Below are 144,179 nucleotides of genomic sequence, written 5' to 3' on the forward strand. Positions count from 1 at the left end.
TGCTTATTTCAGTGACAGATCCATGCGCATTGTGGTCACCTGGAAGCAAGCTATTAAAAATAAGTAAACTTCTTCTAAATGTGGACAAATTAAAGAATTTTCCTCAGAAAAAAGTCTATGTACATAAGTTGTATAATGAAAACTATCCATTTAGTTATAAAAGACGTATGCATATTTTTTTTTAATTTGAGGTTTCTTATGACTTTAAAATAAAGAAAATAAAACTTTCTTGTTGGCATCTTTGCTCGATTCATTGGGTTTGTTTTTTTTGTCAGTTGTGTTATATGTCTGTGATGAGTGTTTACACAGTTTTACATGTAGCTGCTGAATCAAATTATTTTCACAATAATAATAATGTCTGTATGGGTTGCACACCAAATGTTGTCAATATAATGGAACTATAAACAACTGTCATACAAGTAGGAGGATCAACTAGCTATAAACCGGGTTAAACGCACCATTTGATTATGACAGGCCTTTAACCAGTCAGGAATATGTCAACTGTTTATCACTTGATCCGTTAAATGCTAGTGTGTCATGTTTTATTGATTTCTCTTTTTTTCAGTTTGAGAGTTTGATATTTTTGTTATATTTTTAATGGAACATTTGATTATATCATTAGCCTTCAAATAAATATATTGTTTTGGTCTATTGAATTGTTATCTTCAAAGCAAACATAATGCCAACCATGTTTATTTGATTTAGACAATATAATGGCACAAAGTCATTTATTTAAAGTTCAATAAAACAAATTGAATCAACAAAGCTATGAATACAACAGTAAGCAACAAAATAAATACAAGAATATCTAAAAGCTGAATACATCAAATTTTCTTTTCCTGCATGGGTTTCGTTTATTTTAATGACGGAAAATGACAAAAGCTTTCCGGAAAAATCTTTTCTCTTAAAGCTTATAGCTCAATCCTCATGAATAAATTGCAGTATGGAGTAGCTGAAATTTTAACAAATATAAGAACATTTAGTTAAACAGTAAAATTATAGCAGTGAATTAATGTTTCAGTAGTTATCCTTGTCTTACAGTCTTAAGTTTGGTTACATTAATCAACCGAGGCATTTTATTTTAGGGCAAAACCATTTCAACAAATGTTTTAATAGTAATAAACAATATCAGTTAAAGATTTGGAAATTTCTTTTTAAAAACACAACCATGGACACGGATGACCATTTCTATTTTCCCCATGTTCCTGGTTCATAAAACTAGTAATTATTTCAAATCTAAAAATGAAACAACATCATTCTGTAAAAAGGTAAACATTCGTTTCAAGATGTCTTAAAGTATATCGCCATTATTTAACTTGGGTTTGGTATCTCAATATTTACGGAATAAACTCATCGGAGATACCTGAATAGTTTTAAATGCCAGACACTCGTGTGGTCTACAAAAGATGCCCGAATCAAAAAGGTTAAACAAAAGGACAAATAAAACAGCAATTTTAGTGTATCATATTATTTTGAATATATGCTTTTTGACATATCTAACGACATTGAACACCAGAAAATAAAGTGTATTATTCTATTATTCGTTTAGTAATTAACTTAAAAATTCATAAATCAAATACTTACATCTGACAGCAAAATGTTGTTAGTTGATAAACACGAGTTGTATCGAGCTACAAGAGGAAAAACATGACCTATATACATGAAGTGACGTTACTTTTCGGTAGGTAACGTTGAATACAGTTGCAACTCAAAATTATCAAATGTTATTATTCTATGGCATTGCAACATTGATAGCTTAATCAACATTTGATTGGTGGGTTGACATTTTTCTATGTGACTTTGAATCACATTTTCCTTCTGAACGTCTGGACGATGTTGTGTAACGTTACGTGCGGTTAATGGTAATAACGTTTTTCATAAAGATAATACATGTATGACAATTTCGTCTTCAAATGTCTTCAATCATTTTTTTTTTTTTAAACAGTTCTAATCAGTTCTGATTTTCATTGTTTTTATCGTGTTATTGTTATTAAAAGAAGACAATGCCATCGTGAAATATGAATTTTCTTGGGTAATTAATCTAGATATATCCTTCGGCATGGAAAATACATGAAATGTAGTATATATAATGTAGCTTTCCGTTTTGAAGAGGAGAAACGGACTAGAAATGCATATGAAATTACATTTTTTCACTCCGTACTACAAAACTACATTTGATAGTTACTTTATATTTACTTATATTTGACTCACCGTGAACTGTACTTAATTTGATTACTATGCATATGAATTGCTCAGGTGACACTCTTCCGTTGCTGGTAAATCTGATTATAAGTGTTTCTAACGTTTTGTTGCTAACAGTTAATCCTTAAAATGAAAAGATAGTAACGATACTGTGGGACAAGCAAAGAAAATGAGAAAGTCTTATCTATGTCTGAATATTCATAGTCTGGGTTTAAGCTTGCTGCTTATTATGAAGTTAATAGCTTTTATTCTTAACAGGTTACAAACAATTTTGAATTTAAAATGAATTTTAATAATATAATTGACAATTTGCATAGTTTTACACAGTGAAAAAAATTGTTTCATTTTGATCAGTTCGGTTATTTATATGACAGACATTTTTTGAAGCATATTATGTAAAAGAAGTATTTGAATTAAATTGGTTTTTGTTTACTCCTTGCTTTTGATTGTTGTTGTCTACAATCTACATAAACAAACAAATACCATAAAAACTAGTGTGTTCTTTGTACCGGTTGTACAATGTGGAGCAGGAACTAATTACCCTTCCAGAGCACCTGAGATCACCCCCTGTTTTTGGTGGGGGTTTTGTTGCCTATTCTTTAGTTTTCTATGTTGTTTCATGAGTACTATTGTTTGTTTGTCTTTTTCATTTTTAACCATTTTGTTCAACTCTGGTTTGAACATATCTTATAATTCGACGATTTGTGCTTGAATTGTGATGTTTGTAATTGAAGGGGCGCGAAACATTTCATTTAATAAAAGTGACAGTGAATCTGTTATTCATATCTAAGTTATAAGATAAGTAATCAATCACCAAAAAGTGAAGTTTGATACTTGCCCATGAGTCAATTAAGATATGTTGTGATCTTAGAATGACCAGATTCAGAAAGAGAACGCCTTTTTTGTAGTCTTTTATAGCACTAACCTAAAAGTCGCAGAGCACTCCTCAGTGAATACGAACTAAAATCTAGGTTCCCTTGTGAATAGCTTCTGAAAGTACCCTAGAAAGAAGGAATAGTTATATGTAAGATAACAAGTGCATAGGAGGATCGATGAAGCTTTATTATTTCATTTCATTGTGTCTATCAAAGCGTGTTAAGCTATTTCATTTGTTTAGGTTATCTGCGACATTCAAAGCGTGTGTTAATCAATGATTTCCGTGGTTTCCAAGTTCTGAAAGATATTTGAACATCGAATAACCATCATTGCCTTTTATTTGTAATTATAGAACTGTCAAAGAATAAGATTGTAATTTCCTTGGTGAAAAAAAAGTAAAATCTCAAAAAAATGAACTTAGAGGTTAATGGTTGTTGTTTTTTTTATTTGTGTTGCTGTAACGTGCTAATACGAAAAATACATTTATACCGAGCATAACGATAAAATGTTTGTCGACCAACAAGTGTCGTTTGCACTAAACATTGGTTTTCAATTACAACATATTTTACTTCTATTGGCGGCTAAACATACTGATGTTTAATACACTACCGTTAAATGGTTGACGGAGAACCCGATAACATAACCGATTTCTGTGAATGTGGTCATTCAAGAGAATATTTGCGTCCTATCAGTTCGTCTTAGTCTTTGGTTGTTCTCATAATTTTGGACATTCGTGCTTCTTTTACCATGTCCTTGAGATACTGATCATGTTTTTACTATTTTTCTTTAACTGTTTTGTGTATTCCTTGCGGCACTCAATCTTCAGAAGTCATAAATGTATGGCAATTATCTAAACTAATTCAAACATAAGAGTAATAACTGAATAATTGTTCTCATTCTCATAACGAGATAACTGATATTAAATTAAGTGATTTCATACCTGCCAAAGTATAAGTTTGCTAAGAAGCTTGTTGAAATCTTCATAACATAGATGTCCTTCAATTTTACTCTAGTAAAGTGTTAAGAATACAAATGTAAGCTTAATGGATGTGTATGGAACGCCAACACTGTCTTGTTATGACCATTTTCATTATATGATGTGCATTTACCTTTATATGATGTGCATAAACCTTTATATGCTGTGCTTTTACCTTTATATGATGTGTACTTGTCATTATATGATGTGCAAACACCTTTATATGATGTGCAAATATCCTTATATGATGTGCAAATATCCTTATATGATGTGCAAATATCCTTATATGATGTGCAAACATCATTATAGTATGTGCAAACATACTGATATGATGTGCATATATACTCATATGATGTGCAAATATACTTATATGATGTGCAAATATACTTATACGATGTGCAAACATTCTTATATGATGTGCAAACATTCTTATATGATGTGCAAATGTACTTATATTATGTGCAAAGCTCCTTGTATGATGTGCAAACATACTTATATGATGTGCAAAGATCCTTATATGGTGTGTACATATCCTTATATGATGTGCAGTTTCCCTCATATTACGTGCAAACATCTTTATATGATGTGGTTGTGTCATTATATTATGTGGTTAGGTTTACTTCATTATATGATGTCGAAACGTCATTATATGATGTGCTTTCATCGTCGTTATGGTCAATGAACATGATTACGATTAGAATGATTACTGTCTACGTCATAACTGATTCCGATCTGCTTCTGTAAACTATTATGTGTCTATCGCTAGCGAAAGTGCAATCTATAGGGAAAATGAGACAAAATCAACGTTTCAAACATTTCGGTTGAAGATTAAAATCAGTTAATACAGGAGCTAGTTGAAGAAATCTACGGAGAAAATGATAACAAATAAGAGCCTTTTATAACTTGCTATTCGGTTTAAACATAGGCTCCGTGTTGAAGGTCGTACTATAACCTATAATTGTTTCCTCTTACAAATATGACTTGGATGGAGAGAAACTTGTCTCAGTGGCTCTCATACCACATCTGCTTATTTGTATTCATTGCAAAAGACACCATTGAAATCACAGTCTGTTTCAAAAATATTTCATAACAATAGCTATAAAATTATCTACTGATGCATACTATGGCGAGATTGTTTGTTTTATTAAATGTTATTGAATAATATTAATCTGTAAATGGTAAGATGTATAATGTAGTATTGAATATGTACAATGATATTACATCTAGTATATCATATAATCTATGCTACTAAAGGAGTAGACCGATTTCATTGAGCCGCAACTCCTCTAAAACCATACCAAGTCGGAAATATGTGTGATATGACTCTTAATTTGTCTTTGAACCAATCTTTTTTCCACAGAAAACGCCAATTATGTGAGAAAATACCCAATTTCGAAAACTGCAAGCTTAGTCGACGTTGTGCCCACAAAATGCGAAATGGCTATGTGGGAAATTATAAAAAATGAAAAAGTGGTATCTTTGCTAATGAGACAACTCTCCACAACAGACCAAATTACACAGAAACTAATAACTATAGGTCACCATACGGTCTTCAACAATGAGCACATATTGGCATATACAGATTGTTTATTTTCAACTTATTTTGATGGAGATTTTTTTAATTGCAAATAAAATTCTGAAACATTAGTACTAGTATGTCAACAGATTTGGAGTAGCGTCAACGATTTCTGAGATATAAGGAGTTGATTCCTGATGAAGTGTTTTAGATTTAATTTTTCGTCCGATTAGATCGGATTTTACCTTTGTGGTACTTATTTTGATCCTTTTCGGTAATGGCAACGGATTGTACGTAGACGATACAGTTATTGAGTTGAAAGGGAGAAAAGAACCACTGAAAATCACACTTTGCCACACTTTTTCCAATTAAGGGTATTTAATATTTTTATTTTCCAACCGAGATGAATGGGGTGACGCCCGTCTTTTACATTTTGTTCCTCTTTTTCGTTTCTTTTAAAAAAATAGAATAAAAAGCATTAACTTTGTCATTACTGTGTCCACCTTATTACTGTGTCATAACTCTTTGTTTCAACACTTGCCCACTCGCTGACGTCTCCTTGTATCATCGGTACAGCGGATATAGGTACTAACCAAGGGGTCGTGATCGATTTTTCTTCTGACACGGTACGAAAATCTTTGTTTTGTTTACATTATATCAATTTGTACTTCAATCTAAACGTATTTGTTGTTTTAAGAAATGATTTGGTCGTAGGTTGGTGATTAGAGAAGTCTCACTATTTGCCCAAAACAAGAATCCTTACTAAAAACATGTGCAAATACTTGTCAAAGAAGTTGGCGCTCGTCTCATCCGATATGTCTCCATATTCATTGCAACTCTTTTTCTGATAGAAGGCCACTGTTTTTGCGTAATAAGTATAGCTGTTTCAATAATTGGCATTGAAATATTTTGTACATATGTTATTTTTCGATATTTTATTCCGACAAGAAGCGTTGTGTATAGCTGACCACATGAATCCTTCTGTACGGTGCATAGTTAAATGAATGTACGGTATATAGTTTTTCATGCTTCGAAGTACCTACAAAGCTATATCCGCTGTACCGATGATACGCGATAGTAATTATAATTCGGAATACTTTGCTTGCTTGTGACAATGTTGTTCGACAAGGAGAAAACTTATCACCTTTCCTATTTTATTTACTTTTGATTGACTAAAATAATTTTTTAGTGACTAGAAATATTACATGACTTAACAGAACTATACCAGAAGATCTGGAAAGAGAATTAGAAATATATCTTTTAAGTGTTTTGTTATATTGTTTGCAGATGACACGGTGTTGTTGGCTGAAACAGCACAGGACCTGCAGACTCAACTCAATGCTTTCCATGATTATTGTAAGGCTTGGAACTTAAAAGGAAAGTTGTCAAAATTAAAGTCTTAGTGAGTTTTTTTTTTGGACGGAAGCCAAAAAATCTCCGATTTTCTTACAATGATACTAACATTGAGATGATAAAACAATATAACTATTTGGGAATTGTTGTTACTAAAACGGGAAATTTCAATATGACAAAAAACATTTATCCGATAAGGCTTAAAGCCATGTACGAAAACTTGAAAACAGGAAGGATGTATAAGATTTCTGTAAAATGTCAACTTCAGCTTGTTCGTTTATAAAAAAATATATAAACACGTGCGTTTGTCCTCCAGCTGGCTTAGTAATTTTGAAACCTCTCTCTCTTGTTTTGTATATACTGTAAATAGGTATTATTTGTATCTCTGTATACTGATGTCATACATTGACATTGCTATTATATAGATTTAGAGGCCATACGTATACCGGTATGGATGATTGATTGACTGTTATTTAGCGCCACTTTCAACACTTTCATGCTATTTCGTGGCGTTGAGTTTATATTTGTGGAGAAAGCAGAAGTGCCCGGAGAGACCCCCTGACCTTCGTTTGGAAAACATACAATTATGGTCAATTAAGATTGTAATCAAGCTTACCTGCCACGTGCGGGATTTGAAATCGCACACCTAAGTGTTGACATGCTAGTGATACAGCAGTTCGACTACTTATAAAAAAGAAGAAGTGGTATGACTGCTAAAGAGACAACTCTCCACAAGAGGTCAAAATGACACAGAAATAACCAAGTATAGGTCACCGTACGGCCTACAACAATGATCAAAGCCCATACCGCATATTCAGCTATAAAAGGCCACGAAATGACAATGTAACCACTCGACCACCGAGCGCCCATCACTTTCACCCGAAATGGATTAAAGGAGATATGGAATGAACCTGAACTCGGTGTATTACATTAACGTGCAGCTTTTTATCATGTTTTTGTGCATATATTTCACAGTTTCAACTATAGATGATTATGGGTGGATTCTTGAGGTCCAGCAGCAAATTGATATATGCATATTCGTACAAGAACATGTTAATGTGGTATGAATATTTACCCTGTTTTGTACTAGACCGACACCCTGAGCCGGATTTTTTAACATGCTAGTTCAAAAGGTAGCATTCCGAAGGAAGACATGTATATCACCTTACCCGGACACATTTTTCTGATTCCGAGCCGACCAGCTTTTGCTCTTAATCCTTAATCCCGCGCGCTTATATAATTAGCTGGGAAGCAGCAAGTAAATAAGAATTTTAAAGTCTTTGGTTTTGACCCGGCCGGGGTTCGAACCCACGACCTCTCTCACTCAAGGCGAACATGCTACGACGAAATTACCACCACTAGACATGCAGTAACCCGCAATATAAAAGGTTTCGTGGGAAGCCGCTCATATACTAGTATTCACCTCTAGACTCAATTAAACAGGGCTAACTTTCCGACCATTGCTAGTTTTATATGAGGGTGGGGGGCAAGTTGTTTTGTAAATGTTGGATTCTAAATTTCTTGAAAGAGATTTTATCTATTTCAGAAGGGAAGCGAAATAGTTTGTTTCTATTTAAAATGAGGAAAAAATAAAACAATGATGAAACTTAAAAATAAAATTAAACCATGTTTTTTGTTGTTTTTTTAAATTTCGAAAAAGGAAATACACGTGCTCCTTCCCTCAAACTAGAGTCGGTGTCTAACACATTTATTTATTAATATATAATGTACAGATCATCTGTTTCAGCTTTGGATACAAGGATCTGACAACACGTCATTTTATTTTCTGTCCTTGTATATATTACATCAGCCAATGACATTTCAGCCTTCAAATTTTTGAAGGTGTGTATCAATCAAAAAAAAACCCAGAGAATTGAGCGTTTTTAATCTGGTGTCTAAATGAACTTAAAACACTGCATTTATTTATTTTTTACTGAGACCTGTTGTTCTCTTACATATAGAGAGTGGTGTTTTGAATTTTTCAAAGTGAAAATTTACGGCAGCGGCTTTTAATTTTTTGCGTTTATCCTGGAAACATAATAGATTTAAAAAAAAACAAATAGTGCAATGTGTCTGAATATACTCTATAGTAAAGGTACTTTTTGAGTAGTTTTGGCTTTTCAGAGTTTTGTTTTTAATTGGCTATTATCTTGATAACTAATAAAAGAGAAACCTTTTCTTGCAAAGTATAGACAAGAAAATATATAATCAAAGTACTGAAGTATGAAAATTGTTTGCGACTTCAGGGAACTAGTTTATTCTTATGTTGCACTGTTATACCACTGTCCCAGGTTAGGGGAGGGTTGGGATCCCGCTAACATGTTTAACCCCGTCACATTATTTATGTATGTGCCTGTCCCAAGTCAGGAGCCTGTAATTCAGTGGTTGTCGTTTGTTTTTGTGTTACATATTTGTTTTTCGTTCATTTTTTTTTACATAAATAAGGCCGTTAGTTTTTCTCGTTTGAATTGTTTTACATTTTCTTATCGGGGCCTTTTATAGCTGAACATGCGGTATGGGCTTTGCTCATTGTTGAAGGCCGTACGGTGACCTATAGTTGTTAATGTTTGTGTAATTTTGTGGTCTTTTGTGGATAGTTGTCTCATTGGCAATCATACCACATCTTCTTTTTTATATTAGTTTGGATTTGCCGTTTGTGGTTTCATTAATATTTACCACACCTTCATTCAATAATAGCATCAGATGAAAAATTCTCTACTAGAAGAAATTGTTGAAACTAAATTTTCAGGTTGTAACAATTCAGATGAGCGAAACGAGGCGTAAAGATTGATGCCTACGGTTGACGAAGAATTCGCCATAACATTATACCGCGGCAAATTTATAACTATATTAAATTGAATATCACTTTTCCTATCCCCTCTGTTTTGTGTTACAAATGACCGGTTCCTTATATGAGCCATTACTCTATCAGAGTCCGATTTATGCTCAATTGTTTGTGTCTATCTTGAAAATATATAAAGAGAAACTCGAACATCTAACATGATCAGAAAGGCAATATTTACATAAATGAAAATACTAAACTTCGTGTATTATCTTCTTATAGAAAATTTGCTAACGTTAGGTATACCGAAATTGACAAATATAATGCCTTCCCTCGTTAAAACGATCATATAGTATGACATAAAAGAATTATTTATTCAATTCAATAACCTTAACCGTATTGTAGACTCCGTATGTTTATTATCAAAGATTTGCGATTTAAACAAAACTTTACAGTTCATATATATTTTTATAATTTTCCAACAATATCAGATGTGATTTTTTTGCATCTTAAAACGAGGTACTAACATACCAAGGTTTATCTCAAGTCTCAACCATTTTCCAAACGGTAGCAACAGATTTGATCCTAATTAGTAGTAACGGTTACTCCGCAGAAGCAGATCGGAATCAGTTATGACGTAGACAGTAATAATTCTAATCGTAATCATGTTCATTGACCATAACGACGATGAAAGCACATCATATAATGACGTTTCGACATCATATAATGAAGTAAACCTAACCACATAATATAAGATTACAAGCACATAATATAATGACACAACCACATCATATAAAGATGTTTGCACGTTATATAAGGGAAACTGCACATCATATAATAATATGTACACATCATATAAGTATATTTGCACAGCATATAAGTATATTTGCACATCATATAAGGATCTTTCAACATAATATAAGTATATTTTCACATCACATAAGAATGGTTGCACATCATATAAGTACATTTGCACATCATATAAGTATATTTGCACATCATATAAAGTATATATGCGCATCATATAAGTATGTTTGCACATCATATAATGATGTTTGCACATCATATAAGGATATTTGCACATCATATGATGACAAGTGCACATCATATAAAGGTAAATGCACATCATATAAAGGTAAATGCACATCATATAAAGGTAAATGCACATCATATAAAGGTAAATGTACTTCATATAAAGGTAAATGCACAACATATAATTAAAAATGGGCATAATAAGACAGTGTTGGCGTTCCATAGATGTGTCAATATTCAACAATTAAGGGGACCATCTTCTTATGATAATTTTAAGTATACTGGAGGCAGACAGGCATATTCGTGACTAGATTATTGGTATTGATTTGGCTTTTGTGTGTCTCTTCAAAAGTCATTTAGGGTGGCTTTTTGGACTTGCTATTGCTTTTTTTGTTTGTTTTGTACTTCGACTAAAAGTATTTACTTCTGCCTGGCTGTGAAATGTCGTTATACAGTGCAGAGTGAGACCGTTAGACCGTTGGTTTTCCCGTTTGAATGGTTTTACACTTATAATTTTGGAGCCCTTTATAGCTTGTTGTTCGGTGTGGGCCAAAGCTCCCTGTTGAAGGCCGTACATGACCTATAATGGTTTACTTTTTTAAATTGTTATTTGGATGGAGAGTTGTCTCATTGGCACTCACACCACATCTTCGTATATCCATAGAATGATATATGTTAACAAATAACTTATTATTTGCAGAAAAAGCTATTTTTTTCAAATGCTTGCAATACAATTACAAATTCTGTTTTGAAACTTTGTTCGTTTAGGAGACGAATTAAAACTTTTATTTCACGACATTCTCACGAAAGTAATTTACAGATGAAAAGTTTTTTATTCGAGATTTATTAAAAAGTCCGGCCTGCCCTTTGAACTGCTTTCGATGAAATCAAATAGCGAATATTTAGAAATAAAACCCCGGTAATTCAGAAATACTACTTTTTTCGAAAGATACAATGGGGTGTCACCCTTTAACGTGCAAGAGATATGGCTCTCTTGATAAGTGTAAGCCATTTATCGTCCCCTTCCGACGGACTATCATCGTTTCATAAGACCATACTCGCGAATGGTGTCGAGAGGGAGAGCAGAAAATTCCGTCCCTGAATTTTTTTCCCCACAAAGGGGATCGAACCAGGAACCTTTGTGTTAGAAATCCAATGCGCTAATCTCTACACAACGGCTAGTTAATGCATAAAGTTCCAACTGCACCATAAAACTATCTATTTCAAGTCTTTAAGTTCTACATTGTAAGAAACAACAATATGTTACTTAGTTACGTCATTAGACATTTCAATATTTCTCAAAGGATACGTCAAATATAGTTATAGCTGCTTTGCATGTGTCTAAGGAAAGATTTATTGGTTTAAATTTTACAACTGAAATTATAATATTGAAAGATTAGGGTATATGTATGGCATCAATTTAAAAAAAATACTAACAATAATAAATAAACCATTTTAAAACTAAATAAAGAAATAATGCGTTCGGACTTTTTGTGATTCTATCATATCTATTGTATTCTAATCGTGCAATACATATATAATATATCTAAAGTAATGCATATGACAAACCACTGATACCTGCTCTAGTGCCAACTCTTGCAAAAATACTAAACAGTTGATAGTCTTTTTGAATTTTTGTTCTTTAGATTTGATTTTTAAATACATGTATAAAACGTCACTTGAATAGGTATAAATGGTTTTTTTCTGAAATTGTTTAGCAAGTTATCCATTCAGTGTATGTTCATTTGTGTTTCTACGTTTATTGAGTTAAGCCATTCCAATTGATATTTCATAGTGTGTCTTTTTATGTTGTGATGTTACATAATTGTTTCAGATAAGGGAGAAGGTTTGATATCATTAAAACGTTTAATCCCACTGTAATTGTTAGCACCTGTCTTGAGTCAGGAATCTGATGATCAGTAGTTGTCATTTGTTGATGTGGTTCATAAGCGTTTCTCGTTACTCGTTTATTTATATAGACTAGACCGTTGGTTTTTCTGTTCAAATGGTTTTACACTAGTAACTATTTGGTGTTCGGTGTGAGCCAAGGCTTCGTGTAGAAGGCCATACTTTGACCTATAATGGTTTAATTTTATAAATTCTGACTTGGATGGAGAGTTGTCTCATTGGCACTCATGCCACATCTTCCTATATCTATAAATGTATTATAATTATTGAAATACGTTGGGAGCTTTATAAGCGAAAGTGTCTTTAAAATTTTTTTAACCATGACACGTACTCAAACAAAAATGTTAAACCATTTGTACCTGGTTTAAAAAATTTAAGAAGTGACTTACTCTTAGATTCTGAAAAACAGCATAAAAGTGGAATTTTATCCTTGATAGGCGTTCCAAGAACCTTTTGTAGTCTAGATGCATCTATTTCTTCATACTGCAAATAATATATTTTTAAATCTTTAGTTTCAATTCTCTTAGGTCAAATTGTAAAGAAAAAAAAACCTAAATGTTGTGTTATAAAAGAACCTATTAGTGTACAAAAGGTTGATCAAAAAACATCAATCAATAGAAAAAGTGACTGTTTTAACTAACTTCCTTTTACTTTCTGATGAAATAACGGCTTTATAACTTCAGTAAACTGCTTTTACTTTTCATTTAACTTCTTCTTTAAAGCATACCTTCAACATCAGAAAGCAACAAACCAAACTTTTGAAGTCAAATAATACTAATACATGTCACATTATAAACAGAACCACAAGCAAAGCATTCAAATGTCAGTGTAGAAGAACACTTAAAAGGATGAAGTATAAGTTTTCTTCTTGTAATTCGTCTAAGCAATACTTACCTTGTTTTGTATTGCTGTGGTCATAAGCTGTCTTCTGAGCATGTTGATGTTCTCCCAGTCTAATGAATGACCATTCTGGAATTATCAATACGTGATCACCATAATCAATATGGTCCATACTTAATATATATACTGAAGGAATTTGAAAATCGATTCAAATAATTATTATTTTGTTTGATTTCTAATACGGTATCTATCTACATGACTGGTTTGAAAATATGAATAAAAGGCGAACAAAACAACATCAAATTGTAAAATGAAGTCATCCCAATAAAATATAATTAATACTACCTTAAAGACGTAAATGGTCAACAGGGTTGAATATTATTTAGGCACTTTTACATAAAGTAGTTGCGTTTTAATTCCACAAAATTCACTTTCATAATTAAAACATTTGAACGCTGCATCCCAACGCAAAGGTCATGTATCCGCCTATAGTTTAAATTAGGGCGGAATATGTCAAGGTGCCTGTTCTGATTTATTTTCTGGCTTCCTAAAGCTTACATTAAACTAGTCATATTAAGTTATACAACTATTTTGAGGGAAACATATATAATGAGTGAAATTCTTTCTTTGTCCACGTTCATTCGATTTTATATAAGGATGCTTAGAATACAAATATCAAGGATAGAAACGGAAAGCAAATTACATATGTACGAAACAGAATATCGTACTCTTCGTATTTTGGAATTTGTAACGGGCGTTTAAGGAAAGAGAGAACAATCATTAGATGCACGAAACCCTCAACAACAAGGAAATGTTTCGCTGTTTGCTCAATTTTTAGTTTTCGTTGTACTTATGTTACCGTTGTCAGTACAGTTTTTACTTCTTTGACTGTTTAATTTTAATCTACCTATGTGGTATATTGTATTAGATAACACACTCGAGTACTTCATACTAAAACTATATGTAATACCTTACCTGAGTTTCCTTAAACCCATCTAAATCGTCCAATTCTCTGAAGAAAATTATTAAAAGTTTACCTTTTGGTAGTAATTTAAGGCAACAGTAGTATGCTGGTGTTCGAAATTCATAAATTGATAGAAAAAAAAACAAATCCGGGGTACAAACTTAAACTGAGATAATCATAATGATATCTTTCATCTAGATTAAATAAAAAAAAATGGCTTTAAAATCAATTAAAATGCGGAAAATATTTGTCTATGTATATTTGAATATAAATATATTTGTACGACTAAAAAATAGAATTTATAAATAAACTATTATCAATGAGGCCAAAACCGTTTAAAATCAACGGTACGTTGATTTTAAACGGTTTTGGCCTCATTGATAATAGTCAATCTCAATTTATTCATGTCTGAAATGCACTTTTCATCATCAAATATTTCATCAATTATTATTAATTGACATGCCGCTATTGTCAATTTCAACATCACATCATTATGTAGCATATCACCATGTTCATGTATATGTAATTTTACCGTTTACCTTTGAATCTGCGTTTATGAAAAGAAAACAATTTTGGCATGCAGAAACGACAAAAATCCAGAGATTTTCTTATGATACAAAATAATGCGTGCCTTTTAGTTGTCATTCAGTTGTAGGACTAGTAACGTGTCCAAAGTAAACAAATCGTTAGTTTTTAAAAAAGTGGTGTATGCCAAAAAAAAATTCAAAAGGAGGATGATATTGTAATAAAATCATTATGAAAAACAGAACAGAACAAAAACTCACACAAAAGAAACACATTGATATTTACCTGATTATAGAGTTACCTGCAGTATAGACTCTCAACATATATCTGCCTTCCTGTCCCTCAATTTCTGTCACAGGCATTATCATATAAGACCCTTCTCCTAGCTTAAATGTATGGACGTTCTCTCTATCCCGGATAAATTTTGTACTGGCATATATCTTATTATAGAGGAAAAATTCGGCACTCATTTTTGTTTTAACGTCATGCGGTACCTAAAACGTAAAAACAAATGACAAACAACGCAATATTACTGTGGTAATTTTCCAGATAGACACGAATCACACTCACACAAAAGTGCGACTTAAAAAGGAACTAATCCGAGACCGGAAAGGAATCTCAAACAAAATAGCTGTAAACATGATTCGCCTATTAAAGTAGTGGCTGCATCGGAAGGGGAGAAGCTAAACTGTATTTGGACGAGGATTGTAATATGAAGTCTGTTGCAGGCTTCATAGCTTTTAGTTTGGTATGTTATGCCTATATTCGAATAGGTAACTTTAGAATTATACAATTATTACGCATGTTTGAGAATTATGTGCAATTTGCTAGATAGAGATTTGAGAGTAAAAATGTTAAATACATGTGTTTTTATATTTCTGTGTGGAACATTGTTAAAGTATGCGACTGTCATACAAGTGAGAAATTTATCTTGCTATTTAAACAGGTTCAATCCTCCATTTTCTACATAAGAAAATGTATGTACCAAGTCATGAATAGGACAGTTTGTTTGATGTGTTTGCGCTTTTGATTTCACTATTTGATTAAGGACTTTTCGTTTTGAATTTGCCTCGGATTTTGGTATTTATATTATTTTTTATCGTAATATTGTGAAAGAAATATTCTTTGCCGACTTTACATGCATTGTAAGAATACGTACAGTACGTCTGTCCTATACTTATTGTGGGTATTATAATTATGGAAAAGGTATATCATGATATTTATAATCATATATGAATTCCTTGCAATCGCTACATTATATGCGAGGCAAACAAGACAAACAGCACTTTTATTGTTGCTTATGAAACGATAGTTTTTGTAAATTTGTTTTCGATTATCTTTGTTGCTGCTTTACAGTCAGACACCCTTTTGAAATTATTCATTGTCAATATTCTTTAACTTCGTTATCAATATGACCTTCACACATTTTTGCACCAATACGATGTATCTGTGTCGGGAAGTCGTCTGACCGATCAATCTGTTGATCCTATTACTTACTTTGACGTTGCTACTTAATAAGAATTCGTATGGCGCGTCGTGCATCCATAACAGGGTAGGCTTAATTTATTGACGCAACCGAACAAGCTCTTTCATGCGATTACCGAATTCGTTTATTTTGCGTTGTTCATCTTTAATTGATCTATCCGAATTGGACATCGGATAACTATTGCTGCCTGAAAATGATATTTGTGCCCCTCATATTCTCATGTCGAGAAATCGCGCGGTAGCCGATCTAATCATTACGACTCACATTGTATGTATGATTTGTTATTTCGTTTCATGGCCGAACATATTCATGTATTACTAAACATGCATTCATTCAAACACACAATGCAATACAATATAACGTAAGAACAAGCCAAAATAATAAACAAACAAACAAAAAAACGTACAAATTAATAAACTAGTAAATGAAACTTTTAATTTTATCAACGGATATTAACAATAATATTCATTTACCTTATAGATAAGACAACTACAAGGTATGAAGCGTCTTTGGTCGTCAGTCGTCTTATATTTCTGCATTAAGGAAATAATAACGGTATTTGGTTTGTCTAATTCCATATAAAACTGGCTGTTGTTGCATATTACACCTTGAAACATATTATTATTATTCATTTATTCAAATTGTTACTGAGTTGTTTTAATTGTTCGTTTACCATAGTTTCTATACAATAATTGATGACCAGATAATTGTACACAAGAATTGTTACACAATGTTTAAACACTAAATGGTCTACTTAAAGAATTGTTAGTAAAAAGAAATGATTGTATTTATCATGTAGGGAAAGGACTATGGGGTTCCATTTGATAAATGTTCAACGTTTTAAGTTTTCTATAATAGATTTTTTTTATATACATAATAGTATTGGATTCGTATTTTGAAGGTTGCCAATGTCTTCAAAACATTTACAACCGTAGATATGACTTCGTCGTCGTATAGGGAATATCTCTGTCAAAGGTGATTATGTGCATGATCCGTTTTTCGAATTCAAAATCCTTGTTTTTTTTGTTTATTGCTTAAACTAAATCCAATTTATGATAGGATTTGCTTATCAAAACACAAGGTGGGGGAAACCATTATGGTATGTTCTGCTTAACCTTCCGCAGAAGCTGATACAACAGACGGTTTGATGGTAGTATAATACGTGAACTGTCTTATGCGTTTTGGACTGTGGAATGCATTCAGGACTCATGTTTATCGATTTGTTTTCCTTCTGTTTGTCATGATACTACCGGCATTTCTCGCATTTTAACTACTTATATATCGTTTTTTTAATTTTACTTCACACCGTAGCACTCGTCATAATACCTAAAAATGTGGTACAGTTTCGCATATTGAATTATATGTGAATTATGACACAATTCCGTATTAACATTACAGTAACAATTTTGTTGCACAAGATGCTGGATAATCTCCTGTTCAACGTTCTGATATCTGTGGTCTGTGCAATGATGCTAACTTTCCATATGGATAGTCTTCAAGTTCAAACGTTCAAATAAAGACATCTCGAAATAGATTAAAATATGAAACGTGTCATATTGAATGTTTTGTATTTTTCTTACTTGGTTTAACACACCCGCCTGCATTTATTCCACGTCTCCATTGCCTATGTGCCACAGACGCTAACCACACACCACGATGTTGTATACTTTGTTCCATTTTCCAGCTCTCTGGACCAAGGTGGCATATTTCAATTTCCGTAAATATGTTTTTGAAATCAATAAATGATATCCTACAGTCAAAAATTTCAACAAATTTCAAAAATCGAAAATGAATATTAAAATAATAGTCAAATATAATCTAAATAAATACAAAATTGTACAGGATGAAAGAACTCACAAACAAGTATCTTTTGAATGAACATTCTAAGAAAATGTTTCAATATGCATTTAAATAGAAAAAGTTATCTAGATTAATGATGTATGCGAATTTAGTGTAAAGTGTTGGGGATAACTAGCAAAAACAGAAGCATAACTAATTATAAATTGATTGTACTAAAATTGATTTAAGATTTGTAGACATATGTTTCTGCTTGTTGGAATATTTTAGTTGTTATCCATTCGTTTGATGTGTTTGACCTTTTGATTTTGCCATTTGATTATGGACATTCTGTTTTGAAATTTCCTTGTAGTTCAGTATTTTTGTGATTTTAATTTTTAAAACAATGGTATGATTTTCTCCTTTTCTTAAGTTTGAGAAGAAGAATCGGACGGACTACGAGGTATAATTAATACCTAACGGTTTGAACTTTATATTTTTTGTTGTGCTCTTTGTTACTGGTTACCATATAAGGCAAAGGGAATCATAACATTTAAAATGTCATCAAAAACTAAATAATAACCGTTCAAAAAGTAATTTGATATATTTGGCGCAGGAATGATTTCTGATCGCCACAACTTCAATAGTGATTCAGTTTAGATCCTTCAAAAGTTATGTTGACACTCATTCAAATGATTAACTGAAAACTTCTCTTTTGTTAATTAACTCTAGTTGCACTTGTCACAATATCCTACCAGAATTCTCCATCCAACAGTTTGTCGATATTCATCTTTTCTTTTGTACTCTCTTTCAAAACATTCCAATGAGGAGACCTTAATAAAACATTAAAGTAAATTGAAAGATAATCGAATAATATTTTTGTTTTATTATATTCAGGACCACATACATGCGTAGGGGGTCCTGAAAATGCATCAAACATTTGCCTCCGGGATTTGAGCAACCAACAATGAATAAATGATAGCTTCAACGAATTAAAACAATTAAGAACTGGTCTGATGCAAATCCAACAAAGTATTATAGTAACCAATATTTTTTTAAATCCCAAAACGCAACGTTTTTTTTACTTTTAAAACTCGGTGATTTTGTATTTAACGCTTATTAACTTTAGTTTGTTGTTTCTCAAAACGAAGCACTTCTTGATATTTGAAAATGACTTCCGTGTTGCAGACTTGATAAATGTGGTCATACCCAAGATCAGGGGTCGAAATTAGCACTAGTCCGGTAGTCCGGGACTAGTAAAATTTGCGTCGGACCAGTAGATTTTGTCAGCTGGTGGTCCGGCGGACCAGTAGAATTTGTCGATAAAGATACAAGCAAATAGTCTATTATCAGTATTCAGTGAATTTAGTTTTGATAATTGTGTGTCATCTGTTTTTTAAAAGGTTGAATTAAAGTATTCAATCGGCATAGTTTGCCTCAAAACGAAATAGCAGCGGTACCAAAGGGTTAAATTGAACTTACAAATCGAATTCCCATATGGAATTTTCTGAACCCACATAAATCGTATTAGGTCACTAGCACACTGTGTAACGAATTCATCTTACCGACTGTCTTATTATGTGGATGTGGTATTTAGACTAGTGGCCTACCAAAGTGATCAAATCTTCAATACTGAGTATTGAGTACCTACTTCCAGTGGTCTATACAAAAACAAACGCCAACAATAACAACTTTATAGCTTCGACTGTGTTTTATGAATGTATTTCAATCGTTCGTTATCAATTCTTCGTCTGTTGAAAACTTTCAATTTTTTCCTTAACACCATGTTGTTTTGACAAAGGGACGTAACACTAAAATAAATGTGCATTGAAATAAAATAAAAACGCGTACTAACGCCATATGAAATATACACGGTCTCCACGTGGTTGTTGTTAATCAATCATATACCTAGAAATGTATAGCTAAAAAATGTCATTTTGTCCATCTTTGTATAGTATATCACTCGTTCATACAAGCTAATGTAACACAGGCAACAACAATGAAATACAGTAGTTTACCTTCGACTCCATGCTCCATTCCAGTATACATTGCGCCAAGGGTTTCTCATTCTAAGTAATATGACTGTCCCTCCTGTCACTGGAATCTAAAATATAGTTACAGGTATATCTTTTAAATATTGTTACCATAACACTTTGGTGGGTTTGCATGTACTCTGTACCAGTTCTTAATTGTTTTATTAGTTGAAGCTATCAATGGTGCATTGCTGATTGCTCAAATGTCCCTTTGTTAAAACAACACACTTTCACTCATTGACTTATCATCTCTATATTTAGATATCAAAATAATTGCAATAAGTGAGAGCAGGTAATACATAGCATTCTCTATGACACTGGAGTTGAAATCATCTAATACATTTTAGGAAACATTCTTCTATACATCAATACTAAGTCGTCTCAATCAGTATTTCTAAATGAATATTAATAAATCTGTTTAAAGTTAACCAATAGCGACTTGAAAAGGCACTGGTGTACACAAAATAAGTTTGACTGGTTTTTACCATACCTCTGCATAACCGGATATTCTGTATGTGTGACCCGTCTTAAGTCCGTTGCTTAGGATGCCGGGTTGGTTGTTTGTAACAGACGTCTGGAATGAAGAAAAAGTCATCAATATAATTACACACAAGTAATAAGTAAGAAGTTCATCAAAACAAAGCATATAACACAGGAATCAAATAGGAATGTAGAAATTGTTGTTCTTTATCATAAAACGTATCAGTGAAACGGATATCGTAATGCAACTTTATCGGCTATCTTTTAAAGCATAAAACTTCTGCAAAACAGTGTTCAGTAGTTGTCGTTGGTTCCTACCTGTCATATTTTATTATCGTAAATTGTTTTGTTATACATTTGGCCGTTAGATTTCTCTTTTGAATTGTCTCATATTTTTCATTTCCGGACATTACATAGCAGACTGTAGGGTGTAGGTTTTTGGACAGTAGACAGCCGTAAGGTGGCCTATATTAACTTACATCCACTTCATTTGAACTTTGGTGGATGATTATCCCATTTGGACATGCTACATCTCTTTATTTCATATTTGGAGGCAAACTTAAAATATTGAAATTTTGAATAACTGATTACTAATCTTGTGTTCATATATTCTCGCAGTTTACAATTTTCTTTACGTTTCAGCATCTGCAAAACCCCATTAATCCAGATAAGAAAAATAAACATTTTTTACTTACAGATATGTAAGCACCAATCAACGATGCCTGAGACATTGCTATATCTACAACTGTCAGTAAATGTCTGATACTTTCTGTAGTGCTATGAGAATGAGCTATCCCTCCTGTAATATCTTGAAGTGACCATTTTATCCTTCCACCATGGATACTCTCGTATGATCCATATAACCTGTTAAAACCCCATGTGGAATTAGAACTATGTTTTCATTTCTAATTCAACAAATCATTTGAAATATAACAAATCATAAAATGAATAGAACTACTTTTATTTGTTCAATAATTTGAAAGATTATTAACCAAGAAATGAAAGAAAATGAATTCGAAACCGCACGAAATTAAGCTGTGTTAACACACTTTTAAGGTAAACCATTCATTTCAAGTTATTACAGAAAAAGTTCCATTTTCATAAATTTTGACGCTGCTATTTTGTCGATATCCATGACCAAAAGTAGTCTATCTGACAAATCGAATACAACATATCTAAAACTTGAAAAATGTGATAAATTGCATCATAGCACTATTCGCCACTTTTCTTTAAAATTTGCAAAATACAATGTTGGTACATCTCTTTGTTTCTCGTGCAAAATACCAACAAATGTCATGGAGTGTATATTTGTAAAAGTAATTATTATTTTTTCATATTCATCAGCTTTCAAGAGCAGTGATTGCAAGATCCTTTAAACCATGCAATTTAGACAAATAGTAGTTCATGAAACTTACTTTGCATAAGCTTTCTCAAACAGAGCTGGCCAGAATTCTTGGGGATCTGAACTTCTCATATACAGTATATGACCTACAAAGAAGGTTGTGAACATATCAAACTTCGTATGGTATATACACCATCATATATTAAGAAATAAATTGAAAAATAAACGGATAAAAGTGCACACTTGTGGCGTTACTTGTTCAAATCTAAACAAATCATATTATTTTACAGAGCATAGTTATATCTACATTCTTTTAAATAATGTAATAATAATAAAATGTTCAGTTAAAATATAAATGTTCTTGTTCAACTGAACAACTAGTTAGATGTCAAAATAAGACTTAAACTTATTTTCAGATAAAGAATGGAAAACTTAATACCAAAATAAACCCAGCTTGATATCATCATGGTAATATTTCATTTCCTGTGGTTGGTAAAGTATTGACTGAATCTGTATAAAATTTATCATACCATCAATTGTAGGTAGTCTATCATCAACAACAACATCAATCCATTCACCATATCTCCAAAAACGGAAGTGAAATATTCCGGCATAGTTGTCATGGAAATCCTGTTCAGATGGAATACATTTTTGCAGTAATTTTGGGGCCATTGCAAGACATGTAAACGCTGATACCAAACAGCAGTCACCTGACAAATTAAAAAGACTTGATTATGTGTGTGTGGGCTTTTAATCAAAAGTAGGCATATACATTAAAATGACTCGATCATGTGTGTGGGCTTTCAATCAAGAGTAGACATATACATTAAAATAAATTACTCGATCATGTGTGTGGGCTTTCAATCAAGAGTAGACATATACATGACAGTCAATAAAAAAAGACTCGATCCTGTGTGTGGGCTTTCAATCAAGAGTAGGCATACAAACTAAAATGACTCGATCATGTGTGTAGGCTTTCAATCAAGAGTAGGCATACAAATTAAAATGACTCGATCATTTGTGTGGGCTTTCAATCAAGAGTAGGCATATACATTAAAATGAATCGATCATTTGTGTGGGCTTTCAATCAAGAGTAGGCATATACATTAAAATGAATCGATCATGTGTGTGGGCTTTCAATCAAGAGTAGGCATACAAATCAAAATGACTCGATCATGTGTGTGGGTTTTCAATCAAGAGTAGGCATACAAATTAAAATGACTCGATCATGTGTGTGGGCTTTCAATCAAGAGTAGGCACATACATTAAAATGACTCGATCATGTGTGTGGGCTTTCAATCAAGAGTAGGCACATACATTAAAAAGACTCGATCATGTGTGTGGGCTTTCAATCAAGAGTAGGCACATACAGGACATTCAATAAAAAGGAAAGATACAAGGAGTTTATTGTACAAGAACAATCGCAAGCGAGGACTACAAAATTGTTGAAAATTCAACTTCAAGAAAAAAAATGCTTCAAAACTAAAATAAAAACGCTTAAGTTTTTTCTGTCGAAACAAAACATCATTAAAACAAATATACTATATCACGTGTAAAACGACAGACATGTTTTACAACATGTGTTATGCTATATGACATCAAGTTGGCACCATACACTAACCATATCATTGATTTAGCATTGCAAACTTAACAAAATTAACTGAAAAATAATTCAACACCTTGTTAGCAGGTTTAACATATTAAATCAGACTTCGAATATATTGCTCTTCTTTGAAAATAACAATTGTAAAAGAAAATTACATACGGTAAAGGGAAACAAGTAACAATAGATAGGTTTGTCAATGGTTTCTTGTTGCGAAAAAAATGTATTAGTCCTAGCTTACCCAGCTTTCCAGGTTCAATATCCATATTGCAGACATCTTTAACAACAAATGTAGGCTTCTGTACTATTTCCTGTAATCAGAGTTTCATACATTTCATTCTTATGTGCGCTGTTATCCTTTAATTGTAATTATGTTTGAAAGATGCTCAGCCGTTGCTTTTTCCTTCTAATGTTGTGTGAATTGCAAAGTAGACAACATTAATTGTTGAAGTACTTGGGTTGGTCCGGTCGTTAAGAATCAACGACCTGTGTAGTTATAATATACTCAAGGCCCTTATTTATTAGTAGATTATACATTTTGTCACTCATGGTTTATCTTAAACTAAAATTATCGGAAAAAACTGGATAAAGCAACATTAGAAAGGAGACGCTAAAGCGGCATATGTGTGCATGAGAAGAAAACTCAAATATTGTAAAAAATTAACGTGTTTGGCAACTGGAAATAAAATTGCCTGGTACATCATATAAATGTTCTTCCCAGACGCACTATTAATCAATTTTTATTTTAAGAAGAAAACACTACAAAACTCCTGCAGCATCAAAGTTTCGTGTGACTTTGTCACTTGCAAAAATAATCGAACTTACGTGTGGTCTTTTCCATTTGATGTTTTTATATGGCCTTAGGTGTCTGTATAACGATCTGTCTTGAGCTGGAAACACAGGATCTTCGTACAATGTGCCGCTGTAGGAATTTAATTATTGTGAATTGTTATATATATACAAATCAAATATGTAAAATCAAATCAAAACATCTCAAAAGTTATATCAAAGAATAATGCGTGCTTTTTATAATAGCGATACTTCTGTCTTTCACTACGAAATCACAATGAAGCACACACATGATAATTGTTCAAACTAGACCATAAATTAATGTTTCAAACTTGTACTTTCTGTTATACTAATCTATAAGCAATATAAAACGATGTTACCCTATCGTATTTTAAAAGAAAGACTAGCGCAAAGCATAAAGGTTTATTTTTGCTTAAAGAACCAAAATATAAACTGAATGTGATGGCTATTTTTAAAATTTATTTAGCATTCAAAGGGACAATAAGTCTTTACCACATAATCAAGGATCAGCAAAAGCTTGACCAATCAGGTATATAAACTGCTATCAAAATCGTCATCTCATGTTCATTGCCAATTGCAAACAAAACATATATGAACTTTCACAAAAATGCAGTGAAACATGTTTATTTAGTAATACTCACCTTTTCAGACATTCCTCCTTGATATTTTCAAAAGTTGACGGTCGCCAAAGATTAGCACCTAACAACTTTTCACTTCTGACAGATGAATTATGACGTAATAGCTGTTTCGATGACATATGATTGCTGTGACGGGATCTGATCGTTGATGGAGCACTGTGACGAGGTGTTGAATGCGACATTATGCCATTATGTCGAACTGTTGATGTGTTTACACTATTGTGTGATGACGCTGGAGATGCTCTTGAATGAATGCGAGGACCACTGCCGTTATGGACAATAATACGCGGGGAATTGTTTTGTTTATATCTTGGCGTCCGTATTTCATTTTCGTCTTTTAACGGTTCATACCAAGTACCTTCCTTTTCCAAAGTCAAATCCATCCTTTTAATACAGTATTTCCAAAATTGTTAAATCACAAATTCTTGAGATTCGTCTAAATAAACAATATAACATCTGATTACTGGTGTACGTTATAGATTTTTTCAAATCAAACAATAAGGTTTCATAAAGCAAACATATTCATACAATTTCAAAATGTAATATTTCTTTGTGTATAACATACCAAACGATATAATATAAGTCTAGCCTTGAATTATTCTTAACACTGTGTTATATTAAAATACTGGTATACTCATTGTTAACGAATTTAAATGCAAAAAGCACCTCATAGTTTTAAACTTTATTGAATAATCGAATGGCAATTATTTTAAATGATTTTTAAGGATAAAAACTTAAGTAACCTTAACCGACTTAAAATGGCTTATCCATATCAGGATAAACTTATATACAGGTGTTTCATATGAAAGTATAAATAATAAATAATAAAACACATGTATATTCAAAGACTACTGACGTTTGAAGACATCCTATTTACCAGTGTAAAATTAAACGATTATTCTACCATTTTTGTTGTTGTTTTTCTTTCAGTTCGTATTTTTCTTTCTTCTTTTTCTTTCATGTTTAGTGCCGAGAAGAGGAGGGGACAAACACAAAAGTGAGTTCGTTAAGGTAAACCGGAAGATGCTTGTCACTTCGGGGAACAACAAAACTCTTGTTATACACGTTATGCACGTCGGAGTAAAATACAAAGTGAGTTCAGTGATATTAACCTTTCAGATAGAAAGAGACAAGCATACACAACGATATTTGAGCTTCTTGTTTTACTTGAATATACACAATGTAAAAAGGAAAACAAATAACTATTCCAGAGTGGATGGGTTTTTTTTTTATTTGTTACAAATTCTGTCCAAATTCCAGTGACAAATATTTCAAATATATTCGGTACACTGATAGCAAGCATTTGTGAGGAACGAACAGCACCCGTGACTGTCAACTCCCTGGGTCGGTCGTAACACTTTGTTTTGGTATAATTTAATAAGAACAATTCCCTACCTGTTCAGATTCGAACGTGTTCCTCTATAGATTATGTATTAATTCAAGATAATCAGTTTTTAAAAAGCCATATAAACTATTTAAATATTTTCACAAACAAATAAAATAAACAAAATATTATTTGTGTTTTATTGTGCTTTGGACACGGCTGTGATTTTGTTCATTCTGTATTATTTAAAATTTACAAATGATTGAAAATTCATGGTGCATGAAATAATCGTTCCTTTGTAAATACAAATGAAAATGTTGATTAAAACCCTGTTATCTTGTATGGAAAAAATGATTAAACTGTGATAATTTTTTACGACCAATTACAATTTGTTTAACAGAATAACAAATCTAAATACTTGTACAAACAAACCTACTATAATTCTTTAAATTTATAAAGTGAAAGGCACTGACCCTCAAAATTGGTGCATTTCCTGAGTACATGTACACGTACTGTATGACGGCTTTAATTAGTTTAATAATTCTACTTTTGACCGCACGGAAATATGGGCAAAACTATTTAATAAAAAACAAAATACTTAAAAAGAATACCTATTTAAATATATAGTAAATAAGGATCTATGTTTTAATACGCGTTCAAGAAAATATTTGTGCATGCACTTAATCTATAGAAGACGAAAGAATCACAGGGTATACACACACGCTAACACGAGCCTCTCTTATTTGATTGACTAATAGAAAAAACTAATATTACCACAATCCTCACAAAAAAGGAACTAATTCTACCCGTCTCTTCATCAAGCATGAAATCACTAAACGAGAAATTATTGATTTCTATAGAAATAATTAGATTTATTCGCATACTATATATGTGAAATTTTCAAATGATACTGCAAACTCGTCATGATATACATCTGCCGGGGACCAATAATACGTGAAAAAATCATGTTTAGTTCCAACATAAACTTTATATCAAAAATAGGCAATATAGTCTGCAATTCATTTACATCTTTACTGCATGGCTTAAGAACACTGTACCATCAATTGTTAGTACAAGGTAAGACATTATTGGTAAATGAATGAATATTATATCATATTTCTAGATGTCGAGATAATCACACAATAACCGGTGTATGATTGTCTCTGGCACAGGACCAGACACAAGCACCGTGTTCGCATGTCTGATTGACACACTGTAGTTAAAAATCAAAAAGCCTCTTTAATTAGCTGTAACATGTAAGTAATTCTACTTACCATTTTCAATTTAAGCATCTAAAACTCATTTGAAATCTTTCTTGATTCTAGATATTAAAGCTTTTGGAAGACCGTAATATTATCCTACTCTCGTTTCAGTGATATATAAAGAATCAATAACCACTCTGATTGCTTTGGACATATTGTCATCCGTAGAATGATATTGAAATATAAATGTTGTAAAAATACAATATCTATTTGTCCCAAAATGTAATAACAACTAATCATCCTACCAGTTTCGTTATTGACCAACAAGGGGCATCAGTTTATAGTCTTCGTGCATTCCGACCAGAGGCTCGACACTTATAATTATAGTATACGTCCCATACAACAATGAAGGGCCTGAATTTCCTAACAACATAAGTAGAAATCGTCAAAATCAACTTGACAACCATTGTGAAACAATAAAATATAATGATAAAGATGAATGGTTTCTAACCGTCCGGCGGGAAGTTAAACGCATATTCAGGACGATCACATGTTAATCTAATGTGAAAAGGAATCTTGCTTCGTACTAGACCGACTGCATGCTGAGCTGAATTTTGAACGCGTTAGTTAACAAGGTTTATTGATTGTTGGTTGCTTGCCGTCCAGTAGCAAATAGTTCATGCATATTCAGTCTTAAAATGAAATGAGGTCTACTTTCATCAACAAATGAAATGCAATCTTAAAGGATATTAACAATGGGACTATGTTTTATGGTGGGTTTTTTATAGTTATAACTTGCTACTGTCAGTCATTATTTACCGCTCAAATCTTAATGCTTTGCCATGACAACATGTTCAAATTGAGAAGTGCTGTGTATCAAAAACGTGCATCAACGTTTGATAAAAGTCTTTTCCAAAGAGATACATATTGTGTTTACCAATCAACAATTTATAAGGATTCAACTTCGTATCTATATCGACAACGGCTAGCAGATGAAGATGAGGTGCATTTTTAACGACCGTGACTGTAGTTCAGTGGTTGTCGTCAGTGGGGCGGATCCAGAAATTTTCATAAGTGGGGGGGGGGGGGGGTCACTGCCTGCCTAAGAGGATGCCCGATTTCGTCATGCTTCAGTGATTCCCAAAAAAGCAACCAAAGCATTTTTTTTCTCAAAATGGGAGGCCCGACCCCCCCCCCCCCCCCCCATAAATCCATCTCTAGTCGTTTGTTTATGTGTTACTTATTTGTTTTTTTTTCATTTTTTTATATAAATAAGGCCGTTAGTTTTCTCGTTTGAATTGTTTAACATTGTCATATCAGGGCCTTTTATAGCTGATTATGAGGTATAGGCTCTGCTAATTGTTGAAGGCCGTACAGTGACCTATAGTTGTTAATGTATGTGTCATTTTGGTCTCTTGTGGACAGTTGTCTCATTGGCAATCATACCACATTTTCTTTTTTATATTGACTATCCATTAGGGTCTTGCACAGTCGTCCATAGTTTATGTCCTTTAAGGCATTTTGAATAATTTATTCTTATCTAATGGTAATTTATATAATTTTAAAGACACAACATAACATAAATATTGTAAAAAATTGTAAGAATAAAACTATTAACAGTGCCAGTGTTTCGTCTGCTTACAGTAGGTCAGTGTGTCATATGATATAAGTGGCAAATGCAAGTAAAGATAAGATCAGCAATATCTATCATGACCTAAATTTGTCAACTGAATCATCATCTCTAGTTCTGGATAGGACTGGTTAAGGACCTATTATAATTAGATACACCTTCTTATTTTATTTGTTTATTTGATTCTCATTAACATGCACTAGACATATATTAAAGTTGTGTTGCTGGGTTCTGCTGTTTTGATGTTTCCCAAAATACCATTTTATTCAGTTATGTATATAATTCATGGAGCTTTGCACAAAATACAACTTACATTTTGAATTCCATTGCTTTAATTGAAAGCACATTTTATGAAATCTCTGTAAAAGGGACGAAAGATATCAGAGGGACAGTCAAACTCATAAACTGAAAATAAACTGACAACGCCATGGTTAACAAAAAAAAGACAAACAGAAAAGCAATAGTACACATGACACTATATGCAAATGTTTTGTTACTTCTAATAGTTTTACAGCAACCAATGAAAATACATTGGTCACAGATATAATATCATTGTTGTTTATTGTATCAAATAAATAGGATGTTAAAGAAATGAAGTTGCAATCATTAGAGGCTTATGAAATGACTAATCTTACACAACATTTTGATTGGTCATAGTAAAATATCTTGAGAAAATGGCATTTCTCATAGTTGAAGGCTGTTCTACTTACATCCACTCCATTGAACTTTGGTGTATAGCTGTCTCATTGCCAATAATACCACATCTTCTTTATTTCTGTATTAAATGTTGCAAGATTTCTCTTTTTGACTAGTCATTTAATACTGTGAATTCGTTCATTTTTGTGGATACCAATTTTCGTGGATAGAGGAAAAATTGTATTTTTGTAGATATTGGATTTCTGGGTTTGCCAAAGTCAGGATATACATGCCTGTAGAAAATCTGTTGTTTGTGATACATTTTAATTTGTTGTTAAAAGGGAAAAATCAATGACAATAGATACCCAACTAATTATAATGAATCCACATCATCATAAGACCTTTTTTTTAAAAACAACTAAAAATTAGTAATCTTTCAAGATATTTTAATAGTTATCTCCTTCAAACAAGAGACAAACCTTACAATAGCACAATATAATACAAAATGTCTGAATATATAAAAAATAAAATGGACGGATTTTATTAAAATACTAATGATAATCTGAGAATAAGCAAAGATGTATTTAACTTTTCATATTAAAAACAAGCCTATTTTTATGATATAACACCACTACTTAATGAATTATGGATTAAATCACACTTAAATATGACATAAGTTTCTTAATAAGGAAAAATTGTTTCAACAAAATCATTGCTAATTAAGTTATCTTGATATCAAGAAAAATGAAATTTAAAGAATAAAGCTTACAGAAAAGAAATTGAAACTGATCGATTATTTCTTTTTCTATTAAAGTTTATAAAAAAATACAGACATTGTTTTTTAAATTGATTTTTAAATTGAAAATGAGCTGTTTATTCTTTTAATTACACAATGATAATTTTTCAAAATAAAAACAACGATTGTCATATAAAACATAACTTTACTGAATATAATATTTGAATGCATCATAAACATGCACCATAATGGTTGCAAAACTATTTAAACTACCATTCCAACTTATATTTTGATAAACATAATTGATGACTGATTAGTGAGGGCTTTATTTCAGAAGACCATTAATAAAATAAAAATGCACAAAGATAACTTTCAAATAATATTCAAGTTGTCAAGCATGAGTAGTTTGTGCTTTGGTACTGACATGATTTAAATTTACTTAAATTCCTAGTTGATGAATTAAGAAATTATCAAGAAACTCAAGTTCCCAAAATTCCTTAAATGAAAATTTACCTTTTATGAATTGTTATTATTTTTTGATGCATTGTTGGTAAAAAAGCTCCTTGTGTATTTAGATATTTTAAAAACATCAATGGCTTTCAATTTTTGAGGTTTTGAGTGGTCCTAACAAAGGTAAATCTAGAGAAGTTCTTCAGATGTTCCAAAAATATACCCTGCTTTGTTCTAGACTGGCATACTGAGCTTTGTTATTTTAATGCTAGCTTAAACTAGAGGCTCTAAAGAGCCTGTGTCGCTCACCTTGGTCTATGTGCATATTAAACAAAGGACACAAATGGATTCATGACAAAATTGTATTTTGGTGATGGTGATGTGTTTGAAGTTCTTACTTTACTGAATGATTTTGCTTCTTACAATTATATCTATCATGAACTTTGCCCATTAGTAACAGAGAACTATATTTGGTAAAAATTTACATAAATTTACCAAATTAATGAAAATTGTTAAAAATTGACTAAAGGGCAATAACTCCTTAAGGGGTCAATTGACCATTTAGGTCATGTTGACTTATTTGTAGATCTTACTTTGCTGAACATTATTGCTGTTTACAGTTTATCGCTATCTATAATAGTATTCAAGATAACTAAAAACGGCAAAATTTCTTTAAAAATTACCAATTGGAGGGCAGCAACCCAACAACCAGTTGTCCAATTCATCTGAAAAATTCAGGGCAGATAGATATTGACTTGATTAACAATTTAACTTCTCGTCAGATTTGCTCTAGATGCTTTGGTTTCATAGTTATAAGCAAAAAACTGCATTTTACCCCTATGTTCTATTTTTAGCCGTGGCGGCCATCTTGGTTGAATGGCCAGGTCATCGGACACATTTTTCAAACTAGATACCCCAAAGATGATTGTGGCCTAGTAGTTTCAGTGGAGATTTTGTAAAAGATTACTTAGATTTATGAAAAATGGTTAAAAATTGACTATAAAGGGCAATAACTCCTAAAGGGGTCAACTGACCATTTTGGTCATGTTGACTTATTTGTAGATCTTACTTTGCTGAACATTATTGCTGTTTACAGTTTATCTCTATCTATAATAATATTCAAGATAATAACCAAAAACAGCAAAATTTCCTCAAAATTACCAATTCAGGGGCAGCAACCCAACAACCGATTGACCGATTCATCTGAAAATTTTAGGGCAGATAGATCTTGACCTGATAAACATTTTTATCCCAGTCAGATTTCCTCAAAATGCTTTGGTTTTTGAGTTATAAGCCAAAAACTGCATTTTACCCCTTTGTTCTATTTTTAGCCGTGGCGGCCATCTTGGTTGGTTGACCAGGTCACGCCACACATTTTTTAAACTAGATACCCCAAAGATGATTGTGGCCAAGTTTGGATTAATTTGGCCAAGTAGTTTCAGAGGAGAAGATTTTTGTAAAAGATTACTTTAATTAACGAAAAATGGTTAAAAATTGACTATAAAGGGCAATAACTCCTAAACGGGTCAACTGACCATTTTGGTCATGTTGACTTATTTGTAGATCTTACTTTGCTGAACATTATTGCTGTTTACAGTTTATCTCTAACTATAATAATATTCAAGATAATAACCAAAAACAGCAAAATTTCTTCAAAATTACCAATTCAGGGGCAGCAACCCAACAACCGATTGACCGATTCATCTGAAAATTTCAGGGCAGATAGATCTTGACCTGATAAACATTTTTACCCCTTGTCAGATTTGCTCTAAATGCTTTGGTTTTTGAGTTATAAGCCAAAAACTGCATTTTACCCCTATGTTCTATTTTTAGCCGTGGCGGCCATCTTGGTTGGTTGACCGGGTCACGCCACACATTTTTAAACTAGATACCCCAATGATGATTGTGGCCAAGTTTGATTTGATTTGGCCCAGTAGTTTCAGAGGAGAAGATTTTTGTAAAAGCTAACGCCGGACGACGGACGCCGGACGCCAAGTGATGAGAAATGCTCACTTGGCCCTTTGGGCCAGGTGAGCTAAAAATATAGGTCTGAATATTGTAGAAATGGGATCATACACAGTTCATGTTATGGCTGTAAGGCCACAAGTTTTGAGCTCTTACTCTTAAACTGTGGGTACATCATCAATGTTATCAATTTATAACAATCATATCTTAGGTTCACAAAATAAAAATGGAATTTATTCATTTGAAGTATGATGCAAATCTATAAATTCTATGCAGTTAACTTGATCTAACCAAAAAAACAACAGCACTTATTTTGTACATGTTATAAATTGTAAGGGTAAACACACTTCATATTTGTCTTTAAAATATATATATATAGACATTTTTCAAACTTAAATTATGATTTTAAACCATATTTAAAGATTAAAGAAGTTAAACAAATAATTATCACAAGAAAACATTATGATGATAAGGCCAACGTGAAAGTAGAAGTTTTTTTTCTAATTTTCTGAATTTATCCCTTGAATATGAAAAAAATATAAGCAGTCTTTCAAAGAAACTGAGAGACTTGACATCCATGAATTCAGACATGATAAAGTTAGTAAACAATATTCTGTTTGGATTTTCTGAAAATATTAGTGAATAAGCTATTCTATAAGTAATACACTCATGTACATATATGACAAACACACTTTGAAACGAAAACACAACTTAACAAATATTAACAAAAAACATAAAAACTCTTTGTAAAAATATAAATATCTATTGGATTACAACAAAAATCTCCTGTAAAAATAAGTAAATAAATATACTATAAATGCAAATACATGTATTTCAATAAATACTAATTATTAGATTGACTTTATACCCTGCAATGAATTTTTGTTACTAGTCTTTATTTGGTCCCAGAAAAAATGCCTGAATCAAGCGTATTTTATTCAATTATTTTCCTTAACAGGAACTAAAGAGAATTTTTCATTTTTCAGCATCTTTTAAATTTTAATCACATTTCTAAAGTTAATCATTTTTACATCTAATTGCATGATAAAATATCGGGTTCATTTCTCACAGCTTTCTTGAGAGATTTTAAAGTAACAAAATCAATATACTCCTTTTTGTTACATTTCTAAGCAAGGATAGTAAAGCTATCCAATGGGCATACAAGTACAAACCAGGGTTTCCGCTGGCGGTCGCCATTTTCGCAATTTGCGAAAAAATAATAATTGTGGCGATAAAAATTCGTCATTTGCGAAAGAATTTGGCGAAAGAAATATATAGAACGATTTATTTTCCTCCATCTTGTTTATTTACTTTTTTCGAGTTTCTCGGACTTTACCCGATTAGACAATACTCGGAATTCACCTTGACCTCATTAAGGTTTGGATAGAAAATCAATAATCAGCTGATTGCATTTTATAGCTATCGACAACAAAGGACTATATTTATAAAGGTGTTGATTAAATTGTTTGACAAAATGATATGGTTAAATGGCTTCTGCTAAATGTCACATACAGAATTTATTTACCACTTTGCGACGCACGTGTTTGAAGCAAACTTTTGACGTCTCCTCCGCTTTTTAAGATAGTTTAGAAAAGAAAGCTGTTGTTGTGACGAAAAATGTCCAAAAGCAAGAAAAATCTCGGATTTCAAACTTTAATTATCCTTTGACTTAAATATCGGTAATTGATTAGGAAGACGTTTTTAAAGTCGTTTGTGTGACACACGTGTTTCAAGCCTAGTTTTACGTCTCAACTTTTTCATTTACGATGGTCAAGAAAAGAAAACTGTCGTTATGAAGAAATCTATCCGAAAGGTTGGCTCGAATGAGAGTAGCCCTTCAATGTAATGACTACACATGATACGAGGGATCAATTTCATGTGATAAAAGCTTTTGTTTTGTTGTAAAAACAAAACTTCATAGTACAAAAGGGAACATCAGTATTTTTCTTTTAAAGAAACTGTCCCTACGAACTATACTGGTATTATATTATCAAAACATGTCCATTAATTTTGTTATATTCCAGGACGTATATCTTCTTTATTATTAAAAGTATAGTGGCCCAATCAATTAGAAAAGTTGTTTAAAATACAATGAATAGTTTTCCCTTTTAAATTAAAAAAATCTGTTGTTTTAAAGTAAATTTTTAGTGTTTATTCATTAACTTTAAAATAAGTTTGAGAGCATAATCATAGACACAATGGACAAAATCATCTTATTTAAGGGAAAGGGGGAAAGAGGGGGGGGGGTAGAAAAACATGTAAATTTTAAACGAAAAATATAGTTATGTTATTTGGCGAAAAAAATAATAAAGTGGCGAAAAATATATTGTTTTGGCGAAAGAGGTGGCGAAAAAAATAATTGACCCAGGGGAAACCCTGGTACAAACAGTATTAGATTTTATTTGGTTTTTATCCTTATGGTTCAACATTTCACATAGCAACATTTCACTAGATAAAATACATTATTCTAGTCATTTCATTAATTTTCTTTATTACTTATATCTGTTTTAATCATCAATGTAAATTATTTACTAAAATCTTTGAAATATATATTTGTTTAAATCTTGTAATGTATGCTCATAAAAAGTTCATTGCAAGGAGGAAACTTATAACATATAAGATTAACAAGAATGTGTCCACAGTACACAGATGCCCCACTCACACTATCATTTCTATGTTTACTGGACCGTGAAATTGGAATAAATTCTCTAATTTGGCATTAAAATTGGAATAAATTCTCTAATTTGGCATTAAAATTAGAATGATCTTATCAAAGGGAACATTTATACTAAGTTTCAAGTTGATTGGACTTCAACTTTATCAAAAACTACCTTGACCAAAAACTTTAACCTGAAGTGTAACAGACGGACGAACGAACAGACAGACGGACGGACAGAGGGACAAACGAACAGACGCACAGACCAGAAAACATAATGCCCCGCTACTATCGTATGTGGGGCATAAAAAGTAATTAAAATCAATTTGTACGAAATTAATGGGACTTCTCTAATTGTTCAATCATCATGTTTTAATGAATTTTGAGATGCAAATCATCTATAACTTGTAATGTATATAATGCATTACATTTTCCTATAAGTAACAAGACAATGATTATAACATTAACTGTATGCATGTACATGTAGTAGTTTAACAGACATAAGGCATTTACAATGATTTCATGTAAACAAAATTAAATGTCAAGGACAAATAGAAATTAATTCATAGAATAATTTCTTTTCAAAAATATCTGCATGGCCTTATAAAAGTCATTAAGACTAATTTCAAAACAATTACATTATTATAAACTGAATAAGATCAATGGAATGCATTATGGTCTACCAACAGTCTTCAAGAATAAGGTGAAAACTAAAGATTCATGAAGAATATGGTAAATGGAACGCATCATGGTCTTTCAAAGGTCATCAAGACTAAGGTGGCACAGTTCTGCAGCATCTCCACTGATGGAATGTCTTACTTGTTGCCTACAATTATTGATAAAACTTGTTAAGAAATCAGATTAATTAATTTTTCTTCATTGGTCAAGTTATCTAAACACATGTTTTAGGTTTTATCTTTATTGCCAATGAAAATATCCCACAAAACAACATAAGAATAATGTACTGTAGATTCATCATTATTTATTAGATACCAATTTTTCATGTATTTCGTTGGTACAGGTGAACCATGAAATCAAATGTTCAAAGAATAACAAATTTTCTATAGGCTTATACATACACAGACTTTGGCAGAACCATGAACATGAACGTTTTCATTAATCCACCAACTTTGTACCAAAGAGGATAAACTAATCAACAGTACCTTTTTACTGATACAAAGCAGAGGTTCTGACTTAGTGGTTGTATCAATTTCAATACACACATTAGATGTGAATAATACCCCATGAATGCTGGAGACAATAAGTTTGAGCAGTCAAATCCATACAAAGAATGTAAAGTCATTCAAGTAAAAAACACAGGTCACAGTAGTAATCAAAATCATAATTCAAAAGAGGTTTGGTTAGTGAAATACCATTGAAACAGGATCACAGATAAATGAGTGTTTTATAATACTATCATCTTACACAAGAGTTACTCATATGTGAAACTTTATAAGAACTTTGGATTATTTAGTGTAGTGTTTGAATATTTCACTATATTGTATCTCATATAAAAGCAAATATTCACATCATAGTTGTTTTTTCTCTGTAAGTCCTTAACGAAAGTAAATTTTTCACAAGCTTTAATTATATTTTCTGAAAATAGCATGAAATTAACAACATTTTGGCAAAGTAAAGATTTTTTTTTGATTTTTTTATTTAACCCAAACTAACATAGATTAAAAATATTTTAAACAAATATAATAAGCTCCTTACTTGAGATCATCTTCTGTAAGTGTCCCATCTGAGATCATCCTGTTGACGTCTTGGATTCGTTTACATGTTGTACTTATAGCACTTGTACTAATAGCATCCATGCAGGTTCTATAAAATATAAGGTAAAGGATTTATAACTTTCAACTATGTAAGTAAGTTTAATCCCGCTGCAAATGTTTGCACCTGTCCTAAGTCAAGAATCTGATGTACAGTAGATGTCGTTTGTTTATGTAATATATACGTGTTTCTCGTTTCTCGTTTTGTTTATATAGATTAGACCGTTGGTTTTTTCGTTTGAATGGTTTTACACTAGTAATTTTGGGGCCCTTTATAGCTTGTTGTTCGGTGTGAGCCAAAGCTCCGTGTTGAAGGCCGTACTTAAACTATAATGGTTTACTTTTTAAATTGTTACTTGGATGGAGAGTTGTCTCATTGGCACTCACACCACATCTTCCTATATCTATTTCATCATTTAAAACTGCTTGATGGTTCTACATAGAAAGAAGTTGTTTTTAATATATGCACTACAAAATAAGTTCCATGCAGGAAATACAATCTGAACTACATACAATAGTTACTAATCATAGGAAATGTTCAATAAAGAACATCTAAACCTTCCTCAAGATGACATTTCTTTTTATGTAAATTTAACCTTATGGAAGATATTCCCCAATCATATTATGAAATTGAATCAAGTAAATTAGACACCTTGATAATGCAATCTTTTTATGAAGATTTCTTTTAGAGATTATCCATTTTGATTCACTTAGGCTGAAATTAAACATATATGTCTATTTCTGAAGAACTAAAAATTAAGTTGGTGTGACCTAAAATATTGTGTTTACCTCCTGAATATGACAGTCTGTTTCTTGATAGATTCTAGATTCTGACTGTCAGCAAAGAAGTCCTCCTCAACCTCAATCTCTTGTACTTCTTTAGCTTGGTTTACTAACTCATCAAGTTCCTATAGTGATAAGAGTTAATTTTATTTTTGATATGTACTTGGCAAGTGTGATGCATTTATTATCCAGTGTAAAAACAGCAGTATTTGAGTATTTAAACCCTCTGGTTTAGCTTGTTACAATTATCATCCTTAGTGACATAATTTTTCCTTTGTGCTGTTGGCTTGCAGTCTCATTGAGGTATTCACAACATTTCCTTTTGTTCTTATGTAAAACAAATAATAAAATAGATTGTGAAAAGAGATGTCCAAGTTACAAAAGTGGTGACTGATATCAGAAGTTAAATAACTAATTCACTTTTGTGAAATGCTGTATTTCATTTCACTGACAATGTTGTGAATATCTAACATTTCTATTCATTAAAGAATCATACCTCACTTGAATCATATTCTTCAAAATCATCATCATACTCATCCTCCTGATCTGAACATTTACTTTTGTTCTCTATAATAAAAAATAATAACATGTATCGAGGGGTTTCATTATTTTTTTAGACTGGAGGTACTTTATATATTATAAGGGTACCAAATACAATCAGTAAGGGGTCTGGCTAAATGCCCCCAGTGCATGCAGTGGTTGCAGGGCTAGCCCTGGTATGGAAATCTGGGGTAAAGAACCCTTCAAAGCTCTTGAATTTTAAGTATAAATTTAAGACTTAATTTTTTACTAAAAAAAATAGAGGATTTGGGTAAATAAAAATAGAATTGGTCTTTTTTCTAGAGTTACCATCTGATAATAAAACATTGCTTATTGTCTTATCAGTTTTAACATATGTTACAGTATCTTTGTTTTAAAGGCACAAATTTCTTTTATTTTACACTTTATGTACAATGACACCTTCTTAAACCAAACCCTGTTTAAACAGGGAACATGCCTAAATTAAACTCCAGGGTCGTCGGCAGCTGAGTGGTCAAAGTAGTTGAAAAACTGTATCACTAGCCTGTCAACACTGAGGCTGTGAGTACTTATCCCACACTAGGCCGGTAAAGGGCACTGAATGGGACTCTTGTGGATTTGTGCTCTGTATTCAATTTGTACAGACAAAAGTGAGTTTTGTTCAACAAAAATGAGTTCAGTTTAACAAAAGGAGTAGGTCCAGTAAGACCCCTATTTGGCCCCAAAATATAGCAGTTTTATAAAATTGTTACAAAATTTAAACTTTTAGTTATTTATTGGAAAGAAGAATGCTTCTGCTACATAAATATGGTCTGTTTTTGACAATAAAATGCACACTCACACCACATCTATATATATATAGGGTACTAGCATCATTAAGTCATGATATATTACTGAAATCTTCACAATTTTAGCATTCTAGTTAAATTTCAGACCGTTTCCGTCTTAAATGAAAGTAGACGCATTTGTATTCATTCATAATATTGAAATGTAAGTTGTTTTTGATGATAAAACATAACATATATAAAGGTTGAGGATGAACAGGGATGTGGACACTTTCATATTTGATAAAAACCATCTGAAAAATTACAGTTTTTGGCATATTTGACAGATTTTTCATATTTAAGCTTGAATCGGAGTGTTTTTAATGAATAAATCAGTTAAAATCTTTCACTTAATCTAATTGAATCATCTGAGATGAACACTTAAAAGATTAAAAAGTGTCCACAATCTTTCGTCAGATGAACCTGAAATTTGAGGCCAAAATCGGCCCTCACCTGACCTGTATCACATAGTTTAGTAAGACAAAAATGATTTTGTTATGACAGAATTGAATTTTGTGTACAAAAAATTGATTTCGAAAACAAAAGTTCAAGTCCCATTAGGCGCCCCATAGCAGGTGCCCTTGACACCAATCTTAATAGACTAGGATTGTTAGTTTACCTACTAAAGGTAAGTGGTTCTCTCCAGCACTTCAGCCTCCTCAACCAATAATAAACTTATCACCATGAAAAAGCACAATAGTGTGAAAAGTGGCATTAAACACCTATCAATAAATCATTTAAAATTGCTTTATCCAAATCTTTTATAGAAATGTGTCACCTCACCTGATGCAGTTGAAAATTTGGCAAACAAATGTTGCTGTGATTATGCAAATTTTGAAGATTGTGACCTTGAGTATGACATTCTGACTAGTAATGTAACCTTTTGTTCTTTAACAACAATTACCCAAATAAATACATGTGGTATGATTGCCAATGAGACATCTCTTCACAAGACACCAAATAATACAGAAATTAACAGCTAAAGGTCACCATTCAGCTTTCAACAATGAGCAAAGCCAATAATACGTAGTCAGCTTTAAAAGGCCACTTATGACAAATGCAAAACAATTCAAACAAGAAAACTGAAATGAATGAATAGCAAGTATGAAACACAGCAACAAACGACAAACACTGAATTACAACAGGCTCCTGACTTGGGACAACCACTGAATTATAACAGGCTCCAGACTTGGGACAGGCACATACAGATTGTCAATTAATAAATAGCTCCCCTGATTTTAGATCTGTAATCTTGTTTCCTTCAACACCTACCTTCCTCATCTGACACTTCATCAAAATCATCAGAATAGTCTGACATGTTGTCTGCTTCAGGCTTGTTGTCATGGAGATCTAAAAAAACAACAAACCAAAAAGTCATTACTATCAGATGCTTTTCCCCTTCAAAGTTGTTCCATCAGAATTATTGTCATGGAAATGCATAATCAACAAATCAATCTGTCAAATTTCACGACAGATTTCATTTACATATTTTGTTTTGATTGTAATCTTTCTAAAAACAAATTTATGTGAGAGATAATTTTACAAATTAATGTTACTTGTGCAACTAGTCATAATAAATTACTTTCAAAGAAATTCACACTTGACAGAAACACAATTCCTAAAAATCATGGCACTTCTGCCTGTTTTAAAAGAAAGCTGTGGTTTTAAACTCTGCATATAAGTTGAAGGGGAATTTGTAATTTGAAGAAACCTCAAATTTTTGTTTCATTCAATGGTTATGGTTTTTCTTGTATCTAAAGAGTAATAATGAATAAGCATAAACCATTGCTTTGTTTGAGCACAACCCTATGTTTTGACCTCTGCATAAATAGTAGTGTATATGAAACTTCCACAATAGACTTATTACCAGGTTTGTAACAACACAAGCAACACAATGGGTGCCACATGTGGAGCAGGATCTGCTTACCCCTCAAAACCACCTGAAATCACCCCCAGTTTTTAGAGTGATTTCTAGTGCTCTGTCTTTAGTTTTCTATGTTGTGATATGTTTGTCTTTTGGTCTGTTTTTTTTATTTAGCCATGGTGTCTGTACATTTTTGACATATGAGTTTGAATGTCTACCTGGTATATTTAGTCCCTCTTTTTACATTCCAAGATATATTTTATGAATCTTCATAGTAAATGTGGCACAGTTAAATTCTTAAACAAAGAAAATTGCATTGTCTATATTCACAGAATTGCAGCCTGAAATGTATTGCAGTTATTTATTTTAATTCTGGATCCTTGATCTAAACACATAAATCAGAGCATCAAAACTTGCATATAGTTTAGCTGAGGTTAATATCTGTTCTTTGAATTGTTGTTTTATATAGTTTGTTTCATACCTACCTTCATCTGATTTGTCCACACTAAGCCCACTATCTTTCTGCTGAGGAGATCTGGATGGGCTAACTTTATGTTTAATGGCAGGGCTAACTTTAAGGAACTGATGATTCATGCTGGTATTACCACTGTAATCATAGAATATAGTCTATACATTGGTGGACTAACTTTACATTTAATGGCAGGGCTAACTTTAAGGAACTGATGATTCATGCTGGTATTACCACTGTAATCATAGAATAAAGTCGATACATTGTTCAAGAGGTAAACTTCAATTTTTTGAAAATGAAACATAAAATATTCATAGACATTTCTTTGTGTGATTTTTCTCTAAACAAATTTATGGGTTTTAACACAAGGTGATATGAGCCTCTTTCATATTAAGGACAGAGTGTGCCTCTTTCATATTAAGTACAGAGTTAATATGCTTTTATGGACATTCTCAGGTAGTTTCTACAACTATGTATAGTTTCTAAAATATTTGTCCATCCATTTAATTGGAAATGCACATACATATTGCAATATTGACATATGCAAGTTCACATATATATCTGTATTAGAATGTTTTTATGGATAAATATCCTTTATACACAACATCAGGAAGTGTTCTACAACTATGTATTAATACCCTTCTGTTTAAAAGGAGTTGTGCTTTTTGAGAGACTATTCCCACATATTGCAGTATTGAAGTAAATAAAAATGATTATCTCCCCTTAACAAGTTAAATCTGAATTTTATCCGTTTATAAATATCCTCAAGTTAAGTTTTACATCTGTAAAAGCTTTATCATTATCCATCTAGTTGTATAAGTGGAGATGTGCTTACAAAAAACTATGACCCCCTATTCAAATATTGTATATTTGATTATCTCCCCTTAAACTTTTTGGCAAGGATTATATTTCTTTATGCACATGATGAATATTCTACAACTGTGAAAGTTTCATAAAAAATTGTCAAGTCATCAAGAATGAGTGCTTATCAGACTAAGAGAAAGAAAGATGGATGGACAGGGTAATTCTCATGTATACCAATTATGAAAGTCATGGAATTTTAGCAAGCAAAAAAGTAATCAACCTAACTTTTATTTTTTAAATTTTGTCTACCAGTATAACATTTGCTCATACCTTCTAGGAGTTCCTTTTGGTTTAATACTGTTATTTGATTGGTTCATCAGGGATCCATTTGATGAGTCTCTTGACTTTTGCTGTAGTAATGATTGCTTTTCCTCTATGAAATCTGCTAAATGTTTCTTCACAAATGGTAAACTAAGAATCTGGCTTGCGCTGAAAATGTATCAATAAAGTATCCTTGAAAATTTACATAACAAAAAAAAATATTATCGATAAATGCAAATGAAGTCAAGTTCAGATGAACACTGCAAGATGGATATGAATTCCTTATGTTAATTCTATAAGAAAACTAGATCTTTTGATTAAAGTTTCTGATTTATTCATTTCTGACTTATATATAGACTCCATACTTTTTAGAGCTTGACTCATTGTATAAACATTTATTCATTGTGCCCTCTTGTTACCAATACCCTCTAGATATTTGTCATTGATTGCAGTCTCATTATGTTTACCACACATATTGTATTTCAATGTTTTTCTTTATTTTTACATGTATTGTAATAACTGGAGTTCATGATGGTATGAATAGACCCATTAACTGTATACTGTGGATTCATTAATATTCGTTGGATACCAATTTTCGTGGATTTCGTGGGAACAGGAGAACCACGAATTCAAATGTTCAACGAATAACAAATTTTCTAAAGGAATGAGTGTAGACTTTGCCAAAACCACGAAAATAAATATCCACGAATAGGTCAATTTTCCTCAAACCACGAAAAATTGATACCCACGAAAATAAATGAATCCACATAGTGGAAGATATTAGCAAGCAAAATCGGGGGAATTGTGCAAATCGTGATACAAGCATGAAATTCGGTATACAGGTTTTCTAAATGATACTTACAAAGAATCCGCTGCTGGCCAGAAAAAAACCTCATTTTTTCAAGATGGCCACCGCACATTTTGGAAATGGCGTCATAACAAATTCGCCATTATGTGTCAATCCTTTGAAAGGTGTGTTATATGTAAAATCTATTGTTAGATTTGATAAAAAGCAAATGACAGTTCATAAATTACGACTACACAATACATTAATGAAACTTAAGGTGACTTCCGGTTTCAAAATGTCGGCAAAAAATTAAAAAATTTCGATTTTTATGCTTTCAAGCAGTTTTACAAGGGATTTTAATCCTTGAAAGATGTGTAATGTTTAATCAAGTGTAAGTTGTGATTAAACGTTAATAAAAAAACAGCTCCTCAGTACGACAAAATAACACATAAATGAAGACAAATAGGGGTTTCCGATTCCAAATTAGAGGCAGATACGTAGAAAATGTTTTGATAATTTTCACCAACTTAACAAGTAATAACACTATTTGTTAAGTTTAAATGCTTAGTTAGGTTAGAAAGACAGGATGCTCGTCTTATAATTATCTTACAGTTGACTATACAACAACCCGTACAAGGAATGTCAGAACGGTAGCATATACAGTCACAAACACAGCTGGATATTTGACTCAGCATTTCAAAAGATCCTGCCAAGAGGATGCAACGGCAGTCAAAGAAGTCCATCTCGGTTTCCAACTGTCATTGGTTTTTTCTTTCATCCAACCCCAGTGTTCATGACTTGGAAGATTTACCTGTCGAGTACATGAATCAGGATGAGCCAAAACAACTCCCTCTAGATTTACTTCTCTTTTGATGTGCTCTGGAAAAGAACCTCTTGTAGGAAAAATGATTCACAATGCCGCTACTTCCTGGCAAACAATTTAAATCATGCCTCCCTTCATACTTAAGCCAAAAAAAAGTCCTTTACATCTAAAAAAAACCTTCCATTGTTAGCCAAGGTGACCTCTTACTTTTCCCACGACAATTCGATAAAGTGTCATATCCACTGAATGCATGGACAGAAGGAAGAGTAGCTACACAGGGACCAAACGCATTTTATATGTCACGTACATGAAGCAATAACAAGTCTGTATTCCTTCCATAACCTAACCAAAATGTGCTCTGTGTCAGTACTTAGTACCTAAAAATACATTTTACAACACTTCTCATAATCATGCCGAACATAGACAAACAATCGTGTATCTGCTTCTTCATGATTACAAGGGGTAGATAGGAAGTATCCTTATTGAAATTGCAAAGAATATTTTCACCATGAGTAATATACACATTTTTATTAGTCTTTAAGAAACTTGCAAATTTTCGTTCCGTTGTCATCTTCACAGAGAAGACTACTCCAAACCCTTGGTGTTCTACCAACACCATCCATCTGGTGCAAAAACCTAGCCTTAGTCTTATCAAATACAAATGTCTATTCTTGAATACTTATCGATTCAAGGTTATATGTAAGCCAGTATTACATTATTTGCATAATTATCAACTAGGTTTACCCAACTTTGCGCCTGGAATGAACCATTGCTGCCCCGCCGATGATAAAAGTTATCAAAGGTACCAGGATTATAATTCAGTACGCCAGACGCGCGTTTTGTCTACATAAGACTCATCAGTGACGCTTATATCGAAGTGTTTATAAAGCCAAACAAGAACAAAGTTGAAGAGCATTTAAAATCCAAAGTTCCAAAAAGTTGTGCCAAATACGGTACGTCTAAGGTAAATTATGCCTTGGATAAGAAAAACCTTAGTTTTTCGAAAAATGCGTCCAAATTTGGATCAGCAAATTGCAGAATGTTTCAAGTACACCCTGTTGCAGCGATCTAATACCAATATTTAAAGAAACATCCTGCGATAAAGAAGGAGGAGCAGTTTTGTTTTTATGGATAAAGAAATATTCCAAGTAAAAGTACTGTGACAAGAAATGAAAAGTCTAGAAAAGTTATTCAGTCACTTTAAGGTTCTCTAGCTATGTTTTGGACAAAGACGTTTCCAGTTTCATTTTGCGACCAAAATAAGAAGTTGTTATTTTTTATTTGGTTATGAAAAGCAGATTCTCCTTCGTTTTGCATTTGCTTCAAAAGATCAACGTTTTGTTTGGACCAATATCTTGGAGTTTGTTTACATATCTTACGTATTCAATAATTTCCCAAATGGAGTATTGTTTTTTTTTTAAATCTGTCGTCTCTTCTAGAAATGAATTTCTAAACTTGTTCGTCACTTTACAAAGCCTTCAAAGCTGTTTAGAGACATCTTTTTGTGTTTTTTGTAGAGTCTTCATTAGGTCGTTCATCTGTTATAGAATGACCTAAACGACACGATCTTTCAAATATTTCTGCTAGTATACTGACTCCATCCATCCATTTGTATAAATGGGATCTTCGGTAAATCCTAGAGCACCAATATCGCCCTTCACAATTGCATTATTCTGTTTTTGTGCCTGATCAATTGTGTTATAAGAAACAATCAAAAGCATAATACCAAAATCAGAACAAGTTCTTATTTTATAATAGAACGCAAGGAATGAAACTGTGATCGATATGACTCTATTTCTTAAATCCAGTCTTTAAAACCATTGAACGTCACATAGCCATGACATACTTATATATTCTAGTTTAGCTTTCATAATTCGAAATTAACAGTTCAAGCAAAAGACATGCAGTTGTCTGATGCGCCTGTCTAAACCTAAGTACATTTGAACAAACATGAAAAGAATCTGCCGTGCTTGGTGTTGCAATATTGGCTTAAGTAAGATAACATGTCCATCCCCTATCACGCAATGTATCACCCAGAGTTTTATTACAGGTAATTTCAATGTGCAATCCACCAAACATGACGATAACCTCATCTTTCCGTACAAATCAGGCCATTCCCAATGAATTTGCTTAGGCATTTCAAAAAGAGGCTGATTTGCAGTTACAATTGATGTTTCTGTGGAGTTCACAACACGTTCGCCTTATCCATCGAATACCTGAGAATCACCTGGCAGTGCATACACATCGCTCTTGATGTCTATAATTAGTTTGCACATGCGCAAAAGTGTATCATGACCTTGAAAAATGTTATTAAACCAATTCATAATATCATTAGAAATCCAAAAACACTAAATATATAGTAAATAGTTCAAATGATTATGAAAACATTTTGAAACATTTTCGCGCATGCGCAAATACTGGATATGTCAAATATTCGTTTTTTAATAAATATATGATGCAAGGAAGGTAGCCGCCAAACCTGATGATTGGTTTTTACTAAAAAAAAAAAAAGGTCAAAGAAAAGTTTTCCAGAAACTCAATATTTTCAAACTGAAGAAAACGGCAATTTTCTAAGAATTTTTTTTTTTAATTGCCAGCAGTTATTTCTTAAAAAGTATATAATAATGATGCTTTGTGGTAATTTTCATGCTTGTATCACCATTTGCACAATTCCCCCGATTTTGCTTGCTAATATCTTTCACTAATAGTGTTATTACTTGTTAGTTTGGTGAAAATTATCAAAACATTTTCTACGTATCTGCCTCTAATTTGGAACCGGAAACCCCTATTTTTCTTCATTTATGTGTTATTATGTCATAGTGAGGAGCTGTTTTTTGAACGTTTTATCATAACTTACATTGGATTATATATAACACATCTTTCAAGGATTAAAATCCCTTGTAAAATTGCTTGAAAGCATAAAAATCGATTTTTTTTACTTTTTTGCCGACATTTTGAAACCGGAAGTCACCTTAAGTTTTATTATTGTATTGTGAAGTCGTAATTTATGAACTTTCATTTGCTTTTTATCAAATCTAACAATAGATTTTACATATAACACACCTTTTAAAGGATTGACAAATAATGGCGAATTTGTTATGACGCCATTTCCAAAATGTGCGGTGGCCATCTTGAAAAAATGATTTTTTTTTCTGGCCAGCAGCGGATTTTTTATAAGTATCATTTAGTTAACCTTTATACCAAATTTCATGCTTGTATCACGATTTGCACAATTATGTCCATAATATCTCCCACTAACAGTATATGCTTTACCTTTTAGTCTTTTTAGTCTTATATATAAGTTTTACCTTGGTCTGTCCTCTGGATTCCTATTTAGCATGGCTTGTACCAATTCATTCAAGGATTCAGAGTATCTGGACGGTATTCTCTGTTAAAAAGAAAGTTACTATCCATGTGGCCCTTCTTTCATTGCATGATCTAATAAGAATTTCTGGTCCTAAATATGGTTGAAAATCTCATGTTTTGACCTTTTGGGCATGTAAAAATCAACGTGTTAAAATTAAACTTTAACAAAAATGATTATATTTAAATTTCTTACAAGTCTTCAAGTCATCTTGAAACATTTTTGTCTTGTAATGTTCAACTTTATAATCAGGGCTAATATGGGACTTCCCGAACTTACTCCTTTGGATATCAAAAGTTCCTCTTTCTTGAACAAAAAATAAAAATTCATACTCATGGATAAATTTATAACCCTTTCTATGTCAATTCTTTTTTTTTAATATATCTAGTAGTTTTTCCTTGATGTATGTGGACATTTGTTCAAAAAGTTTTCTTAATTGTTTTATGTCATACAAGAATTACGGAGCAGTGTCATATAGGTGCAGGGAAGGACGATAATGTTTTATTAATGGTGAACTAAGGTTTTGTTTGAATTCTTGTTCTTCCTTTCTTCTAATTTTATCAAAATATTTACTTTTAAAAATCCAGTTCAACTGACTTATTTAGACTATCTTAGTAAGTAAGTTAGTAAGTTATTGAAAACACAAAATTTACTATGTTATGAAAAATTTCTATGACTTACAATAAACTCTCCTTTGATTATCTTGAAAAATAAGCTGATTAAATTCTGGGCATCAAATGGAGGCTCAAGGGCACATAACTCATATAAAACACACCCTAATGCCTGTAAAATAATAAATAGATGAGTCAGTTTACAAAACACAATTTAATGCCTGAAAAATAATAACTTAAACAAGCAAAATATCAAACACTTTATATGAAACTTTACTGTTAATCTTTTATAAATGTTTTAAAATGTTTGTAGTTGCGATTAATTGATAAATTACCGCAGTCTTATTGACTTTCATCTCCTTTTACTCCTATTATTTATAAATTCAGTGTCTCCCTAATTTTTGTCAAAACTTTCAGGTATTATTGAATATTCAAGAGCTAAATGTATGTGGGATAGAAAGGCAATATCTATTTTATATTCATAATGTATCTATATTATTTATGTACAGTACATTCCGTGACATGGTCTGAAAAATGTCGCAGGTTTTATAAAGGCTCAGCATCAGCAACTTAAATGTCGATGATTGATTACCTGTTGTCAATCAAATCATCAGCTGATAGTAAGTGCAATAAAATCAGCCAAGCGTGCATGGTCGGCCGCACATGCTACTTAATATTATGTAATTAGTTATGATAATGTAACAGGTAAAATCGATAATTACATAATAGACATTTAAAAGGCATGCACGGTTTTCAGATTGTTTCAGTTCTATTTATTTAATTTACCAATAAAAGAAATATGCTTTTTTTTCAGGTCTGTCTGAGGAAGAAACATTCTACACATTATTGTTCTCTTATTTATCTTCTCAGTTTTTATTTATGATTCGAATATAAAATAAAATATCTTTTCCTATCCGTTCTTTTCTCATTATTTCTACATTTCGTCGCGAGTTATATGTTCTAGAAATTTCGTAGATTAGTTTTCTTTTAAAAAGACATGAGTTTCCTATCTTTATTCATATTTGAAAACGTCATGTGAGGGAGGGTAAGAAGGGGTCCTGATCCCAAATGCTGGGCTTAAAAAACAAAATACCGAAATCCTGGACTTAAAATCACGAAATCCCGAGGTCCCCTAATTCGAAAAAGAATTTCCGGTACCCGAAAGTGTTACTCTTGAAATCCCAAGCTTAAAAACATCCGATCCTGGAGTCCCGATAAAGGTCCTATCCCCCCTCTTTTATATTCTCAAAACGTGAAATATTACTGTAACAAGAAATACACGAATGAAACAGCTGCTGAAACGTCTATTATTGAAAACTAGTTTTTCGTTTGTAAGATACGATGGTTATTTTTATTGTAATAAAATGTTTGGATTGGAAGAGAATTTGATCGAACATTTAAATGCATTGCTGGTGAAAGCGGGGTCAAGGTTGACACGATAATATCTCGTGTGTACATGTGTTTAAAACTTTAGGGGTTTCCTGTTCAATTTCATGGATAAAATCATCAATCGGAACTACTCGGCCTGCTTTTTGTTTGCACGAAGAAATAACTTTAATTATTGTACTGTATAGCGAGAGTAGTTATGATTGATAAAATTATAAAAGATATTATTAGCCTAGCATGTAACTATGTCCAGTGTGTATTCTTTGTAAAAAAAAAAACACACCGTCATATTCAACTGGCTTAAAATTCTAAGATAAAAAAAATTTAAAAAAATCGAGATTTTTTTCTCAGTAAAATAGTTTGCAGCAAAAAAAAATATTTACGAGATTTTTTCTAGGTAAAATAAAATGCAGCAAATTTTCTCAATTAAAATATAAAACTTACTGAATAGCGTAAATATGTGTTTTCTTGAAGAACAAGACTATGTAGGATAAAAAAATCTATACGTTTTAGAAATCAGTCACAAATAGTAGAGGGTCACTACTTGATAAGGCAATGGGTATAATTAGTAAAACTCTTTGAAGCCCCTCTTTGAGTGTACAACAAATTAAAGATATCTTTTTGAATGATTTGTGTAGCCTTGAAAAAGACTGTTATGAAAAAGTTTCTGCTGCATCTCTCGTAGTTCTTGACTTGGTTTTCTTAGTGTGGTAGGAGGTGTTCGATCTTCTTGGTGAAACTGGGGTCATCTAACTTGGTTTTGAAGTAACTTATCGATTTACCATAAGACCTTTCAGGAAATATTTTGCGAGGTACATGGGCTGTTGCACGTCCTTCTAATGCTATTACTACTGGGACAACTTTATATAAATGGTCAATACACTGCATTATTTAATTATCTGTTTTATGCTATATTTGTCATATATTACATGTGTTCCTAATAAAATGGTATAAACTATCTTTATTTGTAAATTATTCAATAGACAATATGATAAAATTTTATTTACTGGTGAAACATCAACAACACGACTAAATAAAACCATGAATGCTACAAAAAAATATCAAAAAAAAGGAAGAGCTTTAACCAATAAAATCTGACAAGTCGGCCTTACAAGATTAAAAAAATAATATAACTTACAAATATTTGGTTTACTGGTGAAACATAAAAAACAAGACTAAATAAAACCATGAATTCTACAAAAAACTGAAGAAAAACGAACAGCTTTTACCTATAAAATCTGACAAGCCGGCCTTACAAGATTAAAGAAAATAAATATTTAACAAATATTTTATTTACTGGTGAAACATCAAAAAGAAGATTTTAAAAAACCAAGAATGCTACAAAGAACTAAAGAAAAAAAGGGATAGTTTTAACCTATAAAATCAGACAAGGTCACAAGATTAAAAGAAAAAGGAATTACACACATACAATGTTCATGTACCAATTCAAAACATATTCTTTTATATATAAAACCAAAATCCTTTAACATGACAAATCGTTTTAGAACGAACAAGAGACATAAAATAAAAAATTCCATTATTTTTTTTTATTTACTGATTTCCTTAAAAAAAAATCTTTTTAATAGATATTAATCAAATTAATATGAAGATGGTTATGAATATATATTACATTTAAAATTTAGTTTTTATTAATATTTGAACAAATATTAGATTTAAAATTAATTCTTTAAGATACAGCAGGTAAAGAATATAAAAAAAATATATTCTTTAATGTTTTATTCTGACAGACAAAATAACAGAAAAGCATAAAAAAAGTTGTATTTTTTCTTAATAATGCAAAGACAAACACAGGTAAATTTTACCTGTACATCTAAATATTATGTAATCAAGACATGAAACCTTCTACCTGTTAAAAGATTTAAAACACCTGGTTGATCACCTTTTATTATCCCAGCAGGAAGTCTGACCATCAGCCAGTGATTTATGACCCCCAATAAAAGCCCAGCATTTAATGCCAGGCATACAAGATGCTGATGATTTTTCAGACCATGTCACAGTGTGTACTGTATACCATTTCATAATTCTATGAGTGAGTTGTAAATAATTATTTTTCATATTACTTTGAAAGAGTAAGGCTTATCACGTAACATGTATTTGTGTGAGCAACACTAGGGATGTTGTTGGTTCTGCTTATTCTACCAGAGCAGCTGAGATGATTCTTGAGTTTTAGTTGACTTCCTGTTACTCAGTCATTAGTTCCCTATGTTGTGTTTTGTAGAGTGCATGTTGTTGGTCTTTAATTTGTATTTTGACATTGCAGTTTATCTCCAACTTATGAGTTATATAATCCCTTTGGTATCTTAAACAACTTTTTTAACAACAGATTTTAAAAACAACAAACAATGAAAAACAAACATACATTCATTCCATTTACATATACCGGACTAGAACAAATTTGAATGTGTGTGGTGTTCTACATTTTACACATGTAAAATAGCCATTACTTACCCAGATATCTGACTTAGAACTATAAGGATGCTCTTGACAAACTTCTGGACTAAGATAGGATGGAGTACCAATTACAGTCTTGGCCAAGTCGATTGTACTCTCTAGCACCTTAGATATACCAAAGTCACCTGTAAAAATAAGCTATATTCTTGTGATTTTGTATTATCAATCCTAAAAAAGCAATTTCATATGAATTGACAACAATGCAGTTAATTGGAACCAGTTACAGATTTAAATAATTCAGACTTAAATGATTGCAGTAAAAATTGTCTTTCATAAGCTCCATAAACTCAGGTAGACATTTTTTCCATCAATTCTGATTTTCAAATGCATATATTTTCAAAGACAAGAACAAAAACTTTTTTCTTCAATTTTAAGTATTTGTATTTCAAATACAAATATCCTTACATGCCTTAAATGACCTTTAACTTAACTATAAAATAAGTTTTTATCTTCCAGAAATTAACTTAATTACAGATCAAATTCATAAAGAGCCCGACAAAATATGAACTTTTTTGGTCAACATGTACTGTACCTGAAAAAAATATAGACAAAATATGAGCTGAAGGTACAGACAGACAGATTGATTTATGATTCATGACTTTTGAACAGAGTATACTACTGTTGCCTTTATTTACAGTGTACTTAGTGCTAATACAAAAATAATATTATACAAACCTATTTTGGCAACATTGCTTTTGGTCAAAAATATATTCTCTGTCTTCAGATCTCTGTAAATAACAAACAACAGTTATATCATCAGACATCATAAATATAGATAAAGTGCTATAAATAATACACTGAATTTAAATAATGATTCACAAAATTTATCAGTGTTATAACTTTTCAAGTGAGTCTTCCTGGTTAATCACCACTCTTCTTTACTATACTGTTTATTGTGTATTATTTGATATTTTCATCTCATCTTGTCATGTGTGTTTGTGTTATGTTATATGACTTTTGATGAACTTCTTTGTACCATTGTATCTTTATGGTGTTTAAGAAATAAAGAATCTACAAATCTACAAAACTGTAATAAATATGAGATATCATACCATGCATACATTTCTGTAAGACCTGATAATTAGGACTTTTCAACAATTGATAGTTGAGAGTCACTCAAATTAATTAATTATTTGTGGTTGCATTTTTCTTAGAATTTTGTAAGAATTATATTTGAAATGAAAATTTGATGTTATAGGTGGTTGGGGTCTAAAAGAGTGTTTCCCATGACAAACATGCATTGAAATATGAAATAGCCCTTCTGATTTTCCTTGGTATAATACTTTTTTCATTTATTGGATCTTAAATCATTTTCTTGCAACTAAATTCTATATTTTTTAATTATTTAAGAACTATCCAATATTAAACATTTGTATCATTAAAATAAAATTTTATTTTAAAAATTAACAGCTGTTTATCATAATTATCAACACAGAAGATCTACCAGCAAAATTTAGTTAAACTAAAGATCTATTTTCTATATAATATATGATAAAAAAAAATATGGACTTTCAATTTTCCTGTAAAATTCATATTAGAAAAGTTTAACCAATCAATCAAGAAAATAGTTTCAACACATCATCACAGTGATAAACAAGAATGTGTCCATATTATATAGATGCCCCAATTGCACTATGATTTTCTATGTTCAGTGGACTGTAAAATCATAACACTGATTTGGCATAAAAATTAGAAAAATCATGTCATAGGTAACATGTGTACTAAGTTTCAAGTTCATTAGACTTCAACTTCATCATAAACTACCTTTACTAAAAACTTTGACATGAAGCTGGACTGCCTGTCCAGCTTCATGTCAAAGTTTTTAGATAAATTTTCTGACAAACTAAAATTAATTTGGCTCGTTTAATTTTCATAAAATTTGGACAATGTATTTACTTTGACCCTTAAACAAAACTGTTAAAATTTCAAAAATTTTGAACCAACCGTTTTGTCAGAAAAATTACACTGGTTATATAGCAATTTGACAAACACAAATTTTGATCATTGAGAAGCTTAATATTCCCTTTACAACACAACGTAATTAAAACGTTTTGCTGACTTTACAGAGTTATCTCCCTGTAGTGTTAGGTAGCACCTTAAATAGGGCATAATTGAATCTTTAGATATATTGACAATAGAAACACCACAAGAATTCCTCTGACTTGTATTACCTGTGGAGAACTTTCTTTAAATGTATATATTGTACAGCCATGGTCATCTGTACAAACCACTGAAAAGATAAAACAATGCATCATATTAGCATCTTCACATGTACAATAATGAACAAAATTATCTCTCAAAAAGAAAAAGATATCAATACATTAACAAAATTAATGATCATATATATAAAAAAAAAAATATAATGTTCAAATAAAATATCTTCTGTTGAATTATGTTCTGTTCAGAAAAAAAAGGAATTGGTATCTAATGGAGTTGATTACAGCATACTTTGTGCAAATATCAGAAAAAATAAATAGGGACAAAGATGATATATCCTTGAAGATTACCACATAATTATTGTTCACTGTGATTGTTGCAAAAAAAGTGTAATGTTTACTGCTGTAAAAAAAAACTAGACACTATCTGTGTCTCTCAACCTAGGTCAATTAGCATCTTGAACAAAGGACATTCTCCATTATTTTTTTTATGATCTTGATGATTTTTTTCTACTTAAAGTTTCTCTTTTCATTTTCTTCATTTTTTTCCAAAACACAAAAAAAACATCAAAAATTGTGTTATGACTATGATCAATGTTTTAATTATTTATAAATCCAAAGATCTAAAGCTTCCAAATACTTACACACATAATTTCTTTTTCTTTGAAGTTAATATTTTTCTGAAATAAAAAAAAATTTGGTTATTAATAATATGAGTATATGACTATATAAAAAAACACATTGGTTAAAGATAAAAAAAACTGAAGACTGTTAATGACATATAGGAAGACAGACACAAAGCATGGGTATATCATTTTTTTTAAGAATACTCTAAATTTACTACCAAAATCAATATTTTACATGCTTTATCTCATGAACAAACAGGCAGAAATCTGTGTCTCCCATTTTGTTTTTTAATCTTTCTAGTGTGATAGAACACCATTTGTGCTTTTACAAAACATGTGTCTGGCATATACAATTTTCCGATGAGTTTATTATGGAACCGTAATACAAGTGAGAGGTTAAGAGCCTATAAAACCAGGTTTAATCCACCATTTTCTACATATGAAAATGCCTGTACCTAATTAGGAATATCACAGTTGTTATCAATTCGTTAAATATGTTTGTGCTTTTGATTTTGCCATTTGATTAGGGACTTTCCATTTTGAATTTTCTTCTGATTTCAGTTTGTTTGTGGTTTCACTTTTTATTTTTACACACAAAAATGAAGTCTAAATAAAAGTGTAAAGTGAATCATGTAGTAGACTTTCAATATGTCAAAACTTGAAAACAGTAAACTTTACCTCTTTTGCTTCTTGTACTTTTTCATCCAGACTTCCTCCATCACAGTAGTCCTAAAATAAACAAGAGTGAAGACACTTAAATTTCCTGCCACCTTTACCTATCATGAATGAAATCAAGTCTTTAGTATAATGGTAAATCTATAAATTTGCAAGTATCAGATGAACCCTTGCCAGAAAACGTGTAAACCATACAATTTATATTCTACACAAAATATATTAAATTACTACTTAAGTATCTGAGACACAGTCCAAATAACAAACACTTTACATTGACCAAAGAACTATTAAATGAGGTCAAGGTCAAATTAACCCTGCAGACAACATGAACACAACAATCATTCATACACCAAATATAGTTGACATATTGCATATAATATGTGAGTTAGACATAACCATAAATATTTAAAGTTCATTGTTGAAGGCTTTATAGTGACCTTCTGTGGTCTGGTCTCTGGGAGAGAGTTGTCTCATTCACAATCATACAACATCTTCTTATTTCTATATTAACTTTGACTAATATACCATAAAAATGAAATCAAGGTCAGATGAACCCATCAATAATTACATACACCAAATAAAGTTGACCTTTTGCTCATAGTATCTGAAAAAAGATTAAAACAAAACTACTTGACATTGACAGATGAATCAGGCAGGCACATGCAGTTGGAAAGCAACCCCTTAGAAATGACCTTTGTTGACACCTTTAAAAGTTATTAATGGGACTCATATTTCAGCATGCCATTCTGAAAATGTGTTAATTTGATAAAAAAAATTATAGGCAGAATTTTGGAAAACTTCAGTGTTTTTTTTATCTTTAAATAAAATTGAGAATGGAAATGGGGAATGTGTCAAAAAGACAACAACCCGACCAGCAGAAGTTCACCAACAGGTCTTCAATTAAGCAAGAAATTTCCGCACCCAGAGGCGTCCTTCAGCTGGCCCCTAAACAAATATATACTAGTTCAGTGATAATGAACACCATACTAATTTCCAAATTATACACAAGAAAATAAAATTAAAATAATTCAAGACTAACAAAGGCCAGAGGCTCCTGACTTGGGTAAGGCGCAAAAATGTGGTGGGGTTAAACATGTTTATGAGATCTCAACCCTATACCTCTAGCTAACGTGGAAAAGAAAACGCATAACAATATGCACATCAAAATTCAGTTCAAGAGAAGTCAGAGTCTGATATCAGAAGATGTAACCGAAGAAAATAAACAAAATGACAATAATACATAAATAACAACAGACTACTAGCAGTTAACTGACATGTCAGCTCCAGACTTCAATTAATATGATTGAAAGATTATGATTTCATCATATGAATATCAGGCACAATTCTTCCTGTTAGGGGTTTAGTATCATACCATCATAAAATATATGAGAAGAACATAACCTGTGTCATGCCAACAACTGGTTTTTGAATAAATGTGTTTAGTTACGATGCAAAGACCCTATAAAGTGAATCAATATTAACGCCAAAATATGCAATCTTTTAAAAATGACTTGACAACAGTATCGTAACTATATCCCTTCTTAATAAGTCTATTTAAAGGTTTTGTTAGTTTCTGAGGGAATACTAACATTTTTGTGCTTTATAAAGAATATTTCCATAAAATAATGGATGTGAAATACCTGAATAACCATGTGTTTTATTATTAACCAACTATTACTTAGACAGATTTAATATGAACTTTGTAAAATTTAACTGTTTTGGAAACTATGACATGGACTGGTGACATAACAAAATTCAACTAGAATTGCTTGAGCAAGATGATACATATATACATCCAAATATCTCATTAGTCTGAAAGAATGTAAGTAATACATACCTGTACAATATATACAAATTCTTCATCATAAAAAGATTCATGAAATGATACAATATGGGGGTGCTTCAATTGTGATAAAATGCTGAAAGATAAACAAAAAAGAATGAACAAACTTACTTTCACTCACAATTCAAATTATTCATGTATATTCTGGAAGTCTATAAACTAATTGGTTTCTTAATTGTTTTGAATACTCTGACATTATTCAAGAATTCAATAACAAAATTATGAAATAATGAAAATAAATTGTGACAAAGCCAATAATTTTGGCATTTGCTCATTCTGATAGTTGAGTGTAATAAATGCAAATATTTTACAATGATTAATTAATTTGTTAATACAGACAAAATTAAGTGATTTGTTTACCAAAATTTGCATGCAACTTGTTTCTATTTTTTACATGGTCAATTCTAATATGTAATAAGAAATATATTAATGTGTGCTTAATTTAGAGATAATGGGGTAGAAGTTTTATTTATTTACTTAAAATATCAGTTTCTTGGACATTGTTACCCGTTGGATAGACACACTTTACTTTTTTGTGTTTCAAAAGATAAACACATGCAAATTTTTGTAAAGCAATTTGAAATATCTTATTTATCATTTGTGTAACAAATCCTTAAACGTATCAATTTTCAAGTCTTTTTTGCTTAATTTTAAATTTTATATCTAATTTGAATACAAAAACATCAGCAATTTCTTTAAAAAAATAGAATAAATATTTGTTATACAATATCCTGTCAAAAATCATTTTATAAAAGAGGGGTCTATGTTCTAGTTTTCAAGCTAATGATTAAACTCATTCAAAAAATGCATCTTTTACTAATAACATTTTCAGTGTTAACCTCCCATGTATCTGTATTGTATTAAGTATGCCCTTAAGAATGACATCTTTGTAAATTGTAACCAATGAACATCTACATGTACAAGATTTTTCTAGATATTCTTTTTGTAAGACATACTTAGCCTCTTTCTGAATTGCTTCCTTAGTCCTTGATTTTCTTCTGTCATCTACTTCTATTTTTTTCAATGCACATAATCTAAAATTATATAATATTTGGAAAATGGAATACAGGGTTGAGTTCAATATCGTAGCAGCTACATAGATTTTGACTATTGAACGTGTAGCCATAGACTAGTTGTTACATAGATATTGATAGCAGCTACATAGCTTCTAAGATATTGAACTCAACCCTGGTATCAGATATAAATATTATCTATTTAAATATAATATCATTTTCTTCATCAATAATCATGGACATTAACAGAAAACTTCATGAGAATAAAAAAAATAAAAAATAACTTTATAAAAAAATTAGTACCAAGGTTTCATATTAATGTTTTAAAGCTCTTGATGCAACCTTCAGCAGACTGAACATTTGTGAATTCAAATGGGAGATGTTTAAATCTTTACAAGTATTTAACAAGTGACTTTGTACAACCATTAATGCAAGTGCAATCACCCATGTTAGGCAATACATCAAAATCAATACTTTTTTGTGCACGCCAAGCTCAAAATGACAAAGTTTCTCAAATGTTTTTATAAATATTCATAGGTACAAGCTACTTGTAATTGGTTACTGTTTTAGTTCTAGTGTTGTTGTTTTTTATTCAATGTAGCTAGTTTTACCTATAGTTGTATTTGTGTTTATTTTATCTTATTTGCTTAGTTGGAATGATTTGTACAGGATTATATTTTCATCAAAACCCTATTGCTTAATTATCATCAATAATTTCAGTTTTGAAAATGGTGATTCCAGACAGATTTTGATGAATCCTGGACTCATGGACTCGCCTTAGTGAGAACCCTGTTAAATATAATTTATTTAAATATAATATCATTTTCTTCATCAATAATCATTATTTTAGGGATTGAATGTAATGTCAGCCATGTAGTTGAGAGGAAAAATAAAAAACTGAAGAAGGCCATTGACCGAAACGTCTTGAAAAATTGGTTTATTTAAACAATTATATAAAGTATGTTCCCTATTGGAATTTTGAAAACAAGAATAATTTCTCTCTTGAAAGTTTAAATTTTTTCAATCAAGTGAAAATAACATGTATGTACTTCTTAGTTTCAACACCCTTCACCAGATAAACAGCTCCACATCCACCTATCCCTAGTTTCTTTATAGTTTCATACTTCTCCATTTATTACATATTTGTCATAATCTGAAATAAAGAAGAAAGAACAATATATAAAGGAATAGCCTAAAAAATGGTGCATGTACATGTAAAAAAAAATGTAGGATCAAGCCAAGTGAATGCCTCAAGGGTCTTGTGGTACATTAACACTGTAGGATGTAGATTAAAATAAATTGTTTATGTATATCTTGTATGTACATTTGTATTGTATTTTTGATTGACCACTTAATCCTTCTGTCATGATGACCCTCTGAAGATTCAGACTACTCAAGTATTCAATCTTGCTCAGTAAAACCTGGGTTATTCCATTATTTCCTGTTGTGCTTGGCAATACTTATAAAACTCAGGGGATGTTCTAACCAAGCTTTCCTTAAAGGTCTCTTAAAATATGTGTAATCTAAGAAAATGTCTGAAGAAATAAAAAGTATGCATGTTTAAAATGTACTGTGTATTATCTGTCATATTGTTATATCGGGGACTTGCATACTAGACTCATAAAACAAAATTTTCTCAAACTTCAGTCTTCATTGAAAGCAGTAATATACTATATGCAATAAAAAATATTTTATTCAGTTAATCATACATAAGGATATCTTTATGTGAACTGACAGAATGCAGGTATTGAATCAGCTGTGGCAATGATAGGGTGAATTTCAAAACTGGCATCTGGAAAATCCAGAATGTTTTTTTTTAATTCTTAGACATAAAATACATATTACTTTCATAAAGTTATAACAATATATCCATTACTAAAAGTTGCCCACATGCAATGCGAATATAACCCTAAATAAGTGGTTTTTTTTAATAAGTATAATACATTATATATATATATATATATATATATATATAATCTATGGAATTGCGAAAATAAGGTCCACATTGGTCAATTATTATATACATCTATATATAGATACATGTTATTAATATCAACTTCACTTTTTAAAAACATTTATCATGTATAGTTATGTTTCTTGTCACTTGTGTATACATTGTACTATGTTTGCATTTTAACCCGTCAGGGTTTCATGTTTTTTGCAATAAAGATTTATTATATATATTATGAGATACGACAATCAAATATGAGGGGTCAGTAGAAGCCTTTGGCTTATGTAACGACTCGAAGATAAAGGTATAAAGGTATGACATAGTGGTAGTCAGTGACAGGTTTGTTTTGTACTATCTACATGATCTATAAATTTTGTGCTGTGAACATGACCATGTACATCATTGCATGCTTTTCGTTTAAAAAAGTTCTGGAACAGAAAAATTGTTACCAGTTATCATTTAAAGGCTAAACTAATCTCCACACAGCTATAAGTTTGTGGTTACTTTTTGTTTTGAAATGTCATTTTCGTGATATTTTTACCGGAAGTTTATTGTCCGTTTTTAAAATTAAATACATACCGGTTAGGGACCCATGCTACTTCCGAGTTAGAACCGTAGTCATCTCAAATGTTCCCCGAAGAGATGCATAACCATACATACATGTACACCAAGGCCGTAACGACACTGATTATTTTTTTCATACATATATATAAATATAATAGTAATTTGTTGTTCTGTCTCAACATTAATTTCTATAACTTGTCATCATTCCTTTTAAACTATTCTTCCTGAACAGGGGCGGATTTAGGCGGGGGCGTGGCGGGCGTGCGCCCCCTCTAAAATTTCCAAAGCATGGGTTGACTGCAACATATTTAAGTATCAGAAGAGACCATTCAATCTTTTTTAACATTCAAAGTATATAAAACAGTCAGTTTAACAGAATCAACGTGATTACTAATCAACTGACCTACGCTTTATTAAAGTTCTATAAATAATTTCAAAGGTAGGTGTCCAACGCGGAGCTGCGTTTGATGACAAATATAAAAGGTTTTTAGCAGTTTAAGTAAAAACAGATGTTACATTGTATTTGCGCTTTTTCTAATCACTTTGTTTGATAATCGAAGTTCCTAAACATCCCTTACTCACTTTCACAATTTTATCATGGCACGGTCAAGAAAACAGCCGACAGGTGAGATTCTTTATAATATCCGTAATGAAAGATAGAAATACTGTTTCAAGCGAAAGGTTAGTTTATTAATTTGTATCTCTGTGACTAAATTTATATTTATTTTTCACTAGCAACCTGAATATTTAGCCGAATTCTGTACCGAACTACTGTATGCTTGGGATCCAAGAAAATAAATATAACTGCGTAAATGCATCTCATTCTGAATTAAGACAAGGTGTTTGTGGCGAACACAGAAAAGGCTTGCACGACCTCCAAAAATTAAAAAAGTAAAAAAACAGATAGTATGAAAGGACTATTAAAAATCGCTGGTAAAAGGAAAACTTTTCGTTTGACAAATATATTGTTCAGGTGAGCAATTGTGATCCGTCTCGTCTCACTTTGTGTCCGTCTGTCCGCCCGTCTGGATCTCTAGTTAAAACAGGCTCTTTCAGAAAAAAGGAAAGCGACACTGAAGGTAAAGAAAGAATAATTCTAGTAAACTAGTTTCAAGTTGTGAACAGAGTTTGAGTATTGCATATAACTTCATTAGAACAATCCAAAAACGATAAGTAGACTGACAAATCAAGTACTGGGCATCGCAAGAGGCAGTTCTGTCTGCGTATTCATTTCACGAACTGAAATCTTTCTCTTTACAGATAAATAAAATATCCATTATATGAAACATGCATGGATTAGTTTTTATCCATGTTTCTTTAACCTTGAAAATTGAAAGAATATCCCATATTCCAATTTGATATTATTGAGGAATTGTAGAAACTTTAACACAGGATTTTGTCTTTTGATTAATTATTCTGGACTACGGAATTTCGTTTCTTTATATTCTGGGTTTCAGACTCAGACACCCAACACCTTATATACTCCTAAATTTATAGTTTCTGGAACTAAAATACCACCAACTATAATAATTTGAAATTACGGACCTACATGTAAACGTCAACAATTCGATTCCAATTCCCCTGTACCCATATCATGTATGCTTACTCTATAGATAGAATCATATACATGTATCTTATCTCTTTATCCCAAGTGTGTCTTCTCTTTGTCAGCATAATAGTAGCGAGTTTAATAATTTGTAAATGCAACTTTATGATGGTGCTTAAAGGAAAGCTTAATTCCCTTTTGTAAACAAAACTGTTAATTTATACTGATGCTACTATCGAATTGCTGATGGAGAAGGAATTGGAAGAAGACATTGATCATTGTGTTGATGATAATGTGCTACCTTTAGAAACACAGACGGCCCTGAAGCGACTGAAAACTTAGAAAATAGCATGCATGAGAAGCAAGAGATTGTGCGGTCTTGCCATGTTCCATGTTCATCTCGATAAGGATACTAGTAACAGTAGACCAAATTATGATTCTGAAACGATTTGACTAAACCAGCCATAGAAAAATTTGGCAAACTCTACTGAAACGAAGTTTGTTCTATGTACTGGCAGCAGTCTCAAATCAGTGATATTTAGATGATTATCTTCCATATGAATTTTAATAAGTTGTTAAAAATTTTGTGTTATTAAAATGTCTTAAAATATGATTTTTTTTTTTATAAAAAGTGTCCAAATTCAAAACATTATCGAACTCTCTAAAAATGCCTAGAATGCAGGATTTTGCACAATTCATTTCATACCCTCCAAAAAAAAAATCGCCTCGCTTCGCTCGGCTCAATTATTTTGCCTCACTAAAATAAGATGCCTAGTTACGGCCTTGTACACGTGTGCAATCCTTGCTTAGAAGTTGAGAACTTGTCTCGTTGGTTGAAAAATAATTATACCAGTTTTGTAATATGATATTTTTTTCAAAATGTTTCAGAAAATTGAACCATACCAGCACAGGCACTTTTCTCAATTTTTTTTCCTATATACATTAGGATTTTTTTTTGAGACAAGTGCCTGTGCATACCAGAGACATATTGTACTTTATGTCTCTGACCATACGGAATAACTTTTTTAGTGAAAATTATTTCCAAGATGACTCGTTTTCCTTTGTAAAAGCAAAATATATGAATAATTCTTACATTATATCTTTTTCTATCTCAAAGCAAGGATTTGTATAAAAATACAAGTCCTTGCTCAAAGTTCATGACTACACTTGTATGAGGGTGTACTTATAGCAATTACAATTTTAGAATTCATAAGTTCAGAGGTAAAAGAACTAGAAACTGAATGTGAAGTAGTCTGGGCACTGAGAAATCAATATCGCTGGCTCAAAAAAACATCTTAATATCGTCCTATTACAGACCACCATCTGGTGACAGGATTGTCACTAAAGCAACTCCATCAATCTCTAAATCGTATCAATAGTCCATCCGCAAATGCAACTATCATTGTGTGTGTGTTTGGGGGGGGGGGGGGGGGGGTGATTTTAACTTGGGACATATTGATTGGTCAACATCAATCACAATACCAGGCAAACCTGACATACAACTTCACCAAAATCTCTTAGATATATATATATAATGAATGACACAAACCTTTTTTTAAGGCTAAATCAAGTTGTCTATACACCAACAAGAAATGACCGAATACTAGATCTAATAATGATTAATAACCCAACATACAAAAACAAAGTAACCACACTACCACCAATAGGTTTAAGCGACCATGATATTGTCTATGCCGAAGCAGACATCTGGATTAAGAGAATAAGGGAACCCCCACAATAGGTATACAAGTATAACAAAGCCAACTGGGACGAAATTAAACTTGACATAGGTACCATCAGCAAATCAACCAATGACAACTATTATTCTCTTAACACCAATGAGCTATGGGAACTATTCAAAACCAAACTCATCAGCTCTGTCGAAAAACATATTCCATCAAAGATCCTACGAAACAAACATCGATGACCGTGGATATCTGATAAATTAAGATGTCAAATTAACAAGAAAAACAAACTTTTCAAAAAGCGAAAAAACAGCGAATACACTGAGAAATATAAAAAGATGAAAGCTCAAGTACAAAAAGATTTTATTTTATTTTATTACTACCACTGGGTCGATGCCTCTGCTGGTGGACTATAAGTCCCCGAGGGTATCACCAGCCCAGTAGCCAGTACTTCGGTACTGGCATGAAAATACGGATTTTTTTGTGTTATTAAAATATGATGTTACAAAATATTAGAAATTTTTATAAATTCAGGAATGTATCTCCCTCATGCAAAGCTCTGATTCCTTTCATGGATTTGGCTATTATACTTTTTGGACCTTTTGGATTATAGCTCTTCATCTTTTATATAAGCTTTGGATTTCAAATATTTTGGCCACGAGCATCAATGAAGAGACATGTATTGTCGAAATGCGCATCTGATGCAAGAAATTTGGTACCGTTAATTTTATTGTAAATGAGACATGACCGAAATTGTCGGTAGGGCCTTACAGAATTAAGATTCATTTTAGGTGGGGTCTAGGAGTAACTTGATTCTCTTTGTGATTTGGAACCTTTCAGAAAGATCCATACACTAACGCACAAGTATAACTGTCTTCGAAACGACGATGACGATTTTCAAAAAAATGTTGCATACAGAGAAAAGTAATATAAAATTGAGAATCACTGCATGAAAATTGAAGTGGGGAATATGTCAAAGGGACCCGACCAATTAACATTGAGAATTGAAGTTGGGAATATGTCAAAGAGACCCGACCAAATAACATTGACAATTGAAGTGGGAATATGTCAAAGAGACCTGACCAAACTTAGTAACATTGAGAATTGAAGTGGGGAATAGTTCAAAGAGATCAAACCAAATAACATTGAGAATTGAAGTGGGGAATAGTTCAAATAGACCAAACCAAATAACATTGAGAATTGTAGTGGGGAATATTTCGAAGATACACGACCAAATAACATTGAGAACTGAAGTGGGGAATATGTCAAAGAGACCCGACCAAGTTACATTGGGAATTGAAGTGGGGAATATGTCAAAGAGTCCCGACCAAATAACATTGAGAATTGACTTGGAGAGTATGTCAAAGAGACCAAACCAAATAACATTGAGAATTGAAGTGGGGAATATGTCAAAGAGACCAAATGATATTGAGAACTGAAGTGGGAATATGTCAAAGAGACCCGACCAAATAACATTGAGAATTGAAGTGGGGAATATACCAAAGAGACCCGACAAAATAACGCTGAGAAATGAATTGGGGAATATATCAAAGAGACCCAAAATAACATTGAGAATTGAAGTGGGGAATATATCAAAGAGACCCAAAATAACATTGAGAACAACAGCCATATGCCACCAATAGTTCTTCAACAGCAACGAGCCAATATGAATACTTGACTAAAAAATATTGTGCGCACAAAATAATATAGTGAGCGTTAAAAATATTCTTTAACCTTACACTTGGAACAATGTACGGGAATCCATGTCTTCTTTTTAGAGTGACAGAAAGGAGAAATGCATACTTGGTTTTCTTTTGAAATTGGGCTAGATTACATGGAAATACTCTAACAAAAAATCATTACAGCATTTTTATCGACTCCTGATACACGGTATATAATCGGAACGCTTGCTTTCCGATTCAGTCGGCAGTAACGCTTGCTTTCCGATACACATCACACTTGCTTTCAGATTTATATTGACGAAGAAGCAGGAGAAACGACTTTGGAATTCACAATACTTTAATCTGATGGTAGCTGTATTCCCTTTTGTATCTCACGGAACACTAGAAATATTTTTCTTGCTAAAGATGCAGAGGCGGATCCAGCCATTTTAAAAATGGGGGCTCCCAACCCAGGACAAAAAGGGGGGTTCCAATTATATATCCCCGTTCAAAGGCATTGATCGGCCGACAAAGGGGAGTTCCAACTTCCTGAAACTTTTTAATACATTTAAAAGTAACTCGGGTTTCCAATCCTCTATTTATTCTCCTTACATTAATAGTCAATCTTTCACAAGCAAAAGATAGATGATATTTAACCAGCACCTGTGCATAAATTTTACGGCACAATTTGGAACTATGTATAATAATTTATCTAATGTTGTATGTAATTTTTACATCGAGGACTGTCAGGGCCTCGTGTCACTGTGTATTGCCATCGCCTGATTTTCCGCCCAATTTGAATATATGCATATATAATTAGTTTTGGTTTGATAACCTACATATAAAAATTATAGACCCGTGGACCGTTATATAGTGCAGAATAAAATTCCTTATCGCTTCTTTTAAATTCATGTTTTCAATGGATACTCAGATTTTTTCAGGTAATGACTCAATTAGTCATCAAATGCATGTTAAAAAGACAAGTTATACTATCAGTGTACCCTTATAATTGTTATTTGATTTGTCATTTGAAAAGGCAGAGTTTCCTAGTCAATGGAAAACAGCTATTGTCATGCCGTTATTCAAAACCGGAGACAAATCACTGATTTCCAATTATAGACCAATCTCATTATTATCAGCAGTGGGTAAAGTTTTTGAAAGAATTGTTTTTAAATATGTATTTAATCACTTAGTATACAAATTTCAATCAAGTTTTATTCCAGGTCATTCTACCGTTCACCAGCTAATAGAAATTTACTATAGGATATGCATGTCACTTGACGATCGCTGTATAACATCTCTTATATTATGTGATATCTCGAAAGCTTTTGATAGGATACGGCATGGTGGCCTTTTAGTAAAACTAAAAACGTATGGTATTGATAGAAATCTGTATAAATGGTCTGAAAGTTATATTTCAAATAGAAAACAAAGCGTTTTTGTTTCAAATAACATTGTCAATTTTGAGAATTGAAATTGGGAATGTGTCAAAAAAGAGAACAACCCGACCATAGAAAAAACACAACAGCAGAAGGCCACCAACAGGTCTTCAATGAAGGGATAAATTCTTGCACCGGAGTCGTCCTTCAGCTGGCCCCTTAACAAATATATACTAGTTCAAATATATACTAGTTCAGTGATAATGAACGCCATACTAATTTCCAAATTGTACACAAGAAACTAAAATTAAAATGATACAAGACTATAACAAAGACCAGAGGCTCCTGACTTGGGACGGGCGCAACAATGCGGCGGGGTTAAACATGTTTGTGAGATCTCAAGCCTCCCCTATACCTCCAGCCAATGTAGAAAAGTAAACGCACAACAATACGCACATTAAAATTCAGTTCAAGAGAAGTCCGAGTCTGATGTCAGAAGATGTAACCAAAGAAAATAAACAAAATGACAATAAGGCAGCAACCATTTGATTTTCTGGGGGGGGGGGGGGGCTATGGGTTTTTTTTCTGTGCAAACTTTTTTGAGAAATGCCTAATACATAAATAACAACAGACTACTAGCAGTTAACTGACATGCCAGTTCCAGACTTCAATTAAACTGACTGAAAGATTATGATTTCAACATATGCACATCAGGCACAATCCTTCCCGTTAAGGGGTTTAGTATCATACCATCAGAACATATGCCTATTCGCCTTTTGATAATACTAATGCAGGAGTTCCGCAAGGCTCTGTATTAGGTCCCTTACTATTTCTTATTTATGTAAATAACATAGCTGATAATTTGACAAGTCTAACTCGATTGTTTGCTGATGATACATCTCTTTCTTATTCCAGCAATAACCCTGGCACTATAGGATGTCTTAAATAGCGATTTATAACTAATTTCAGTATGGTCTAAAGATTGGCTTATTAATTTTAACCCTTATAGATCATAATAAGACAAAGGCAATGATATTCTCCTGCCATACTTCCCCAGATGATATTGAAATAGAATTTCAAAACCAATCAGTAGAATTTGTCTCCTGTCATAAACAATTAGGGATTACTTTTGATTCCAATGGTAAATTCAATACATTTTAAAGTGTGCAAGCACAAGATTAAATGTTCTTTAGAAAAAGAAATGTATGTATTGAATATAAATTATCTTGCTCGTATATATATTTAATTTTTATAAGACCCGTTATGGAATATGCATGTGAGTTATGGGATGGTTGTACTCAACAAGAAGCCGACAATTTAGAACATGTTCAGTTAGAAGCAGAGAGGTTAGTAACTGGGTTACCCGTGTTTGCTAGTCGGGAAGCTATATATTTTGAAACTGGCTGCATGGCAATTGCAGAAGACAGAAGAAAGTCCAGAAAGCTCAATATGTTCTATTCTTTACATAATGGGACTGCCCCTGATTATCTCTGTGATTTAATGCCAGTAGGGGAATTTTAGTGTTTCTGGCACAAATCCCTATTGTTCTCTATGTTTCTGGCACAAATCCCTATTGTTTTTCTATTGTTTGTATCTAGTCAAACAGATCCAACCTCAAATTCTTGACATTCTTTTCCATTGTAGTATACTGTATATTCTTTAAATCTGTGTATGTTGATGTAACACTATTATATAAACCTTAACAAATAAACGTTCTCTAAGCTCGTTATATAAACCTTAACAAATGAACGTTCTCTAAGCTTTATTATTCAATGTTTTTAAAAGTTGTTCTTTCATCCCCTGATAACATTCATCAAGAGAGTGCTTACTTATAATAGTCAATATACTCATAATATTCAATGGATAACAACCATAAATTGATTAAGGAAATCTATACTAATCTTTCACACCCAGCAGCATACTCTAGTGCTCAGAAGATTCATCAAGTACTTAAAAACAAAGGAATTAAAACACCAGGACTATACAAAATAAGAAAATGGTTGCAAGATCAAGACGATTACAGCCTACAAAGACCTGTACGTCGAAATTTTAAGAGGGTCAAGGTAATAGTTTCATCTTTAAACGAGCAACTAGATATTGACCTTTTAGACATGCAATCATTATCAAAATATAATAATAAAGTGAAATACTTGCTCATAGCCATTGATGTTTTTTCGCGGTATGCTTATGTAAGAACTTTAAAGGATAAAACAGGAAAACACGTTGAGCAGAATATTGCTGATATACTCACTGAGGTCAATCCTAAGAAAATTAGAACTGATGGAGGAGCTGAATTTTCTAATCGATGGATTAAACAATTATTTAAAAGGAAACATATTTATCACCACATAACATTAAATGAGGTGCATGCTAACTATGTTGAGCGATTTAATAGAACATTCAAAACTATGATATTCAAATATTTAAATAGACAAAAGACATACAAATACATAGATGTCCTTCAAAGTCTAGTTGTAAGCTATAACTCTACTCCACACCGCTCGCTGAACAATATGGCTCCAAAAGATGTGAATAAAAATAACAGCGCAGACTTATGGGCTTATATGTATCTCAAACCAAAGAATACAACAACTACAACTGAAAAAGACCAACATCAGAACTCAATCACAAACAAACGCAGACGACTTTATAAATATAAAATTGGTCAGCTTGTTCGTATCTCACATCAGAGGAAAGTTTTTACTCGCGCCTACAATGAACAGTGGTCTTATGAAGTATTTAAAATAACCAGAAGATTTCAAATGCAGGGTTTGCCGCTATATCGACTTTCGGATCTTTTAAATTTTAAAATCGGTGGCAGCTTTTATCAAAGTGAATTACAGACAGTAAACAAGAATGAGGACGCTGTTTGGGAGATCGAAAAAGTTTTACGGAAGCGAAAACACAATAGACGAATGCAATTGTTTGTGAAGTGGCTAGGATATCCAAATCGTTTTAATTCTTGGATTGATGAGTCTGACATGCAAAAATAATACGAGAAAGATGATAAAAATGTTGAAATACAATAATTTTATTCTATATTTTTATACACATCTATTTATTCACAACTTAATAAAACATTTGTTTAGATTTTGTTATATTCACATAACTATACATCCAAATCAACACTCATGTTTTGTAGGATCCTATAATGCCCATAAGCTAAAGTATCTATCCCCAAATTCAAAACATATCTCTTGTCGTCAAACCCACATAAACCCAATTTGTTTATGTTCACTACATGAAGATTGTGTTTCATACTTCGAATAAGATTCATGTTGCACATAACAGTTTTTTGTTCTAACACACATTTTACATATTGCTCATGTCTCAAATCATTTTTAACAACACATTTTTTAATCCCTTTTGCTCTTTTATGTTCAACATCTCCATATTGCAACGAGTACATCTTACTCCGAAGTCCAGCAAACTCCAAAATTGGTTTTGAAGCTGTTTCGTCCTTAAATAGTCCAGGTATTTTAGCGTTTGTGTCATTATACAGAAAATGGTCTTTTGGATAGTTGGAAAAGTCGAACAGATGTCTGTCTATGTTCATGTCTCTATACAAATCTTCTGTGTTGATGTGATACAATAAACTGTCAGTGTCCGTCAACATAAGTTTCGCCTTATGACCATATTTCAACATTACATAGTTGTAGTGGTGGTCATACATGATACATTTGGACAGTTCTAAAATACTCATTCCAACAGCTATTGGTTTGTTGAGTTTCAATAGTGTTTTTTTACATTGAACGGCAACTAGATCTTTGTTGAAAATCTCACACCTTTCGAATGAGGACTTTGACACCCTTTTTAGAAGTTTCTTTTTATTATGAACAAGAGTAATGTCTACTCTGTTTCTGAGATTCTCCATTGTCTTACCAAACACCGCGTTGTTCATTAACTTAAAAAATGACTTTCTGAACTCTCCACATGCCTCCTGACGACGTTTTGTATTTAGATCTACATATTCTTTTAAAAATGGATATTGGGAAAACTCAAGAATCCTATGTATTTTTTTCAGTTTCAATCCAAGTTTGAGATAAAGTTGTAAATTTCTATAATGACAAACATAGTTGCGTTTATCATCAAGAGTGCATAAAAGTTTGTTTGTTTTCACTCTCACCTTTGCATCTCTTCGTCCCGATTTGCTTTGATTGAGTTTTGACCAGAGATTTTGACTGTGTGGAGACAACATATCATCAGAAACAGATCTTGATTCTGGTGCTAGTGGATAATCGCTGTGGAGGTCATGCAGTTCTTTTGGATAGTCCAAATCAACTTCTAACATAAAACCCTTAGTTGCATCTTTTTCTACGTTTTCAATCTGAAATTGGGTACACTCATCCTGACTTAAGAAACGAAAATCAGAAACGGGGAGTGGGAGAGTCATTGCTTTTCCATAAAGGTTGTTACAATCTTGATAAATTAAAAAGGATGAATCCTTTGCAGAATCATAGGTATCCGGCATATATTTGTTATTTGCCTTAGCGTATCGATTTGATATATGAGAAATTCCACCTCGCAGTCCAGCCTCCATGAACAGATACGCATCTGAAATGTCTTCTGTAATTAATTGTAACTTGCATTTAGATACTTTCAACGCTGCACTCCATGCCAATCCGGGACATGTAAAAAAATGTGCTGGATCAAGGCCATAGTTAGATAAGCATTCATCTCTAAAGTATTCAAAAACATCAGCTAACTGCAGCACGTCGGACTTGAGATATAAATCGTGATACTCTCCCATGTTTGTTAAATTAAACCTATCCCAAACATTTTTGGCATGATCATAATCTAAGTCTGAAATATGACATTTGTTGAGATCATTGAAGAAGGCTTCCTTTGGTGGTAAAACGCTTACCTCAAATTTTTTCGCATTGTCCATCCACGAATATGGATAAACTCCTTTTCTTAATAGTAATGTTCTCTTATCAACAGTGGGGAATTCATTTGCCAATTGTTTAAAATGGTCGGGGTTTTCTTTGACTAAATCATCCACCAACCCTGACAGACTGTTTGATAAACACTGATATGAATCAAGAAATCGAAAACAACCAAGTGAAAAACTGACATACCGCTCAAAATTATTTGCGATAACTGAAATCTTTCTGTCTTTAAATTGTCCAATTGATTGCATTAAAAGATGAGCATCATAGTTACGTAAATTGTGGAAATACACAGGAATGTAAGAAGGATACTTATAGTTTAAGTTACAATTTGAACAAGCAGCCGATCTGAATTTTCCACTTATGTGACAATGATCGCGAACTTTTCCCGACTTCTTAGTGAATGCCTCACCACATATGAAACAATTAGAACTGTTTTGAAATTTTTTTTCATCTTCATCACTCATTTCTAAAGGTTCTATATGCTCTAGAATTTCTTTTATGTATGTTTCCTCTTCCAATAGTGACTCTACGAAATGTTTGCTAGCATCACAACCACGATAAACTACGGGTGGTTTTGAATATCTCTCATCAACACAAACAATCTTATACCCATATCCACATATTGCATAGTCCGCCGTTATATTGGTATTTGATGTGGTTGGATTAGGAAGGCATGTATCCTTTTTTTGCACAAAAGCTTCAAAATCACAATACACAACAAAAGGTACTCTCAACTGTTTTGAATAGTCGTCGAAATCAACTATATCACCGTTTCCTCTTGTTGGGAATTCTACATGTTGTGCATCATGCTGTGAACAGTATATTGTGTGTTTGTTTAAAACCCGTTGTGATGAGAAACCCTGAAGGCAATAACGACAGAATTTATATGCTGTACCTTTACACTTAATTCTCGATAACAATCTATCAAGATTTTTTATGTAGCAATAATGTGCATTATCATTCTTTGTCATATACAAAAGATCAATTTCTACCATTTTGTCTCTGTGTTTACTAATGTATATTGGAAAAAAATTATCATCCTCAAATCCAATTACATTAATTGCTATGTTATTCAGATTTTCAAACTTGGGAATATGTTTGACTTGCACAGGATATGTGATATCCGACATGTTAAAAACATCTTCATAAGGAATATAATTTGACACACGCTGTGGGTTATTTGTTGCAGGATGTGTGTGCGCTAATATTGAATAGAGAAAACATTTTTGGTCTTGGTTTTTTATGTTAATAATTGAATGCGAATCTTTTAACGATTTTGGTAGATCAAAGTAACTGCTACCTCCTAATGGTTTGTATTGTATTGTGTGAACTTCTAAGTGTAAAACTTGCTTCAGTGTCCAACCAGATCCCTGAGCTACATAATCATCAAACGATGAGAACTGTTTTTGAAATGCTTCATTCAAATCATGTTGCGTTAAGTTATCCTTAGAAAGCAAAGTATAAGTGCCACTTTTAAAATATGGTTGGCTGAAATCCCTCTCATCATCGTTTGTCTCTCTCATAAATTCAACGTGAACATTTAAATACCATCTAATATGTTTCACTAACTCACATCGTTTTTTTAAGTGTTGTTGAATTTCATCCTGTATGTTTGAGAAGAAGGTTAGCAGATCATACCTATCACCTTCGAATGGAAATATTTTTAGAACATGAAGTGAATTATCAAAAGCGTCGTCTGTTGTTGTGGTATGTGTTTGATTTGCAATGTTTCCTCCGCTTTGTTGCTGTTGTGGATGTGTCGATTGTATGTGATTAAATAACGACAAGTAATTGTTATGTGTTATTCCACATTCTTTACACTTCAAACGATTGTCTACAGATTTATATCCAATCAGATGACCACGTTCATGTCTTTTTAAATTGTCTTCTCTTTCAAATTTTCTGTCACAAAAGAAACAAGCTAATTTTTTTTTGTGTGAGTCAAGATGTCGTTTCAACAAGGCTCTGTGTTTAAAATATTTATTGCAGATGTCACACATCAGTCTTTCATCTTCCCCCAACGTTCTCTTTAAAGAACGCAATTCTTTTTCAAATTGTCTATTTCCTTCTGGAAATTCGTCAACACTTTTGTTAAGTATAGAGTTTAGATCCATAATGAAACACTCGTTATAAAGTTTATTTAAACATCATCACACAAACCATAAGACTTTTAAGTTCAGAATGCAAATACAAAATAAAATTAAAAACAAAATTCCAACGATAGGTCAAAATTTATATCTCATAATCGTATTTGTTTGATAATAAACACACCGTGACACAATTTTAAAGGTCAACTCTTTGTTGATGCTATAAACAAATCCAACAGAAATCCAATCAGGATTATTCAATATATAAGGATTAAAGATTAAAGATTAATGATCACTTCTTATAGTTCATATACATTATATATTTAAAAAAACAGATTATAAATTAATTGGTGTTAAAGAATAATCACCACTCAAATACATATAATAAAAAATAAAACCATACGAAGAAAAACCACAAAAACTAGATTATAAATAAGTAAATAACAATTGTGGAATAATCACCAGTTCTTAAAACATGTTATAATCGAAAAAATGTTAATAAATACATTGGTATTAGAGAATAATCACCACTCCACTACACATAATAAAACAAAATCATAGGAAGTTACAATAACATATGTTTGTGATATAATAGCTAAAATTTGAATGTCAACCATTTCTGTTTAGATCGTCCACCTCCTTTCTGACGTCTTTTAACAGCATGAATCCGATCAAAAGTTCCAAATGACATTTTAACGAAGGGTTTTTTTACGTCCAACCCGGCACCATTCTGCATTTCAGAATCGGTTCTCTGTTCGACATCATCTTCATTTTCATCTGATTTATTGGTAAGATCAACGTTTGGTGGTGTTCCTTTTTCCTCTGTATAATGTTCTGAGTTTTCTTTTTTAAAATTATCTTCATCAATATTTTTTTGTTCCTTCGATAGTAAATTCTCATATTTCTGCTTCGTTATCAACATCAACTCTCGACTCATAATTCAAGAAAGACTGAATTATGATTGGCAGTATATTACTTATTTTTATTAATTGTTTTTTTCTCACTCTTTGGTTGATCTTGTCTGCAACTACTCTTCGAATGTTTACCTTATTCAGACTTAGTTGCTTTTTACTCCTTCCTGCAATTGCTATGACACCATTCAACAAGTTATAAATAATTTCAACCAATAGTTGTAGTTGTTGTTTTTTAATTACTTGAAGCACTGCCTTTCTTTGTTCGCTGTTACATGAATGTAGAAATAAAAGAAACTGTCTATCTTGTACTTTCAACTTCCTCATCACTTGGGCGATATACTAATGTTCCTTCACCTGGGAATATTCTAGTTCTTAACGAGTACAGTTTGCAAGAATGAGTGCTGACATCAACCAACAAATATCGAAAGGGAACACCAGTCGCCTTTTCAAACGCATCGAAAAAATATTTTGTTTGTTTCGGGAATGCCTGTCTTGCAAACGTCTGAATTTGAAGTTGATCGCGATAGTTTTTAAATAAGACGAAATAGTGCATGTTTAAGCTGAGTGTGCGCATTACCTTTCCTTTGTAAAATAAATTTTGATGAAGAAAAATTAATGACATATTAAAATGATGAGATCCAACGCAAACTAATTGTTCAATAGATCTGTTATCTGCGCTTTGACACATTAAATCATCCATAACGCAAATAAAATGTTTATTATCATGTCGTAGTTCGATCAAATCTGCTCGAGTGGGTAGACCTTCATGAAAATGTATATTTCTAACAGTTTTCATCATTTCATCAAATACAGGTTGCCATACAGATCCATAGCAATATATAATGCATGTTGGAATTTCCTTGAACATTTTATCTGCATTTTCTAACAGTCTTTTTACAAACACAGTCTTACCAGAATTTGTAGGTCCACATACTAAAATTGTTGTAGGCGTTTCAAATTTTATTACAGGAAGTTCATCATCCTGAGACATGATGATGAGTGTGTTTTAATTGTATAACATCATAACTTTACTTCCAGGAGATGCAAACTTGCTCACACCGTTCGGAATGTTTCATACAATATGGGAACGTATTTGTGATATAATCACAAACAAATTCATCATTAATCCTAAAATCATTCGAAAACAAATTAACAGTGGTATCCATAATCACATTTCTACATCTATTCAAAAGATAAAATAGACAATACTGTCCACATACTTTTGACTCATTACTTTGTAATCTTTTTATATTATATTCCAATTTAAACGATTTTGTGTTAAAGAACTCCCTAGGGTGATTAAAGTAATATTCAGGAGGATTTCCAAAGCTGTCAAAAAACTCTCCAGCAGTTCTACTTGAAATATAAAATGCTAACCAATGTCTACCAGGTTGACGTTTGGGGTCTGTGTTGACGATAAAAGCAAATGGAAACGTGTTGATGTTTTGCGGTATTTCATCGGCAGCAAATACACCACAAACATTTTGTGATAAAACAGGATCGCAATCAATAACACATTGCAGACTGCTGGAATTCATAATTCTACCATTCGAAGCGAACGTCTCTACTTTGAGTAATTTCAAAATAACCTTGTCGTTCCGCAAAAACAATACAATTGACTGTGTGAGGAAGCGAACTGGCAAAACTTACATCAATCCTTATATTTCCTTGTTTTTGAAGTGACAGATATTCATTCCCAATAAAATCAGGTTGTGTGTCAAATGCATACAAAGCAAAACCTTGTGGGATGTCTTCTCTAGTTAGGTCTATCCCTGAATCACTCATCCATTTTCTGGTTGTTTCCAACAAACCTGTTAATATCGGTGTGATTGTGTATCCACTACTTGCATTGTAGCTAATCTGTGTGGGACCTCCATTAACCGGTGTTCCATCTATACTCAAACTTATCTGACTTAGGTTATAATTAGCAAAATTCCATGGATTTTTTTTAGACTCCCCGTCGATGTCGCCTCACTACACACAAAACCCACTATGATCTTATTAGGACAAATGTCCTGAAAGATGTTGTTCCATGTGAAGTTTAGAGTTCCTTTACTAAGTGTCATTGAAGTAATTTCTGTTTTCGTGTATGGATACTTTGCATTGGTTACGTTTAACATGGCATTATGTGCGGTAATTACTGCCGGGTTTACTTGTATTTTGGCTACTCTTAAAATCATCTGTTCAATGTCAATTCTATAATCTTTAGTCTCATTACTTAATAAACAGAATTCTGGTTTTGTTCTGAGAAATTTTACACCTATCCCAACTTGGTTGATTAAGTACCGATTTATTTGAAAAAGATCATGTAAAATTGGACCCTGGAGGTCTAATACTTTTGACTTAGCAATGTAGTTCATTCTAACCACTCCGTTGGTGTTGTTTCCGTTTTCGAAGTCAACATCGTCAAACGCTCCTGCTGTGTCCTTAAGCCATAGCTGTGTACATAATTGCGACTTCTTAGCTTCTGAACCATATTTCAACAAACTCTGGATGTAGGCTTTATAAGGATAAAACCCAGAGTTGGATGATAGCGCCTTTCCTTGGATAGATACGTCTATTTGTGAAAAAAGTGCCTGTAAAAAGAGACACACAGGTGCTACACTTTCATCGTCCGCAAGATCTGTACCATCTTGATGTTTGACTTTCAGTTTAACACACATCTGACTTCTAGACAAATCTAAATACTCCATTCCATTTTGACTGGAAATGTTAAATAGTATTGGTGAATCATTAGAAATAGTGGATGTTGGTAGAATATTCTCCATTTTTATATTCTCAATTCCTGTTTGTGTTGGAGGTAGATCGAAAATGTCCAGTTCTGTAATTTGTCCCTCTGTGAAGAAATCTTTATTAAGCATAGCCATTATTTTGTATCTTTACACACTAATTATTCTTGTTTTGTTTAGTTTTACACACTAAATAAGTCCCTGTTTTTTTTTTATTTTACGCACACTAGATATGTCTTTGTTTTTTACACACTAAATATGTCCTTGTTGTTTATTTTCCTTTGTTTTTTAATATTTTTTTTGTTATTTCTTTTCCCACTTTTTTTTACCTTCTTATTTGGTTTCTTTTTCTTGGTAACCCTCGGCTGCTGTTTTGCTGATTTGATCTTTTTTTGTTGACGTCTCCTTTTAAAGAGTGATTTTGCTGATTTTTTCCGGTCTATTTCACTCCTCGCCTGATCCACTGTTGCTTGTGCAGGGGACACTATTTTGACTGGTATCTCACTTATTTCCATGGGTGTGTGTTTTATTTTTGATTTTTCTATTGGCACGATTTTCCCCCTTACATTACCCACAACTGATCCGCCTCTTTGATTTCCTTTCATGAATTTGTTTTTGTGTTTACTGTTTTTATAATAGTCCATCCATTTTTCAACATTAGGAATATACATCTCAGAAATATCCATTTTACAAGAAAAACGGATATTGACGAAAGTGAAGTGTGATCGTCAGTGGTTTGGTTAAAAATGTCGCTAATCTTAATGAACGGTCGGTTATGTAGATCTCAATATCAAAAATATGAGTCTTATTCACATCCTCATAATACAATTGATGGTATATGTTTGTCCAATTTCCCTTTCTGTTTAGTTCAACGGATCGTAATAAATGTTGCTCTTGTCTACCATTCAATATAGATGTATCAACTATATTACAAAAAACATACAACTGATTCATATAACTAATTTGTTTTGAATCATTGATGTGGATGTCACATAAAGCGATTTTCCATATACCTGATAAGTTCAGAGGTTCGGATAAATGAATTTTGAACTTATGTGCTGTGTTGTTAGGGAAATAATCCAAATTTGTTTTGTCGTCGCTTTGTGCGCGGAAATAAAAATTTGACATTTTCATATTTGAGTTGCAGATTGCTTTCTGATCTCAAACGTATATTCAACGGACTTAAAAGAGTTCTCATGAATCGAATTATCAACCATTCACAGCTTCTGTATTATGTGCTCTTACGTTTTTTGTTGTCTGTGTTATGACTTGTTTTAATGTGTGTTTTTCGTAAAATCCTCTGTCTTTTGTCAGTTTTAATGGGTTTTTTTTTTTGGTTTTTTTTGTTTTTTTTTTGCTATTGTTAATTATCTATGTGTGTGTATTTCGAGGTGTTGCTGTTGATGTGTATTATTGGTCTTCGGATTTTACACCTTAAAATTTTGAACGTGTGGTATTGAAAATAAGACTTAATTAATTCAACCAACGTCCAACATTTAACAAGTTTGAAACATGACCTACAACTCAACTGTAGTTGGGTGTATACTAAACGATGTCAGTTGCAACTAGTCAAGAACTTTAAAAATAACTCCTCAACCCAGACTGATGGACACTAGTATTAACACATAAATTAAAACAAATAGAAGATATGATTTTTATTCATATAACAAATTTAAAAGGTTTTTATTCATATAACAAATTTAAAAGGTTTTTATTCATTTAACAAATTAAAAGAAACAATCCTTCCTTAATGTTTGCACTAAGTATACCATGCCGTTAATTATGAGGATAAAATTCCATCAATGGATTAGTATATGTGTTATATTGTACTAAAAAAAATAAAACATACACCAATATCTCTACACTGCAGTGTTCACAAGGAGCGCAATACAATATCATATGTTTGGCATATAAAATTACCAATACAGTAAACGTGCTATATTGTATACAGATTATTTAAAATACACAACGATCCCTCCTTATTGCACTAATTATATCATGCCAGTAGTTACGAGGGTAAAGCTCCATCAACACATCCAAAAATTCCAATTTGTAGTTCCTTAACAAAAACGAAAGTTCCCGAAAAGTTAAATTCCCACCTAATCTTATTAATGAACAACACATATTTTCAAATAGATTACAATTGTCAATTGTTACAACTCTCTGCCATAAAATTTCTTGTACTAAAAAAAGTAAATCTGTCTGTTGAAATTCGCTGATGTCCATCCCCAAACGTTGATAAATCTTAAATAATAAATTTGATGGAAGTTTTATAATGGCGTCTCTTGTTAGTATTGAGCATATTGGTGTACGAAGTAAAATATTGATGGTGTCTGAAATGCATTGCCTGTCCAGGCACACTTCTCTCAATCCCTCTCGTCGTCTGACAGATCCACATAGTCCAGTCTCTTGGCTGGCAGTTTCCTCTTCTTCTGAGGTGGCTGAGTCTTCTCCTCTGAGGTCTGCTGTTCCAGACATCTGAGCGCTTCTTCCTCCTCCTGTACTCTCACACTGTTCTAAATAAAAAAAATACAATGAGTTTGGTGTCGTGATGAACTCTTCAGTGAAAACAGAAAAAAATATGACATCTCAATAAAAGACTTTATCTCCGAACATTAAAAGATAATTTGTCGCAAGCACCTATCGTTAGCACCAATTTAGTTAGAATTTCATCGTTATTCATCAAAATATCCTTATTGCAATAGACCTTAAATAATAAACCGCTACTGTCGTTTTTGGTTGCGATAGACCTTAAATAATAAACAGCACTATTCATTTTATCATCGTAAACGACGTTTAGCAAGATATTTTATCATTATTCATCATAATGGCGATGCAAATATTAACCTCATTAAATTGTGACCATCAAATGTTATCTTCATAACATAACTTGTATATATATATACATAAAAAAAAAACGAAAAAAAAAAGGAATGAGTTGATTCTATAACAACACCACAAAGAGCTTTGTATTTTTTTTTTATTTTTTTTTATTTTTTAAAGCAGACAAGAAGGACTTCATTGGTATTTTATCCAATAAACATGAATTTCAACAATAATGAATGAAAGTAATGTGCTTACTTGTTTTTCAAAACTTTCATCGAGCGATTTAATTGCCCCGGCATCTACCATCCTCATGAGTTGGATGTATTCTTCCGCCTTAATAGAGAAGCTTTTCTGTTGGCCATTTCTTGCTGTTTGTCTCAAATGGACCCATGTTTTTCCGTTGTGGCTATTTATCCCTACGGTCAAGTTGTCTCCAAACTTCCCCTGTGCTCTAAGAACTGCATCACCGTCTTTGATAGTTACTAAAGTATTAATTTTCGTAGATTTACAAGTTGTACAAGTAGATTTACAAGTTGTACAAGAATTGTACCTTATTTATAGCAGATCTTGTTTAAGGGGAAAATTTTCATTGGACGAATAAACCAATTTTTGAAGAATTATCATACATAACTAAATTAATATTCATCTCTGATTGGTTAAAATTAAAATTTCTTCAACGATTGGTATATCTTTTATAAAATGAAATTTCTGTAAGGATTTGAAATGTATCACGGTTGATTTATTTGAGTTTTGTTTTGTCAGCACCACAAATCAGCAATTATTTCAGGATTATTTTGATTTAAGCTATTATTATTTCAAAATATTAATTTTGTTTTGCTGTCAACACTAATTAAGATGTGTTGCGTATAAGATATTGTTCATTTGTTCATTAGACCACTTCTTGATGGTCATTTAAAATATGTGATTTCATATTAAGTTGGAGCTGTGTTACCACCCGTTGATCAATACAATAAAAGTCTATCTGTAATTCTTTCTATCATGCTATGATGTATTAAACTGCTTTTACAATGATCAAATGTTGTCTCATTAGATTGTTTGTTATTTACCCCCCCCCCCCTCTTTTTCCCTTAACGTGTTACTACCACTAAACAACTCATCGGTTTGTAAAAAAAATGTCTGAATTTCAGAAAGCAGGAACTTTTGACAATCCAATAGAAATTGTTGATGATATCATTGATGTTGATGATTTAAGTGACGATGATATAAGTGATGATTTCACCATTATTTATGATAGTGAAGATGAGGAAAGTCATATTAATTGTGTATCCAGTGATAATATTCCTATTAATCCACATAGTGACCAAGAATTTGTTGATGATGATGATGATGATGTTCTTTCTTTAGTTTTATCCTCCTCAGATGATGATGATGATGATGTTGATGTTCTTTCTTTAGTTTTATCCTCTTCAGATGATGAATGTGCAGAGCCTATGTTTCCAGGTAGGTTTAATATCATATATTGAAAATTTGTTAAGTTCAGACAGGTGTTAGTTTTAAACAGGTTAGCTTAGCATAAATGGTTTGATTGATGTTTTTTTTTCAAAGGTTCCCTTTTAAAATCATGTCTGTTTTGTGAGGTTTTTTTTCTCTCTCTATGTTGTTTGTTTTGTTTAAATAATATAGTACTGATCATCTAGAAAAAGGACCTAATCAAATCTCATATTTATTGTAGATTCAACAACCATGGAAAAAGACATTCTGGAACTAAATCACACTAAACAGTAACAACTCTCTGATCTACTCAGATTTTTTTTTTAGTGTTATTAAACTATCATTTACTCATCCAGTTTTATTTTTTTTCTTAACCATCTGTGACTTGTTCAAATGCAATGCTGGACTTATTTCAAATCAATTTCTGGTTTTCTGTTCTTAATTTTGTGAGTTATATGTTGTGGTATTTCTGTCTCCATGACTATTGTCTTTCAAACTTATTTATGTTGTCTACTTGGGTTTGTCTTAAGGTAACGTTAAATAATCTCATTGTTTTGAATATCATGCAGTGACTCTCAACTGTAATATCAATTTAGATTGTCTTGTGTGCATTTACCTCATATCTTCCATAATGTGTATGTTTCAAACTCGCAAATCAGGAATTTTGAAGAAATAAAAAGATATTAAAGAACTTTTTTTTAATTCAACAAATCAATAGTCTAACATATAGTACAATTTATACATAAAATTAAAAATCATTTATTAATCCAAGATAAATAGTTCATGTGTGATTGTCTCTTTATTTGTTAAAAAATTGTTATCATTTGTTCTTCCTTACTGTTATAGTAATATTATCAATATCAAACAATAATAAAAGCAATCCTTCAAAACAGTGTTTTTCAATTACCAAAGTTTCTGGATTGTTCTAATGATGGAATATTTTTTTTTGAAACACCAAATAATAAAAGTAATCCTTCAAAAAATGTTTTTTCAACTATCAAAATTGGTTGTTTTGATGATGGGATAAATTAAAACACTAAACTAAACTAAACTAAACACAATATATATATATATATATAACATTTGTAAATAAAATCAACATTATAAAAATTTCCAAACAAACAAACATATATGTATATGTTTGTATTTTGCAACATTTAAACATACCTAACATAAGTTAATAAAATTATCATATTTAACTTTAAAAAAAAAATCACCATAATAAAACTTTCATAAAAAGGTGTCTTGTACAATAATATGTTCGGAATGTTATGAATGTAAAGAAAAAGTTTGTGAGTATTTTCAATAAGTTGATAATCAACTGAATCAAGTTTGCATATATATCAGTTGTGTATTTTAAATAATCTGTATACAATATAGCACGTTTACTGTATTGGTAATTTTATATGCCAAACATATGATATTGTATTGCGCTCCTTGTGAACACTGCAGTGTAGAGATATTGGTGTATGTTTTATTTTTTTTAGTACAATATAACACATATACTAATCCATTGATGGAATTTTATCCTCATAATTAACGGCATGGTATACTTAGTGCAAAAATTAAGGAAGGATTGTTTCTTTTAATTTGTTAAATGAATAAAAACCTTTTAAATTTGTTATATGAATAAAAACCTTTTAAATTTGTTATATGAATAAAAATCATATCTTCTATTTGTTTTAATTTATGTGTTAATACTAGTGTCCATCAGTCTGGGTTGAGGAGTTATTTTTAAAGTTCTTGACTAGTTGCAACTGACATCGTTTAGTATACACCCAACTACAGTTGAGTTGTAGGTCATGTTTCAAACTTGTTAAATGTTGGACGTTGGTTGAATTATTTTCAATACCACACGTTCAAAATTTTAAGGTGTAAAATCCGAAGACCAATAATACACATCAACAGCAACACCTCGAAATACACACACATAGATAATTAACAATAGCAAAAAAAAACAAAAAAAACCAAAAAAAAAAACCCATTAAAACTGACAAAAGACAGAGGATTTTACGAAAAACACACATTAAAACAAGTCATAACACAGACAACAAAAAACGTAAGAGCACATAATACAGAAGCTGTGAATGGTTGATAATTCGATTCATGAGAACTCTTTTAAGTCCGTTGAATATACGTTTGAGATCAGAAAGCAATCTGCAACTCAAATATGAAAATGTCAAATTTTTATTTCCGCGCACAAAGCGACGACAAAACAAATTTGGATTATTTCCCTAACAACACAGCACATAAGTTCAAAATTCATTTATCCGAACCTCTGAACTTATCAGGTATATGGAAAATCGCTTTATGTGACATCCACATCAATGATTCAAAACAAATTAGTTATATGAATCAGTTGTATGTTTTTTGTAATATAGTTGATACATCTATATTGAATGGTAGACAAGAGCAACATTTATTACGATCCGTTGAACTAAACAGAAAGGGAAATTGGACAAACATATACCATCAATTGTATTATGAGGATGTGAATAAGACTCATATTTTTGATATTGAGATCTACATAACCGACCGTTCATTAAGATTAGCGACATTTTTAACCAAACCACTGACGATCACACTTCACTTTCGTCAATATCCGTTTTTCTTGTAAAATGGATATTTCTGCAGATAACAGATCTATTGAACAATTAGTTTGCGTTGGATCTCATCATTTTAATATGTCATTAATTTTTCTTCATCAAAATTTATTTTACAAAGGAAAGGTAATGCGCACACTCAGCTTAAACATGCACTATTTCGTCTTATTTAAAAACTATCGCGATCAACTTCAAATTCAGACGTTTGCAAGACAGGCATTCCCGAAACAAACAAAATATTTTTTCGATGCGTTTGAAAAGGCGACATGTCATATTCAATTGCAGTAGCCACTAAACATGCTAAAGAAGCACATAACACAAATAAAATCTGTAACGCCGCCATCTTCTGTATCGATCGTTTGTTATGGGGATTTAGAAACGAAATTAAATTGGGGATCTAGAAACGACTTATGATTATACTGCAATATGGACTTTGTGGGGATGAAGAAACGACTTCAAGTTCACATCTGGGGATCTAGAAACGATTGATATATAAATCGTTGTCAACACCACGAATGAGGATCTATAAGGGTGGATTATAAAAATGAGAGATTGTACTTCTTCCTCTCCAGTCTCCTTTTCAATAAAGGAAAAGCGTTTATTTTCATTTTTTTTTTTTTTTTTTTGTTTATTGTAGAATCATTAAAGATAATAAATGTAAAAGATCCCGTTCCTAGTTGGATGGAGTCCGAGATGGATAAATATTTAGATCGAGAAAACCTATCTAATACCTCGGAACAGCGATCAAAGAAAAAATTACACTGTCCACCTTTCAACGGTAATGGAACAATATTCTAATTTGAGAGTCTAAATATATAATTTAAGAGAAAAAAAAAGAAGTAAAGAAACGATTTTTCCCCCCCAAATAATTTAAATTAAATGATTCTATTTATTAAAAATAATAAAATCTTTTTGAAGATCAAATTTTCAACATTTTTTTTTTGCAATATCTTTTTCCAGAAAAACAGAGGGATCCGTGGTCAAAGTATGAATGGCAAGGTTCACTACATCGCTGCATATCAAAACAAATCTGGTGTGGCAATGGAATATTAGGAAACGTCATAAGCAGAGAACGTGGTTTATTTCATAAGAATAATTGGAGTTTCATCAAGATTTTATATCAGTTAATTTTTCCAAATACAAGTCCTCGCTATTTTGTGCATGATAGAGTATGGGAATTTAAATTCCACCCGAAGTGTAGAAATGGATGTTAAATGATGGCTATTTTTATATTAAATAATGTGTCATAATGTTGTGTGTTGTTTTAACACAATATAGACTGATAAAGATTATAGTTAAACGATTAAGGAACACTTTTTAAAATATTGAATAATAAAGCTTAGTTTAGAGAAAGTTCATTTATTTAGGTTTATATAACAGTGTTACATTTAAATACACAGATTGCATAAAATTATACTACTATACAACGGAAGAAAATAAAAAGACTGTCGAACATTTTTAGGTTTGATCTGTTCGAATAGACACAAACAAGTTATTTAAGAATGAATTAAGGAACAATTCTGAAAACATTGAATAATAAAGCTTAGTTGAGAAAAAGTTCATTTGTTCAGGTTTATATAACAGAGTTATATAAAAATACATAGATTGAAAGAATATAGGGTATAACACCAAAAATATAATATTTAGTGTCTTAACATTGAATAATAAAGCTTAGTTTAGAGAAAGTTCATTTGTTGAGGTTTATATAACGGAGTTACATCACAATACATGAAAGAAATAACATAAAAAATACACAGATTTGTATTGGTTTTGTTTAGAGAGCTACAATGGAAAAGAATGTCAAGAATTTGAGGTTGGATCTGTTTGACTAGATACAAACAATAGAAGAACAATAGGGATTTATGCCAGAAACATAGAGAACAATAGGGATTTGTGCCAGAAACACTAAAATTCCCCTACTAATGCCCCCCGCATGTTGGTCAAGTATCTAACTACGCTTTGCGAAACAGTAATAATTATATATATGTAGTATCCCGTTATAGACTAGACATTACTAGAAAATCCCTTTTCCCATCCTCTACTATTGAGTGGAATAGCCTTAACCCCGAAATACGAACGTCCAAAAATATAAATATTTTTAAACGAAAGATGAAGTCCAAATTGATACAGCCACTTTCCTATTTTAGTTGTGGGGATAAAAAACTTAATATCATTCATACACGTTTGAGAAATATGTGCAGACCTAAATTCAGATTTACATCGTGTTAATATTAAACCCAGGCCCGCATGCAGCTGTGACCATCCTGTTGAAGATAGTATACACTATTTTTTTTAGAGTGCGCTTTTCACAACGAAGCAAGAGAAATACTGTTTTCAAAATTAGATAGATACATCTGCTATATCCATTGTGCTTCTATTGGCTAATGACGGTGACCTTTCTTTTCAGCAAAACAAAGACATTTTTGAGTCCGTACAATCTCATATCAGAATAACGCAAAGATTTAAAGATATCAATTAGCATTCTAAGTTTCTACTTTACAACCTTTCACTCCAGTCCAGTTGTTTCATTATTATTCCTTATTATATTGGGTTTTTTTTCTTTTTATTTCTTATTTTCGTTTGTAGTATTATTACAATATAACATGCATTCCTACTATGTTTTTTAATCATTAACTAATGTACTTTGTGTTTATATCTATATTGGGAGAGGACGTCTCTAATGTTGTTATAACTTAATTGTGTCCAATCCCTTTCGCTAACGGTAGGAGCCGGCAAAGTAGTAATTTGTATACGTATGCTTTCTAAACTGACATGAGTTGTTCGTCATCTGGTGTTGGGAAAATTTCTACTGCCAAAAATTTAAATAGTGCGTAAAAATACACCCAAACACTATATTCTGGTAAAGGTTAGATAATTACTTCGACTAGACATGTAAATGAATTCACAATTCAAATTCAAATTCAAATTCAAATATTTTATTGGACAAAGCACATATGATACAATGCGTATTCCAAGATACAAACACATTACACATGCCAATTTATGCAAATACAACATAAAGAAACATTTCAAGTTCTTATTATATATATAATATCACAGTATTACACAGTATTATACTTATGGTAGACCAACTGACATTAAATTATTATTACGAAGTTCGAAAACTTGACTTAAATAAATACATATTTGTATGGTGTCAACCAGATTTACTGGGTTAAGTAAATGAATCGTTGATTTAATACCATTATCATTATTCAGGTTTTTGAAAATATCAAACTTCTCTCGAAGGTCTTTATAAAGAGGACAAAATAAAAAAAAATGAACTTAATCTTCCACTTTATCTTTACAAAGTTTGCAGTATCTTTCACTTGCTAAAATTTTTGGTTTGCTATACCTCCCAGTTTCAATTGCAAGTGAATGTGCACATATTCTTATTTTTGTAAGCAATGCTCTATCATATTTCTTAATATCAAATCTTAAAGTAAGCTTTTAAGTCAAATGATGAGCACATTTTACTCTAAAATCTTAGTTTACCTGTGTTATTAGATTTAATATGCTCAAGTTGACCTAAATTCTTGCATATATTAAAGTTTTTAGTGAGTCCTCAAACACATTATGTGATATTTGAAGTGAATCAAAGTTGATTAACTTTTTTAGTTTATCTAATGATTGTACCCAGCAAGAGCTCTTCTGTGTATACAATTTTTTATCTTCAATGAATGCAGATTTTAATAAATTTTTTGGGTTGTTTCCAACTTCAATGTCAGTTAATCCTGGGAACAGTATATCTAACATATATGTTCCTGGTTAATCTAGCTAGCATCTATAATACTAAAATTACAAGGTCCAATTTTTCAGCCGTCATCACGTAAAAACGACGAATCAAAGAATTCAACTTTAAATATAACTAATATAGTACAAAAGTGTAGCCTGATTAAAAATTACACCACTGTAGGTGTCATACCACCAATTACTCCCTCAAATTTAGAAAGTAGGCCTACTCGGACAAAAAATAGTGCATTTGATGTCAGTTTTTACTTAAACTAACCGACAAATTGGCAGAAATGAAACTTTTGATGAAAGAGAAATATATTAAGACCATTTTGAGCTAAAATTTACTTGTTTATGAGTTTGCATTCAAAATTGAGGATCAATGCACTCCATAGTATACTAATTTAAGATTTCCAGAAAACCAGGTGTTATTTTTAGTGGTACCTCTATTCGGAACACCTTTTCTTTTTTATATGATTTTAAACACCTGTTGAAATATTGGCATGTAGAAAGCTGATACATGTAGGATTCAGGATATACCTGGTTTCTATGAAGTTAAACTTAAGGTAAAATATTTAGAAAGCTGTGAAAATTGTAAAGTTTGGTTGAACAGATAGGGACTTTTAATTGGTGGTATGACACCTCCAGGCCCTTTTGTTTTCCACGTAATTAATATTGCCAATAATCAAGAAGTTCCGGGTCGAGTCCGATACCGATACCAATAGCATATTCACCTGTTACCTATTACCTTATCTGTACGTTCCGCATCTGACAGGCGCACCACCAAACGGTGTATTTAGGATTAATAAATTGTTACCTATTGTAGTATTTTAATCAGTAAGACTTTATAAGATAACACTACGAATACTAAAAAATAAGGCGTATAGGTACAGTTTTTAATTTGTTAGCGGGCATGACGTCATGAAAACAGCGAATCATTCAAAGAATTCAACTTTATTTATAACTAATATCTTATAGGACAATGCTGTTGATTAAAAAATACTCCATCCCAGGACCTTTTGTTTTCCAAATATTTTATATTACAAATAATTGATAAGTTCCAGTTAGACGGGTTCAAACAGAAAGATTTGAAAGCAGAGAAAACTTACTGTGATAATTATCTCAATATCGGCGGCATGACTTTATCAGATGACAATACTAATACAAAAATAAGTCTTGCGCATAGTTATAGACTTTAATTCAGTCACGGACCCGCGGTACCATGGGTGTGTTCTAGTAGTATTTAAACATTAGTTTATATGATATAAAACACACTGGATAAATCTCAAGTTCTGTACGTAAAGCTAAATTGGAAGCCTTACCATGAACACCAAGAACATTTTTCATAATTATATTCTGAACCTTTTCAAATGGCAGTTTATCAGCAGTGTCAAGATTTATATTAAAATCTGAGACCCAAATTTCAGATCCATAAGTCATAATTGGTGAAATAATTAATGAGTAGAAAATTCTTTCCCATTTTTCCACTGCAATACAATTAGAATACAGGCGAAGTATGCCTTACGCGCTTTATCAGCAAGATTTTCAGCTGCTATATTAAGTTTACCTCTATTGTTGAAGACTATACCTAAGTATTTATATTCCGTAGCAGATTCTAATGGTTGGGGACCAAAATAAAAATAATGTTTATCTAATAAAGATCTATTTTTACTATTTGATAAAATCATAGTTTAGGTTTTCTTGGTGTTCACTTTAGGCCCCAATCAATACAAAAGGATTGTAAGGCATTCACACAGTGTTGCAAGCCATTAGGTGTTTCTGAAATTAAGATTAAATCATCTGCATAAAGAAGATGACTAAAGTTATATTATGATTTGAATTAACTCCGGGGTCAGACAAAACGGGGTTGAAATAGGAATCTATGTCATCTTCAAAAATATTAAAAAGGGAGGGGCTAAGACTGCCCCCCCTGTTTCACCCCTAAATTAGCATGGAATGATTCACGAATGAATCCATCAGTTTTATAACAATACAATGTATTACTATACATATGTTTTAACAAGTCATAAAATTTCCCACCTATTCCCTTTTTGAGCAATTTATGTAGTAATGTCTTTCTTACAACACTGTCGAATGCCTTTTTAAAGTCCACAAAACAAATGTAAAGATTTTTCTTACACTTATTTAAATATTTATTAATTAAAGTTTTCATTATGAATATATTGGTCACTTGTTCTATATCCTTCACGAAAACCACCCTGATTGGCACTCAACAAGTCTTTACACTCTATGAACACAGTTAATCTGTTTTGCAGTAATGAAGTAAATAATTTACCTAAACAGCTAGAGACACATATACCTCTATAGTTATTGCAATCATTTGGATCACCTGATTTAAAAATTGAAGAAATATATGACAGATTCCATGATTTTGGAAATTTTCCACATTGTAGTATTTCATTAATAAGTTTTACTATAACTAGTACCATGGATGAGGCACTACATTTAAAAAAACTCATTCAATATCAAATCAGGACCACTAGACTTACCAGCTTTAAGTCTTGTGATACCTTTTTTTAACTTCATTACAAGTAAATTGGTAATCCAGAGAGCAATGATTGTCTTTTGATATTTCAAGATCATCAGGAAAATTAAGTTCTGAATCAGAGTTTAATAAGGATTCAGTGTAATGTTCTACCCATTCCTGCTTTGATAATGGACTCGGTGCCTGTTGGTGGTTATTTTTTAGATTGTTAATAGATTTCCAAAAGGACTTGGAGTCTTTGTGTTCCAAACTATTCAATTTACTAATAAATGTCCTATAAAACTCTGCTTTTAAGCTCTTTTTTTGTTTATTATAATGTTTTACACAATTAGAATATGTTTGGCGAAGGTTAGCATTATTTTTATCCTTTTGGAGTCTTTTTACCAAGAGACCTTACTTCTTTCCTCACCAACAGACAATCATTGGACATCCATGCTTTTTTTGGTTTAGCTCTTTTTCTCTTATTAGATGGACGAGAACTTTTCTTTTTTAATACTAAAGTTTCTGATGCTGCATTTACATAAATTTTATTAACTGATGAGACAAGAACATCGATATCATCACAGTTTTCATCATCAATATTGTTCATTAGATCTATTATATCATTTACAGACTCTTTATGCAATAAAGCATCATGAATTTGTCTGACATGGAATGTTCCCTTTGAAATTTACCAACATCAGAAAGAGACTCAAGAGTTGTGTCTCTTTGAGTACATGATCTAAAGCATACAGATAATAAACAGTGGTATCTCAATTCCACTGGAGATCTAAAAATAAAATGCTGTACACAATAGAATAAATTAGGTGTTGTTAACATATAACCAACTGTGCTTTGGCCAATAGAATTATAAAAAGTAAAAAATCCTAAGGAATCGACTAGAAATCTCCCATTAAGAAGTCTCAACTGCAATGCTTTACAAAGGGACATAAGAACAGTGCCAACATGTTTTTTTCCGACGTAGTCGGTATAGTTTCGGTGTGTGCCCTTTGAACTTAAGGACGCTTAACTATAGCAACAGAATACGCATGCTCGAAAATCCTTTCTGAGATTGGACAAAATGCAGTAATGGTGGGTGATTTGGTTGTGTTTGAAAAAACGTCTCGAAAATTATATCGTTATTGAAAGCAAGTGAAAAAACTATAAATATTTGAACTAGATCTTACAAAGATTTATATTTTGATTAGAATATTTTTTCTCCAATAGCTCTTTGCATCCATGACAGCTGTTTATTCGGGACAATTATATAATTTTTAATGTAAACTTTGTTGTACGAACGTACATGACTTTTAGAATGCACCTACGCATGTGAGATTTCCGCGGGGTTTTGGTGAATATTCTTAAATTTAAATACGTCGGATATCTTTTTTAAAGATATTTCTTGTTTCTCTATCCATTTGACGTCTTACTACGGGAATATCAGGGGGGTAACTAATAGGTACAGGACAATCAATCAAATTTTCATTTCCATCAACATTTTGGATGTAGTCCTACAGTCCTCCTGTTCGGGCATTAAAGTCACCACAGATTAGAATTTCTCCCTGATGTTTAAACTGCACGATTTCACTTTGAAGCTGTGTAAATATCAATTCTGAATCATCTTTATTCATATATGGTTTTATATAACAAAAACACAAATAAACTGTATAAGATAGTCCAGGTATTTGCTTATCCAGCTTTAACCAAATTGAAAATTTTGATCTTTTGATCTCTTTTACTCCCTTTCTGATATGCGGTTTGCAGTATACTGCTTTACCACCTGATGCCCTTCCCTTTCTTTTGAATTCAAAAGCTTTAAACCATTGGTTCTATGACAACATCGTTTTTCGCCCCCTTTTACTTTCGCACCCTACATGTTCGCACCCAAAATCCGTTCGCACCCTACATGTTCGCGCCCAATTTAAATTGGTCTTGTGTTGAAACACTTTGTAATCAAGTTTTGGCAATAAGTATAATTGTTGCCATTGTCTCAAAATAAAGTGAGACAGCATTTATTTTTTGTATTGAATAAATCTTAATCATATTTTGGATAGTGTATTGTTAAAAAAAATAATAATCCTTTCTAAATAAAGTTAAATTTGTCAATGTTTTATTGTGCGTTGAATAACTCTTAATCATGTTTTGGTTAGTGTTTTGCTGATCATTGCTATAACTTTGTTTCATTGACTTGTTTCAAAATGAAGTGAGATTGTGACTACGTTTTTTTTCGTCTTGAATAAATTTTATCATGTTTTGGTCATACTAGTGTTACTGCAATTACTATATTTCATTGTTTCAATGTTTCAGATCAATGGGACCAAGCTGTTTTAAAAAAACAATTACCTTTTGTGTTTTTCATTTAAAATCTTCAATAGTTCACTCATACAAAGCTATAAATACATTCAGTATTTACACCAAAGCAATTTAAAACAACAATCATGATTTTCAAAATATTCAACTGAAATTTGAATTAGAATTGGGCGCGAATGTGTAGAGTGCGAACGGATCTTGGGTGCGAACGTGCGAGGTGCGTAAGGTGCGAAAGTGTATTGGGCGCGAACGGACTTGATACCATATATTAGTTTCATTCCCCTATACAAATTCATTCCCAGCACAGGAGTGTGTGTCGGGTACTACTACACGTGCTATGTAATTATATTTGACCTATTTAAGTTTACACCTCAAACAGCAGTTGTTGTTTGTTTCTTTACATGTTATCGTGACAAATATCTATTGTAAATGATAATTCTTTTGAATGAAAGGTTTGTTTGATTAGTTTACAAAGGGGAGTTGTACAAATGAGTGTTAGGCAGCAACCATTTGATTTTCAACAAGTCGAAAACATTTTATTTCTTCCAATTTCAGTATTACATATAACATGTATAGCGACAGCTGAGGGTGAAACAAACATTTTTTTTTTCTCAGAATCTAAACAAATTTTTTTTTTCTCCAAAAACTGGAAACAAATTTTTTTCCAAAAAAATCCATGTTAACTACTGGAAGTGTAAATTCTCTAATAAATTAAAGCATGGCCAGAGATTATAAAGATTTGTAAAACAACTAAGCGTGGAACAACAAATTGGCTGGACATGATATTATAAAGGAACAAATCACAAAAAAAGATAATTAAAAAAATTAAATAAAGAACATTAATTTTAATTGAATTGCTTGTGTGGAATATTGGTTTGAAGACTTGGTGTGACTTTGTAATGCATGAACTAACATAGGGCCCCAACTTTTTTGTTGCAAAAAGAATTGGACATCACCTTTTTAGCTCACCTGGCCCAAAGGACCATGTGAGCTTTTCTCGTCACTTGACGTCCGTTGTCCATTGTTGTTATCTTTTACAAAAATCATCTCTGAAACTACTGGGCCAAACTTAGCCATAATCATTTTTGGGGTATCTAGTTTAAAAGATGGCAAAGCATTTAGAGCATGAATTCTGACTGTGTAACATTTGTTAACCATGTTAAGATCTATCTGCCCAGCCCTGAAATTTTCAGGTTTTTACAACTGGTTGTTGGGTTTGCTTCTGCGGAATTGGTAATACTGTACAGCAAAGTAAGACCTACAAATAAGTCAACATGACCAAAATGGTTTATTGACCCCATAAGGAGTTACTGCACTTTAAAGTCAATTTTTAACCATTTTCATAAATTTGGTATCTTTTTACAAAATATTTTCCACTGTTACTACTTAGCCAAGTTCATTATAGATAGAGATAATTATAAGCAGGAAGACTGTTCAAAAAAGTAAGATCTACAAACACATCAGCATCACTAAAACACATTTTTGCCATAAATCCATCTGTGTCCTTTGTTTAATATGCACATAGACCAAGGTGAGCAACACAGACTTCAGCCTCTAGTCTTCATTCGCTGCTGCATTACCATGGAACTTTTATTTTTTTAGGTAAAGATTTGCAATCAAAACCTTATGAGACTGGCTTGCTAACCTCTTGATCTTTATTAAAATTAGAGTTATCTTCCTTTGCCTAGAATCTATAATATTAAAATAATGAGGTCCAATTTGTCAGCCGTCATGGGGAAAAAACGACAAATCGAAGAATTCAACTTTATATATAGCTAATATAGATAAACTCATCATAGATACCTGTGAGGACTAAAATTTGTATATACGCCAGATGCACGTTTCGTCTACAAAAGACTCATCAGTGACTCTCAAATCCAAAAAAGTTAAAAGGCCAAATAAAGTACGAAGTTGAAGAGCTTTGAAGACCAAAATTTCTAAAAGTGTTGCCAAATACAGCTAAGGTAATCTATGCCTGAGGTAGAAAAGCCTGAGTATTTACAAAAATTCAAAATTTTGTAAACAGTAAATGTATAAATATGACCATATCAATGACAATTCATGTCAGCACAAAAAGTGCTGACTACTGGGCTTGTGATACCCTCAGGGAAATAAATTTCCACCAGCAGTGGCATCGACCCAGTGGTTGTAAATAAACTCATCATAGATACCAGGACTAAAATTTGTATATACATTGTACGCCAAGAAGGTTTAACATTTGTTAAATGTCCTACTTTATAAAATGGCCTATAATTGCCATTATAATTACAATTAATTGGTAGTCTTAAAAGAGGGTGGTAAAGGGGGCCCCTGGACACGGAAACACGTGAAATAGAAATCGCAAAAATGTTGCACGGAATATAAAAATCGGAAAAAACGAAGCACGAGAAATAGATTCGTAAATATTAATGGAAAAAGTAAAATAATATATTAATTAGCCGTTCTTAGAGATCCTATTGTCATTATTAAATGGACATGATGACCCTGCAATCACTATTAAGCGTCCGCTAGTTACAACTAATTTGAAAGAAAAATATTATTCATAATAATTAATTTGATAGCAATTTTAAATATTCTAGGAACACATAATTTGAAACAATCTCCAAATTGACTTTGAATTAAGTCCCAGTTTACTTTTAAATCAAATGCGGGACAAGCACGAGAAATTAAGAGTACCGACACGAAACACGGAAAATAAATAAAGGAGAACACGAGGCACGCATGTCGAAACAAACACGAGAAAACGAGAAATAAAACCTCAAAACACGAAAACACGTGAAATAAATAGGCCGAAAACGTTGCACGAAAATAACCCTTTACCACCCTCTTAAAAACACTGTTAACAATAAGTCCTAAGTATTGGTAACTTGAAACATACTCAACATTTTTATCCATAGTTTGATAGTTTGATATTTTACATTTATTAATTCATGCATAAGTTGTCCCACTTTGTTTGGATCTCTGTAGAATCTCTCCTCATCAGAAACGAATTAAGGGGGGAGGGAGGGGACATCAAAATAGATTGTCCCTTCCTTAATTTGTAAAATTGTCAATTGTGAATTAAAATAGATTTAAACGGAATTGGCCCTTTCTAAATTGGTAAAGTATGCATGCAATGATTTGAATAAAGTAAAAGGGAACTGACCTTACGCCATATTATTTATGTATGTGCCTCTGTCCCAAGTCAGGAGCCTGTTATTCAGTGGTTTTCGTTTGTTTATGTATTTGTTTTTCGTTCATTTTTTTATATATAAATAAGGCCGTTAGTTTTCTCATTTGAATTGTTTTAATCATTGTCTTATCAGGGCCTTTTATAGCTGACTATGCGGTATGGATTTTGCTCATTGTTGAAGGACGTATGGTGACCTATAGTTGTTAATGTCTGTCATTTTGGTCTCTTGTGGACAGTTGTCTCATTGGCATTATCATACCACATCTTCTTTTTTATATTACCTAAATTGGTAAAGTTGGCAAAAGTGTATTTGCCCTACCTAAACTGCTTAGATTTGCAATGGTGGCTTAAGATAAATTCAAAAGGATTATTAACTGGCACTTAACGGTAACCTCTTTTCTGTTGCAGTTGGTATGATTTTTATTGGATTGATTGTGTATATATATGTGGTTAACAGGTAATTTTTGATATTTTTATTTTTGTATTAAATTTTCACATAATTTATTATATATATACCATGTATATTTGTATATCTGATGAGTTTGACACATTTAATTCTTAATATTTATTGAGTAGTTTTAAGTTATGCATCAGTGGTTATAATTATTGTAAGACTTTGTCATGGCTCAGTGAATTTTGATATATTGGTTATACATGTAACTCTCTAGGTTTTACTAGTTTGTGTTATGAAAACTCTGTTCTGTATGATAATTGGTTGATTAAGTCATATGTTTATTTTTGGAGGGAAACTCTATTGTTTGGTCAGAATAGGATTTATTTTGAACTGAGAGAAAGTGTTATGCAGCGTGAGTGTTAGTATTCATATTTGGTGGACACCTTCATTTAATTTTGATAAAAACATAAGGTCAGTTTTCTCAACTTATTGATAGAGATTTCTAGAAACATGCAAATATGTGGAAGAGTTGTATGAATATCATATACATATTGCAGCTATATTTGAAATATTTTATTGCTATATTCTGGACACTAATTCCTATTTAACATGTTTAAGAAATAGTTCAGTTACTTATTTGAATTGAAGTCTTAAATATTTGCACACATTTCCTATAGTTGTGTTACAGTAGTGTCTGATGATGTTTGAATTAGACTGTTATAGAGAGAAAATGTATTTTTTGAAGTCCCAATAAATGTGCATGAATTATATGTTAGTAACAATGGTGGATCCAGAAATTTTCATAAGTGGGGCCCCGCTCTGGGAATGCTTCAATGGTTCCCTGTATTCAACCAAATTTCTAAATTCGCTGTAAGTTATATTATTTTAAAGAAGTATTTCTATAAACTCGGAGAAATAATATATCATGGATATTAAATGATACATGTATTTTTATATGCAGCTACAAAAGGTCCAAAATAATGTCTTTAAATTATACTTAATGTATGTAACTGCAGATATAACTAGCTCACCTGGCCCAAAGGGCCAAGTCAGCTTTTCTGATCACTTGGCGTCTGTCGGCGTCCAGCGTCCGTAAACTTTTAGAAAAATCTTCTCTTCTGAAACTACTGGTACAAATTAAAACAAACTTGGCCACAATCATCATTGGGGCATCTAGTCTAAAAATTGTATCCGGTGACCCCGCATACCAACCAAGATGGCGGCCACGGCTAGAATTAGAACACAGGGGGGAAAATGCAGTTTTTGGCTTATAACTCAAAAAACCAAAGCGTTTAGAGGAAATCTGACGAAGTTAAATTGTTTATCAGGTCAAGATCTATCACCTTTGAAAGGAGTAGGTCCGGTAAGGACCGATTTTGGCCTCAAAATTCAATTTCATCTGACAAAAGATTTTGACCACTTTTTAAACACTTAAGTGTCTATTTCATATGATTCAATTATTTTATGTGCAAGATTTTAACTTATTAAGTCATTAAAAACAATCCGATTCAAGCTCAAATATGAAAAATCTACCAAATATGCGAAAAAATGACACTTTTCAGATGGTTTTTGTCAAAAACAAAAGTGGCCGCATCCGTGTTCCATCCTCAATCTTTACATATGTTATGTATTATCATCAAATACAACTTCCATTTCAATATTTTGGATGAACACGAATGCGGCCACTTTCGTTTTACCCGGAAACCGTCTAAAATTTAACTAAAATGCTGCAATTGTGAAGATTTTAGTAATTTAGCACGACTTTATGGTGCAAGTACCCAATATATGTGCATTGTATTGTCAAAAACAGCCCATATTTGTGTAGCAGAACCATTTTACTATCCAATAATTAAGTGAAAGTTTACATTTTAACAATTTTGTAAAACGGCTATAATTTGGGGCCAAAAAGAGGTCTTACTGGACCTACTCCTTTCAGATGAATTGGACAACCTGATGTTAGGTTGCTGCCCCTGAATTGATAATTTTAAGGAAATTTTGCTGTTTTGGGTTATTATCTTGAATATTATTATAGATAGAGATAAACTGTAAGCAAAAATGTTCAGCAACGTAAGATCTACAAAAAAGACCAAAATGGTCAATTGACCCCCTAAGGAGTTATAGCCCTTTTTAGTCAATTTTTAACAATATTGGTAAAATTTGTAAATTTTCACTAACATATTCCACTGTATCTATTGGGCCAAGTTCATTATAGATAGAGATAATTGTAAGCAGCAAGAATGTTTAGAAAAGTAAGATCTACAAACACATCCCCATCACCAAAACACAATTTTGTCATAAATCCACCAGTCTCCTTTGTTTAATATTCACATAGACCAAGGTGAGCGACACAGGCTCTTTGGAGCCTCTAGTTTAGTTCATTAGACTTATATAGGTTATATTTATATTTTGTACAGGATAAGAAAGCTGATGTTTTAATGATCTGGTGATCTGGTGTCGGTGATGTTACGAAATAATCTGATAGGAGATAGACATTTGTATAATATGGTTATGAAGATCAGTGTTTTCATTCTTGTCAAGACTGTCACTTCTGTTGCCGAAAGCTCGACATAGGGATAGTGACGACAGTGAAGATTATGTGATATAAGGTGAGACGTCATTTCAGTATGTGCATTCTTGTTTTAGATACTGTGGGTTTATTGATATTCATTGGATACCAATTTTCAGGGATTTTTTGGGACAAGGGAACGACAAATTTGAACATTCAACAAATAACAAATTTTCAAAAGGAATGAATGGAGACTTTGCCTTTATACCATGAAATTAAATATCCACCAATATGCAAGTTTTCCTTAAACCGCGAAAATAAATGAATCCTCAGTAGTCTGTGTTTGTCTAAAGAATATACATTTATTTCTTGTTTCAATGCTAAGCATGCGAAAATATTATTTGAAACATTATAGTAATAGAAATAAATCATTCATAAATCTATGAGTGATTACCATTGTACATGGGATGAAATTACCACCATATTGGGTGTTTACTCCTAACCTATTATAGTAGATACTAAGAATGTAGTAATTTAGTACATCTACATTGTATGACGATCCATCGGCTCATTGATGACTATACGTCAGCACATCGCAAACAGACACTTAATAAAATATAATAACTAATGAGTGCAATAATTCAAAAATAATTTGTGCAAAAACAAAACAAATAAATTAACACATTTACATATTTACACACAGGTTGGATATCTTAATATACTGACTCTGGATCAGTATTTTAAACTGATCCAGGGAGTTAACCACGGGGAGGGGGGGGGGGGGGGGGTAACTTCCTATTATTGGGTATACAGGGATATGCCAAAAATGGGTCATAATTTTGCAAGATTATATATAAAAATGACCCTCCTTTTTAATGACATCCTATATTAAAATGTATTTACGTTTAATAACTGTATATTGATTTGTGGTATGATCTACATATCATACATAAATATGCTATTTAGAATCTTACATTATAAAATATTTGTGCATCAAACGATGTCAATTCATTTATAAAAACTTAAGGGTAGCTGGTATATTTTTGAATTATGAGTGATGATGAGTTAGTGCTTGTATAAGCATGGGTCATATTTTGAATATTGTATTATATATAAGTATGGGTCATTCTCTCTTAAATATTTACATAATATAATAGGTACTGAATTTCAGTGAATGTTATATTAATATGGGTACGTTTTTTGAGGCAAAAATGGCACACCCCTACCAAACAAATATCGAAGTTACAGATCAAGTTTGATTTTTAGCTCACCTGGCCCAAAGGGCCAATTGAGCTTTTCCCATCACTTGGCGTCCGTCATCGTCCGGCTTTTTTTTTACAAAAATCTTCTCCTCTGCAACTACTGAGCCAAATTACACCAAACTTGGCCACAATCATCATTGAGGTATCTAGTTTAAAAAACGTGTCCGGTGACCCGGCCAACCATTCAAGATGGCTGCCATGGCTAAAAATAGAACATAGGGGTAAAATGCAGTTTTTGGCTTAAAACTCAAAAACCAAAGCATTTAGAGCAAATCTGACAAAGGGTGATATTGTTTAACAGGTCAAGATCTATCTGCCCTGAAATTTTCAGATAAATCAGATAACCTGTTTAATTATTAACCCGAATTAGTAATTTTAAGGAAATTTTGCTGTTTTTGTTTATTATCTGTAATATTATTATGGATAGAGATAAACTGTAACAGCAATAATGTTCAGCAAAGTAAGATTTACAAATAAGTCAACATGACCGAAATGGTCAGCTGACCTCTTTAGGAGTTATTGCCTTTTATAGTCAATTTTTAACCATTTTTCCTAAATCTTAGTAATCTTTTACAAAAAACTTCTCCTCTAAAACTACTTGGCCAAATCAATCCACACTTGGCCACAACCATCTTTGGGGTATGCAGTTTGAAAATTGTGTCCGGTGACCAGGCCATCCAACCAAAATGGCCGCCATGGCTAAAAATAGAACATAGTGGTAAAATGCAGTTTTTGGCTTAAAACATAAAAACCAAAGCATTTAGACCAAATCTGGAGTAAAGTTGTCTATCAGGTCAAGATTTATCTGCTCTTGAAATTTTTGGATGAATCACAACCCGTTGTTGGGTTGCTGATCCTGAATTGTTAGTTTTAAGGAAATTTGCTGTTTTCGGTTATTATCTTGAATATTATTATAGATAGAGATAAACTGTATACAGCAATAATGTTCAGCAAAGTAAGATTTACAAATAAGTCAAGTGACTGAAATGGTTTATTGACCCCCTAAGGAGTTATTGTCCTTTATTGTCAATTTTTAACAATTTTCATAAAATTTGTAAATTTTTTCTAACATTTTCTACTGAAACTACTGGGCCAAGTTCATTATAAATAGAGATAATTTTAAGCAGCAAGAATGATCAGTAAAGTAAGATGTACAAACACATCACCATCACCAAAACACAATACCACAATTTTGTCATGAATCCATCCTCTTCCTTTGTTTAATATTCACATAGACCAAGGTGAGCGACACAGGCTCTTTAGAGCCTCTAGTTTTTCTGTTCTAATAAATTTGTGCAAAGTTTTGGTTTTTAGACACAAAAAAATCACTTAAATAATCAGTTTTCAACAACTTCTTTACATTGAAGACCTGGTGGTGACCTTCTGCTGTTGTTTTTTTCTATGGTCGGGTTATTGTCTCTGATACATTCCCCATTTCCATTCTCAATTTTATTCATCTGACCTTGACCTCATTTTCATGGTTCATTGGTCAATGTTTAAGTTTCCTGGTTAATGTTAAGATTATGTGACAAAGCTTTATATTTAGGACTTTCAATACAATATCAATGATAAATAAAGACATTTCAGCATGTGCTCTCTTGTTCTGGTATAACCTGTAGGTTGAACAAAGGTATATATGTACAGAAAAAAAACATATTAATTAACATTACATTGCATTGTACATTTGTTGAGGAAGCATAAAAATATGAGTTATATTACAACAGTATGATCAGTTTAGCTGATAGGTTCACATCAGAGAGAATCCAGTTTGTCATTTATAATTCTAATAAATTGGCACAATTTTCTAAGTTTAGATTTCTGTTTTGGTTCATTATAGCATATTGTATTTTAACAGCTTATCAATAAGTAGTGCTATAGTTCATTCTTATGTTGTACTGTTATACCACTGTCCCAGGTTAGGGGGAGGGTTGAGATCCTGCTAACATATTTAACCCCGTCACATTATATATGTATGTGCCTGTCCCAAGTCAGGGTATAAAGATTTTGACCCGTCAGTCCTGTTTCTTGTCATTGCAACTCCTCTGAAACCACACAACAGAATCTTATGAAACTTTGTGGATAATAAGGACATACTACGAAGATGTGCATATTGACAGGAAATTATGATTCATTTATATACCCCCACTTTAAAAAGGGGGGGGGGTATACTGTTTTACCTCTGTCTGTCCTTCCTACAGTCCGTCAGTCCCTCCGTCCCATGAATATTTTTCATCGCATTTTTCTCAGGAACTACAATACAAGGATTTCTGAAATTTGGTTTCAGGGTTTATCTAAGTCAGCTATACAGTGTGATGTGTTTTCAAAATTGATCACTTGACAACATCCTGTTTACCGAACACTTGTATGATTTTACACATGATATAGCCAAGTTGAAAATTTTCGTCACATTTTTCTCAGGAACTACAATACAAGGATTTCTGAAATTTGGTTTCAGGATTTATATAAGTCAGCTATACCCTGTGAAGCGTTTTTAGATTAATCACTTGACAACTTCCTGTTTACCAAACACTTGTATGATTTAACACATAATAGCCAAGTTGAATATTTTCGTCACATTTTTCTCAGGAACTACAATACAAGGATTTCTGAAATTTGGCTTCAGGATTTTGAAAAGTTGAAAATTTTCGTCACATTTTTCTCATATACTGTTTTACCTCTGTCTGTCCTTCCTACAGTCCGTCAGTCCCTCCGTCCCATGAATATTTTTCATCGCATTTTTCTCAGGAACTACAATACAAGGATTTCTGAAATTTGGTTTCAGGATTTATATAAGTCAGCTATACTGTGTGATGCGTTTTCAGATTCATCACTCGACAACTTCCTGTTTCCCGAACACTTTCATATTTTTACACTATTAATATTATCCACATGCATCGGGGGTATCATCAGTGAGCAATAGCTTGCAGTTTCACTTGTTTTTTCTAGGAGTTACGCTCCTTTGAACTTATTTGCTTCAATGTGCTTTTGCATTAGTTTGTCATCTCAACTCCTCTGAAACCACACAACAGAAATTCATGAAATTTTGAAGATAATAAGGACACGCTATGCATGTAGATGTGCATATTTACAGGAAATTATTATTCAATATTTTTTCTTATACAATTTTTTTTCCTTACACTTATTTAATTTCTCCAATGACAATGTGGGGACGTGGGGTATGTGAGCGTGCTCACTAAGGTTCTTTAATTTATGCTTTATTGTTGTCAGTAGACTTGCATTCCATTAAATGTTGTATTTAACATTAAGAGACCTTTCCAATCTTGTAGTAAACAGGGAATCATACTTTAGACAAAATATCCGTTGGTTAAACTATTAATAGAGGTCTGAAGCAAGGTTGAATCTAAATCATTTAAGGAGGCTCGTGGGTATAAGATTTTCAGAAAAAAATTAAACATTTATTTTTCATTACAAATTTATTAATTATCTTTAGTAGTTGTTACTTTATCATATGGTACAAATATCATCCCAAAAATCATTTTTTGCTGGCCCCAGGTGACTTTTAAAATGGAGATATCATTGAAAAAGCTCCAAATTATCTCCCTTTGGTGCAAAAATGCCATTTTTTGCCTTATTTAAAAATTGAAAATCTTTTTCAACTCATCGGTGACCGATATTTTTTATTGTTGTTTTCGAATAAGCTGTACATAAACTAAGTAATTGTAAAGTTTAAGCGATTTTTCTGTAATTTACTTCTTTTTTTATTTCGATATTACACAAAAATGTATGCTTCTTTGGAATGAAGATTGTGAGCGTAAATGAACGGTGACCCCATTTTTTATTTCATTTTTCTATATAGTATAAAATAAAATTCATTTATAGAAAAATATAGCGAAATCCTATATTAAATAAAAAAAATATTTAGACCCGCGAGCCCCCTTAACCAAGGATTAAACAAAGGAGTTAAATTTATCCACAGGATGAACAGAAAATACCATACTAAAAAAATTAAAATGGCAAACATGAACCAACCACAATCATGTTCATTAGCAAATTTAAAAATGTTTGCATATGCATGTTTAGTTTTAGGATGATTTAATTCTAACCAGTAGCATAATCATGATAATGTAGCTAGGATAATGAATACTGTTTTTTGTTTATTTTTCAGTATGTAGAGAGAAGTTCAGAACAAGATATTGTTTGAAGAGGAATCACAGAGGAAAAGAGCTCAACTTTTAATGAATCTTCTTAGTACATCACTGAATCATGAGACAATAATTCATATTTGATTGTTATTACAAAGAGTGGATGTATCTGACTACCATTTGTATGACATGTATCATGAAGACTTACAAGGCAAAGAATCAGATGTTACAAACAAATGTGTGTGCATTTAAAGACATGAATATATGTAAATGTTACTTTCTTCTTGTGATTTGAAGAGAATTTGTTTTAGATACTAACTGTGTATGAATTGATGGTTATACCATTTATAAAAACATGATTGTAACCCTTAATCAATTAAAGAAGAAAACAGAAATGTTAATAGAAAAGTTGGGTTTTTTTTCATGCCACTTATTACATAATTCTTATAAACTGATTCTTGATTGATATGCTTAGTGTAGAGACATACCACACAAATAGACCTTTGGAAAATGTACATATATGTATCCTAATAATTATCTTTATTTCATACTGATTCTATAAGATGTTTGTGTATGACACATTGTATATGTGTTCATAGATTGATTTACTGGAGTTAATGCCACACTTGATTTATTTGTAAGCAACACAAAATACTACAGTAGTCCTCTCAGCTAATGATGACACGGGAGATGTGATATAATTGCCAATGAGACATTCACATACTCCATTTATTAATCATGTATCAAAGATAATGAATCAATGATAAATTATCATGGATTTAAATACATAAGAAAAATCACCACATTGAATACTATTAATACTGTATAAAGTTATGATAGTTTACTGTTAAAAACTGTTTTGACATCTTCGTGTATTTCTGGTTGAGCTGTATTGTTCAGTTTCTGTCACACAGTGTTTACCCTATGACCACAACTTTCCCTATACTTTCAAAAAACTTGAAGAATGAAATTGAGAATGGAAATGGGGAATGTGTCAGAGAGACAACAACCCAACTAAAGAGCAGAAAACAAGACAAAGTCCACCTAATAGGTCTTCAATACATCAAGAAAATCAGACGCTCAGCTTGCTTCAGCTGGCCGCTAAACAAAAACATGTACTAATTCAGTGATAATGGACTGGTTAGTAGAACTTGATAATTATAACACCAAGAAAAAAACTTATAATTTTTTATACCGATATTATTGAATTGCAGCTAAGGTTCTTCAGTTGTTATAATTAGTTATTTTTGTTGACTGACATGAAAAACAAAACATGTAAAAGTTGGATACTTGTGTATACATATGGGAAGTTAAGTCGCCATCTGTGTTTAGGGTTCACAGATACTATACCTCCCATTTAGGTATAGTAACGTCCCCTACCATATGTTACACAACGCATCCACACACTGAGGCAGCTCAGTTTGACCGAAAAAAAAAATGTATTCTTCAGCACACCATATGTACCTAGTAACCATTACATTACTGGTACTAACTGAGAGTGAGGAGGCTCAATTTGACTGATTTAGGTCACTCGGTATCTACCAAGTATGCCCTATTACTGGTACTAACTGAGAGTGAGGAGGCTCAATTTGACTGATTCAGGTCACTCGGTATCTACCAAGTATGCTCTATTACTGGTACTAACTGAGAGTGAGGAGGCTCAATTTGACCGATTAAGGTCACTCGGTATCTACCAAGTATGTCCTAGTACTGGTACTAACTGAGAGTGAGGAGGCTCAATTTGACTGATTTAGGTCACTCGGTATCTACCAAGTATGCTCTATTACTGGTACTAACTGAGAGTGAGGAGGCTCAATTTGACTGATTTAGGTCACTCGGTATCTACCAAGTATGCCCTATTACTGGTACTAACTGAGAGTGAGGAGGCTCAATTTGACTGATTTAGGTCACTCGGTATCTACCAAGTATGCTCTATTACTGGTACTAACTGAGAGTGAGGAGGCTCAATTTGACCGATTAAGGTCACTCGGTATCTACCAAGTATGTCCTAGTACTGGTACTAACTGAGAGTGAGGAGGCTCAATTTGACTGATTCAGGTCACTCGGTATCTACCAAGTATGCTCTATTACTGGTACTCACTGAGAGTGAGGAGGCTCAATTTGACTGATTTAGGTCACCCGGTATCTACCAAGTATGCTCTATTACTGGTACTAACTGAGAGTGAGGAGGCTCAATTTGACTGATTTAGGTCACCCGGTATCTACCAAGTATGCTCTATTACTGGTACTAACTGAGAGTGAGGAGACTCAATTTGACTGATTTAGGTCACTCGGTATCTACCAAGTTTGCCCTAATACTGGTACTAACTGAGAGTCAGGAGGCTCAATTTGACTGATTCAGGTCACTCGGTATCTACCAAGTATGCTCTATTACTGGTACTAACTGAGAGTGAGGAGGCTCAATTTGACCGATTAAGGTCACTCGGTATCTACCAAGTATGTCCTAGTACTGGTACTAACTGAGAGTGAGGAGGCTCAATTTGACCGATTTATGTCACTCGGTATCTACCAAGTATGTCCTAGTACTGGTACTAACTGAGAGTGAGGAGGCTCAATTTGACTGATTTAGGTCACCCGGTATCTACCAAGTATGCCCTATTACTGGTACTAACTGAGAGTGAGGAGGCTCAATTTGACTGATTTAGGTCACCCGTTATCTACCAAGTATGTCCTAGTACTGGTACTAACTGAGAGTGAGGAGGCTCAATTTGACTGATTTAGGTCACCCGGTATCTACCAAGTATGCCCTATTACTGGTACTAACTGAGAGTGAGGAGGCTCAATTTGACTGATTCAGGTCACTCGGTATCTACCAAGTATGCTCTATTACTGGTACTAACTGAGAGTGAGGAGGCTCAATTTGACCGATAAAGGTCACTCGGTATCTTCCAAGTATGTCCTAGTACTGGTACTAACTGAGAGTGAGGAGGCTCAATTTCACTGATTCAGGTCACTCGGTATCTACCAAGTATGCTCTATTACTGGTACTAACTGAGAGTGAGGAGGCTCAATTTGACTGATTTAGGTCACCCGGTATCTACCAAGTATGCTCTATTACTGGTACTAACTGAGAGTGAGGAGGCTCAATTTGACTGATTTAGGTCACTCGGTATCTACCAAGTATGCCCTATTACTGGTACTAACTGAGAGTGAGGAGGCTCAATTTGACTGATTCAGGTCACTCGGTATCTACCAAGTATGCTCTATTACTGGTACTAACTGAGAGTGAGGAGGCTCAATTTGACCGATTAAGGTCACTCGGTATCTACCAAGTATGTCCTAGTACTGGTACTAACTGAGAATGAGGAGGCTCAATTTGACCGATTTAGGTCACTCGGTATCTACCAAGTATGTCCTAGTACTGGTACTAACTGAGAGTGAGGAGGCTCAATTTGACTGATTTAGGTCACCCGGTATCTACCAAGTATGCTCTATTACTGGTACTAACTGAGAGTGAGGAGGCTCAATTTGACTGATTTAGGTCACCAGGTATCTACCAAGTATGCCCTATTACTGGTACTAACTGAGAGTGAGGAGGCTCAATTTGACTAATTCAGGTCACTCGGTATCTACCAAGTATGCTCTATTACTGGTACTAACTGAGAGTGAGGAGGCTCAATTTGACTGATTTAGGTCACTCGGTATCTACCAAGTATGCTCTATTACTGGTACTAACTGAGAGTGAGGAGGCTCAATTTGACTGATTTAGGTCACCCGGTATCTACCAAGTATGCTCTATTACTGGTACTAACTGAGAGTGAGGAAGCTCAATTTGACTGATGTAGGTCACTCGGTATCTACCAAGTATGCTCTATTACTGGTACTAACTGAGAGTGAGGAGGCTCAATTTGACTGATTTAGGTCACTCTGTATCTACCAAGTATGCTCTATTACTGGTACTAACTGAGAGTTGGATGGCTCAATTTGACCGATTTAGGTCACTCCGTAACTACCATATGTACCAAGTAATTGCTATTACTGGTTTAAATTTGGATGTTCAACTGTTTCTGTAAAGTTTTTAGATTTGGATGGTAAACTGTTTTTGTAAAGTTTTTAAATTCGAATGTTTAACTGTTTTTGTAAAGCTTTCAAATGGGGATGTTGAACATGGTGAAACTGTTTTTGTAAACTTGTTAAATGGGGATGTTAATCTGGTTTTGGAAAAAAATAACTTGGATTTTACCTGATTTTTGTAAAAAAAAAATTAATTGGGGATGTTTACATATAGTTTTTGTTTTTGTAAAGTTTTTAAATGGGGAAGTTTAACTGTTTTTAGTAAAGCTTTTAAATCGGAATGTGTAACATGTTTTGTATAGTTTTTAAATTGGAATGTTTTAATATTTTTGTAAAGTTTTTAAATGGGGATGATTTAATGACTCTCAATGTTTGTAAATTACAAAATAGTAAATCGGATATTTCACTTTCATCAGCATTTTAGTTGCCTCTTTTTTTTTTTTAAATAACAACTTGGCTGAATACCTTATGCCAAAGTCATAACAGAGAATTGAAACTGGTATATCGAAAGGAAGAGGCAGGTGTTTTGCAGTTGGCATTTACCTTTGTCTACATGCACTTTTAAGTCCAGATAGGCCACAGCTGAGCTGGCGAGCACAAGCAAACAGGTTAGTTTATAACATTTGACCTTTTTAGCACTTTCTTTCACGTTTAGAATTTTGCCTTTTTTTTGTCGAGCCTGTGACAAAAAAGCAAGACAAATCAATCCTACTTTCTGTCATTGTTGTCAATGTAAAAGGTGGTGGCATCCACCAATATTTACTCTGTGGTTGGTCTTTAAAATTTTGATTACTCTCTTAAAATATCCTGCATGCTTTTCTATCAAACTTGGACAGAAGATTATTTATGATAATGAGATTGTATCCAGAAATAAATTTTTATTACCATAACCTCATGGAACTTTGGTCAATACTATATATTATTTTTTTTTTCGTTTTTTTCAATTATAATAAGCAATAGGTCAATTATAATTTGTGTTTTGAAATATTGGAAGATGTATATGTCTGTCTGACAGCATTGAGTTGTATACCGATAATACTGATAAAAAATTGTTTTTACTTCTTTAGATTGCTCTTCCGAATCCTGAAGCCAGTATCAGGATGTCCTTCCACAGAAAAGGTAACCTGTAGATAAAATATATTCTCCAAGGTAAAAAATGGTTAAATTAATACAAGTCTTTTGGATAATTGTTGGTACAATACTAATTTACAATCACCACAAGGTATAATACTTATAACTTAAATCTTCTACTGTATTCTTAATATGGTCCTTAAAAATAGTACTGTCAGTATGAGGACCACCATCTTTGTTTGTAGATGAGTTTATTTTGGTCAGGCATTTTTTTTTATTGTACATCAAAATTATAGATATAGTGCTGAATTTCCGGTAGGACATGTGCTTTATGATGGTAAACATTCATCTGTGCAAAAGACATTGGATGTTACCGATCTAGAAAACTTGCTAAAATTGGAGAATTCACTTCTGCTATAGCCATATGAGTTAACCCTACCTTTTTAACAAAAGCTTTCTATAGGCAGATCCTATTTTTATAGACGAATCCAATAGAACTAAAATTCTAACTATTGTTGAGGAAAATCGGCCAACCTACCTTTTGAAATTTGTTTGTAGAACCGTAGCTAATTTGCTTCTCCCCTTCACTACTTCACCTCTCTTAACTAGAAGATTGTCTAGGGTCCTTTATACGGAAGGTATTGGACTGATAGTGTGAGATATAACCTTCCTAACACTATCGGTATCCAGGACTCTCATCTTGACTAGAAGATTGTATAGGATCCTTTATAAGAAGGCATTAGATTGATAGTGTGAGATATAATCATCCTCACACCATCAGTGTCTTAGACATCAATCTTCACAGAGCGGGATGCTTTACACCCTTCCACTTCGCCACTTTGGTTTTCTGCCATGTGATGAAACAGAAGATTTGAGTATAGCAGTCCTCATGACTAGCAGATTGTCTAGGATCCTTCTTATGGAAGGCATTAGACTGATAGTGTGAGATAAAACCGTCCTCACACCATCAGTGTCTTAGACATCAATCTTCACAGACTTGGATGCTTTACTCCCTTGCACTTCATCACTTTGGTTTCTGTCATGTGATGAAGCAGAAGATTTGGATTCAGCAGTCCTCATGACTAGAAGATTGTCTTTGATCCTCCATATAGAAGGCATTAGACTGATAGTGAGAGATTTAATCATCCTCGCACCATCAGTGTCTTAGACACCAATCTTCAGACTGGAATGCTTTACTCCCTTGCACTTCATCACTTGGTTTTCTGCCATGTGATGAAGCAGAAGATTTGGATTCAGCAGTCCTCATGACTAGAAGATTGTCTAGGATCCTCCATATGGAAGACATAATACTGATAGTGTGAGATATAATCATCCTCATACCATCAGTATCTTAGACATCAATCTTCACAGACTGGGATGCTTTACTCCCTTGCAGTTCATCACTTTGGTTTTCTGCCATGTGATGAAGCAGAAGATTTGGTTTGGGTTCAGCAGTCCTCATGACTAGAAGATTGTCTAGGATCCTCCATATGGAAGGCATTAGACTGATAGTGTGAGATATAACCATCCTCACACCATCAGTGTCTTGGACATCAATCTTCACAGACTGGGATGCTTTACTCCATTCCACTTCATCACTTTGGTTTTCTGCCATGTGATTAAAGCAGAAGATTTGGGTTCAGCAGTCCTCATGACTAGAAGATTGTCTTGGATCCTCCATATGGAAGGCATTAGACTGATAGTGTGAGATTTAACCATCCTCACACCATCAGTGTCTTGGACATCAATCTTCACAGACTTGGATGCTTTACACCCTTCCACTTCATCACTTTGGTTTCCTTCCATGTTATGAAGCAGAAGATTTGGGTTCAGCAGTCCTCATGACTTGAAGATTGTCTAGGATTCTCCATATGGAAGGCATTAGACTGATAGTGTGAGATATAACCATCCTCACACCATCAGTGTCTTAGACATCAATCTTCACAGACTGGAATGCTTTACTCCCTTCCACTTCATCACTTTGGTTTTCTGCCATGAGATGAAGCAGAAGATTTGGGTTCAGCAGTCCTCATGACTAGAAGATTGTCTAGGATCCTCCATATTGAAGGCATTATACTGATAGTGTGAGCTATAACCATTCTCACACCATCAGTGTCTTAGACATCAATCTTCACAGACTGGAATGCTTTACTCCCTTCCACTTCATCACTTTGGTTTTCTGCCATGAGATGAAGCAGAAGATTTGGGTTCAGCAGTCCTCATGACTTGAAGATTGTCTAGGATCCTCCATATGGAAGGCATTAGACTGATAGTGTGAGATATAATCATCCTCACACCATCAATGTCTTAGGCATCAATCTTCACAGACTGGGATGCTTTACTCCCTTCCACTTCATCACTTTGGTTTTCTGCCATGAGATGAAGCAGAAGATTTGAGTTCAGCAGTCCTCATGACTAGAAGATTGTCTAGGATCCTCCATATGTAAGGCATTAGACTGATAGTGTGAGATATAACCATACTCACACCATCAGTATCCTTTATATCAATCTCTACAGACTGGGATGCTTTACTGCCTTGCACTTCATCACTTTGGTGGTTTTCTGCCATGTGATGAAGCAGAAGATTTGGGTTCAGCAGTCCTCATGACTTGAAGATTGTCTAGGATCCTCCATATGGAAGGCATTATACTGATAGTGTGAGATATAATCATCCTCACACCATCAGTGTCTTGGACATCAATCTTCACAGACTTGGATGCTTTACTCCCTTCCACTTCGCCACTTTGGTTTTTTGCCATGTGATGAAGCAGAAGATTTGGGTTCAGCAGTCCTCATGACTAGAAGATTGTCTAGGATCCTCCATATTGAAGGCATTATACTGATAGTGTGAGCTATAACCATTCTCACACCATCAGTGTCTTAGACATCAATCTTCACAGACTGGAATGCTTTACTCCCTTCCACTTCATCACTTTGGTTTTCTGCCATGAGATGAAGCAGAAGATTTGGGTTCAGCAGTCCTCATGACTTGAAGATTGTCTAGGATCCTCCATATGGAAGGCATTAGACTGATAGTGTGAGATATAATCATCCTCACACCATCAATGTCTTAGGCATCAATCTTCACAGACTGGGATGCTTTACTCCCTTCCACTTCATCACTTTGGTTTTCTGCCATGAGATGAAGCAGAAGATTTGAGTTCAGCAGTCCTCATGACTAGAAGATTGTCTAGGATCCTCCATATGTAAGGCATTAGACTGATAGTGTGAGATATAACCATACTCACACCATCAGTATCCTTTATATCAATCTCTACAGACTGGGATGCTTTACTGCCTTGCACTTCATCACTTTGGTGGTTTTCTGCCATGTGATGAAGCAGAAGATTTGGGTTCAGCAGTCCTCATGACTTGAAGATTGTCTAGGATCCTCCATATGGAAGGCATTATACTGATAGTGTGAGATATAATCATCCTCACACCATCAATGTCTTAGGCATCAATCTTCACAGATTGGGATGCTTTACTCCCTTCCACTTCATCACTTTGGTTTTCTGCCATGAGATGAAGCAGAAGATTTGAGTTCAGCAGTCCTCATGACTTGAAGATTGTCTAGGATCCTCCATATGGAAGGCATTAGACTGATAGTGTGAGATATAACCATCCTCACACCATCAGTGTCTTAGACATCAATCTTCACAGACTGGAATGCTTTACACCCTTCCACTTCATCACTTTGGTTTTCTGCCATAAGATGAAGCAGAAGATTTGAGTTCAGTAGTCCTCATGACTAGAAGATTGTCTAGGATCCTCCATATGGAAGGCATTAGACTGATAGTGTGAGCTATAACCATTCTCACACCATCAGTGTCTTAGACATCAATCTTCACAGACTGGGATGCTTTACTCCCTTCCACTTCATCACTTTGGTTTTCTGCCATGAGATGAAGCAGAAGATTTGGGTTCAGCAGTCCTCATGACTTGAAGATGGTCTAGGATCCTCCATATGGAAGGCATTAGACTGATAGTGTGAGATATAATCATCCTCACACCATCAATGTCTTAGGCATCAATCTTCACAGACTGGGATGCTTTACTCCATTCCACTTCATCACTTTGGTTTTCTGCCATGAGATGAAGCAGAAGATTTGAGTTCAGCAGTCCTCATGACTTGAAGATTGTCTAGGATCCTCCATATGGAAGGCATTAGACTGATAGTGTGAGATATAACCATCCGCACACCATCAGTGTCTTAGACATCAATCTTCACATACTGGAATGCTTTACACCCTTCCACTTCATCACTTTGGTTTCTGCCATGTGATGAAGCCGAAGATTTGGGTTCAGAAGTCCTCTTGACTTGAAGATTGTCTAGGATCCTCCATATGGAAGGCATTAGACTGATAGTGTGAGATATAACCATCCTCACACCATCAGTGTCTTAGACATCAATCTTCACAGACTTGGATGCTTTACTCCCTTCCACTTCGCCACTTTGGTTTTCTGCCATGTGATGAAGCAGAAGATTTGGTTTGGGTTCAGCAGTCCTCATGACTAGAAGATTGTCTAGGATCCTCCATATGTAAGGCATTAGACTGATAGTGTGAGATATAACCATACTCACACCATCAATATCCTTGATATCAACCTCTACAGACTGGGATGCTTTACTGCCTTGCACTTCATCACTATGGTGGTTTTCTGCCATGTGATGTAGCAGAAGATTTGGGTTCAGCAGTCCTCATCACTAGAAGATTGTCTAGGATCCTCCATATGGAAGGCATTAGACTGATAGTGTGAGATATAATCATCCTCACACCATCAATGTCTTAGGCATCAATCTTCACAGACTGGGATGCTTTACTCCCTTCCACTTCATCACTTTGGTTTTCTGCCATGAGATGAAGCAGAAGATTTGAGTTCAGCAGTCCTCATGACTTGAAGATTGTCTAGGATCCTCCATATGGAAGGCATTAGACTGATAGTGTGAGATATAACCATCCTCACACCATCAGTGTCTTAGACATCAATCTTCACAGACTGGGTAGCTTTACACCCTTCCACTTCATCACTTTGGTTTCTGCCATGTGATGAAGCCGAAGATTTGGGTTCAGAAGTCCTCTTGACTTGAAGATTGTCTAGGATCCTCCATATGGAAGGCATTAGACTGATAGTGTGAAATATAATCATCCTCACACCATCAATGTCTTCGACATCAATCTTCAAAGACTGGGATGCTTTTCTCCCTTCCACTTCGCCACTTTGGTTTTCTGTCATGTGAGGAAGCTGTCTCTTGACTAGAAGATTGTCAAGGATCCTCCATATTGAAGGCCTTAGAATGATAGTATGAGATATAACTATCCTCACACCATCAGTATGTTGGACATCAATCTTCACAATCTATCCATCACCACTATGGTTTTCTTTAATGGGTTGAAGCAGAAAATCTAAGGTCAGCTATCCTCTTGATGAGAATATTTTTTTATAAATTTTCTTTTGGAAGGTACAAGACTGATAGTATGAGATATTATACACATTCTTCCCATTCGCAATGTTGGTTCAGCTGAGTCAATTTGGCCTAGAAATTCAATTCCATTGGATATGTCCATGAGAATTAATCTAGCAAGAAAAGTTTTGTTAAGAGAGTAGGTTGACTTTCTCGTATGGGCATTAGCAGAAGTGAATCCTCCAATTTAAGCTGGTTTTTATCCAAGTGTTTTCTGATTTGTCATTTTTGAATTTTTTAGAACCATTTTTCAGGAATAAAATTTTATATCAGAAAAAGTAATCTGAGATAGGATTTTCCTTCAAATGGAAGTTTTAATTCAATGGAAGATAACTGAAAGAGCAAATAGTAAAACAAAATTGAGGTTGAAATTAATATAAAAAAAAATGTTAGAAAACTAAATTTTAGGCTGCTGATTAAATAGATTTGTAAAATATATATTTGTGTTCATTTAATTATTTTGTATGTTATTTCAGCGACAATGTTTTCATGAATGTGGACTTGGTCAAATACTGCATATATATTAGTAGGTATGTAATTCTTCTAGTGAAACACATTTTATTTTCGGAATAAAATAATTTAAAGGAAGTGTTCTAGTTTTTAAAGCTGAAAGAGGTGAGAAAACTTTTTTTCTTCATATTTTTATGACTTTGAAGTTTTTAAAGATTTGAAATAGATAGTTAAAGCTGCAAGGATTATAATTTAGTACACCAGACGTGCGTTTCGTTTACATAAGACTCATCAGTGAAGCTCATATCAAAATAGTTATAATGCCAAACAAGAATTAAGTTGAAGAGCATTAAGGATCCAAAATTCAGAAAAGTTGTGCCAAATATGTCTAAGGTATTCTATTCCTGGCTGGGATACGAAAATCCTTAGTTTTTCAAAAATTCAATGTTTTTGTAAACAGGAAATATATGAAAATAACAAATACAATTGACGTTTGTGGCAAAGTCAAGTAGATGTCATATTTTTTGTGTTTTTGGGATGATGTCAAACTGTGTTCCCTTCATCTCTTAGCAAGTTTTCTAAGGCTTGTATGCAGACTTTGGCAAAAAACTGAATCAAATTCCTACAAAAATACAATTGTTCCTTAATCCATGGGAATCTTTGCCCACAAAAATCCTGAATAAATTGAAAATGTTACCCACAAAAATATAATTGTCCATCAATCCATGATAATTGTTACCAACAAAAAATACAAATGTTCCTCAATCCAAAGTTAAAGGAATCCGTAATGATATTTGAACACTGATTTTTTAACAAATTTCGAATGACTTATCATTTTACTTTTTAGGCCAGCATTTATTATAATTTGTCAGTATGGATTGATGTTTTAAATAGCCATTGGAGTTGACTTTTAAGGTAAGAAAGAGTATTGTAATAGTATCACCTTGTGATTGCAACACCTGGAACCATTTGATAGACAGCTCTCATACTTGTTACGATAGTTTGCCATGGTGTGAGGTTGATTTCCATTTTGATCCAACCATTTTTACAGGAATTTAACCATAAATGTCTATTGTACCACAATTACACATTCTCTTGACTGTTTAGTTAAAACTGGTTTATTTATAGTGGGTTGGGAAACAATTAGGTATTACAACTTATATGAATTCCTTTCCACTTTACGAGTGCAAGTGTTGTCTTGTACCAGCATACTAGCCTGCTCTTTTTCGAAATCTATAAGGGTTTTACGTGCAAAAGATAGTGCTCTCTTTTAACACAGGTCAGCCATTTATCGTCCTTTTCCGACGGACTATCATTGTTTCTCAAAACCATACTTACTAAACGTGTGACTGTTAAGGGAGAGCCGAAAATACAGTCACTGAAGTTTTCTACCCGGAACTGTTATCGATGCACCAACCTCATGCCTCGGCAAAATTTATAGGTCATAAGTGAGAAACATATATTGACACAGAGATATTGAATAATGATACAAATAATAAACTAAGCAATTGCTTGAACCAGTCTTGTATTTCTATCTTTCATTAAGAAAAAAATTAAACCTAAACTGTTTTTTTGGCCGTGCCATGATGAAATATCCAAACCATCCCCGAGCAGGGCGCTTTCATAGGTTTGTTGTTAAGTAATCATGTCTGTTGTGATAAACTTACTTTTTAAATTTTCGTCCTCTCAACAAATACTTTTTATATCTGAGGACACCCATGCTTTGCAAATTTTAAGGGGGCGCTATCCTGCCACAATCCCGCCTAAATCTGCGAAAAAAACCTATTTGATATCAACTGCCATATTCCTGACTGGGTACAGGACATTTTAAGAAATAGACAATCATTCCACTTGCTTTATATGCCAGAAAAATTGAAAGTGTCTTAATTCTTTTTCAGCCTACCATCACCATGATAACTGTGACTGCATATCATAATTGGAATTAATTTTGTCTTATCTTAATGTTAACATACAGTTAGCCCAACGTGCATGTTTTCATTCAAATGACACAGCTTTCAATAAAGTTCATCACATTGAGCTAGCACTTGATAACACCTGTTGTGCTATTCTTGGTATGTGAGACTTATCTGCTCCATTTGAAGTTATTGACCAGCTGATTCTGATTGAACATCTTGAATACTTCTACAGAATATCTGTTATGCCATTTCATTGACAAGATTTTACTGAAGCAACTGAACATAAATTATCACAAAACTCTCTATTAAGATAACCACAAGGCTCTCTATTAGGATAACCACAAGGCTCTCAATTAGGATTACCACAAGGCTCTCAATTAGGATTACCACAAGGCTCTCAATTAGGATTACCACAAGGCTCTCATTTGGATTACAACAAGGCTCTGTATGAGGATAACCACAAGGCTCTCTATTAAGATTACCACAAGGCTCTCAATTAGGATTACCACAAGGCTCTCAATTAGGATAACCACAAGGCTCTCAATTAGGATTACCACAAGGTTCTCAATTAGGATTACCAAAAGGCTCTCTATTAAGATTACCACAAGGCTCTCAATTAGGATTACCACAAGGCTCTCAATTAGGATTACAACAAGGCTCTGTATGAGGATTACCACAAGGCTGGTTTGACAGATATAATTGCATAGATGAGTTCAAATTAGATATGCTTACAGTAAATAAAGACAAAACTGAACATATTGTTTTTGCTCTTAAGCAACTAAAAATGGACATATTAGATTTCTGGCTTGTTTTCGTTGAATCTTCAGTGTATAATGCTCAATTTGTTAATAGGTGTATATGTATTTTTATACATTTATAATGATTATTCATTTTGTAATTTTATGTAGTTTTATTGTATCATCCTTTTTATTTTATCTGATGTGCCATATTTTAGTTTGTTAATTGACAAGATTATTCAACATTTCATGAAATATTTAAGTGTGATTTGAAAATAGCCCCGTCCCCTCAGACAACCATTTGGTTTTTTAAATGATATTTTGAAATCTAGTCTAAATATTAGTTAAAGGAACCAGCAAAATAAGATTTTTCTTTGTTTAATTTGTAATGATCAGTTAAAGAGGATAACTTTTGTTTATTTGTCCAGCTTCATCTTCTATCCAAAACTTCCTCCTGAACATGCATGCAATATATGACACTGGACGTAAAGCAACCAACAATCAATCAATCCAAAGTCCAATACGATATAATCTGAAAGTGATTCATGTATGAAGGGTTGGGTTTTGATAAATCACAGAATAAAATGATTTATAAGAACAAGAGTTTAGGGATTGCTGCAGTGATTTGATAAGATAGACATAATTTGGTTTCTATGGCACCTTCATCAGAATTAAAACTACAGAGGTATACTAAAGCCTGAAGAAAAAATTAGTATTTTACAATGTCACCATCAGGAGAAATTATAAATAGGTATTGAAAGTAGATGTGAAAGATAACTTGATCAAGAATATTTAAAAAAATATGGTTTTTTTTATAAATTTGGACGACATTTTACTTGCAATTATGTATCATTTCCTACATTGGAAATAGTACAGACTTGCAGTCCTGTACCAATTCAACACTTGAAGAAGTATGTACGGTTGTCTGAGCGAAGCCAATTGGAAGCATGTACCTCTTAGTGAAGCTAATTGGGAGTGTACCCTCTGTCCTTGCGAAGCCAATTGGAAGCAGTGCATATATATCTCTGTCTGCTAACACTAATTGGAAGTAATGTACCACTGGCAGAGCGGTCCCAATTAGAGGCATGTAACTCTGAGCGAAGCCAATTGGAAGAATGTACCTCTGCAAAATTAATTAAACACTTTTAAACAAATTTTATTTAACATTCTTTTTAAAGTTTACTTTCATACCTACTTTCATTTTCTATTTATGATTATTCACCCTGTTGACACTTTGAAGTGCGAATTATCACTTCACCATTTTGTACTCATCTGTAGTTCTTATTCTGATGAAGGTGTCCTAGAAATTAAAACATGCAAACACCGTTAAATACTCCAACAATCCCTGACATTTATTAATTCATATGAACAAGTTGTGCAACGATATCAGTTTGTTTATTAACATTTGTAATAATAAATAATCATAATATCCTTGAAATAAAAGTAATTATAAGTCACCTAATAGAATTTACTAGAAACAAAGTACTTTTAAAATGTTCCACAAAATAGATTTAAACAGTAGCCTAAAGTACTTAATATGACAACAGATAGATTTTACTATTTGTACTTAAAATAACACCATATAGATTTGAATAGAAACATTAAGTACTGGATATGGCACCAAATAGTATGAAATAATTCATTTATCACAACCAACATAATGTAAAATAATCTGTTTCATTGATACATGAGCTCTGTATCTGTCAAAAAAAAACCTTATTGCATGTTTTCATTGTATTTAATTAATGTGTATGCAAATTACAACATCATAATTTGTGAACAAAAATATCTATTTTCCTTTGTTTTAACACAATGTTATCTTTTTTTTTTTTAACTATTTTCCATTTTGTTATTGTTAAAGCTAATGATACTTAGTGATAAGTAAGGATAAAAACGGGAAATAATCCATTACAGTAAACACATAGTTTTTGTTAAAAAAAAATCAAAACATGCCGAGATTGTATTCAAAATGCATATATATACATATATAGATACAATATGCTGCTACAAATAGATTTTAGTGTCAAATTAGATGAATTAAACTTAGTATTTGTTAGAAATATTCTTTTTGTGCTAGGATTGTTATGAAAATTTATATACATTTTTGAGCTGTTATTCCAAATTGACTTGCTATGTCAAAAATGTTGTGAAACTTTATATTTACTAAGATCAAATCTTATGAATTTTTATTTCTAGTGTTAAAATTCATGAAATTTGAAACCCTTTTACAGTCATGTCAGGTTTAGGAAATTTTGTCAGATTATTATTTTTGAACTCCTATGCTTTCTTTCTATGATTCAGTGAAAAATATTTTGCACTATATCACCCACTTTTCTTTTCATTTTTAAGACTTTAAAAGTTCATAAAAGGTCATTTACCAAAATTTAAGCAGATTCTCTATTTCTTTTTTTAAGATTTTAGACCCCAAAAATGCCAATGCTAATTTGATGGTAAAAGTCTGTGTCAGCCATTTCCCATCATTTTTAAAATACATGTATTAGATATCAAATATCTCTAAAAGGAGTTCAACAACCATCAATATTTAGCTTAATTATATTCTTAACTTATGCTCCTCCCTAATTCATAGTACCAATTTTAAATATCACTGGACTACTGCTTATTTTGATCCTTAACTTATGCTCCTCTCTGATTCATAGTACCAATTTTAAATTTCACCGGACTACTGCTTATTTTGTTTGTATCCAATTAAAAGTGTATGTATATGCATCACACAAAAATGTGCAAGCTGGACAATAGCTTTCTTGGTCTGTTTTATAACAACCAGACTGCATGAACATGTGCACTGGTAAATGGTTATGAAAACATTAGGTTCTGTCATTTATGCATTTTGAATTATGAGGCAAACGTTTCCCTCATTTCAAGGGATAGCAAAAAAACTTGTGAAGAAGTGTTAAGTTTTTGTTTAATTATTATTTAAAATATGAAATATTTAGTTTTTTTGCTCAGCTGGCCCCAAGGGCCAGATGAGCTTTTCTCATCACTTTGCATCTGGCGTCCGTCGTCTTTGTCTGGCGTTAGCTTTTACAAAAATCTTCTCCTCTAAAACTACTGGGCCAAATCAAACCAAACTTGGCCACAATCATGATTGGGGTATCTAGTTTAAAAATGTGTGTCTTGACCCGCCAAACCAAACAAAATGGCCGCCATGGCTGAAAATAGAACATAGGGGTAAAATGCAGTTTTTGGCTTAATTATCTCAAAAACCAAAGCATTTAGAGCAACCAACAATCAATCAATCCAAAATCCAATACGACATAATCTGAAAATGATTCATGTATGAAGGGATGGGTTTTGATAAATCACAGAATAAAATGATTTATAAGAACAAGAGTTGAGGGATTGCTGCAGTGATTTGATAAGATAGACATAATTTGGTTTCTATGGCACCTTCATCAGAATTAAAACTACAGAGGTATACTAAAGCCTGAAGAAAAAATTAGTATTTTACAATGTCACCATCAGGAGAAATTATAAATAGGTATTGAAAGTAGATGTGAAAGATAACTTGATCAATAATGTTTAATAAACTATGTTTTTTTTATAAATTTGGACGACATTTTACTTGCAATTATGTATCATTTCCTACATTGGAAATAGTACAGACTTGCAGTCCTGTACCAATTCAACACTTGAAGAAGTATGTACGGTTGTCTGAGCGAAGCCAATTGGAAGCATGTACCTCTTAGTGAAGCTAATTGGGAGTGTACCCTCTGTCCTTGCGAAGCCAATTGGAAGCAGTGCATATATATCTCTGTCTGCTAACACTAATTGGAAGTAATGTACCACTGGCAGAGCGGTCCCAATTAGAGGCATGTAACTCTGAGCGAACCCAATTGGAAGCATGTACCTCTGCAAAATTAATTAAACACTTTTAAACAAATTTTATTTAACATTCTTTTTAAAGTTTACTTTCATACCTACTTTCATTTTTTATTCATGATTATTCCCCCTGTTGACACTTTGAAGTGCAAATTATTACTTCACCATTTGTACTCATCTGTAGTTATTATTCTGATGAAGGTGTCCTAGAAATTAAAACATGCAAACATCGTTAAATACTCCAACAATCCCTGACATTTATTAATTCATATGAACAAATTGTGCAACGATATCAGTTTGTTTATTAACATTTGTAATAATAAATAATCATAATATCCTTGAAATAAAAGTAATTATAAGTCACCTAATAGAATTTACTAGAAACAAAGTACTTTTAAAATGTTGCACAAAATAGATTTAAACAGTAGCCTAAAGTACTTAATATGACAACAGATAGATTTTACTATTTATAAGTTCTTTAAATAACACCATATAGATTTGAATAGAAACATTAAGTACTGTATGTGGCACCAAATAGTATGAAATAATTCATTTATCACAACCAACATAATGTAAAATAGTATGTTTCATTGATACATGAGCTCTGTATCTGTCAAAAAAAACCTTATTGCATGTTTTCATTGTATTTAATTAATCTGTATGCAAATTACAACATCATAATTTGTGAACAAAAATATCTATTTTCCTTTGTTTTAACACAATGTAATCTTTTTTTTTATCTATTTTCTATTTTGTTATTGTTAAAGCTTATGATACTTAGTGATAAGTAAGGATAAAAAGGGAAATAATCCATTACAGTAAACACATAGTTTTTGTTTAAAAAAATCAAAACATGCCGAGATTGTAATCAAAATGCATATATATACATAGCTTGTTGTTCGGTGTGAGCCAAGGCTCCGTGTTGAAGGCCGTACTTTAACCTATAATGGTTTAATTTTTAAATTGTTATTTGGATGGATAGTTGTCTCATTGGCACTCACACCACATCTTCCTATATCTATATATAGATACAATATGCTACTACAAATAGATTTTAGTGTCAAATTTGATGAATTAAACTTAGTATTTGTTAGAAATATTCTTTTTGTGCTAGGATTGTTATGAAAATTTATATATAGATATGAGCTGTTATTCCAAATTGATTTGCTTTGTCAAAAATATTGTGAAACTTTATATTTACTAAGATCAAATCTTATGAATTTTTATTTCTAGTGTTAACATTCATGAAATTTGAAACCCTTTTACAGTCATGTCAGGTTTAGGAAATTTTGTCAGATTATTATTTTTGAACTCCTATGCTTTCTTTCTATGATTCAGTGAAAAATATTTTGCACTATATCACCCACTTTTCTTTTCATTTTTAAGACTTTAAAAGTTCATAAAAGGTCATTTACCAAAATTTACACAGATTTTCTATTTCTTTTCTTAAGATTTTAGACCCCAAAAAATGCCAATGCTTATTTGATGGTAAAAGTCTGGGTCAGCCATTTCCCATCATTTTTAAAATACATGTATTAGATATCAAATATCTTTCAAAGGAGTTCAACAACCATCAATATTTAGCTTATTTTGATTCTTAACGTATGCTCCTCCCTGATTCATAGTACCAATTTTAAATATCACTGGACTACTGCTTATTTTGATCCTTAACTTATGCTCCTCTCTGATTCATAGTACCAATTTTAAATTTCACCGGACTACTGCTTATTTTGTTTGTATCCAATTAAAATTGTATGTATATGCATCACACAAAAATGTGCAAGCTGGACAATAGCTTTCTTGGTCTGTTTTATAACAACATGTGCACTGGTAAATGTTTATAAAAACATTAGGTTGTGTCATTTATGCATTTTGAATTATGAGACAAAAGTTTCCCTCATTTCAGGGAATAGCAAGAAAACTTGTTAAGAAGTGTTAAGTTTTTGTTTAATTATTATTTAAAATATGAAATATTTTGTTTTTTAGCTCACCTGGCCCAAAGGGCCAGGTAAGCTTTTCTCATCACCTTGCATCCGGCGTTCGTCATCCGGCGTCAGCTTTTACAAAAAACTTCTCCTCTAAAACTACTGGGCCAAAATCAAACCAAACTTTGCCACAATCCTCATTTGGGTATCTTGTTTAAAAAATGTGTGTCTTGACCCGCCATTCCAACCAAGATGGCCGCCATGGCTAAAAATAGAACATAGGGGTAAAATGCAGTTTTTGGCTTATAACTCAAAAACCAAAGCGTTTAGTGTGTAATGCTCAATTTGTTAATAGGTATATATGTATTTTTATACAGTTATAATGATTATTCATTCTGTAATTTTATGTAGTTTTATTGTATCAACATTTTTATTTTATCTGATGTGACATATGTTAGTTTGTTAATTGACAAGATTATTCAACATTTCATGAAATATTTAAGTGTGATTTGAAAATAGCCCCGTCCCCTCAGATAACCATTTCAATTTTTTAAATGATATTTTGAAATCTAGTATAAATATTAGTTAAATGAAGCTGCAAGATAAGATTTTTCTTTGTTTAATTTGTAATGATCAGTTAAAGAGGATAACTTTTGTTTATTTGTCCAGCTTCATCTTCTATCCAAAACTTCCTCCTGAACATGCATGCAATATATGACACTGGATGTAAAGCAACCAACAATCAATCAATCCAAAGTCCAATACGATATAATCTGAAAGTGATTCATGTATGAAGGGTTGGGTTTTGATAAATCACAGAATAAAATGATTTATAAGAATAAGAGTTTAGGGATTGCTGCAGTGATTTGATAAGATAGACATAATTTGGTTTCTATGCCACCTTCATCAGAATTAAAACTACAGAGGTATACTGAAGCCTGAAGAAAAATGAGTATTTTTCAATGTCACCATCAGGAGAAATTATAAATAAGAAGGGAAAGTAGATGTGAAAGATAACTTGATCAAGAATGTTAATTAAAATATGTTTTTTTTATAAATTTGGACGACATTTTACTTGCAATTATGTATCATTTCCTACAATGGAAATAGTACAGACTTGCAGTCCTGTACCAATTCAACACTTGAAGAAGTATGTACGGTTGTCTGAGCGAAGCCAATTGGAAGCATGTACCTCTTAGTGAAGCTAATTGGGAGTGTACCCTCTGTCCTTGCGAAGCCAATTGGAAGCAGTGCATATATATCTCTGTCTGCTAACACTGATTGGAAGTAATGTACCACTGGCAGAGCGGTCCCAATTAGAGGCATGTAACTCTGAGCGAAGCCAATTGGAAGCATGTACCTCTGCAAAATTGATTAAATACTTTTAAACAAGTTTTATTTAACATTCTTTTTAAAGTTTACTTTCCTACCTTCTTTCATTTTCTATTTATGATTATTCCCCCTGTTGACACTTTGAAGTGCAAATTATTACTTCATCATTTTGTACTCATCTGTAGTTCTTATTCTGATGAAGGTGTCCTAGAAATTAAAACATGCAAACATCGTTAAATACTCCAACAATCCCTGACATTTATTAATTCATATGAACAAATTTTGCAACGATATCGGTTTGTTTATTAACATTTGTTATAATAAATAATCATAATATCCTTGAAATAAAAGTAATTATAAGTCACCTAATAGAATTTACTAGAAACAAAGTACTTTTAAAATGTTGCACAAAATAGATTTAAACAGTAGCCTAAAGTACTTAATATGACAACAGATAGATTTTACTATTTATCAGTACTCAAAATAACACCATATAGATTTGAATAGAAACATTAAGTACTGTATATGGCACCAAATAGTATGAAATAATTCATTTATCACAACCAACATAATGTAAAATAATCTGTTTCATTGATACATGTGCTCTGTATCTGTCAAAAAAAACTTATTGCATGTTTTCATTGTATTTAGTTAATTATTCTGTATGCAAATTACAACATCATAATTTGTGAACAAAAATATCTATTTTCTTTTGTTTTAACACAATGTAATCTTTTTTTTTATCTATTTTCTATTTTGTTATTGTTAAAGCTTATGATACTTAGTGATAAGTAAGGATAAAAAGGGAAATAATCCATTACAGTAAACACATAGTTTTTGTTAAAAAAAAATCAAAACATGCCGAGATTGTTATCAAAATGCATATATTTACATATATAGATACAATATGCTACTACAAATAGATTTTAGTGTCAAATTTGATGAATTAAACTTAGTATTTGTTAGAAATATTCTTTTTGTGCTAGGATTGTTATGAAAATTTATATATAGATATGAGCTGTTATTCCAAATTGATTTGCTATGTCAAAAATGTTGTGAAACTTTATATTTACTAAGATCAAATATTATGAATTTTTATTTCTAGTGTTAAAATTCATGAAATTTGAAACCCTTTTACAGTCATGTCAGGTTTAGGAAATTTTGTCAGATTATTATTTTTGAACTCCTATGCTTTCTTTCTATGATTCAGTGAAAGATATTTTGCACTATATCACCCACTTTTCTTTTCATTTTTAAGACTTTAAAAGTTCATAAAAGGTCATTTACCAAAATTTACGCAGATTCTCTATTTCTTTTCTTAAGATTTTAGACCCCAAAAATGCCAATGCTTATTTGATGGTAAAAGTCTGTGTCAGCCATTTCCCATCATTTTTAAAATACATGTATTAGATATCAAATATCTCTAAAAAGAGTTCAACAACCATCAATATTTAGCTTATTTTGATTCTTAACGTATGCTCCTCCCTGATTCATAGTACCAATTTTAAATATCACTGGACTACTGCTTATTTTGATCCTTAACTTATGCTCCTCTCTGATTCATAGTACCAATTTTAAATTTCACCGGACTACTGCTTATTTTGTTTATATCCAATTTAAAGTGTATGTATATGCATCACACACAAATGTGCAAGCTGGACAATAGCTTTCTTGAATTGTTTTATAACAACCAGACTGCATGAACATGTGCACTGGTAAATGTTTATTAAAACATTAGGTTGTGTCATTTATGCATTTTGAATTATGAGGCAAAAGTTTCCCTCATTTCAAGGAATAGCAAGAAAACTTGTTAAGAAGTGTTAAGTTTTTTGTTTAATTATTATTTAAAATATGAAATATTTTGTTTTTTAGCTCACCTAGCCCAAAGGGCCAAGTGAGCTTTTCTCAACACTTCGCGTCCGGCGTCCGGCGTCCGTCGTCCGGCGTCGTCGTCCGGGGTTACCTTTTACAAAAATCTTATCCTCTAAAACTACTGGGCCAAATCGAACCAAACTTGGCCACAATCATCATTAGGGTATCTAGTTTAAAACATGTGTGTCTTGACCTGCCAAACCAACGACGATGGCCGCCATGGCTAAAAATAGAACAGGGGTAAAATGCAGTTTTTGACTTATAACTAAAGTGACCAAAGCATTTAGGGCAAATCTGACAAGAGGTAAAATTGTTTATCAGGTCAAGATCTATCTGCCCTGCAATTTTCAGATGAATCGAACAACCCGTTGTTGGGTTGCTGTCCCTGAATTGTTAATTTTAGGGAAATTTGGCTGTTTTTGGTTATTATCTTGAATGTCATTATAGATAGAGATAAACTGTAAACAGCAATAATGTTCAGCAAAGTAAGATTTACAAACAAGTCAACATGACCAAAATGGTCATTTGACCCCTTTAAGAGTTAATGCCCTTTAAAGTCAATTTTTAACCATTTTTCGTAAAATTTATATATCTTTTACAAAAATCTTCTCCTCTGAAACTGCTAGGCCAAATTAATCAAAATTTGGCCACAATCATTTTTGGGGTATCTTGTTTATGAAATGTGTGGCGTGACCCGCCAAACGAACCAAGATGGCCACCATAGCTAAAAATAGAACATAGGGGTAAAATGCAGTTTTTGGCTTATAACTCAAAAACCAAAGCATTTAGAGCAAATCTGACGGGGTGAAATTGTTAATCAGGTCAAGATCTATCTGCCCTGAAATTTTCAGATGAATCAGAGAACCTGTTGTTGGGTTGCTGCCCCCTGAATTGGTAATTTTAAGGAAATTTTGCTGTTTTTGGTTATTATCTTGAATATTATTATAGATATAGATAAACTGTAAACAGCAATAATGTTCAGCAAAGTAAGATTAACAAACAAATCAACATGACAAAAATGATCAGATGACCCCTTTAGGAGTAATTGCCCTTTACAGTAAATTTTTAACCATTTTTCGTAAATTTTATATATCTTTTACAAAAATCTTCTCCTCTGAAACTGCTAGGTCAAATTAATCCAAACTTGGCCAAAATTATCTCTGGGGTATCTAGTTTATGAAATGTGTGGCGTGACCCGCCAAACGAACCAAAATGGCCGCCATGGCTAAAAATAGTACATAGGGGTGAAATGCAGCTTTTGACTAATAACTCGAAAACTGAAGCATTAAGAGCAAATCCAACACGGGATAAAATTATTAATCAGGTCAAGATCTATCTGCCCTGAAATTTTCAGATGTAATCGGACAACCCGTTGTTGGGTTGCTGTCCCTGAATTGTTAATTTTAGGGAACTTTTGCTTTTTTTGGTTATTATCTTGAATGTTATTATAGATAGAGATAAACTGTAAACAGCAATAATGTTCAGCAAAGTAAGATTTACAAACAAGTCATCATGACCAAAAAGGTCAGTTGACCCCTTTAGGAGTTATTGCCCTTTAAGTCAATTTTTTAACCATTTTTCGTAAATTTTATATATCTTTTACAAAAATCTTCTCCTCTGAAACTGCTAGGCCAAATTAATCCAAACTTGGCCACAATCATCTCTGTGGTATCTAGTTTATGAAATGTGTGGCGTGACCTGCCAAACGAACCAAGATGGCCGCCATGGCTAAAAATAGAACATAGGGGTGAAATGCAGCTTTTGGCTAATAACTCAAAAACCAAAGCATTTAAGGCAAATCTAACATGGGATAAAATTATTAATCAGGTCAAGATCTATCTGCCCTGAAATTTTCAGATGAATCAGAGAACCCGCTGTTTGGTTGCTGTCCCTGAATTGGTAATTTTAAGGAAATTTTGCTGTTTTTGGTTATTATCTTGAATATTATTATAGATATAGATAAACTGTAAACAGCAATAATGTTCAGCATAGTATTTATAAGGTTAAGACACAGGTTTCCAACTTTTTTTCACGAGTTTGCTCGTTTTAGTTGGTTTTTCTGACCAGGGGGATTGTCGATGACAACAATTTTGCCATTTCTTTCTCTTTCAAATACATTTTCTTATTAATAATTGTTATGATTTTATTGATGCTTATGCTTATGAGTTGTATTAATGTATATTGTTTTAATAAATATTAAAATCCAGTGCCCTTCTGGCTGTCTGGGTTATTGGCAATATATATTTGTAGTTTGCGAAAAGATGTTTCTGGTGAGTTGGGTCACAACATATCGTGTCAAGGTAACATTATTCTTGATATGGTGATATAAACACTTATTTTGTGTCTGTTTCAACCCAGTTCTTCCTCATAATTTAGTTCATGTCACCAAATCTTAATTTCTGCATTCGACACTCAGGTGTTACAATTAGAAGAGAACCTTCTGAACCTTCCGTGGGCACTTGAGATAACCCCTGGTTTTCAGTAAGGGTCGTGTTGATCTTTAGATTCCTATGTAGTGTTTTGTAGAATTTTGTTTGTCATACATCGCTCTTCAACTTTTGCCATAATGTTTTGATATTATTGCTGATTATTGGTACTAAATAGATAGCATTATTCAGATATGAGGAAATTGACAATTGGAAAGTTAAAATCATCCTTTTAAAAGATTTTGGTTTGAAGGCGTCAATCTGTGTCAATATCAAAGTAAAGGTTGAGATATGAAGCAAACATCTTGGTTTCTGTAGTATCCTTTATCACAAGCTCACTGGGGTATATGAAATGTAAGTACTGATTGACTGACAATTGGGTTAAAGAGAAACATGAAATCTTTAATATATCGAACTTTCAAATCAAAGAACTAAGCAAAGTGTATTTGTAGAGGTGTACATGTCAAACTGGCAGGTGTCATCTGACCTTGTCCTCATTTTCATGGTTCAGTGTTTACAGTTAGGTTTTTGCGTTTGGTTTGTTTTTCTATTACTGTAAGCAAAATGTCTACTATATTTGGTATATGGAATGATTACAAGTTATACATGTCTAGTTGGTAGGTTTCATCTGACCTTGACCTCATTTTCATAGTTAAGTGATCAAAGTAAAGTTTTAGGTCAACTATATTTGGTGAATGGAAATATTTTATGATGTACATGTCAGTTTCGCAGGTTTTATTTAACCTTGACCTCATTTTCACGGTCCATTGCTCAGTGTAACCTTTTTGTGTTTTGGTCTGTTTTTCTTAAACTATGATAAGCAATAGTTCAACTGAATTTGTTTAAAGGCAGATTTGAATCTGTTCATGTCTGCCTAGCATGGTTCATCTGACCTTGATCTCATTTTCTTGGTTCATTGGTGAATGTTTAGTTTACTACGTTAATATAAAAAAAAGATGATGTGGTATGATTGCCAATGAGACAACTGTCCACAAGACACCAAAATGACATAAAAATTAACAGCTATTGGTCATTGTATGGCCTTCAACAATGAGCAAAGCCCATTACACATAGTCTGCTATAAAAGGAGGGCCAGAAATAACATTGTAAAACAATTTAAACAAGAAAACTAACAGCCTTATTCATATAAAAAAAAAATGAACGAAAAACAAATATGTAACACATAAAAAAAATCAGTCTGTTTCTTAGAAACTAAAAGCAATAGGTTAACTATCATGGGCAAATTTGGATGATTATATAAGAAATCGCTGAAGCATGACTGGAGCGTTCCCACCTATTTTTTTTTTTAACAAAAAGTAAGTATATAGAGGGTCTCGGTATATCAAAGTAGTATATTAATCATAGTATGCTTGCAGATTCAGCAAGTGTTTAACTTTTCAGATAAACGGACATTGGCCAGACAAACTAACAGAACAATGTACATACCGTAAGACATCTAGAGGTCACCATGCAGTCTCCACAGAAAACATGCATCTTTAAAAAAAAAAGAACAAGCTTTAAATAATGAGTCTATGAATTTTATGAAAAAAGCAGATTATCACAGATTTGCATTACGCACCTAACTCCCAAAGTCAACTGATTAAAAAACGCAAAAAAAAACAGCTTAACGAGTCTCCAAACTTACAAACGGAGATATGGTATGATTGCCAATGAACCAACACCATCCAACAAAGTACAAATAAAGTGGATATAAGCAATGATAGGTCGAAAGAATGGCCTTCGACAATACGAAAAAAATCCTTTAAGGTTGCTATGGTAACAGGAAAATCAAAGGTTTCAAGTTTATAAATTTATACAAAAATACGCAATTTTTGGGTCAAAATTGATAAATGCGAACATAATTGTCCTGTCCGCGTCCGAGTAACTATGCCAAATTATGTGTTAAAACCGAGGTGCAATAGTATTGGTTCTTAACTGAGACTACTATAACAATGTGTTATAGTAGTCTCAGGTTCTTAAGAAGAAGGCCATATGTACGAAACAAGGAATACATGCACACCTTACAACTATTCAAAACACTAAATACATGAGATAGTCAGTGGCGGATCCAGTCCATTCATAATTTTAATCTTAGTTTATACGACCGGCAAAATATCAATAAAATTGAGAATGGAAATGGGGAATGTGTCAAAGAGACAACAACCCGACCAAATAAAAAAACAACAACAGCAGAAGGTCACCAACAGGTCTTCAATGTAGCGAGAAATTCCCGCACCCGGAGGCGTCCTTCAGCTGGCCCCTAAACAAATATATACTAGTTCAGTGATAATGAACGCCATACTAAGTTCCAAATTGTACACAAGAAACTAATATAAAAATAATACAAGTCTAACAAAGGCCAGAGGCTCCTGACTTGGGACAGGCGCAAAAATGCGGCGGGGTTAAACATGTTTGTGAGATCTCAACCCTCCCCCTATACCTCTAACCAATGTAGAAAAATAAACGCATAACAATACGCACATTAAAATTCAGTTCAAGAGAAGTCCGAGTCTGATGTCAGAAGATGTAACCAATCAAAACTCTATATTAAATCGCTATTGTGCCGGAGCCGGCAAAATAGCCACTGCCTTATAGTTTAATTAGATTGAGAAACGCAAAAATAACGGGACTTTGGAAACAAGGGAGAAGGCTTAAACTGTTTCCGAGTACCTATGAATTTTGATACTCCCGAGACATGAAATCTTTACTTAAATTCTCCAGACACAAAATCTTTTACAAAAATTCTCCCTACAACAGTTTACATTCTTTCAACCAAGCTCTAAATGCCCGCGATTTCGCTGGTGTGTTCTAGTATTGTTAAAAAGTAGCATAACACTATAAACAAATCTTGTTATCGGGATAAATCAGTTTGTTTTGGGGATATTATAAAGCTTCTTGTATTTCTCGGGAAATCGTGGTTCCGAAAATTAAAATGCCAATAATAAACAAATACTAACATGCCTCATAAAAACTTGTGGCCATGAAAAGAAAATTTGAAGTTTTATTACTTTATAGTAGTTGCGATATAATCCATTCATCATCTTTTTATTAAATGGTGTTAAAATCCGGTGAAACACAAAATGTCCCCGTTTACAGTTCGTATTTTTTACCTTTAGTCTAATTCATCTAAAAGGCTTCCAGGATTATCTTTTTCGCCTAATGCATAGAACTTTAAGTGTGATGTTTGAATAAACAATTGAAGAATTTCAACGTAGGCAACTGTCATAAAATCTTTATTACGTTTACAGTTGACGTAACGTTTGATTGTAATCATTTTTGATCGATATGGATACTTCAAAGTCTTGAATATGTATGAAATATTTGCTACTGGCAGATACGCAAGCAAATGAACTTTTCGGACTTCTGATTCGGCTTGTGTTGTATTTTTCTTTATATTTATTGTAACTTATATTTTTTTGCTCTTTTCTTTTCAGTTTCTTTATCCCTTTACAATATTTAATTCTCTCTGTCTCGGATATGAAATTCTTTTGTTCAGTAATTAAGAGCAATTCTCTGTAACCACCAACCGTTTTATATAAGGGGGTCCGGCACGCATAGTCACCGATTTTTATGAAACTTAGCCAAAACATGTGATCATGTAAAAAAGTAAGAAAAATGCCCAACCAAATGTTGTTAGGTCATGGTTGCCATGGCAACCAAGTGAATTAGATTTCCCGCAAATTTTGAGGAATTAAGCATCGAAAAAACAACTACTTTGCAGTCATTCGTAATCAAAACTAGGTTTTATTTAATGATATTTGTAAATATTTTTTAGAAACATGAAACTTAAAAAACAAAAAAGCAATGTCATATATAAAAAATATTTTGGCTGAATATTGTCACAAGCACAGAAGCAGGGGTCATTTTTCAATATAGTTTCGGAGACAAATTTTACACATTTTGTATGAACAAAATAGACATTTTTGCATCCACCTCCATTTAACCTGTGGTTATGAATGAAAAGTATCGATGGTTCTTATCAAAAAATATAACAAAATGATTGGGAAATTAGGTTCTAGGATGGTTGCTATGGAAACAAAAATATGTCATTTTTGCCTTTTTACCTCTAAAATGTAGCCATTTTATTAAAATAATCCACAAAAAGTAATTATTATTGAATGACTTTGATGTGCAAACTATTGGCAATTAAATTACCATGAATTTTTCCAAAGGTCAAAGGTCATTGATGACCTTGACCTTTGACCTTGTGTATATTAATTGAATTTTGAAAGGAAATATAATAGAAAGAGGCTAGTAAACATGGAGAAAATTATCAGGATGTTTTAATCCACTTTTTATCAATATATGAAAAATAAAGAGTCAAGGTCATTTCAAAAGTGCTTAGCAACCACCCTTATTTGATAGAAAATGTACATAGCAACCATACATAATTACATTCAGGACTATAAAAACTATTACATAGACCTAACTTTAAAGGTCTAGAGGGTGTCATCACATAATATGTAAGCAATAATTCATTTAAAGTGTAAAACTGCCTAGCAACCACATATTTAAATTAGGCAAATGCCTAGCAACCATTGCTTTCTTTTGAGAAAATGCATAGCAACCAATTAATTCTTTAGAAAAACTGAACAGCAACAGTTTATTTTAGATTTCATTTGGACAAAAATTAGAAAAAAATAATATTAAAAACACATGTCTAATCCGGAAAAGTAAATAATATTTATAAAATTTAATTCCATGAGACTGATTACACATACATTCATGGGACAAAAGTGAGTTCTCACTCAAAAACAGTTCCATCATTTCAACTGAAATCAATATTTTTCCAAAAAAATATTACCAAGTAACCGTATGAGCGATTTTTATATAAAAGATACCAAAAGATAGAGAAATGTTGAATTTTTATTGTTTACTTGGTTACAATTTTCTTGAGTTTCGTATTCATCATCTGATGAGTTAAACACAAATGCAAATTTTTACGATTTTAATTTGGTTAGAATAATAGCAAACTTTTACTTTTACTTTTAACAGATAATTAAAATGAGCACCAGTAATATCATAATCAAATAAACAATAAAACTTCCGACATTTCTACATCTTTTGGTATCTATATTATGAAAGTCGCACATACGGTCACTTCGTAATAATTTTTCGAAAAATATCGATTTTAGTTGAATTAATAGGACTTTTTTCACTTTTGTCCAATGACTGTATATACACAAATTTAAAAGATGTCGTCTGATGAGACAAATCTGCAGAAGACAATCAAATGTTATTTAAAGACAAATTATTTCTATCTATAAAAAGAAGAGAATAGGATTATAACTGCTAAGAGATCGACCTGATTTTTTTTGTTGGAGTTAGCCTTTCAAGCAAAGAAGTTACATGTATGCATATACAATATATTTATTTCACTTGTTTTAACTTATAAGGCTTGATTATTTCATATTTTTCGTCGATTTTTTTTTATTGCATACACACTGTTTTTGGTATTTTAAATAGTTTCAAATGTGCATTTAAGGAGGCTCGCGGGTATAAGATTTTCAGACAAAAATCAAACATTCATTTTTCTTTACAAATTTTATTCATTACCTTTAGTAATTGTTACTTTATCTTATGGTACAAGAATTTTTCAAAAAAATCAATACATGTTGGCTCCAGGTGACCTTTAAAATTTAGATATCATTGAAAAAGCTCCAAATTATCTCCCTTTGGTGCAAAAATGCCATTTTTTTGCTCTAAAAATGAAATATCTTTTTTAACTCATCGGTGACCTATATTTTTTATTGTTGTTTTCGAACAGGCTATACATAAACTGAATAATTGTAAAATTTAACCAATTTCTGTAATTTAGTTCTTTTTTTATTTCGATATTACCAATATTTCTTCTATTAGTTCAACAGAAAAAAAGGACATTAACAAAATTGTATGCTTTTTTCGAAGGCAGATTGTGAGCGTAAATGCACGGTGACCCCATTTTTTTATTTCATTTTTCCATTAGGTATAAGATAAAGTTAATTTAAAGAAAAATATAGAGATATCCTATATTAAATTAAAAAAATGATTTAGACCCGCGAGCTCCCTTAAATGTACAAAAATTTGTTTTTAGCATGTTTTGGGCAATATTATTTATCTTCAGATCAAGACACTATCACATTCATTTCGTTAAACTTCCATCTTCCCCATCACAAAAGATAAAATGCTCTTTTATTTCCTAACTAATATAACTACCCTGCATCTATCCATTGCTATTTTTGTATATCAACAGTGGGAGATTAAAAAACAATCTTAAAACATACTTATTTTAACCAAGTCTCAGTGCCAATTGAGATTTAGTAATCGGACAGACTAAGCCAATCAGGACCCCTTTTGGTCGTAAAATATAGAATTATTACATTTGCTTAAAAAGTAATCTCTAACGCTATTTATAAGAGAGGAGAAACCGTGTGGTGAGACAGAATTTTCTTATTATTTGCTAAAATAAAGATTTTACTATGCTTTTTAAAAAAAATATAATACAAAAGTTGGGTCACCGTGCTATTTTACATGCTACGGGTCATTGAAAATTGCCTAAATTTGGTTAGATTGTTTTTGAAAAAAACACACTAGTGTGCATAAAAAAATTCTTTGGGATAAGGGTTCATCATATGTTTTAAGAAATAAAAAGACACAATGGTGTCACTGAACTAGTTTTCTCGCTGCAAGTAATAATAAAAAAAAATTCCCTATTAGTTCAGTATGTTTTTTTTACTGAAAGAGTAATCTATCCTCAAATGGCTCAATTAAAAAGAAAAATTTCATTAAAAAAATAAGGACTATTGTTTTTCATGAAACTAATGTTGCTAGATTCATACTTTAGAGGACACAAATCACCTTTTATTAACCGTTGCTCAGGAATATTTCTGTAGCTAAGTAGTTGATTAGAAATTTGTGAACTCAAATTGAAGTAAATATTCAATTGTAACTTCAAGTTATTTTCAAACCAACCATCTAACATGGAAAATATGGTTATTTGTACAGATACATCAATTCGTATGTGCTAATTATATTATGTAGTAAAAATGGTTGCTAGGCAACTTTTTTTTTTACAGGAACAAAAAAAAATTTTTTTTTAAGTGTCTATACTGAGGCAAGCAATGGTTTGGATGAATACTTTTTTGGAGAGGGGGCCAAAACGCCCCTTATGATAAGTACATTCTCCTTTGCAGATTGAGGCAAATAACAAGACCAATTGAGGTACTGTGATTGTACAATCCAAGATGGCGCTATACCATTAATCTACCTTAGATTCATTTGACAACACCCATTAAGAGTAAATACCCTTTAAGGTCATTTTGGGGTAACTATCGTTTATGTTAGTATTAACCTAAATACATTAATATAGAATAAGCTAAACATTTATAGCTACAAGAGTAACTAAAAAAAAGAGTACAAAATTGGGATAAGGAAACAAGAAAAATGCTGTTATTTGATTTTTTCCCCTTGAGTACTAGTATTAATTTAAAGGCAAACTGCCTATATGGAGTAAAATGAAATTTTCGAATATTTGAGTACATGATTGAGTCTTGTTGGTAATTTTTACATTTAAGTTGTTCATTTATCCATATGAGTTTCAATAAAAATAATGTTTTGTTACATTACTCTCTACATGCGTTGAAGATTAACCTAAGAACATAAATGTAAAACAGGGGCCCCCTATTAGGTGATATGATGATTGGTATTTTTTCGTAAAAATGATGAAATACTTTGGAAAAAACAGCATTTGTAATTCAAGCAAGAACAGAAAACAAAGTTGCTGGCGATTAATTAAAATTTACATGAGTAAACTCATGTATGTGAATTATTTAAGAAACACAATACCTATTCTTTAAAGAAATTCGAGAGTCTAAATAGAAGAATGAATTAAAACTTTAGTAAAGCACCAATACAAGGATGGTTGCTATGCATTTCCTGATTATATAAGAATGGCTGGTAAAGTTGATGCTGAAAATATTGACCCAACAACTTTTAATTAGGATGTTTACCATAATTCGTGTCAATCTGAACCCAACTATGCATGGTTGCTAGGTACTTTTATATCAAGTAAGGGTCGTTGCTAAGAACTTTTAACCTGACCTTGACCTCTGGCATTTTGCTTTTAAATAAAATGTAAGCAAAATTTTGTCTCAACACGTTTTTCTAAATACATTTTGGGTTTATTTGATAAAATTTCTAACAAAATTAAATAAAAAAAGACCGAAGGTCAAAGTCAAGGTCATAAAAAAACTTTGATCTTGAGGTCAACTTTCAGGTCATTGATTGCACAACATGTCCCAAATGATTTTTATTTTGTATTTGTCACTGTTTTTAAACTATTCAAATAACAATGTCAAAGTTTTTCTTCAAAATATCAAAAATGACACTTTTATGATCCCATAGCAACCACCCTAGCAACCTATTTCCCAAACCTTTAATGATAAATTATTTCTGGGCAACAGCCATAATTTACATTTATCACTTTAGTATAATTGGTTGTGGATGCAAAAGTGTCAAATTATGTCATGCAAAATGCCTATAATTTGCCTTTTTGAAATCAGGGAAAATTTCACTATTTGAAGCAGTGCTGCCCCCTTCTTCCCCTTTTGTCAGATATATTTTTTTTTTCTTTTATCTTACTCATAAAGTGTTATATTGTAATGAATCATAGTTAAAATAATCATAAAACTTGAAATGTATGCATGATAACTGCTTAAAATGGGTCATTTTTTATCCTCAAAATATGCATTTTTGGGGCAAAATCCAAGGGGACCCGTAACCATGGCAACGGGGGCATAAAAAAAAATTTGTCAACATTTTTTTTGTAAGTTTATCGATAGCTACCAACAGACCAAGTTTCAAGAAAATCTGAGACTATGCGTGCCGCAACTTGGTTGGTGGTTACAGAGAACTGCTATTAATATTTTACCTATTTATTGACAAATTACCATGGTTTTTTTTTATTTTAGATAATTATTCATTTTCTATTAGGTTATAACTACTTTTATGTATTGCAGTTCTTATCGTGATTTCTATGATTTTATCTATTTTCGAACTTTGTAATTTGGTTATTTTGTTTTGTCCTCTGATCTTAAAACATAAATTCAAACCGTACTTGTTATTTAAAAACAATGAAATATCGTTCATATATCATATGACAAAACGAACTGCTTTCAAATTCGATTGCCTAATGCAGTGGCGTAGCTTGCATGTATGCTCAGATGCTCAAGCATCCACATCATTTTGACAAGAAAAAAATATAAATAAAGATATGTTCGCAGCAGTTAAACTCAGAGGTACATGTATCTGTATGTAACAAGGGTTAGGATATGAGGATAACATCAAACTATTTCCGATGAAGTATGCGTGGTCTTATATAATAAAACAAGATGGATAAATCGCAGATAAGTGTTCAATATTTTTTTTCGTAAAAAGACTATGTCGTCGGCTCCGACAAGAGCAGAGGATGATGCACAGATCCTCGGACATGTTTCATCCGAAATTGAGCCTAGCGGAGCGATAGCTTCCACAACTGACAACTAAACCACCATATCCTGATATCGTTTCCTTTGACATGAAAGACGACGTGAACAAAACTTATCTGTAATAGAGTGTCACAATTCATAGGCTTATCAGTAAATTCCAGTTTCTATCTAGGTCCACATATTATTTTAATTTCAATAAAAGAATAAAGTTCCTATGTCCCATGCATTGCACATATTATATGTAACCAAGGAACAAGGGCAATAGCTAATTAAAAAATAATGTTTTTCCATTTCCTTTTAAGTTTAATGGAGAAATAAAAGCTTCAGGTTAATTTGGTCACTTCAGTTCCTATATTCCGAAGTGCCGCTGTGATGTGGCCATTTTTTTAGAAATGCTAGGAAAGGGGATCACTTCAGTTTCTTTATACATAAGTGCCGCTGTGATTGTGCCGTTTATGAGGTGTCAAATAAGATTGTTTGGAAACTTTTACATCAAATAAATAAACTATGAATTACATTCAATTTCGAGAATTTCGAGAAAAACATTGAAATTCTGTTTGAAATATAATTATATGAATTGGTGGGTATTTTGAAATTAAACAAACATCTTACCAATGTCGGATTCTAGTGGAATACATGTGCTTACAGGAACAATGTCTGAATTTTTTTTAATTTTCTGCATAAAATAGTCCAAAATAAATTTCGCCTCGTTCCGCTCGGCATTTTCAACCCTACCGACGCCACTGGTACCGTTAATTTTATTGTAAATGAGACATGACAGAAATTGTCTCTATGGCCTTACAGAATTAAGATTCTAGGAGTAACTTGATTCTCTTTGTGATTTGGAACCTTTCAGAGAGATCCATACACTAACGCACAAGTATGTATACTGTCTTCGAAACGACGATGACGATTTTCAAAAAAAAATGTTGCATATAGAGAAAAGTAATATAAAATTGAGAATCACTGCATAAAAATTGAAGTGGGGAATATATCAAAGGGACCCGACCAATTAACATTGAGAATTGAAGTTGGGAATATGTCAAAGAGACCCGACCAAATAACATTGAGAATTGAAGTGGGGAATATGTCAAAGAGACCCGACCAAATAACATTGACAATTGAAGTGGGAATATGTCAAAGAGACCTGAACAAACTTAGTAACATTGAGAATTGAAGTGGGGAATAGTTCAAAGAGACCAAACCAAATAACATTGAGAATTGAAGTGGGGAATAGTTCAAATAGACCAAACCAAAAAACATTGAGAATTGATCAAGTGGGGAATAGTTCGAAGAGACACGACCAAATAACATTGAGACCTGCAGTGGGGAATATGTCAAAGAGACCCGACCAAATAACATTTGGAATTGAAGTGGGGAATATGTCAAAGAGTCCCGACAAAATAACATTGAGAATTGACTTGGGGAGTATGTCAAAGAGACCAAACCAAATAACATTGAGAATTGAAGTGGGGACTATGTCAAAGAGACCAAATGATATTGAGAACTGAAGTGGGCAATATGTCAAAGAGACCTGACCAAATAACAATGAAAATTGAGGTGGGGAATATGTCAAAGAGACCCGACCAAATAACATTGAGAATTGAAGTGGGGAATATACCAAAGAGACCCGACAAAATAACACTGAGAAATGAAGTGGGGAATATATCAAAGAGACCCAAAATAACATTGAGAATTGAAGTGGGGAATATATCAAAGAGACCCAAAATAACATTGAGAACAACAGCCATATGCCACCAATAGTTCTTCAACAGCAACGAGCCAATATGAATACTTGACTAAAACTTATTGGGCGCACACAATAATATAGTGAGCGTTAAAATATTCTTTGACCTTACACTTGGAACAATGTACGGGGGTCCATGTCTTCTTTTTAGAGTGACAGAAAGGAGAAATGCATACTTGGTTTTCTTTTGAAATTGGGCTAGATTACATGGAAATACAAAAAATCATTACAGCATTTTTATCGACTCCTGATACACGGTATATAATCGGAACGCTTGCTTTCCGATTCAGTCGGCAGTAACGCTTGATTTTCGATTCAGTCGGCAGTAACGCTTGCTTTCCGATACACATCACACTTGCTTTCAGATTTATATTGACGAAGAAGCAGGAGAAACGACTTTGGAATTCACAATACTTTAATCTGATGGTAGCTGTATTCCCTTTTGTATCTCACGGAACACTAGAAATATGTTTCTTGCTAAAGATGCAGAGGCGGATCCAGCCATTTTAAAAATGGGGGCTCCCAACCAGGACAAAAAGGGGGGTTCCAATTATATATCCCCATTCAAATGCATTGATCGGCCGACAAAGGGGAGTTCCGACCCCCTGAAACTTTTTAATACATTTAAAATGAACTCGGGTTTCCAATCCTCTATTTATTCTCCTTACATTAATAGTCAATCTTTCACAAGCAAAAGATAGATGATATTTAACCAGCACCTGTGCATAAATTTTACGGCACAATTTGAAACGTCGCATGATACTGGTGTCACCTAACGTTACACACTCAAAGACGTAAGACAAAATAAAAACGTTGGAATGCATGTTGTTCAGATGGCTTTTTACAATAAATTTTAAAGGATTGATTTTTTTTCCTAAGATGGATTTTTTTTCTTAGATAAAAGATGTTAAGCTTTAGTTATGTTAACAAATTAAAAATAAAAAAGTAACTTGAATTAAAACCATTTAATAATATACATTGTAATTATATAAGGGCAATCGATTTCTTTTTTTATGGATAAACTATGCACTGCAAATGCATGCATTCATTTTTGCACTCCAGAATGTCAAGGCAAAAGGACTGCGGCATATCTAGCATGGCAGTTCTGCACAACTTGAATATATGCAAGGGAATTAGCGGGAACAGTTATTATAGCTGGGTTTTTTTCTATTAATTTGTATTCTACCAGATCCGACTATTATAGTCCGGAAAACACTTCAGTTCCGCGAGGAAATCTCCGAGTCTCCCAACCCCTTCCTTGTGAATCGGTAGAGCTTCAAAATTAAACATTAATTTTAAAGTTTTCTTATCAAGCAACAAAATAAAATAGCCGTATTCCAAATCGTCTGTGAAAACTGCAATCATGACAATTAGACGGAACGTTAGAAGCATATGTTATTAAAAATAACGTCAAAATCGTATGTGGGGACATTGTATCGGGCATTTTAGTTTTATCTGATATCTTGTATATTAGATTTAATTTATGGGAATTTAATATTAAAATAGAGATAAATGTTTGTACTTTTATCCATTATAAAAGATTATGTAGCAAATGACACTGTATTAAATAAACATCATGAAAACACAGAAAAGGTAACCCTACGTTAAATTTGGTTTGAAGGGGACAAAATGTCGGACATTGCTAATCAACTCGAATAAAAAGAATTTGTTTTAAAATTTCCTGATTATTGCATGAGGTGAAAGTGTGATCTTTGTACAAAATACTAGTATAAGAATTATTTACTTTCGACATGGGGATTGCTCTGGAATTCCCTTTTTGGGACAATTTAAAAAAAAATACGGCAACTTTTTTTGCATGGGACACATAATTTGTATCATCTTGATCCCTTTTTCTTATATTTCCGTCTTTTCGAGAGAGAAAAATCGACAGTACGTCATCGCCCACTTATAAATTGCTTGTTCTAGACAAACTTTTATATCGTTTGGTAAAAAAGATTATATGTTTTTTACGGTATTCAAATATTCACAAAACTAAAAGTGTAACGCGGGACAAGGAAATCATATTGCAAAATAAAGGTTTTATTGAGTTTTTACTAACGAAAATGGTCTGTTACATATACAAAATAGTAATAATCTGAAAGAAGAGTTTAAAAGCTTTAAAATGATATACAACACTATATAATATCATTGTTTATGTTTAAAAATTAACAAGATGAATGTGTCTTGTCCGTGATTTCACCAAAGTAACACCAGTAGCGTGCGACGTATCAATAATTTATCTAATGTTGTATGTAATTTTTACATCAGAGGACTGTCAGGGCCTCTGGTGTATTGCCATCGCCTAATTTTCCGCCCAATTTGAATATATGCATATATAATTAGTTTTGGTTTGATAACCGACATATAAAAATTATAGACCCGCGGACCGTTATATAGTGCAGAATAAAATTCCTTATCGCTTCTTTTAAATCCATGTTTTCAATACTCAGATTTTTTCAGGTAATGACTCAATTAGTCATCAAAGGCATGTTAAAAAAGACAAGTTATACTATCAGTGTACCCTTATAATTGTTATTTGATTTGTCATTTGAAAAGGCAGAGTTTCCTAGTCAATGGAAAACAGCTATTGTCATGCCGTTATTCAAAACCGGAGACAAATCACTGATTTCCAATTATAGACCAATCTCATTATTATCAGCAGTGGGTAAAGTTTTTGAAAGAATTGTGTTTAAATATGTATTTAATCAAGTTAGTAGCAAACAAGTTATTATACAAATTTCAATCAAGTTTTCAAATGATTCCAGGTCATTCTACCGTTCACCAGCTAATA

General features: G+C 32.4%; 4 protein-coding genes and 2 long non-coding RNA genes across 6 annotated transcripts; 4 read left to right on the forward strand and 2 right to left on the reverse strand.

Moving 5' to 3' along the window:
* Positions 1-714: 714 nt before the first annotated feature.
* LOC134684900 (calpain-3-like) lies at positions 715-61,356 on the reverse strand. Its single transcript, XM_063544217.1, has 39 exons — positions 61,254-61,356; positions 59,903-60,006; positions 58,797-58,874; positions 57,835-57,916; positions 56,001-56,051; positions 55,341-55,376; positions 54,712-54,770; positions 53,216-53,268; positions 52,538-52,665; positions 48,753-48,854; positions 48,016-48,095; positions 43,107-43,265; positions 41,989-42,110; positions 40,912-40,989; positions 38,793-38,863; positions 38,303-38,421; positions 37,458-37,565; positions 36,499-36,567; positions 25,146-25,547; positions 24,520-24,616; positions 23,936-24,005; positions 22,622-22,801; positions 22,165-22,237; positions 21,445-21,613; positions 20,760-20,843; positions 20,255-20,340; positions 18,992-19,069; positions 18,041-18,210; positions 16,934-17,067; positions 15,260-15,468; positions 14,461-14,497; positions 13,540-13,614; positions 13,035-13,128; positions 12,047-12,111; positions 4,019-4,087; positions 3,128-3,203; positions 2,212-2,325; positions 1,585-1,631; positions 715-952 (listed from the first exon to the last, which is right to left on the reverse strand). The coding sequence occupies exons 2-39, from the start codon at positions 59,983-59,985 to the stop codon at positions 926-928; spliced, it is 3,834 nt and encodes a 1,277-aa protein (XP_063400287.1). The 5' UTR covers positions 59,986-60,006; positions 61,254-61,356; the 3' UTR covers positions 715-925.
* Positions 61,357-69,498: 8,142 nt separating this feature from the next.
* On the forward strand, positions 69,499-70,632 carry LOC134684902 (uncharacterized). The gene has a single exon (XM_063544218.1). It carries the CDS (start codon positions 69,499-69,501, stop codon positions 70,630-70,632), a length of 1,134 nt encoding a protein of 377 aa, XP_063400288.1.
* A 116-nt stretch (positions 70,633-70,748) lies between these two features.
* On the reverse strand, positions 70,749-74,645 carry LOC134684903 (uncharacterized). The gene has a single exon (XM_063544219.1). It carries the CDS (start codon positions 74,643-74,645, stop codon positions 70,749-70,751), a length of 3,897 nt encoding a protein of 1,298 aa, XP_063400289.1.
* Positions 74,646-82,196: 7,551 nt separating this feature from the next.
* Positions 82,197-82,833, forward strand: LOC134684904 (coiled-coil domain-containing protein 1-like). Its single transcript, XM_063544220.1, has 2 exons — positions 82,197-82,548; positions 82,781-82,833. The coding sequence occupies exons 1-2, from the start codon at positions 82,221-82,223 to the stop codon at positions 82,831-82,833; spliced, it is 381 nt and encodes a 126-aa protein (XP_063400290.1). The 5' UTR covers positions 82,197-82,220.
* Positions 82,834-97,481: 14,648 nt separating this feature from the next.
* On the forward strand, positions 97,482-105,435 carry LOC134683301 (uncharacterized). The gene is made up of 3 exons (XR_010100987.1): positions 97,482-97,706; positions 99,650-99,841; positions 105,130-105,435. It is a non-coding gene; the product is annotated as an uncharacterized LOC134683301 (long non-coding RNA).
* A 4,176-nt stretch (positions 105,436-109,611) lies between these two features.
* Positions 109,612-116,210, forward strand: LOC134684177 (uncharacterized). Its single transcript, XR_010101192.1, has 3 exons — positions 109,612-109,749; positions 110,209-110,260; positions 116,156-116,210. It is a non-coding gene; the product is annotated as an uncharacterized LOC134684177 (long non-coding RNA).
* Positions 116,211-144,179: the final 27,969 nt, after the last annotated feature.

Source organism: Mytilus trossulus, chromosome 9 (assembly GCF_036588685.1).
Source record: "Mytilus trossulus isolate FHL-02 chromosome 9, PNRI_Mtr1.1.1.hap1, whole genome shotgun sequence".
Classification (NCBI taxonomy): domain Eukaryota; kingdom Metazoa; phylum Mollusca; class Bivalvia; order Mytilida; family Mytilidae; genus Mytilus; species Mytilus trossulus.

Coding starts and splice junctions, on each gene's coding strand:
- LOC134684904 (XM_063544220.1), top strand. CDS start 82,221: ATGTCTGAATTTCAGAAAGCAGGAACTTTTGACAATCCAATAGAAATT. Junction 82,549..82,780: donor TGCAGAGCCTATGTTTCCAG/GTAGGTTTAATA, acceptor TATTTATTGTAG/ATTCAACAACCATGGAAAAA.
- LOC134684903 (XM_063544219.1), bottom strand. CDS start 74,645: ATGGATCTAAACTCTATACTTAACAAAAGTGTTGACGAATTTCCAGAA.
- LOC134684900 (XM_063544217.1), bottom strand. CDS start 59,985: ATGGAGAAGTATGAAACTATAAAGAAACTAGGGATAGGTGGATGTGGA. Junction 55,377..56,000: donor AAGTACAAGAAGCAAAAGAG/GTAAAGTTTACT, acceptor TTTTTATTTCAG/AAAAATATTAACTTCAAAGA. Junction 4,088..12,046: donor CAGCTATAACTATATTTGAC/GTATCCTTTGAG, acceptor ACACTTTACTAG/AGTAAAATTGAAGGACATCT.
- LOC134684902 (XM_063544218.1), top strand. CDS start 69,499: ATGGATAACAACCATAAATTGATTAAGGAAATCTATACTAATCTTTCA.